The sequence below is a fragment of the Quercus robur genome, chromosome 3, assembly GCF_932294415.1.
Source record: "Quercus robur chromosome 3, dhQueRobu3.1, whole genome shotgun sequence".
Classification (NCBI taxonomy): Eukaryota; Viridiplantae; Streptophyta; class Magnoliopsida; order Fagales; family Fagaceae; genus Quercus; species Quercus robur.
This window is the reverse complement of record NC_065536.1, coordinates 7,183,695-7,327,873: the sequence shown is the minus strand read 5'-3', so window position 1 is coordinate 7,327,873 and position 144,179 is coordinate 7,183,695. Positions and strand designations below refer to the sequence as shown.

General features: G+C 35.3%; 11 protein-coding genes across 18 annotated transcripts in view; 8 read left to right on the top strand and 3 right to left on the bottom strand.

The window, feature by feature from the left end:
- The first annotated feature begins 2,781 nt into the window (after positions 1-2,781).
- LOC126716890 (probable protein phosphatase 2C 34) lies at positions 2,782-16,020 on the top strand. 4 transcript variants are annotated; one of them, XM_050417930.1, is made up of 6 exons: positions 2,782-2,934; positions 4,317-4,635; positions 4,875-5,183; positions 5,652-5,769; positions 5,859-6,082; positions 6,559-6,845. In XM_050417930.1, the coding sequence occupies exons 2-6, from the start codon at positions 4,393-4,395 to the stop codon at positions 6,763-6,765; spliced, it is 1,101 nt and encodes a 366-aa protein (XP_050273887.1). In that variant the 5' UTR covers positions 2,782-2,934; positions 4,317-4,392; the 3' UTR covers positions 6,766-6,845. The 4 variants fall into 4 exon arrangements, with proteins under 4 accessions (XP_050273887.1, XP_050273889.1, XP_050273886.1 ...); XM_050417932.1 differs by lacking the exon at positions 6,559-6,845 and adding an exon at positions 15,467-16,020 and having other exon boundaries at positions 2,814-3,163; XM_050417929.1 differs by having other exon boundaries at positions 2,820-3,163.
- A 1,160-nt stretch (positions 16,021-17,180) lies between these two features.
- On the top strand, positions 17,181-23,998 carry LOC126716889 (ribonuclease 1-like). 4 transcript variants are annotated; one of them, XR_007652320.1, is made up of 3 exons: positions 17,181-17,317; positions 17,483-17,624; positions 20,336-21,057. XR_007652320.1 is itself a non-coding variant. In XM_050417928.1 (3 exons), exons 1-3 carry the CDS (start codon positions 22,963-22,965, stop codon positions 23,847-23,849), a joined length of 684 nt encoding a protein of 227 aa, XP_050273885.1. In that variant the 5' UTR covers positions 22,683-22,962; the 3' UTR covers positions 23,850-23,998. The 4 variants fall into 4 exon arrangements, 1 of the variants encoding a protein (XP_050273885.1); XM_050417928.1 differs by lacking the exons at positions 17,181-17,317; positions 17,483-17,624; positions 20,336-21,057 and adding exons at positions 22,683-23,232; positions 23,323-23,518; positions 23,632-23,998; XR_007652321.1 differs by lacking the exons at positions 17,181-17,317; positions 20,336-21,057 and adding an exon at positions 23,323-23,437 and having other exon boundaries at positions 17,326-17,624.
- Positions 23,999-35,923: 11,925 nt separating this feature from the next.
- On the top strand, positions 35,924-38,524 carry LOC126720030 (F-box protein PP2-B15-like). Its single transcript, XM_050422512.1, has 3 exons — positions 35,924-36,299; positions 37,382-37,500; positions 37,851-38,524. Exons 1-3 carry the CDS (start codon positions 36,027-36,029, stop codon positions 38,314-38,316), a joined length of 858 nt encoding a protein of 285 aa, XP_050278469.1. The 5' UTR covers positions 35,924-36,026; the 3' UTR covers positions 38,317-38,524.
- Positions 38,525-42,866: 4,342 nt separating this feature from the next.
- Positions 42,867-45,038, top strand: LOC126719163 (F-box protein PP2-B15-like). The gene is made up of 3 exons (XM_050421748.1): positions 42,867-43,127; positions 44,134-44,252; positions 44,555-45,038. Exons 1-3 carry the CDS (start codon positions 42,867-42,869, stop codon positions 45,036-45,038), a joined length of 864 nt encoding a protein of 287 aa, XP_050277705.1.
- A 15,640-nt stretch (positions 45,039-60,678) lies between these two features.
- Positions 60,679-64,418, bottom strand: LOC126719161 (uncharacterized). Its single transcript, XM_050421746.1, has 4 exons — positions 64,079-64,418; positions 63,905-63,965; positions 61,389-63,082; positions 60,679-61,082 (listed from the first exon to the last, which is right to left on the bottom strand). Exons 1-4 carry the CDS (start codon positions 64,416-64,418, stop codon positions 60,679-60,681), a joined length of 2,499 nt encoding a protein of 832 aa, XP_050277703.1.
- An 11,401-nt stretch (positions 64,419-75,819) lies between these two features.
- Positions 75,820-78,303, top strand: LOC126719160 (uncharacterized). The gene is made up of 2 exons (XM_050421745.1): positions 75,820-77,426; positions 77,514-78,303. Exons 1-2 carry the CDS (start codon positions 75,820-75,822, stop codon positions 78,160-78,162), a joined length of 2,256 nt encoding a protein of 751 aa, XP_050277702.1. The 3' UTR covers positions 78,163-78,303.
- Positions 78,304-85,608: 7,305 nt separating this feature from the next.
- Positions 85,609-86,121, bottom strand: LOC126719159 (pectinesterase inhibitor-like). Its single transcript, XM_050421744.1, has one exon. It carries the CDS (start codon positions 86,119-86,121, stop codon positions 85,609-85,611), a length of 513 nt encoding a protein of 170 aa, XP_050277701.1.
- Positions 86,122-103,907: 17,786 nt separating this feature from the next.
- LOC126719158 (pectinesterase-like) lies at positions 103,908-105,079 on the top strand. Its single transcript, XM_050421743.1, has 2 exons — positions 103,908-104,235; positions 104,388-105,079. The coding sequence occupies exons 1-2, from the start codon at positions 103,908-103,910 to the stop codon at positions 105,077-105,079; spliced, it is 1,020 nt and encodes a 339-aa protein (XP_050277700.1).
- A 10,576-nt stretch (positions 105,080-115,655) lies between these two features.
- On the bottom strand, positions 115,656-116,586 carry LOC126716888 (uncharacterized). Its single transcript, XM_050417927.1, has 2 exons — positions 116,405-116,586; positions 115,656-116,321 (listed from the first exon to the last, which is right to left on the bottom strand). The coding sequence occupies exons 1-2, from the start codon at positions 116,570-116,572 to the stop codon at positions 115,788-115,790; spliced, it is 702 nt and encodes a 233-aa protein (XP_050273884.1). The 5' UTR covers positions 116,573-116,586; the 3' UTR covers positions 115,656-115,787.
- Positions 116,587-125,266: 8,680 nt separating this feature from the next.
- On the top strand, positions 125,267-126,487 carry LOC126719157 (uncharacterized). Its single transcript, XM_050421742.1, has one exon. It carries the CDS (start codon positions 125,267-125,269, stop codon positions 126,485-126,487), a length of 1,221 nt encoding a protein of 406 aa, XP_050277699.1.
- Positions 126,488-137,987: 11,500 nt separating this feature from the next.
- LOC126716887 (topless-related protein 3) overlaps positions 137,988-144,179 on the top strand; it is a 10,898-nt gene continuing 4,706 nt past the window's right edge. The window contains exons 1-13 of one of the 2 annotated variants that reach the window (XM_050417925.1): positions 137,988-138,392; positions 139,338-139,517; positions 139,621-139,734; positions 140,599-140,757; positions 141,157-141,331; positions 141,476-141,602; positions 142,178-142,260; positions 142,381-142,516; positions 142,637-142,746; positions 143,270-143,339; positions 143,413-143,486; positions 143,565-143,660; positions 143,737-143,829. In XM_050417925.1, coding sequence (XP_050273882.1) covers positions 138,313-138,392; positions 139,338-139,517; positions 139,621-139,734; positions 140,599-140,757; positions 141,157-141,331; positions 141,476-141,602; positions 142,178-142,260; positions 142,381-142,516; positions 142,637-142,746; positions 143,270-143,339; positions 143,413-143,486; positions 143,565-143,660; positions 143,737-143,829 — 1,497 coding nt within the window. In that variant the 5' untranslated portion in view covers positions 137,988-138,312. Of the gene's footprint in view, positions 138,393-139,337; positions 139,518-139,620; positions 139,735-140,598; positions 140,758-141,156; positions 141,332-141,475; positions 141,603-142,144; positions 142,261-142,380; positions 142,517-142,636; positions 142,747-143,269; positions 143,340-143,412; positions 143,487-143,564; positions 143,661-143,736; positions 143,830-144,179 lie in introns of both variants that reach the window. The other variant, XM_050417924.1, reaches the window with a different exon arrangement.

Genomic DNA, 144,179 nt, shown 5'->3' with positions numbered 1-144,179 from the left:
ATTTTTCTGTTATCCTTCTCCAATTTTTTTTTTTAAAAAAATGTTCACAATTTTAAAGTCATTAATTCGTTTTTCTCCTGCTTAGTTGTTTTCATATGATTTGCTTCATTATTGTCATTTCTTTTTTTTTTTAGAAGAATATTATCGTCACCTTATTAGCATGGCCTACTAAAATAATTATTATTATACGTTACCAGCTAAATATTCATTCATATATAATGTATACTATTTTTCTAATTCAAATTAATCCAACGGTCATTGTTGTTCAATAAATTTGAATTCGCATTGTTGGTCCGCAAGAAGGAGCAGTTAGATCATTTTGGGCAAATCAGGTTGCTACAAGTGTACTGCAACTGTATACTGTATACATTTAAAATAATACAAAGGCATAGCATCGTAATCTCCCCCATTTAATTATTATTATCATTATTATTACTATTTGAGAATCACCCATTTAATTATTTTATAATTAAACAACATTCTAAGGTGTGGACATTCTATTTAGTGGGTTATTAATTCCATCCCCTGTTTTTGTTTTTGTTTTTTTTGTTTTCCTCATTTCACTCCTTATTAGCAGTAATTTTTAGGTACCTTCATAGTATAAAAAATGATACTCTCTCAGTGTGGGTTTATTGACCCCACGTCATGTGACGGCAATGGATAATACCACATATACTACACAGACCTTGCTGGGGTTATTGCTTGAACCACTACTCTCAAGGTGCAGAACGAAAACTCTTACTATTAAACCACACCCCGTGTGTTATTATTATTATTTTTTTATAATTTTTATAATAGGTGTTATTCTTCATATTATATATGTGCCTTACTTATCTCTTTCATTAAAATAGTACGGTATAAAATTGAAAGCGGTTCCCACGAAGTCCAAAATATCTTACCAAAAAAATATCTAAGTCACAAAATTATTGCATGTCATCACCAAAATTCCAAGTCCAATTTGTCTGCCAAGTACCAAATACAACCAGCCATTAATGCTCACTAGATACTAGAGAAGAGAGGTCTAAACAATTTTAAAAGAAAAAGAAAAAAAAAAAGAAAAGAAAAGAAAGAAGAACCTTCAAGTCTTCAACCAAATACTTTAATGTATAAACAAAATTTAAAATGAAAAAAATCTAGGAACTAAAATTTTGTCATACTATATATGGTTTTTTTTCTTCTTTTAACATGCTTAGCTATTTAATATTGTCATGGCTATTTAAAGTAACATGTTGAACATATGGGTACGGCATTTGAGAAGAAACTTTAATTACCCTAATATTCTGCAAATTAACTAAAACAATGTCATATTTTAATTTAGAAAATTACATTTCATAAAAGGTCCATCAGCACGCATGGACATTCTTTGAAACCAAAGAACTAAATTTTAAAAAATAGACAGTTTTCAAAACTTGATTTGAAGTTTAGCTGAACAAGTTTGAAATTTTTTTAGTTTCTAATGAAATTCGTGAATAAAGTTTTGAAAAAGATGGTCATTGTTAAAACGCATTGGTCAATATGATACATATGATATAGAGAAACCTATTGAAAAATTTGTGTTTAATTGAGTAAATCCCATAATTTGGCAAACTGTAGTTGACTAGAATTGGTACCTAACAATATATTCTTCCATGTTTTTTCTTTCTTTTTTATTTGTCCTCAATGACACAATGGTATAAAACTACATACGAATCGATCTTCCAATTATCAATATGATACCTAGAGCCGTAGAAGTTAAATTTTCTATTGATTAATTAAAATCTCCCAAAACTACCCTTAGTTGACCCTATACTGATCAACAATGAAACTATGGAAATCCCATTTTTCCTATCTGCATTGATAAGCCATTAAGAGCTAGCTTGATTAAATTTAAAAGCTGACTTTATTTTTAGGCCAACATTTTATAGCTTTTTAAGGATTCATTTGGGGAGAGCTTTTTTTTAAAAAAAAAATTGTATCGAGAAAAAAAAGTTCTAAAAAACTATAAATAAACTTCGACTGAAAATAATTTAAATTTTACTAAAATACGCTTTTGACCTTTAAATTTGAGATTTTTTTTTTTTGGTGATTTACGTTTCAATATTTTTATTTTGACTTCTCATGTTTAATTAGTTATTTATATTGATTATGCCGACCATTTTTGTTAGTAATATGAAGATTAAATACTCTTAATATTTAACTATTTTATTAAAATATTAACTCTAAAGTGTTATGGAATGTAAAAATGATATTATTGTAGGTAAAAAAATATATTCGAGATGATCTAATTATTTAAGAAAATAGATGATATAACTAATATGAAAATAAAATCAAATATAAATGGTTAAAATAAAAATATTGAAATGTAAAATGATTAAATTAAAAACAATTCCAAACTTTAAAGGATAAAAATATAATTTAGTTTACATTTTAAGTCTCTGTAGGGAAAAGGCGCACTAAAACCTTAACTTTTAGATGACTTATTTTTTATTATTTTTTTTTTGGGGGGGGGGGGGGGGGTTAGATGACTTATTTTTAAAGCCAAATAAACCAATTAATTTAAGTTATCCTATATAGACATGGTCAAGAAAGATAAGGAAAAAGAAATAAATAAAGTGATATGCATCATTGAAAACTCATCATCTTTCATATATATAATTTTAAAATTTTTCTGTGACACAAAATTAACAAAACATTTATAACAAAATAATAAACAAAATTATCCCCCAAAAAAAAAAGTAATACACAAAATTAGTCTGACTGTTTATTTAAAAAAAGAAAAAGGGAAAAAAAAGGCACATACACATGTTAAACAGGAAAACACACAACACAATCTTTGAAGTTTGAACCCTTAAAAGCAAAGTCTTTTTTTAGTTACACAAGCGCATAGATTCATACAGAGTTTAGAGAGGTTACGTACACAGTGATTGATGTTTGTAACTTTGTATGCCGCAAAGGGTATCTCTTTCTTTCTCTCTCTGTCATTGTTTTCTATTCCTCAGATAAAACCACAGCCAAGCAATACACCTAGACTCTAGTATGGATTGTCATGGCTCTGTAGCTTCGTTTACTCCAAGTCTCTGCTCTGTTGCTCTGAATTTCGTCACTTTCCGGCAAGGAAACCCCATTTCCCGGCTAGTGTGTCAGATTCTGGAGCTCTAGTCCCTCATTTTTTGACCAATTCAAGGTCTTTTGCATGTTTGATTAGTCTTTCTTTTTTTTTTTTTCTTTTTTTTTTGGGTTTGAAACTCTTGGATTGTGTTCTGTTTTTGTTTGGTGTGAAGATGAAAGAAAATAAGAGAAGGTTCTGGGTTTTGTTGTTGTTTTAGTTTGCCTTTTTGATGGATGAGAGCGTAGTTCAACTCAGCTTTGTGTGTTTTCTGTAGGAATTTTCTTCTGGGTATTGTTTGTCTGGTTAGAAAATTGGGATGGGAAAGAAAGTTTTGATGAACTGTGCATTCTGTTTTGTGTGGTCAGTGATGGATGGCAAACTCAAGATAACCTTTAAAAAAAAAAAAAAAAAAATTATCAAAGTTTTCTTTGTGAACTGTTTGGTTTTCTAGAAAGTTGAGGAAGAACAGGAGGAAAATGAAACTTATGATATTTTCTTAATCTTTTTTGTTGTGGTTTTTCAAGAATGAAAAAGTTTTTTTCAAAAGAGTGATTTCCTGTATTGAGATATGCTTAATGGAGTCTGAGTTCCAAATGGTTGAAGCTTCAAATATTTTTGTTTCCAAATTTTTGTACATTTTCACAGCAACCGATCAGAGAATTCTGTGTTGCTTGGATTCTGAGGAAATGAAGGAAAGAAAAGAAAAGAAATGGTAACCCTTCTTTGGTAGACGAGCAAATGAACAAACATGAAGTATTGAATTAGATGTTTGCTTTGTCTCATTCTTCTGGTTTGCAAAGGATGGAAGAAAAGAAAACTCTAAAAGAAAGAAATTTGAAATTTTAGTTTTTTCCACTCTTATTTTAGTGAAAATTCTAGGCTGCTGATTAAACAAATACTAGATGCAATGATGGAATTCCATGTAAGAATATGAATGCTCTCTGTAATGTCCTTCAGATGCAATTTTTTTTTTTTTTTTTTTTTTTTTTTGTTTTTTCTGGTTAATAAATTCCGTGGTTCTTAGCTTTCTGAGTCAGATCATGTCCTTTAGTTACAGTAACACTCAATTCAATATGCTTCTGTTTGCTTCTCAAGAAAGAATGTCGGAGAAAAATATAGAGAAGGCTTCCTTCCTTAAGAATATTTAAGCATTTTCTTTTTCTTTGAACTCATTCTTTACAAGATCCCTATGTACCGTATATGATTATAATGAATTTTTAATGTTCAGGTTTCTGAGTCTACAAAAAGGAAGCACCACACCACGCCTCATATCATTGTGTGGTGGAAATTGAATCGTGGAGCTGATGGGGCACTTATCCTCCATGTTCAATGGGCTGGCGAGGTCGTTTCCCTTCAAAAGAGGAAAGAACTCTGGGACTTGTAGTGGAAGAGATGCTGTAGAGACAATGGTAAAGGAGGCAAAGAAGAATGAATTGATTTTACGTAGTTCTGGTGTTGTAAATGTTGATGGTTCTAACAATTTTGCCTCAGTTTTCTCTAAGAGAGGCAGGAAAGGAGTGAACCAGGATTGCTGCATTGTGTGGGAGGTATGCTTAAAATGTTGGCAGATTTCTTACCTTATGTTCCATTTTTCATTGCCTAGACACTGTAGAACTAAAAGCAAGGAAAAATTAAATTTTTGTTTACTTTTATTGGATACAATAACTTAAAAGAAAAGACATATTAAGGTCCATTTTACAATTTCATTTCCTATCTTCGCAATCAAATTAAGCATCCTCACTAATGTTATTGATAAATGTAAATAATTTTTGTGTCGGTGGTGTAGGAATTTGGATGCCAAGAAGACATGATGTTTTGTGGGGTTTTTGATGGGCATGGAGCATGGGGCCATTTTGTGGCAAAAACAGTCAGAGAATTGATGCCACCATCTTTACTATCCAATTGGCAGGAGACACTCGCTCAAAATTCTCTTGACCCAGAATGTGACTTGGAATCTGATAAAAAGCATCATCAGTTCAATACATGGAAGCATTCCTACGTACAAACTTGTGCAGCCATCGATAAAGAACTTGAGCAGCATCGTAAAATTGATTCATTCAACAGCGGGACAACTGCCCTCTCAATTGTCAGACAGGTAATTAAGATTCCAAATTCTGAGAATAATGTATCAGTGAAAAATTGGTTCTCCATTAGTCAATTGAAAATGCAAATTAGGTAACCTTTATTTCTAATCAGGGATTACTTTATTTGGACCACGGGGCTGGTCTTGTGCTTTCCAATCTTCATGTAATGCATGAGGTTGTGGGTTCAAGTCTCTTAGCTAACACATAGGGACTACTCCAAAGAGATTCATCCATGTAATTACCCAGTGTGTGTGGGTCGAAGGACCACACTCACCCAGGGATTAGTCTGATGCTCTTTATATCCTCTGTTCCTCTGGAGATACCATATGAGGACAGTATAGACTACCCGAAGATTGAGCAAAAAGAGGATAGGGGGAGGCCAATTACTTAAATGACAAAACTGAATGTACCTATAAAGAATGATTACTGGTATTAATATACTTTGCTCAGGATTGAATTTTCATTTATATTTCTATCAGGGTGACCTCATTATTGTTGCAAATGTTGGCGACTCTCGTGCTGTATTGGGTACCACTTCAGATGATGGAAGCTTGGTACCAGTTCAGCTCACTGTTGATTTCAAGCCCAATTTGCCTCGTCAGTCTCCCTCTTTGCCTTGCCTTCTCTCTATCTCTCTGAAGAAGAAATCTAATGTGGTCTGACATCTCTGTTGATTTTGTTTGCAGAGGAGGCTGAGAGGATAGTTCAGTGCAAAGGGCGAGTGTTCTGTCTAAATGATGAGCCAGGGGTGCACAGGGTCTGGCTGCCAGATGAAGAATCACCAGGACTGGCAATGTCTAGAGCCTTTGGTGATTACTGTGTAAAGGGCTTTGGACTAATTTCTGTGCCAGAGGTGACACAGTGGAATATAACTAGCAGAGACCAATTCGTCGTGCTTGCAACTGATGGGGTATGTATTATAAACATACTTTAATAGAGTTAAGCTTTATGCAATCAGAAGAATATAAATTTTTGACCCTCAGTGATTGCTGTAAAAGGATCATCTTAAAGTTAACATTCTTGTCGACCTTAATATAGCTTTAATGAAGTCCTATACTGAGATTGCTGTTATTAAGGAGGAGTTAATTTTGTGATTCTATTTCTTAAAAGGAAAATTATGATAGATCACTAAGTATAATTGTGATGTATGTTTCATGAAAGTTCAAGTTAATGACTATTGCTGATGAAGTAACAAGAAAAGCAGCCTTTTTGTACAAACTTAAAAAGGAAATTACTCCAATATATGCTACCGATCTACATTTCATTACAAATGAAAACATATTGTTATTTCTGAATGTGTTTACTTCAGTTTCTGAGAGACTTGCAACACGAACAATGGTATTGCTAAAAATAAACTTAAGAAATTTCATTGCTTCTCTTATTTAGGTATGGGATGTTATCTCCAACGAAGAAGCTGTACAAATTGTATCTTCAACACCAGACAGAGCCAAGTCAGCTAAACATCTGGTTGAGTGTGCTGCACACGCATGGAAGCGCAAGAGGCAGGGAATTGCAATGGATGATATTTCAGCTATATGTCTCTTCTTTCACTCTTCTTTGCAAGTTCATCCTGTTACTACACAAGAAACGTAATGTAAATGTCATGTTGATTCCTCTTTGCACTTCAATGTAATCTTGATTTGAGCTAATCTATTGGAAAGATTTCATGCTGACATGATGCCTTCATTTGCAAGTCAAGATGTCAATTTAAAAAGGCAAGGGTGAGTTACTCCAACCAATAATAAGGGAAAAAAAATATATACAATGTCATGACTTAGGGGTAATAACAATCAATTCTATTCTAGTTAAATGGAATTTAAAGAAGGGTTCCATGATTATGTAATGTGCAATATTAAATGGGTTAATTAGACGGTCTTAATGGGAAGCAGCGGAACACTTTGTATCTTAATTAAGGTGATTATATAGAATAAGATTTTGTTGTCACTGATTACATTCTATATACTACCTAATGCAGCTATACTTGGAAATAAATTTAATTTTAAGGGATGGTTGCAGATTGGAAGGGCCTTCTATTTGGTTAAATCTGAAGAGGGATTCATGCTAGATACACTTGAAAGCAATTTAGAAGCATGGGTACCCAATTAAGTTAATCTAGAACCATTACAAAGGAAAAATAAAATAAAAAATTAAGTGTTAATGTAAATATAGCTGAGGGAAAAGATAGGTTGCCAACTTGCCATAATTTATACTAATATTAATAATATGATTGTAGTGCAACTTGGTCTATAAATGTGAATCTAGGTGCTACTTGGTCTAGATATCGTGGTTCCTTTGTCCTATTTCTTGAAAAAGATCCTAAGAAAATTATATTATGGAGACAAAATTCTGGACAAGAACTAGGAGCCAAATTATGAGTGGTTTGGATTGTAGCCAATTGTTTGTTCAAAATTTGATTATTAGCTAAGCATTTCACAGTTTTCTAGCTAATCGAAGAATAAGAAGGATATTGCACCTTAATTCTATTCTATTACATATTTACATCAAAAATTCTCTAGTGAAAAAGCGATTTGGGTTTTGTCTCATCATAGAGAAATTTAGCTTCAAGTGGATGCCTATATTTACGAGATCATAGCCCAAATCTCATTGACCAAGCCCAAAATAAAAGCCTAAATTTCACTGGCGGCGCTATTACTCACATGACAAATACATTTGACGTATAAAATAAAGTGTGTGGTCAATTAAACATTGAGTCCTTTTTCCTTTTCTTTATGTGCGTGTTTATTTCTAAAAAAATAAAAATAAATAAATAAACATCAAGGGTATAGGCATTGAGATTATTGCAATCAGGGGCGGCCGCATTTAGTATTCAGGGGTTCAAAAAGTATAGGCATTGAGATTATATATATATATATATTTATATTTATATATATTTATTTATTTATAAAATAATTTTTTATTAGTTTATTTTATGCTTAAAAATATTTTTGCATATATTGGTTGAAATCTTGCACACCCTGATCATAAATTAGTACAACCTAAAACTAAACAACAATTAGACATTTAGTGTATATTATTTATGTTAGTATGTATTTGAAGAAAAAAAAATAGCCAATTTAGCAGTTGTTGATATATTTGATTGGTTAAGTAGACACTTAATTAGTATAATATTTATGTATAGATGAATATAAAAGTGTGGGTTAATAAATAATATAGTATCAGTGGGTTGCATTTTGTCATTTTAGTTTAAAATATTTAAAAAAAAAAAAAATAATGACAACTACATAAAAATAAATAAATATTATACAAACTTAACAAAATAAAATGGTCACATCTAGCTACATTGACAATAAATAATTGTAGGAGCACGATTTGCATGGAACCGCAGTTGGGTTGGGTTCGCACGTAAATGGACCCGTGCAATATCATTTGTAGAGAGTGGGATCGAAAAGCTAAGTCATATTTACTCGGCTGTGGTTTTGTTAAGTTGTTCATGCATGATCTAGAGGTCTTCTCCCCTTTTTCTGGTTCTTTTCCTTTTATATTCAAGCCCCCCCTTTTAGGTTGCAAATTTTCCTTTTATATTAGCATGCATTCAATTTCCTTCGTCCACGTGTAGGGTCGAACTTTCCTAGCCTGACACTTGTCCCATCAGTTTAAGACATGAGTTGTTGGGAGTGGTTGAGTAGGCTAAAGAGACACGACTCTGTGAGAGGCCAAGCTCCGTCTAGGGCAGGTAGTTTGGGCAGCCTGTCCTAGATATTTTATATTTCTTACAAGATTATCCCTATGCCGCTTTTACCCCTTTCCTTAGTGTAGCTCTGGGCTAACCGAGGGCTGTACCTTCCTCGGCGGCTTCTATGGCCCATTGGTGCTTTGTGTTTATTGGGCTGGGACTACTATCCTCTTCGGCCTGGGCCTTCAGTATCCCTGTGAATAGGTGGATCTGGCCCATCTGTTGTCGGGCCCCACAATAGCCCCTCAAAACCCGGCTATCCAACTCCTCGGTTGGAAAGGTGGGTTTTGATAATACCGAGACTTTATTGCGGCTCATTAAGTTCAGCCCTTGATCAACGTCGGCGACTTTTCACCTCCCCAAGGAATGCGCCGGTCTACGTGATACTTCCCTTGACTTACGCGTGAGGCGTTTATTCCGTTTGGTTAGCCGTAGTGCGCTTTTAATGTCTTCCTTTTACGAGGCCTCTTAACTCTAGCGGTTAAGGATAGCTTGGAGAAACGAAACGGTTTTGCATTTACTAGCAGATTTCTTAGAGGATCGGAACGTGTCACGTACCCTCGTCTTTTTCCCCTATATAAAGAGAGAAAACAAGAAGGTGATTCTCTCATATGCGAATCCCTTAGACTTTTCTCAGAATCTGCCTCTTCCCTCTGGTTATTCCTCATTCGATAACACGTCCCCCATAGTGATCAACCATGAATGAATCTTTCCTTTCACAGAAATACCATACCTTAACGAAACTTGAGATGGCTCGGTCGGGGCAAGGGTGGTGGAGACTCAAGGTTTGTCTCCCCATTCTTTTAGCCAAAATCCGAAGCAGGGGCTCGTCACATCCTATTTCCGGTGTGACTGAGTCAAAAACCTCCCTTGTCATCTCCATCTGCTCTCTCATGAGCATACCTAATAAGGCTCCCCTTCTCCCTCTTTTGCTCCTTTTATTTTCTTTTCATTGCTTCCCTCTTCTTCTCCTCCTTCCCGCTCATGTCCTCCATCTTCTTTTTCCATTGCTTTCTTCAGCAACAAGAGCTTGTTGAAGTGCTTCCATGTCTTCTAATTCTTCTTCCTTCTCCTTCATTATTTTTGTATAAGGATCTTCTCCTGACATGAACAGTACTGAGGCATAGATTTCAGAGAGACTTTGAAGGCGAGTTCAGAAGACACCTGATGGTTTATCTATTTGTATTACGAATGTTGTTACTGTTTTAGCAGTTCATTTTTTGTATAGGCTTGTGTAAGCCCTTCCTTGTACGTTGTAATAATAATTTTTCATATCAATAAAAGTTACTGTTACTCTATTTCGTATGTCTTATTTATATATTCTAACAGATGCGAAAGCGCTGCTCGGCATAATAGTATAGCATTTGAATCAATAATAACTAAGGCCGAAGTAATCGTTGATAAAAAGATGCCACGATAACTTTAACAAAATTATTATTCAATATAACAGTCCGACCAGTAAGGAATGAGACTTATCTTAAAATTAGCAGTGATGGGTGTCAAATGTCCGATTAGGTGTGAGAAGTATTTATCCGAGGACATGTTACCCATCGGATGAATGGCCTCCTTAGGTTGACGATCATTAGGTTGCTCTGCCATCTCCACGAGGCGTGAGCATTAACCTTTTCCATTATTTAAGCAGAAAAAAATCCCTTCATTAGGGCAGCTGATTTCCAAAGAAGCCTGAGCCCGAGGACTTTGCAAAACCTAGGCTTTGTTCAGGACTTATACGTTTTATCTTATGCACTTGATTTTTCCCCAGAGGCTTGAGTCCGAGACTTGGGTTTTTATCGGTATTGGGTTTTACCTTTTAGCATGGGTCCGAGGACCATGCGAGTCTTAGGTTCTGTCCGAGACCAATGTCTGCACTAGTACTTGGTTTCCCTTTTAGCCTGAGTCCGAGGACCATGCAAGCCTTAGGTTCTGTCCAAGACCAATGTCTGCATCAGTACCTGGTTTCCCCTATCTTTGAGAATTTCCCGAGGTGCCCAAAAGTGTCTGTCCTCGGCCATGGCCGCTGCTCAGCGTCGGCCAAGGTACCTGGGCCCTTCCACAAAGCGGCCCCGGGTCCACGAATCCACCTAGCCCATGAATTAAGAGATATTTCTGCAACTTTTGGCCTTGTGGTACTCTCTGATGTCATGATGACCGAAGTGCGCCTTTACGAGGCTCTTTAATCTTGTGGTTGCAGTTGATGTTGGAGGTTGAGCCAAGACCACTTTGTCTGTTGTGCTCCTTGGGACGCCGCATGAGTTGACTACCATCATTTTGTCTTTTCAAATAAATAGGAGGGAGAGATGGTTGCTTTATGTATATAACACCCATTCTTTCAGTTTTCTCTCACATCACGCTTCCCACATCCGGAGCTCTCCTTTCTTGGCATAACATGTTGAAAACGAGGGTTGGGAATAAAGAACTTCCTCCGCCGCAGAAGCGCCGTGTCTTCATGAGGCTTATAACAATAAGGCATGGGCACAGGAAGCACAAATTCCGGAGAGTACTCCCTCTCCGCCGAGAGGGAAAGGAATCTTCCCCTCTTTTAGTCAAAATCCGAAGCAGGTTCTGTCCATGCCAGAGTTTTGGTACGGCAGAAGAAGGGTTTTCCTCCATCATCGCCTCCGCTTTGCGGTAGGCGTATATTTAGAGAAAGCCCCATCACCTTCAACTCCCTACACCTTTTCTTCAATGGTGTCAGGTTCAAGTTGAGTCTCTTTCGATGTTTGAGTTGTGGGCAAGTGAGAGCTTTGAAGAAGAGCAAGGTCTTGGAGCTGTAGCCAACTTCTCCTCTGATCTACTTCCTCGGCTTTTACTTATTCTCTTGTATCTTCCTTTCTTTTGGTCATGTAGTGAGCTTTGACACAGACCGGTTCTAGCTTTTCATTGTACATTGTACTGTCTTTTTGCTTTAGTAAGAAACGACGATTTCTTTATTTATTCTGAATGTTGTTCCTTTGATAAAACCACTTTGTGAGTTGGTGTACTCCATGTGTGTGTTTCTCCTCGGCAGTATTCAGAGCAAGGACTCTTGAAACCCGATTCAACTAATTCTAATCTATGGACACTAACAGACATGATAATAACTCGTAGTAAGTTAAACTTAGGAAACTAACCGAGATGTCGATTGAACGCTCGGTAATAAGCGTGGGAATATCGTCTGAGGGTGACGAACTTTGAATAATTCATCCGAGGGCACGACCAAGCGTTGCGTGACTTTGGTGGTGCTTTTGGAAACTCGCTAATCCATTCCATACTGGTCCCTTTAGTGTTAAGGGTTCAAAAGCAGACTAGAGAGTCCATGTAACACTGCTTTTCCATTAAAGTAGTTGGTTTCCCCAGAGGCTTGGGTCCGAGGACCATGCAAGGCCTTGGTTCTGTCCAAAACTTGTGTGATGCTTTTTAAGTAGTTGGTTTCCCCAGAGGCTTGGGTCCGACGACCATGCAAGGCCTTGGTTCTGTCCAAAACTTGTCTTTGGTTTCCCCAGAGGCTTGGGTCCGAGGACCATGCAAGGCCTTGGTTCTGTCCAAAACTTGTGTGATGCTTTTTAAGTAGTTGGTTTCCCCAGAGGCTTGGGTCCGACGACCATGCAAGGCCTTGGTTCTGTCCAAAACTTGTGTGATGCTTTTTAAGTAGTTGGTTTCCCCAGAGGCTTGGGTCCGAGGACCATGCAAGGCCTTGGTTCTGTCCAAAACTTGTCTTTGGTTTCCCCAGAGGCTTGGGTCCGAGGACCATGCAAGGCCTTGGTTCTGTCCAAAACTTGTGTGATGCTTTTTAAGTAGTTGGTTTCCCCAGAGGCTTGGGTCCGACGACCATGCAAGGCTTTGGTTCTGTCCAAAACTTGTCTTTGGTTTCCCCAGAGGCTTGGGTCCGAGGACCATGCAAGGCCTTAGTTCTGTCCAAAACTTGTGTGATGCTTTTTAAGTAGTTGGTTTCCCCAGAGGCTTGAGTTCGACGACCATGCAAGGCCTTGGTTTTGTCCAAAACTTGTCTTTGGTTTCCCCAGAGGCTTGGGTCCGAGGACCATGCAAGGCCTTGGTTCTGTCCAAAACTTGTCTGATGCTTTTTAAGTAGTTGGTTTCCCCAGAGGCTTGGGTCCGAGGACCATACAAGGCCTTGGTTCTGTCCAAAACTTGTCTTTGGTTTCCCCAGAGGCTTGGGTCCGAGGACCATGCAAGGCCTTGGTTCTGTCCAAAACTTGTCTTTGGTTTCCCCAGAGGCTTGGGTCCGAGGACCATGCAAGGCCTTGGTTCTGTCCAAAACTTGTGTGATGCTTTTTAAGTAGTTGGTTTCCCCAGAGGCTTGGGTCCGAGGACCATGCAAGGCCTTGGTTCTGTCCAAAACTTGTCTTTGGTTTCCCCAGAGGCTTGGGTCCGAGGACCATGCAAGGCCTTGGTTCTGTCCAAAACTTGTGTGATTATTCTTCCGAAGGTTTTGCTCCTCGAATAAGGTGGAGGAAGTCGACCTGATGTTTGAAGCCCCTAGGCTTGTCCATGTCGTTGACAACGTGGAACGTAGCCCCTAGTAAGAGCTTATGTTGGAATATTAGCAATATGTCGCCGGTGATATGGGCACCTTCACAGCCCCTTGTTCGACAGAAGCTCAACTTCGCCACCGCTCGAGCTAACATGCAAGCCTTCCCACAGACGGCGCCAATTGTAGGAGCACGATTTGCATGGAACCGCAGTTGGGTTGGGTTCGCACGTAAATGGACCCGTGCAATATCATTTGTAGAGAGTGGGATCGAAAGGCTAAGTCATATTTACTCGGCTGTGGTTTTGTTAAGTTGTTCATGCATGATCTAGAGGTCTTCTCCCCTTTTTCTGGTTCTTTTCCTTTTATATTCAAGCCCCCCCTTTTAGGTTGCAAATTTTCCTTTTATATTAGCATGCATTCAATTTCCTTCGTCCACGTGTAGGGTCGAACTTTCCTAGCCTGACACTTGTCCCATCAGTTTAAGACATGAGTTGTTGGGAGTGGTTGAGTAGGCTAAAGAGACACGACTCTGTGAGAGGCCAAGCTCCGTCTAGGGCAGGTAGTTTGGGCAGCCTGTCCTAGATATTTTATATTTCTTACAAGATTATCCCTATGCCGCTTTTACCCCTTTCCTTAGTGTAGCTCTGGGCTAACCGAGGGCTGTACCTTCCTCGGCGGCTTCTATGGCCCATTGGTGCTTTGTGTTTATTGGGCTGGGACTACTATCCTCTTCGGCCTGGGCCTTCAGTATCCCTGTGAATAGGTGGATCTGGCCCATCTGTTGTCGGGCCCCACAATAATAAAAACTGATAATGATCACTATAATGTAATATATGATTTAGAAATATGAAAACTCGTATAAGTTGTAAAATTTTATATATTTGCAATTTTTTTATGACTCGATATATTCAAGTTTTTTTTTATTTAATTTAAATTTCTTAATGACCCTCTAAAAAAAAAAAAATCTTGGAGCCGACATTGATTGCAATGTTACCAAAAAAAAAAAAAAAAAAAAACCATAAGAGATTATTGCACGGGTGAAATTGGTATCAAAGACTGAAATAATTGAACGTTGTGACTGATCATTAGTAACTTTTTTTCAAAATAACAAGTTTTGCTTAAGTAAGTTGTTTTTCCATTTAATTTTTTGTATTGATTCTAAATTTAAGATTTGTATTCTCATTTGAGATTCCAAATAACCCAAAAGTATATAATTTTTTTTATTTTTTTTTATTTTATCGTTTAGTATCTGATTTCATAAATAAAAGCTTTTGTTCATTAAATTATTAGATATTCAAAAATAAATCAATGACTTTCATGTAAGCTAAAGAATAGAAAATATTATTTGGATTAAATTATACATTGGACCTCCTACTAATTAAGTTTGAGGTTATTTTCATTTTGTTACCTTGAGTATGAGACTTTTATTTGATCCACCAAGTTTGATTGTGTTTTCAAAATCATCCCATTTATCTTTGCTACTAATCTAACCATTAAGTGCCAGCAACTGTGTTGATGGTGTATATATATATTTTGATTCATTTTTTGTAATTATATATGAATCAATTAAATAAGAACATTCAAGGTAAAGAAATTTGTTGAAATTGTAAGAAGTCAGGTCATGCAAAATTGGAATTGAAAATTTACAAGTGGAACTATTTGTAGCTCAAACGGTTTTGTATGAGTGGAATCACGATTCCAATCACTCCAGCAACTACTGTGTGAGAATAACAATATTCTTGATATTGTTGACATTTTTTTGCTTAACATTCTCTTAATAACAATATTCTTGATTTGTTACTTTTATATACTACACATAAATTACACTAAGTCCAAATTATTTGGTCTCTATTTTATTTTGGAATATCTTAAAATGAATTCTTCTAAGAAAAGTCGAAAAATAAATTTCCAAAAATATTATTTACTTTTTTTTTTTAACAAGAAAAGCAGCCTTTTTGTACAAACTTAAAAAGGAAATTACTCCAATATATGCTACCAATCTATATTTCATTACAAATGAAAACATAGTTATTTCTGAATGTGTTTTCTTGAGTTTCTGAGAGACTTGCAACCCGAACAACGGTATTGCTAAAAATACACTAAGAAATTTCATTGCTTCTCTTATTTAGGTATGGGATGTTATCTCCAACGAAGAAGCTTTACAAATTGTATCTTCAACACCAGACAGAGCCAAGTCAGCTAAACATCTGGTTGAGTGTGCTGCACATGCGTGGAAGCGCAAGAGGCAGGGAATTGTCATGGATGATATTTCAGCCATGTCTCTTCTTTCACTCTTCTTTGCAAGTTCATCCTGTTAATACACAAGAAACGAAATGTAAATGTCATGTTGATTCCTCTTTGCACTTCAATGTAATCTTGATTTGATCTAATCTATTGGAAAGATTTCATGCTGACATGATGCCTTCATTTGCAAGTCAAGATGTCAATTTAATAAGGCAAGGGTGAGTTACTCCAACCAATAATAAGGGAAAAAATATATACAATGTCATGACCTAGGGGTAATAACAATCAATTTTATTCTAGTTAAATGGAATTTAAAGAAGGGTTCCATGATTATGTAATGTGCAATATTAAATGGGTTAATTAGACGGTCTTAATGGAAAGGAGCAGAACGCTTTGTATCTTAATTAAGGTGATTATATAGAATAAGATTTTGTTGTCATTGATTACAGTCTATATACTACCTAATGCAACTATACTTAGGGTCTGTTTGGATATAACTTATTTTGTTTAAATTGAAAATTGAAAATTGAAAACTGAAAACTAAAAACACTGTAGCAAAATAATTTTTAAATGTGTGAATAGTACTGTGGGATCCATTTTTAATGAAAAAGTTACTGAAAAGTATAATTTGTGGGTGAACAGTGCACGTATACACTTTTTACTATGGAAAGTCAACATTTGCGGTTACTGTTCAATAAACAGTGCATAAACAGTAACCGCACTACTCCAAAATGCGTGAAAAAAAAAAAAGGACAAAAACGCAGCTTCAAATTGCAGACACAGCTTCAGTGGAATCCAAACAGTCACTTAGAAATAAATTTGATTTTAAGGGATGGTTGCAGATTGGAAGGGCATTCTATTTGGTTAAATCTGAAGAGGGATTGGATTCATGCTAAATACACTTGAAAGCAATTTAGAAGCATGGGTACCCAATTAAGTTAATCTAGAACCATTACAAAGGGGGAAAAAAAAATTAAGTGTTAATGTAAATATAGCTGAGGGAAAAGAAAGGTTGCCAACTTGCCATAATTTATACTAATATTAATAATATGATTGTAGTACAACCTGGTCTATAAATGTGAATCTAGGTGCTACTTGGTCAAGTTATCGTGGTTCCTTTGTCCTATTTCTTGAAAAAGATCCTAAGAATATTATATTATGGAGACAAAATTCTGGACAAGAACTAGGAGCCAAATTATGAGTGGTTTGGATTGTAGCCAATAGTTTGTTCAAAATTTGATTATTAGCTAAGAATTTCACAGTTTTCTAGCGAATCCAAGAATGAGAAGGATATTGCACCTTAATTCTATTCTATTACATATTTACATCAAAAATTCTCTATTGAATAAGTAATTTAAAGTTTCACACACATATATACTTAAATTAAGATAGAGTATAATTTCTATTATATATTAAAAAAATAAAAATAAAAAAGGGGATTTGGGTTTTGTCACATCCTAGAGAAATTAGCTTCAAGTGGATGCCTATATTTACGAGATTATATAGTGATGAATATATATATAAAAAAATTACAACAATTAGACATATTTCGGCATCTTAATATGAACATAAAGTTATTTTTAGCAAATATCTCACAAAATAAAAGAAAAAAAAAATTCTAATTTTCACCCTAAGGGCTTACTTGCACAGCAATAGCAAAAAGATTGAAGATCTTTTTGATTCGCCGCACTAGCACATAGTCGCAAACATTTTGCTCATCACAGGATAGGACACAGGTGACTCTCTCTCTCTCTCTCTCTCTAGCCTCTCAACTCTCACATTCTCTCAACTACTCTATCCGCCTTTTTTTCTTTCTGTTTCTTTTTTTTTTTTTTTTTTTTCCCTCTAGGCTCTATTTTTCGTCATCTACAATGTAAACAAAGCTTCTGTGTAAATAATAGTTGCAGACAGCAGACTAGATCAACATGCATGTGTATCAATGTGTGATTAACATCTTCTCTAGAATCTCTACCAAAGCAAGTGGGCAGGTTGTAGCCATGCCCTGTGTTACTGTATAGCATTCCCATAATCCCACTTTCCAAGGTACTTTTTCTTTCATCTTTTTATAATTTGACTTTTCTTTACCATATATTTAATTTTTATTAAATAATGCATATATCATATAAGTTATAACATTATTTTTACATATTAAAATATATAGTATGGATGTAATTAATTTGAAAATGCCTAATGTTTCCCTTTGTTTCTTGATTGTATTTTGTACTTCTTTTTTAGTTGAATAAACTTCCGTTTACCATCAAAAAAATGTAATTAATATATACACAGTTTTTTTTTTTCCTAATTTTATATTTGGCTCTCTCAAAGATAAACCTCTAACTTCATCACTGTTTATAAAATGACTAGGCGTGGAAGTACTAACTGTTCTCCATGAACCAGTACTTAAGCAATATAACTCAGCTGCATAAAAGAAATTTATTTCATGGAAATACAATTCAGGATCTGGCTCATAGATTTGTAAGAGTTTGACCACCTTATAGTCATTAGTTTTGAAGTCGAAACCGAAACCCATATCTCTAGTTAAGGCTTTACCTTGGGGGTAGGATATACCGGACTCGGGAACCACTTTTGTTTCATTTGTTGCTGGATTCCATAGAACAGTAGATATGCTATAAATGTTAAGATCCAGACAAACGAGACCATTAATTGAGCCCACTCTGTTGATTACTACATGCTTAGGAATACCAAAATACGGTGAACGAGCAACTTGTGTTAAAATACCGATCAGGAATCTTAGTACTACTCACCTTAAGTTCAAGGGTGTATGAAAAGAACAAGCATATGAGAAGAATGCTGCTTAAATAAAGCACACATATTCTGCATATTCAACTCTTGGCCGATGGTGTAGCTTTCTAATTTTTTTTTTTTTTTTTTACAAACATCTTCCTCAAGAACATTCACGTTTTCCTCTTTTATCTCTTTATTTCTCCTTTGTTCTTGGTTATTTTGCTTTCGAATGGCATGTTTAGGTGTTTTGAACATGTGCATTTTGGTGATTACGCTCACTGTCTATTTGATTTTTTTTTTCCTAGACTAATTAATGATTTGAATACAAATTCCTTTTCTTTTCTTTTCTCCCTTTTTAAAATGATTTTGATGCTGAATATTTCTTGATTTTTGATAAACTGTAAAATACTTGAGACATACAAGGATAGGAGGTATAAAAGAAATACCTTGATTTGGTTGCAGGAACATGATTTGTGTAATGAGGTAGAATCATAATTTTGTTTTTTGGGAGAGATGAGGTAGTATAAATTGAAAAAAGTACTATGTTAGAAAAGATTCAGTTAAGAACCCTCTTTTTTCATGCATGCTTTCTTAATCATAAAATTATTTCCACCCTTGCTCATGGTTGTTGGTTGTTTCAATAAAAATAAGGATATAAAATACTAGTCGAAAAACACATCATTTACTTCCAAAAAAAAGGAAAAAAATAAAAAAAGAAAATAAAATAAAGAAAGACATCACTTGGAAACATTAATACTTTCTTAGAAACATATGGTAAAAAATCATGTATGTTGCTTGCAAACACTTCCAGCTGAGATATAGATGAGTATTGAACCATTTTTATGAATTGCCTTATTCCTCAAGATCATTTCCTCCTTTGAGTGAAATTAGACTCTTAACATAAGTAATCATCTGCATCGGTCATCCATCAACTTGAAGATTAGTCATTTGTTGGGCCAAGGGTTCATACAAGAGCAATTACCCCTCATTATTTCTCAAAAACAAGCTTTCATTCTACCAAAATCCTAGTGGTTTTTCAATTCCCATAAGAGGTCCAATAGTGAACAGCTTAGTCCAAGACTCCCTAACACCAAATTCAAGCAGTGGCCAAATATGAAAACAATTCTCCAATCGTTCTCTATCTTTAACAAAAGTAACTAGAGAAACCAATTCATTAAGCACAAAAATAAAAAATAAAAAAAAAAAATTCTCCAAGTACCAATGGGATCCTCAAAAACATCATCCGGTAATGTTGTTGTTAGGAATACCTCATTGCTCATATCAAATGATAAAATGCCCTGAAAGGAACCATGATTATCATCACCAATAATTGCACTCCAAGAAGACATCCCTTTTGTGTATGTCCTATAATAACTATGGTTTATAAAATGACTGGCGCAGAAGTACTAAGGGTCCATTTGAATTGAACTTATTGTTGCTGAAACTGAAAACTGAAAACTGAAAACACTGTAACAAAATTATTTTTAAATGTGTGAATAGTATCGTTGACCCATTTTTAATATTTTTTAATCTATAAACAGTGCCAAATAGTATATAAACAGTGTTCAACAGTATGTGAACAGTACTCTTGTCCCCCTAAAGCAGAAACGGTGTAAAAAAGAAAAAAAAGAAAAAAAAAAATAAAACGCAACCCACTTTCAGCTACTTTCAGCCAAAAAAAAACGCTCACTAATTGTTCTCCATGAACCAGTACTTAAGCAATATACCTTAGCTGCATAAAAAAAATTTATTTCATAGAAATACAAATCAGGATCTAAGTCAAAGATTTCTAACAGTTTGACCACCTAATAGTCATTAATTTTGAAGTCGAAACCAAACACAATATCTCTAGTTAAGGCTCTACCTTGGGGGTAGGATATACCGGACTTGAATAACTTTTGTTTCATTTGTTGCTGGATTCCATAGAACAATATCTAAGCCACCAGTGTTAAGATCCAGACAAACGAGACCATTAATTGAGCTCACTATGTTAATTTGTATATGCTTAGGAATACCAAAATACGGTGAAGGAACAGCTTCTGTTGACAATATTTCAAGAGTTCCATATTGAAGCTTGGAGAAAACATGATCATTGGAAGATTTTTGGCGTTGGATAAGTAGGAATCCTGCGTTCCTGTTCTTATTAGAGGTGGTCTGGTTGTGGAGAAGGTGCTTATTGTTGAAGTTTTGGCCATTAATGAGAGCATACCATGATTTACAGACACACTTGAATCGTAATAAAGACACCACCGGCAACCATAGCAAAATTTGTATAATTAAGTCTTCAGGCAGTACTTCGTTAGTTGTAAACATTGCTTTTCTTCCTTTAATTTCCTAGGTTACAAAGAGGAAAATGAATGATCAACAAACACAGAGACGAGAGACTATTTGGTCTTGGAAGGATAGAGTTCTTTTGGTTTAGATTTTAGACGCATAGAGGAAGAAAATTAAAGCATATCATAGTGATATACAATATGATTTTCTTAAATATAGGCTGTATTGTACGTAGTATGTGAATCGTGTAAGTTCTGACACTAATTAATACCTTTAGTAAGAAATTATTTTCTGGTAACTAAAAAGTACGCAACTCACACATATGTAACAAAGTTGAAATTATGATCTATACATTATATTCTGTTGTACACAACTCACCCAAAAATCAAAAGGAACATTTATAATTAATTGGGCTAAGATAAGACCTTAGTGGGTTGGGTATAAGACCTTAGTGGGTTGGGTCTAAGAACTATGGGGGCCGATTGGGTAATGGTTCAAATTTTTTATGGGTCGGACTGATCCGACCCACTTAGCCGAAGTGCCAAACAGCAGCCTCATGCCTATCGAAATTCTTTAACCAAAGCGTGTGATTTGTGATGTAATTTAAGAAACTGGAACCATAAAGGAAAAGAGAAATGTAGAGGGGTTTTGGATTTACCCTTGAGTTGGCTGGATTTTCTAGTTTTTGCTCCTCTGCTCTTGATTTTTGCTGGGAAAGTTTTTCGGGGGTTTTATTTGAGTGTTAAACAGGGGGAATTTGCAGTGAGATTTTTGGTGATGATATTAAGGAAGATAGATAAAATGAAGAATAGTGTCACTCTCTTTGCCTTTTTATTTTTTAGGAGGGTGGGAGAGGAAGGTTTTAAGGGGTTGGTCTTTGTTTATACATAGAATAGAATTGTATAGGTAATGAGTTTGTATGGAAGTGAAACCTAGTTAGGGCTTGTAAGATGTCAAAAATACATTTAATATAATTAGATAATCAATATTTTTTTAAAATAAAAATAAAGTTAAAATTGTAATTTAACAAAATTAAAAAAAAAAAACTAACGATAAACTTTTTTTCTTAAAAATTAGCACTCTTTATTTGAATATATCTCACACGTATAGTATATTTTTTCTTAAAAACTAACACACATTATCCCAACAATTTACTTATTTTCAAATCCTAAATTTTTGTTTCTTAAAAATTAATTCCTATGTAACCTCACTAATAATAGATAAATTCAAATTGAAAAATTATATTAAACTCAATATATAAAAACAAATCATCACACATACAGAGCACGTATGATGAGATTAGTAATAAACAAAAAAGCTGCCCTATTATGTTACAATCTTTGGATCTAACTGTATTATTTCAGCTAACTTTTATCTTTATTTACAGTACTTTCAGTAAAAAAAAAAAAAAAAATTTAACAAAATAAACAAATCCTAAATAGACCCTCAAGCAACCAATTCAGTTTAATATGCGCTTAACGTAAGTAATCTTTTAGCCAAACCTGTCTAGTGATAACTCTCCACAGTCCCACACTCATTTGGGCAATTATTATTATTATTTTTTTTAACGATAAAATTTGCACAAAATTCAATTTAGTAATTTTTTATTTAACTTTTACTTTTATTCAATGTAATCTTTTTGTCTAATTCTTAGTAAATTTTTTATTTAACTTTTGGTCTTATTCAATGTAAACTTCCAATCTAATTCTGCCACTTTAATATGACGTCATTTTGGTATTTTTTAAATTCCACTTATTTTCGTGAATAAAATTTTATTAGCCAAATTAATTACACGCGCGTGTGTATATATATATATATATATATGCATTATATTGGTTAGTGTGTACCTAGGTTATGACGTGTGGGGATATATGGAAATGTGTATAATGTATGTTAGTTACAAAATTTATAACGTCTGTACGAGAGTATTGCACTGTTGCATGGTAGTTGCATGTACGGACAAAGAATTGAATACCATTGTCTCTTTTTCTAATTCTCTGCATTTTTGTTATCTAAATAGTGTATCTAATAGTGATGATCCCCAATATGATCCTTACATTTATGATATGAAGGTAGTTTTGCATTGCATTATTCCCAATTGGGTCACTTTCATTTGACTTCAAGTCACTGTCTTCTTTTACACCTTTTGCTAAAGTTTTTCTTTTAATCATGTTGTATACGTCTATATGTTTTTCTGAACTTTACAAGGGAAGTAATGGAAACTCTTATAAGCCAAAAGGAATGTTAGGAATCTCACTTTTTCTCTCTTTCATAATAGAATAGTCTTAACTTCCATATAAACCTCTGCCTCATTCTCATCCTCCCAACCCCTGTCTCATTCTCATCCACCACATAATCAAAAATGAAAATGAATGTGCTCCTTCTCTTGTTCCTAGCAGCTATGGTGGTCAGAGCTGCTTCCCAACCACCAAACCCCATCCCTGTCCCTTATGACTTCTATTCCGTGGTCTTACAATGGCCAAAGTCGGTCTGCAACACTGGCTGGCGTCAATGTACAAAACCAATACCCCCTTCTTTCACCCTGCATGGCCTATGGCCTCAACGTTATAGTTTTCGATGTTTTGATGACTGCACACTATACCCCGGAAATACAAAATTTGATAATAATTCGGTATTGTAATCTTTTTTTTTTTGGTTAAAGTGCAAATAATATTACACTGGCATTTTACTTATTTGTTATTTTTTAAAATTATTTTGGCAGATACCTGATGATGATAGGAATGTTTTAATACAATACTGGCCAAACATGTACGGTGATAATGAAGCTTTTTGGAGGCATGAATATGAAAAACATGGGTCATGCGTCCACCCATTTTACTTAGATCAGTTGACATATTTTGTAACAGCTCATAGAGTCGCGACTTCTACTGACTTGTACAGCATCCTTCTAGCAGCAGGTTCTTTATATTTTGTATTATATAAAGATAATTTAATTCTTGCTAAAATAATATAATTTATACATTTTAATGAATAAAAACTAACTTAAGTTTTCCGTAACCCCTTTTTGTAGGCATTATATGTGGTGGCCCAACCACTTTCGGAGCTATTCGAACAGCAATTCATGCATCAACTGGATTTTGGCCCACCGTGCGATGCAATAGGAGCTTAGCTAGAACCCTCCAATTGTTCCAAATATATCTTTGCTTCAACAAAATAACCAACGCGCCGATGGATTGCCCAAAGGATCAGAAAGGGTGTATTGATCCAATTGACTACCCTCAGCCTTAGTGTAGGGATGAAAAATGAACTTCTTAATAGTTTAAGGATGAAAAATGAACTTGTAGATCTAGATCCACTCTCATTTCTAGTTTTGATTCAATTTCATCCATTTTTTCTTAAATTTTGGATTTTTTTTTTATATGATGAGAATTGATTAGTTAGGGTTTTTGGAGTTTAAATTGCTTTTTCATGCATGTGATTAAAATGGTTGCCATGATTGATTGAATGGATATATGAGATCTAGCCAGGTTGAATTTTCTCATTCTGTTGAGTTTTGCAGTTTTGATTTGTTCTAGATTTGTAGATTTTGAGTTTGTGTTCAAAACACTTGCATGGCATTTGAATTTTGAGCTTTTTGATGGATTCATTGAGTTTTTTTTGGACCTTTATTGCTTTTGAAAGTGGAATTTGACTTGGTTTTGATAATTGCTTTTGAAAATGAATGTTTCAGCTTGGTAATTTTTTTTTTTTTTGGAAAAAAAAAAGTACTTTTATAAATTGGTTGAAAATTTAGCTACTCTTAGTAATTGAAATAAAACACAAAAATAAAATATGAAGCATTAAACTACAAATATAATAGAGAAAAAAATTAATCATAATGCTATCACCAAAAAAATTTATAGAGAAGCCACACGCGGCCGCCTCTACATGCTACACCTTCATCCCTAGATAGCCTCTATTTTCTCTCCACAATTTTACAAATTGAAGGTTTATATATGAGAAGCCACTCCTAATACAAATCAAATTAGTCTACTTACCATTGCTTTGATTTGCTCATTTGTAATCCATCACATGCGGCTGACCTAAAGGCTTATTAGTAATTAGTAAAATCCCAGCGTTGCCCAAAAGTAAGAACTCCCATCCCAGGTTCGTGTTTTGATGAAGAAATAAGGTGGTCCATGTCAAACATGCAATCAAGCCCGTTGTACATCTCTTACTAAAGCAAACAATTATATTTTCCTCTCTTTACTTTTCTTTTTTTCTTTCTTTTGCTCTCCCAGCTTTCTTCTTGTCTCTTTTATTCTTTCTTTTCTTTTCCTTGCTTTGCTTTGCTTTTCTTTTCTTTTTCATTTAACTTTTACTTCATGCTTTCCTAGTTTCTTCAAGTTGGCTTAGCAATTGGCATAGCCCCATTTGGCATGTAAAGTCCTTATTACCTATAACACAACTATAATATATAATCATTCACAAAATAACATAAAAGTAAGGTCAAATATGTATATATGATAGTTCGTTATTATCTATATTTCATGCACATCAATATACTGAATATTGAAATTAATAGAACATTATTGTTTATGACATTTTTTCAAATATAGATTATATATATATAAACATGATTATATATGAGACATTGGAATTGATCTTTAAACTACTTAATTAATTCAAATTTAAAATAAAACAAAAACAAAAACAAAAACAAAAAAACTTAACACTCATAAGTAACGATGTAAATAAAATGGTGCGATTTAGTATTAATGAGGAGAATATAACCAAACTCCTAGCATTATTTCGTTATATTCTTTATTAAGTAGAGAATTTTTCATAATTTTCAGAATTACGAAAAAAAAAAACCATTCCATGCCATTGCCATGTGAACCCATGAAAAATCTAGTTTTGAAGAAGTACACCACGATCTTTTTTTTTTTTTATTTATTTTTTTTTTAATTATATATTTTTTGCGTACCACAAGTAAAAGAAGATTGCCTTTTTGCTTACAACGAGTACAAGAGGTTGATTTAATCAAAATTGTGAAGGTAATAATATTGAAACACAATATTCTGGACTACTAGTAAGATTGATTGGCTTTCTTTTTTCATGTATAAGTTATTAGATGATGCCATGTTGGGTACAAATTAGTACCAAATCCTTTGAATACCAAAAAAACATATAATATGAAGTGCATCCTAACAACCATTGAATAAAGACAATTACTAACAATCGTCACGACTCATCCTCATTCATTAATCACTTTGATGTCTTTTTTTTTGCTACAAGTGATGTGAGACTTAAGCCCCAAACTAATCACTAGATATCAATCCATTTATTTATTCAAAAAGTAGAATTAACAAAAGGAATCTAATTAATTGTGCAACCTTGTTAATGGAGGACTTATTTAGCTTACGTAAAATTTGAAAATCTATACAAAAAAGAAAGAAAGAAAGAAAAAAGGACGCAAGTCAATTAAATACGAATTGTATGTTGTCAACAGCTGGTTTTTGACACTTCGATCTTAAACAAAATCTAACTCCTATTTTTAGTAATAATTTAACTTGCACATCGAAAAAACTATTCAATTAAGAAAAGTACTAGCAACTCATCCATGATGACCAATTACAAAGTGTCAAAATCCATTAACAAATGGATACTATTGATTTTACCTTAATGTAAAATGTGCATATAATTAAAGATTTTAGCTTGCACTTCATTCTGGTTTGAAATACCCATGAAATAAATGACTAAACTTGGTCATATTTTGATTTAACTAGAAAGCTCAATTAAATGGAATGTGCATAGTCACCAATTAGCCATTAACAATCTTTTAAACAAAATTTACTTTCACTATTTATATTTTAAGTTGCACATTCAAGTTAAATCTATATAATATTCTTCTACGTTACATCTTGATTATGTTACTCACTATGATCATAATCATTTATTTCAAATGTTTTAATCTAAAAATTTATTCATTAATTTTTATTTAAAAGAAAGATAAAAATTTAAAAATTTAAGTAATACTATTATAAAATTTATACATTACTTGTAAGTTTTCAAAACACATATTTCCTTTCTTCATTTTTCCTCTGAAATAGACCATTAAAAAAGAAGATATTTATAAGAAAAGTATTTGCGCATGTCTAAAAGCCAATGTTGTGTATCCAAAAGTTAGTTCTTACAGATATACACCACTTGTTAAGTCATCAAAACATGTATTTCATTTTGCCAAATAAAATACGCTATCAAAAAATAAATACTAATAGAGTGTTTAAACTATATAATTTTTTTAAATTTATGACTTCCCATCCTCATGTGAAATCAAAATAGAATATAGATGGGTAAGACTTAATAATAATAATAATTTACTATTATTATCATTGTGCTTGGGTATAATTATCCCAGATGCAGTGGGTGTTGTTATGGCAAGATGATGTTATAGAATCCCATGACCACGTGTTCATGGGCGATTAACTTCTCAAAAGAAATTTAGTAAATTTAGAACTACAAATTATTTCATAATTTTCTTGTCACAACTCTGACATGGTAGATTATGAGTTGTTAATTATTACTTGCACATGGACTCATCAATTTTTTTTTACCATTTACAATCTTGCCATTTTTTTTAAGCAGCACATTAATATGATTTTTTAAATTAAAAAAAAAAAAAAATTACGTGTAGGATTGGATTTTTTGATTCTCAATTCATATCATTTTTGCAAAATCATATATATAAATTTAGTTAGCAGATTGTGTTTTCTCGTGTTTGGTTATGAGGGTATTTTGGAGTTTTGCTATTAGTTGGGATATTTTAGAAATTTCACAAAGGAATATTCTAGAAAATAAAAAATTTCTTTAAGTTTAAAAAAGAGAGTAACAAAGTGGGGTATTTTCTCATTTCCAAAACAGTAAAGGGTTACATTGTTTGGTTTCAAAGATTATGAGGGAAATTATGAACTATTCCAAACATAAAGGGAAAAAATGTTTTTCTCATTTTTAAATTATTAAATGTCTTTTTGGTATCTAGTAGCTTATTTACTAAATATGAGATCAAATATACAGTTTTCAATTAAAAGCTTTTATGCTAAATCTGTAACAAAAAATTAAAAATTAACTTATTGTCAAAAAGTTAACTAGTTTGGCTAAATTTATAACAATAAAAAAGACTAACACAAAAGGAAAAAAAAAAAAAAAAAAACCAAATGAAAACTTAGCCATTTAGTTGTGATTAATGAATAAAAATATGATAGATAACAAGTCTGTATTCCATCAATCAAAATTTGTTAGGTTATTAACTTGCCAAGTATTATAAATTGAGTCTAAATTTGATAAGAATGTGCTGTAAAATCCTTTGTACATTTACCCTTCCAATACAAGAATGTCATGTCGGGATTTCACAAATAATTGAATAAGAGTTACCTCACACAATCAATTCTCCTTAGTCATTACTACCTATCAGATTTAAAAAAAAAAAAAAAAAAAAAAATCGTTGCAACCAAAAGTTAGATCTAGGCTGCTCCGTTGCCTCAGCTCCGGTGGCCAACAGCCCATCCCGATCATCCGCATCAGCAGCAAGTTCTTCGATCATATCAAGACCATCATGGCCTGCCAAGTATGTAAAATTCAAACCTGAGATTAGAAAGCTTCATTGATACCAATTTCCTAGCAAATGCAACGTAACGTGCCCTCACCATCCCTACCAAGAACCCTTAAATCCGATTTCTCTTGTGAAGAATTGAAAATAATCTTTTAATTAAACAAACCCAGTAACAAACATTCACACAATAGCCTGACTTTACCACCCTTTATTGCAAATTGGAAACAAAAACTTATTTTAAAAAAAAAAATTTTCCTCGTGTATGATTGTGTCCATTGCTGTGTGTACTGTGTACAACAATAATTTTCGATACATGCATAATTGAAGACTTGAAGGTATTAGGTCCTTTGCAGGAAACACCACCGCCATTAAATGCACTGTACCCATAGGCTGTGCACAATGAAATCATCGAAGGACACTTAACTCTACCCTGATATTTGTTTAGTACTCTCAGTTTCATAAGTCCTCCCATAGCTGCAGACAACCCAAATCACCAAAACCAACAAAAACAAAAAGCATGAAACACTGTCATCACCCTACAAAAACAAAAAAGTTTCTTGACATTATTATAGTTAATTTTTGTTAGAAACGAAGAAAATCAGTATGACCAACAAAAGAAATACAGCACTTTCTATGGAGAGCAAAGTTGAATTCGTTACTAACAAAAGAAAACCTACTGAAGCGAGGAGTATTAGAGAACCTACATAAGATATATGGGTTCTCTAACCATGTTAGTGTACTCTGAGCCCATATATATATATGGGCTCAGAGAACACTAACATGCTACACAAGTTCGAACAATTGTGGACTACATATATATTCGGCCGACTCTTTGCATCAATTTGTTACTTCTGATAATTGCTTTGGATTGTACAAGGCCAATGTTGATGGAGCACTTTTCACGGCACAGCAAAATGGGCTACAACAATCCGAGTAAATTGAGGCAATGGCAATGCCAATTAAGAGCAGTACTTTTTACAATATTTAGAGGGTGTTTGGTCATTGATTTCAAAACATATTATTTAGTGTTTAAACACTAAACAATATTGTTCAAAAACAAAAAAAATATGTTTGGTCATTGATTTCAAAAAGTATTGTTTAAAAAATATTGCTCAAAACATATGTTTCAAACAATAGTTTTTGAAATCAGCTTGTCCCAGATTTTGAACAACAAAAACCATTGCTGAGTGGCATTTTTGTAATTAAGTTGAACAGTACCGGTCAGCTTTTTCACCCACACTGAACAGTACCGGCAGCATTTAAACAATATTTTATATTTTTTTTGTACTTTGCTGATTTAAAAAATGTTTATTTTGTACTTTATTCAGCTTTTTTTTACCATCTAACACACACTTACCAAACACATATTTTATGTTTTTGAACACTGAAACATGTTATTTAAACCATGATACCAAACACATTTTTTTGTTTTACTCACACTAAAAATACGTTGTTCAACAACACTTTTTAAACCACAATTTTCACATCTTTTTAAACAACAATTTTTAAAAACTATGACCAAACAGGCCCTTAATGTGCTGCCCGTCGGCATGCACAGTAACCGTTGGAGCAGCCCATATCCTCTCACTCATTGGTTTATAAAATCCTCCATTCCCCTCTTTAATCTCTTTAGTTTTTTTTTTTTTTTTTTTTTTTTTTTTTTTTTTTTTTTTTTTTTTTTTCAGCTACACAGCCGCCTCTTTCCTCTCTGTTTTGCTCTATTTTTCTGCTCATCTCCACTGAAAATTTCAGCATCAATTTTTAGTTTTACGGAAAGGCAAATTAAGGTTATTCCTAGTTCTTTTTGCTTGAGTGTGCGATCAACTTGAAAAAATCATTATAGTCTAATCTTAAGAGTTGTTCGGTCAAGAGAACCATTCACATTGAGTTCTACTCCGGGTGGCACGAATCAACCTTTAAGGACAATGCATTTTGCGTGATTCTATAGTTTGTGAGATCTTTCTAACTCTATCTATTTACTTTTTAGCATTGCCAATTTTTTAGGGTTTATATTGTTGAATCAAAACTTGTTTATCTAGCCTCATTTTCCAATAAGTCCTTCTGTATACTTTTAAGAATTTTTTGGAGAACGAAAGGGTTGCTGGATAAATCACAATCAAATATAATCTAGGCTTGCCCTTACTTTTTAGCAATTTATATCAAATTATTTCCTTAAAGAACAAAGGTGTTAATTACTTATAATATATATTACTGTCAGCTCTAGATCATGGTCTACTTCTAGTTGTTCTCCCCAGCTTTTATAGTTCATTTCTATGATACGCTGGTTCTTCCATTTTATCTCTGCCTATTATAGACACAGCCAAAAACTCCTGCTAGCATATCATTTCTCAGAGGCTGCATGTGCATCTGGAAATGGTTCTAAAAATTGTGATTGTCTGATGTTTGGACTGTTTAGTAATTTAGTGCTTTTTGAATACCATAATTTATTTTATTCTTGTGTCTTCTTTGTCTCAAGTTAGTATCATTTTTGAGATAGGCCCACGTAGTTCCAGGGTTGGCTCAACAATTTTTGGGGTCTTTAAGCGAAAATTTTAAGTAATTCTTTTTTTAACTTTAAAGTTTAAATTTGTACAAATAAAAATTAATTTATTACATGATTTAATAAATTAATATTATTATAATACAAATGAGTTGATATAATATACATCAAATAATTAATTGAAGTGATAATTTATAATAATTGATAAAGTAAGAGTTTGCATTAAAAAAAAAAATGTGATAACTTATTAAATAGCGTGGAGTTGTGTGGAGGCCAACTTAGCTTAGGCCTTGTGATGTGTTGGGGGCTTGTGGACAAGACTGCACAGTATTATGTGCATTGTACAGTTTTTTTTTTTTGAAATATATATATTGCATGAGTAAATTACAGGTGTGCTCAAACAAAGACCTGATTAGTGCCACCTCAGCTTAGAGTAGCCAATCCGAACACATTCTAGTGTTGAGCATAATACAGTGCCACACGTATAAAAATAAACATGCAATATAAGTGGTGAAGACTTAAAGACTATATCCCTTTTGGGCTTTGGCGCACTCTCAGGTGCTAGTGGACGTTTTGCAGAATTCCTGGTGCACTGTTATTGTGCAGTGTTCTGGATTTTATGATACAATGTGGTTTTTTTAATACATTTTATTGATCAATAAAAGTAATTAAATTTTTTTTTTAATTAAAATGTATAGATAAATATTTTATATATATATATATATATTTTTTTTTTTTGCAAGTGGGGCATTTTTTTTATTAGGGGCCTTAAGCGATTGCATCAATTGCTTATATGGTTCAGCCGGCCCTGCATAGTTCCAGATACCAATTTTTCATTTGTAATGTTATGTGTATGCCAAAATAGATATAATGATGTCTGTATGTGCTGATGCTTTGTGTTATCATGTGTTCTCACTAGAGGTTTTTCGTTGATCAGATGCAGGACAGATCACAATCTGCAAGATATAAGGGCCAAAATTTCCTTCTGAAGAGAAGAAAAGTTGAAGCCCCCGAAGTTACACCTACAAATTCACTGCCAGTTAAAAGGAAAAAGAGATCGATCACTATCTTCATTGGTGGTCAGCACTCCCAAAGTGCCGATTCAGACTGGCTTGACTGGAAGGAGAATAAAAGCTGCTATACGAGGTGTTTTTACTGTTGAGGAACATACCAAGAAAGAAGATTCTGCAGAGGATCATCCTGTGAGCTCCAGCTCACATGATTCTCAAAACAAAGTTACTTGAAATAAAAGGGAGGTAAAGGAAGACATATGTTTGATCCTTTGTGCTTGTGTAACTTAAAATTTGATTTTGTTCCTACTTGCAAGCTTGCCTCTAAGGCAATTACATACTTGTACTAATGTACTATATTTATAGTTCTAAAACATTATGAAACGTTGCCAAGGTACGATTGCAATTGTATTGATTATAAAGACGTATACAAAAGCCAAGGTACAAAATGAAAGAGAATGTCTCCCTCTGCTTTAGCTCGTATGGACGAGAGGGAGAATTGCAGTGTGTGAGATGAATTTGAATTTTTAAGAAGTGATGAAAGCTACACTCTGTTTGTTTTGGTGAAAAACCTTGTGTAAAAGTAGTTTTCCTTATTTTCTAATATTTGGTAGCATAAGAAAAATGAGTAAAAGAAAAATTATTTTTAGTTAATATAAAAAGTATAACTTATTTTTAGAGATTGTTTTCCACTAGTATTTTTTGGAAAACAACTTTATTTCACAACAAGATAAATAAAGGAAATTAAGAGATTATTTTTTAATTCATTTAAAGTTGTTACCAAACATAGAAAAATAAAATAATTGTAAAGAATTTTTTTTTTTTTTTTTTGGAAAATGACAAGTTTTGTAGAAAATATCATTATTAAAACAAACAGAGTGTGGAGTGAAGGACTGAGATGAGTTGGGTTTAAATGCTTTGTGTTGTTTTTGGGTTGACATTTTACTTGGGTTGACATTTTCATGATTTAGACTGGGCTTTAGATTTAAGTACCATTTGGGCTCAAGATTTTAAATCAAAAGGAATATTTGGTATTGGGCTAAGACCTGACTGGGTTAGGCTTAAGAAATATGGGGCGGGGTGGGTAATGGCTGTAATTGTTTATGGGTCCTGCTGACCCAACCCACTTGTGTGTTGGGTCAACCTCTACAATACAACAAATTATCCAACATTACAACTAATTCTAGAATACTTAAGTATAGAATATGAAAAGAATGTTGAAAAGCACACAGCAAAGCCCACAAGCTACATAAAACATTGTTTCTGGCTCCCACTTACTTTTGGCCTCCCTTAATTTTTTTTTTTAATGGGTTTTCTTTTGAGATTGGAACAGAAGTAAAAGCTTTAATTCTTGAGTCCAAATCTTCTGTCCCATTTTTTCTATTCCACACTATATTTCATCAATAAAAACTTGCCACGTGTTCATCTAATTAATTAAATACTACTATTAATTAATAACAATAGCATTAATAAGTCAATAATGATAATATTTAATTAATTAGATGAACACGTGGCAAGTTTTTATTGGTAGAGTATAAAGTGGAGTAGAAAATGTGGGACAGAAGATTTGGACTCTTAATTCTTAAACAATATGACGTTGTAATTTTGTTTTTATCTCACTGCATTATAATTTCACAAGGAATATTGTCTACAAAGCCTATGCTCTAAATTCATAAATTTCAGATATGTGCTCTGCCTCTGCCGTTCATTTTTAAGCATGTAGAGATATATTATACGATTTAGCATGTTTTGGACCCTAAATATAGACCAACCTTTGAAAGGTTGATCATATTAATAATGGTTAAAGAAGCTAATCTCAGATTTTTTATATTAGAAATTGAGTTCATATTTATTTACCACTGAGTCAAATATAGTTTCCATAAAAAATTAATAATTTATACTCCTAGTAAGTCATCCATGGAACATGTGAAGCATCTGTTTTAATGGGGGCTTCTTATTTATTTATTTAGGATAAGAAAATCATAATTTTATTAAGAAGAAGATATAAAAACATAACATTTTGAACCAAAACTAATTCAATAATACTAGGATTTTCCTTTATCCAAGTTATAGGTAACCTAGCATGTTAATTGCTGAGTCAAGATATGTGCCAAACACGATTGCCCTTGTCTTCTAACATGATTTACCAAAATCTGTTGAAATTCATGAAACTTGTGCCGAACCCTTTCAATTATATTGGCTATAGCAGCTGATGGATCATTCACCCCAATGGTGGCGTCGTAGATAATATTTGACTCACATTCAAACACCACTTCACGGACACCCACATCCCAAGCAAAATTAACTCCCTCCTCTATTGCCATTGCCTCACTCTCCAAAGGCCCCAGCAGGTAAGGGAGTCATTTGCTTAGTGTTGTCATGACATAGACTACACTATACCAAATTACCACCCCAACTACGGTGGATTGAAGTGCTCCAAACATGGCTCTGTCAACATCAATTTTGTATCAAGTGGTGTGTAGGACAGTGGTGATTCTAAGAATTTTTTCTAGGATGGTCATTAAGAAACTTAAATTATGCAATATTTAATAAAAAAAGATAGTTATATCTTATTATCAATACTACAAGTTATATCTTTTTCAAAATTTTAGTTAAATAAATGTTTTTTTTTTTTTTGGATTTTTATTTTTGTTTGTAAAGGCTCAATATATTGTTAAAATGACCAAAATTTGACTATAAACTTATTGTAACATAAGACTACAACTTTTACTAAACAAATTAACATGATTATATATTTTGAAAATTTAATTGTTAAATTATATGTTTTTCTTTTTATATTCTTAAAATACATGTCAATAGGATGTTATTTACTATTTAATTCATAAACTTATTTTTTGCATATAATTTTAAACTACAAAAATTAAAAAATTAAACATTTGATTAATAAAATAAGCTATTTATCTTTAAAAATTTTGCAAACATGGAGAATATAAGAAAAAAAAAATCCTAATTGTGGAATTGTTAAAATTCATATCTAACAAAAAAAATATTTAGTGGAGTTGTAGCCTTAATTTGCAATCAAGTTTGTTGCTAAATTTTGTACAAAGTTTAATTATATTGGACCTAAAAAAATAATTTAGGGTGGTCACACATTTTTTGTAAGGTACGAAAATCATAAATTTTTTTAAATTTTATATATGATACTGATTTTTTTTTTTTTTTTCAAGCCAGGGTGATCCTGTGACCACCCTGACTCTAATGTGGAGCCGCCAGTGGTGTAGGAGGTACCCACCGTGCGTCTTCCACAGCCTCAGCCCGAGAAATCTTGAGATTAGCCGTTTGAAATTCATATAACATGTACCTCGTCTTCTGCACTATTGCCGAAGCTTGTAGTCTAGCGTTCCCCTGTCTCACTCCATTTTGACTGAACCATAGGCCTCAAGCTACCATAACAACTAACTCCAGTATCTCATCCACGAAATGACGAACATTCATTAGATACCATAAAAAATCAGCAAATTCTGGAAAGGATGATCCTTGTGTGTCAAAATGTATAACTGTGTGGTTCCAAACTTCACACGCAGCAGCCAATCCCCATAATACATGTCCCCCACTCTCTGCCTCGGCTCCGCACGCCTCCAAAGGGTTCATGCGCAATGATTTTAAAAAGTAAAAACTATAGTGGGAACCAATGATAATGGTGCAAACATGGCAGACCCAAAAGGCACATAATCAAGCATAATGAATATGATTTGAAATTTCTTATAAAAAAAAAGGGGCTCCGTTTGCCATTGCTGACTAGAATCCTATTGTGGTTCATATGGAATACATCTGGTAAAACTAGATGCCATTGTTATTGACCATGTGAAACACACTAGACTTTTCTTGGGTCAAACTCTAAGCCATTCCACTTAATTATCCTATTGGCAATTGTGGATATACAGTGTTTGGACTATTCGTTCAAGGAAAAGAAAGGGGTAGCATAGTCCATTAACGCAATTTGGTTTTTTGGTTTTTCAATTTTTAACCTATTAATCAACTCAATGGGCAATCTAACATTGACTGGTTGCAACGAAGTTCATGTTTGGCATTTGGTCTAACATTGATTGATTTCCACAACTACATTACGTTTGAAATTAAATGTGCTAAATCTAGTCAACACGTTGAATAGTGAATTTAACAACCCTAAAACTTGGACCGAAAAGAATAGAGTTGACAGTTGAGTTGATATCAACTTGATGCTCCCGTGTGTATATATAATATATCCACGATTGCATCATCCAAAAAAAGACACATAAGCAAAGAGTTTAGAGCTAGAAACCTGAGACAAGGACAGTGATTTTGATTCTCATCTTTGGCTGGTTTTACACATATCTTTGTTAGTAGTTTTCAAGATTATTCTTATGTCAAACTCAATGGGAGGATTCATTGACATGTTGCCAGAAGATTGTGTATCCACAATCCTATCCTTCACCTCTCCAACAGACACATTTAGATCTTCAATGGTGTCATCCACCTTTAATTCAGCGGCGGAGTCCGACGTTGTTTGGGAGATGTTCTTGCCGGCTGATTATAAGGATGTTTTGTCAAGGGTGGTCACTCCTTTGGCATTTACTACAAAGAAGGAGCTCTTTCTTTGTCTGTGCAATCCAATTCTCATAGATGGTGGTAGAAAGGTAGGTTTGAAATGATTTCCTGCCTAACACTTAATTTTTCATGCATTTAATATTGATGTGTTTTGTAAAATGCTAGTGATTTAATTGAATTACTCTTAACGGACTTGTGAAGTTTGTCCCAAAAAAAAAATAAAGAAAAGAAAAGAGCCTATTCTAAACGGACCCTCCTTCCCCTTGGTTTTTTCGATACGTGTTTAGTAGAAAAAAGTTAAATAAGAGAAAACCCTTTATTGATAAACGTGCATTGAACTAGTTCCACGTTACAAAAGGTGTTAATCATGTAAATGTTGCTATTGAATTTTCACAAATTTTTTTATTCTCAAAAAAAAGATAAAAGAAAAAGCGCAATGTTTTTTTAATAGAGGGGATAGGATTTAAATTTCTATGCATTTGGTGGCAAACATTTATTTCACATGCTGCAATAGCGAGATTGATTGATTTCAAATGCTAATAACGCCACCTAACGAAAAAAAGGAAAGAGAGAAGAAGATAGATTTCAAATGAAATATGTCAAAGTCTAACACAACAGAAATGGTACCAACAAATATTCCATGGAATGTCCATCGGGACCCTACTGTAGTCTAAGTATGACTGTATAAGAAACTAGTTAAGTATACATAAGGCTTTTTTATATATTCATCTTATACTAGTTCATAAGGCTTTTTTATATTTTCATCATATGATGAATATAAAAAAAAAGCCTTATGTATATAAAAAAGCCTTTTTTGCTTTTATAGATGTATAGATTGCTTTACGTATTATGAGAAAATGATGGATTATTTAAATATGTAAATTTTAGATATAGCTTCTTGTATTAGTTTTAAAATTCTAATTTAATCATATAGCTGCATTAGTCAATATAGTACAAATTTTGTTATCTTTTCACAAGAATAATTAAATTTAATTATATTATTCATCGACCAATTAAGCACACAATTAATTTAATTGAAAAATGTAAGGTATAGTAAAACGTATCTAAATTTTCTTCTATTTAAATAATAAATGGATTGCCTTAAAATTGATAGGATTAATTACACAGTATAATTAATTTTTATTTTTGTTTTATATTCATAATAATGCAGAGCTTCAAGTTAGAGAAATTGTCTGGAAAAATATCGTATATGCTGTCAGCAAAAGAACTTTCTATATCATCGCAAAATGATCCAATGCAGTGGACCTGGAAATCAATACCTCAATCAAGGTTACTTTTATCTTGTTCTTTCTTTAAATTCACCTAGCATTCAATAATATAAGAGCATTGTTCTACTAAAATACTAATAAGTGTGTGTATATATATATATATATATATATATATTTTTTTTTTTCCATAACTTGCCAAGTTGGTAAATTGTGATTGAAATATCTTGTTTATATGAGTCCATTATTGATATCACTTTCATATACTATGTTTGTATCAATCACAAAAGGATATATATTTTACAATTATGAATTTTTTTTGTGTTATTAAATTTAGTGACTAATCTATATTGCCTGTTAAAGAAAATGAACTAACCAAAACTTTCAACATTTTCAATTTTTCTTATTCCACAGATTCTCCGAAGTGGCTGAGCTTAGAACAACATCTTGGTTAGAAATTCATGGCAAAATCAAAACTCAAATTCTATCACCTAACACAACATATGGCGCTTATCTTATAATGAAAATTTCTAATCGTGCATATGGACTTGATTCAATACCGTCTGAAATGTCAATTGAGGTGGGCAATAAAGTATGTAATGGCACGGCTTATCTTCGTCATGAAGATGGCGAGAAGCAACAAATGGAGTGCTTATTTTATAGGAACCGCACAGAAGTGTTGAGAAAGAGAGTGATAGAGGGCATTGAACAAATCCCAAGTGAAAGAGAGGATGGGTGGATGGAGATTGAGCTGGGAGAGTTCTTTAGTGGTGAAAGTTATGAGGAGGTGAAGATGAGTTTTATGGAGGTTAAGGGTTATCAATCAAAAGGAGGACTCATCCTTGAAGGAATTGAAATAAGGCCTAAAAACTATGAATGAGTGCGGGAGAAAGAGTACCACAAAGATTATACAGAAGAAAAAAAAATAGAAAGGCACAAAGGTGTTTCTTTTTTCATTTTAAATATGTATATACAGGTTTTGATTGATTCTTTCATTTGTTTTATGTGTTAAAGTGCAAATGTGTTAGGTGAAGTAAGATACATAGTAGAAGATAAAATGATGATATTAAGCTATTGTTTGCATTTGGCAAGGAAATCAAAGGATTTATTTATTTATTTATTTTTTTTTTTTATGTTTATATTTTACAAAAGAATATAAAGATTATTTCTTTGGGATACAAGAAAGGAATTTTTGTTCATTTTTTCCAATATTTTATAGGAGTTAGACACATGCATGCCACGCAACCAAAGACTATTTCTTTGGGACACTTCTATATTTTTTCCTATATTTTTGTTGATTGAAATGGTTTGGACTTGTAGAGTTTGTCCAAATCCAAAGAAAAAAGAGGTTATTCTAAAACTCTTCTATCTTCTCCTTCTGCATGTGTTTATGCGAGTGGTTTTAAAAAAATAAATGAAAACGACTAGTACACATATATAGCTACAGCCTAAGTGTACATATAGTACAAATAATTTCATTTTAGAAGGAAATTTGTGACTTTTTTTTTTTTTTTTGGAGAAAAAGGAAATTTGTGACATATTCATTGTAAATTGTAGTTTGTGTGTACTATATTATACTGGAGTGTATGTAATAGATATTGCTAAAAAAATAAATCCTTATAAATTAATATGCATGGATTTAATTCTACATTACAAGTGGTAATAAACATGTAAATGTATGTATGTTACTATTGAATTTTCACCTTTGTTTTTCAAGAATTGTGAAGTTCAATTTCTAATAAAGAAGTCAATTGTTCAAATCCCACTCTTGGATTCATGTACTGCTTAGAGAGGATCATGGATTATTTAAATTACCAAAATTTAGGTATGGTTACTTAAATTTGTTTACCCAATTAAATTTAATTATATAGTTACATAAATCTATACATGCAGTACAAAAAATGTGTTATACTTTCATAAGAATAAAAAAAAAAAAAAAAAAATAAAATTCAATTATATAGTTCATTGACCAATTAATCACACAATTAAGTTAATTGAAGAACTAAGAATTTTTTAGAATGTGCGGAGATACATTGATAATTGAGACAATTTAAGCTAATCGTACGGTCAAGCATCAACTAGAAATTATAACCCTAGTTCAACCCCCCTTTCATTGAGTAAAACCCTAATTAATTGGGATAGGAATTAAAACCGTTTTTAAAGCTACCTAGTATTGCGGAAAGTAATCGATCCTATCTTTTTAATGTCACTAAGAACAGATCAATCGTACTAAGAAAATGTGTAAACACGTGTTCTTTCTCTGTCAAAAGAGAAAAACTACGGCCACATTATTATTCTTACAACAATCATTGGGGGCACCGATTGTAGTCTCATTACTTAGTTCTTCCATCTCCCACTCATTAATCTGCCTTTTTTTTTTCCCTCTTGTTTATTGAAATTTAATGCATCTTTTTTATTTCTTTAATTTAAAGAAAAAAGAATAATTTAGAACATTATTACAAGGGTGGATGATTGGTTGGGACTTAATTGGGAGCATTAAATACATGGTTCATGTTCACACATGCCTGATTTTTATGATTGTCTATGTTAATTTCATGATTCAATATTTAGGCCTTTTTTTCTCCCTTTATTTATTTAAGTAGCTTTACGAAGGCCTTAAGAAATGCCAAATCATATTTATATATTCATTCACTTAGACTTAAAATATGGACTCTACATATGTTAGAATTGCAATGCCTATTGCAGATTTATGTTACGTATATTCACAAATCATATCCAATACTATTCTATGAATAAGGGATGTGAGGAAGAAAACTTCAGTGGCTAAGGGATGAATTTTGATTTTAAATTTTAAAATATGTGACACCACTTTTATCGTTAAATCTTTGGCTTGAGATTACTTGTCTATCAATTTTGTAAGCAGATAGAAAAGAAGGCTCATGGATAGTATTTGAAATAAGGAAATTTAAAGGCACTATTTTATTTTTTTTTTAATAATTACAAACTGATAAAATAACCTTTGTTATTATTATCTTTCTTTTTTCTTTTTCTTTTTCTTTTTTATACAAAGAAGTAGCGTTTTCAGTATTTGGTAAGATAGTGTCTGTTTAGGAACAATTTATCTATTATTTTGCTAAAAATATGTTAAAATATACTTGTATTTTTGAAAAAAAATTGAAAAAGTAAAGAAATATGAGAAAAAGTGAGATTTTAAAAAGTTGTATATAAAAACTAATTATTAAAGGTGATGCCACACAGACTGTCACTTCTTAGTCCCTACCCATAAATGAGATGCTTTTGAAATCTCTTAGACTAATAATGTGGTGGATAAATTTAGAACGTTTGCATTATGACACATCCTTTAAATTCATTGAGCACACCAACTAAATATTCATGAAGGGATGTTATTATTTTCATATCAACAACATATTTAACAAAGTAGTTTTTTGTATTATATTTAAAATTGAAAATTAATTTGTAAAAATTTTTGATACCCTAAAAATCACTCTCAGGCTTGAAATAAATGATGGGTTGGGGTCCAAAAAAGTCTCGTTGTTATTTGGCTGAAATTGGATATGATTTATCTTTGGCTTGGCTCAAATTTTGTGAAAACGAAAAGTGGGGTGGCATATTGCAATTATAGAAGGTGAGATTGTGAGAAGACACATCAATGTAGCCTCATTTTAGGCATATAACTTACAATATAATTATAGGCATGCACATGATACCTTATAAATCCACTTGAATCTTAACAAAATTTTTGTGTAACTTAACGAATGGTATTACCTAATCTTTCTTACAAAGAGAGCTTGGATTCAACCACCTTACCCTTTTTGCTGTAACGAAAAGAAAAATCCTTTCTAATATCAATTAAACGTCTTAATCAACATATTATTTGTACAATTTTGTAGGGATAAAAACTGTATTTTTTTCCGGCTTCTCTCATATCTCATAGTTATGTGAGAAGAGATGTCATTTGGTGAAATATCGTTGACAAAAAAAAAAAAAAAAAAAAAAAAAAAAAAAAAAAAAAAAAAGGTGCTAAATAGCCAAGAATTAAGATGGAGATAAATAGAGGCAATTTTTTTTTTTTTTTTTTTTTTTGCCTTTTGTTATTAGAGATATATAATCTCTCTTTTTGGCAGATTCAAGTGATAAACGTTAGATTTTATTAATAGATTTGTTTTCTATTAATTAAAAAAACAAAAAACAAAAAACATATGCTCCCCAAATCTATTAAGAGATAAAAATAAGTATTGTAATCCTTTGGAGCATTTTTTTTCTCCTTTAATTTCTATACCTTTAAAGCTCTGACATTCTTGTATTTATTTATAGAATTATTGGATTCTTTTAGGTGATTGTTTTGATGGACTTCGTTTTAAGGCAATTCCTCTATTTTCGACAACATGCGAGCCCAAGGGTCCAGGCCTAATATATTTCATCACTATATTGTGAGTTGATGAGAATGGTATATATAATGGTGTAAACATATATAGCAGACCCAAAAGGCACATAATCAAGCATAATGAATTACATATAGGGTTTATCTCTAATCTTTTGGCATAAAATATGAAATGAAATCCGAGTGGCCAGAATCAAAAAAAAGAAAAAGAAAAAGAAATCCGAGTCGCCATGTTGCTAAAAAAAGGTCTCCTACATTTGCCATTGCTGATTGGAATAATGTGGCTCATATGGAAGACCACTGGTACAACCATATGCCTTCGTTATTGACCAAATCAAACACACCAGACTTTGCTGGGTCAAAGCCTAATCCATTGCACTTGATTATCCTATTGACAATAGTGGATATACAGTACTGCTTTTTTTGGGATAATTGTGGATATAGTGTTAAGATTATTGCTTAATTCGTGGCCGGGAAAATACGAGAAAGTCTAAATTTGAACAAAATTGGACATATAACGAAGTTGCAAGTAGAAATTGTCAAATTTTTACTTGAAAAAATTGCCAACTGCTTGAAAAAATTTGTCAAATTTCTTGTGTGCATACCATTACTCATAAAATATTGGGTGATTACCAACGAAGTTAATGTTTGACATTTGGTCTTAAAATTGGTTGATTTCCATGATTACCTTATGGCCTGGATGGAGAAGAGAACGAGGGAGAGTAAAGGAGAGTAGAGTAGAATTGGATAAAAATAATTTAATTTTGTGCTAAATCTACTCTACTTTCCCTCCCTCTCCCTCAATTCAAACAGACCATTACTTTGAACATGTGGCATGTGCTAAATTTAGTCCACACGTCTGAAACTTAGACAGGAAAGATTATCAATTTGAAGCTGATCAGTTTGTATATATACTAAATGCATCAACCAAAGAAAAGACACATCAGCGAAGAATTAAGAGCAAGAAACCTGAGACAAGGACATTGCTTTTGATTATTAGCTTTGGCTGGTTTTACACATATATCTTTGTTAGTATAGTTTTCTAGATAATTGTTATTTTAAACTCAATGGAAGGATTCATTGACATGTTGCCAGAAGAGTGTGTGTCTACAATTTTGTCCTTCACCTGTCCAACAGACACATTCCGATCTTCAATGGTGTCATCCATCTTTCATTCAGCGGCGGAGTCCGACGTTGTTTGGGAGAGATTCTTGCCGGATGATTATAAGGATGTTGTGTCAAGGTTGGTCACTCCTTTGGCATTTACTACAAAGAAGGAGCTTTTTCTTTGTCTCTGCAATCCAGTTCTCATAGATGGTGGTAGAAAGGTATTTTTGAAATGATTTTCAAACTCACCCTTAAACATTTTTCTTGCATTCAATATTGATGTGTTTTGTAGAAAAGCTACTGGATTGAATGAATTAATTTTTTATAATTTGAAAGTTGAGAGCGGGGAATTTTGAATCTTGGATATGTTTGTTAGAAATACCAAGTGACCAATTGAGTTAAAAAAATATTAAAAAAAAAAAAAAAAAAAAAAGCCTATTCTAAACAGACCCTACTCACTCCTCCCTGTTTTTTTTTGGTGCATGCATGGGTTTATGCGTGTAGCAAAAAAAAATCTTTAATAATAAACATGCATGCACGGAACGACTTTCACGTTGCAAGTGGTATTAAACATGTAAATGTTGCTAAAGAGTAAAGCCATTGAATATTCACAATTGTTTTAATAGATCAAAGGATGAGATTTAAATTTCTATGCATATGGTGACAAACATTTATTTCACACGCTGCAATATGAGACTGGCAGATTTGAAATGGAATATGTCAAAGTCAAACACAACGGAAATGGGATCAACCATTTCATGGAATGTCCATCCGGACCCTCCAGTAGTATAAGAATCTAATTATATATATATATATATATATACACACACTAATTTATGGGATAATTAAGCATATATATAAGGGTACTTTATAGATTGGATTCTTGTATTGCTTACAGAAAATGATGGATGATTTAAATATGTAAAATTTAGGTATAGCTTCTTAACTATTTTTTAGTGAGTGAGTTTCTTACATTAGTTTTCGCAGTTTAATTTAATCATATAGTTGTATTAATCAATATAATAAAAAATGTGTTATTTCTCATCAGAGTAATTAAATTAAATTAAATTATATATTTATTGACCTATTAAGTAAAAACTTAAAGTATAGTAAAATGTATCTCAATTTTCTTCTGCTTAGATAATAAATGAATTTACTTAAAATTGATAAGATAGATTACAAAGAATACTTAATTTTCATTTTCATTTGATATTCTTAATAATGCAGAGCTTCAAGCTAGAGAAATTGTTTGGCAAAATATCATATATGCTATCAGCAAGAGAACTTTCCATAACATGGGGCAATGATCCAATGCAATGGAGTTGGAAATCAATACCTCAATCAAGGTTACTTTTCTCGTGTTCTTTAAAAATTGCCTAGAATTTGATAATATAAAAGTATTATTCTACAGCTATATATGTTAACAACAATTCTTTTCACAACTTATTAAAAAGAAAATTTTTAATTGTAGCATCTTCTTTACATGGGCCGACAACTAGCACAACTTATATTATGTCCCAATTATAATAATTAACATCAATATTATGAAAATTTTTGTGTCATTAGACTTATTAATTATTCTATATGCTCAGACAAAGAAAGAGAGGGGAAAATGTAATAACCAAAGCTTTCAAATTGTCTTCCACAGGTTCCCAGAAGTGGCTGAGCTTAGAACAACATGTTGGTTAGAAATTCGTGGCAAAATCAATACTCAAATTTTATCACCAATGACAAGATATGGTGTTTATCTTATAATGAAAATTTCTAACCGTGCATATGGGCTCGATTCAATACCATCTGAAATGTTAGTTGAGGTGGGCAATAAAGTATGTAATGGCATGACTCATCTTCGTCATGAAGATGGCAAGAAGCAACAAATGGAGTGCTTATTTTATAGAAACCGCACAGAAGTGTTGAGAAAGAGAGTGATAGAGGGCACTGAACGATTCCTAAGTGAAAGAGAGGATGGGTGGATGGAGATTGAGCTAGGAGAATTCTTTAGTAGTGAAGCTTATGAGGAGGTGAAGATGAGTTTGATGGAGGTTAAGGGTTATCAATTAAAAGGAGGTCTTATCATTGAAGGAATTGAAGTAAGGCCTATATATAGATTCATGAAGGAATGTTTGCGTTAAAATGAGGGACAAAAAGAGTACAACAAAGATGACACTAAACAAAAAGAAAAAGACAAATGTGTTTGGTTTTCCCAATTTATGTGCGAATACATGATTTGATTAATTCTTCCATTTGTTTTATATTTTAAGTTGCAAATGTATGAGGTCAGGAAGATAGTAGAGAGTATCAGATTTTAATAGTAGAAAATGCGTACGGAGTACGAGATACATTGTATAAGGTCTCTTACTATAATTACCGTCAAAAAAGGTCTCTTACTAATTAGATTTCCACTCCCCTTGTTGACTTGATATTAGCTTGTGGTCCATTTTCCTTAAAAGGAATAAGGTATCTCATAGAGTTTCTTCCTTATTTAAATGTTATAAATTTATTTGATTTAGTTTGTTACTTCAAAATTTCTATTTCTTTCAAACATAGATTGGTCATGTGTAAATTTAGTGAATGGAACCAATATTTTGAAATGAACTATTTATTTGAACTGCAATATTATGGCATATGATTAATTCATCATACAATTTGGCTACACTTTAGACCTTGCTAAAAATGATTTATGTTGACACATAAACTCAATTCTTTTGAGGCACATTCGGGCAAACTTTTTTGAGTACTTTACATATACACTAATTAAGTAATATCATAGAAATATCCCTTATGATGGCTCTAAAATTCTTGCTAGACATTTTGAATTGAGCACTATTCATAGATATCATAAAACTTTAGAAACCATTAGGTCATTCTTTTGTGCTTAATTCTAAGCCTAGTCACAGGTATAGTATGACTATAATTTTTAAGCTTATGAATTTTCATGCTATGAACAGAAATTTATTTTCACTTATATATGCTTGCTTTAGTTTGTTAGGATTTTAGTAATTTACTAAGCTGTCAAACTCACTTCTTTTCTCCATTTGAAATTTTAAAGAGTAGCAAGTTTGGGACTTTTGTTCTGGTTGTATGCATAATAATAAATGTTAGACAGATTTGCTTAATAAGTACTGTTGGAAGATTTTAAATTGGGTAACTTTCGTGCCAATTAATTGTAATTTCCTTAGATTTTTATTAGCTTTTGATTTATAGGAGATAGGGTAGAATATTTGGGATGTCAGCTATATTGGAGTTGTTGATGAGAATAGTCAATGAAATTTTTCTTTATAACAGAATCTCTTTTAGATAAGTGATAACGATCACTGATATTTAGTAAGATTTATATATATATATATATATATATATATAAAAGATAGAAATTCTATTCTATTTTGTGTTTGGCAAAAATTAAAAAACCAATTTTTTTACTATTCAGCTTATTTTCGCTACTATTTATAGGTTCCGTTGTACTATTTCAACTAACTTTTACCTTTGTTTACAGTACTTTCAGCAAAAAAATTTCAATTTCAACAAAATAAATGGATTCTAAACAGATTCCTAGTCTAATTTATATGTATATATGTGTAAAATTTTCTTCTGATGACTTAAACTTCAATTCTAGCCCTCCACACCCACAAACACTTAAATCTCTCGACTCTAAACACTTATAATAAGGTATTTTTTAAAGGGCTTGCAGCTGTTGTTACATACTTAGTTAACGCTTACTTTTGGATTTTAGGCCCGATAGTCTCAATGATATATCTATTAATTGTAAGTTGTTGATGCATAACAGAATATAAAATTTAATTCTTATTGATATTAATTTTTATATAATTATTTTTGAAATTTTCAGAATTTTCTAGAATAAGAATTGTTTTAGAAGTATTTTAGTTAAAATTAAGTCCTTATATAATAGGGTATAAATTAAGATAAGTATAACAACATCTTGTTTGTGATGTTCCCATATTTTTAGATTAATTTATAATTAACACTAATTAGGATTTTTTAGAGTTCTCTCCTTCAATTTTGCAAGTGTGTGTGTATATATATATTTATGAACGATAACATGCATGATTTTTTGAATCTGAAAAACATATATATACCTGACTAATATTGAAGAGTGGATATTGTCTGAGCCTCTGAGGGATGGGTCTGTGCAGTCAATACCTTTAGATCTGTTCGCAGTGTAATTCTGTGGTCACAGGCCGTGCACAGTGAAATTGTTGGGAATCAGCTGCCGTTACATGCATTGCCGTTCGCACTGCAGAATGACGTTGGCCACCGCATGACCAAGTATGAAAAATCGTAAGTTACATTGTTCAAACTTCAAACTTTCATGAGGCAGTGTCTTGTTGAATATAGTTCGTAGTTTCACTTTTGTAAGCCTGCGTCTTGTTGTATGTAGTACTCTCACTTTCAGTCCTCCCGTGGCTGTGGACAGCCTCGACCACCAAAACCAACACCAAAACTTTAAACTCTTTCATTTTTTGTCACCATACACCAGATCACAAAATCTTTCGAGTTCCACTATGCATGCGTATGTAGGGTTTATATAGAGACTACAAAAACGTTTGGTGCCGTTTTTGCCCTTACATTTATAATTTATTGTGTCATTATTTTTTTATCCTTTATAATTCTATCTATTTAGTTTAGTTGCCCATGCATGCATGCATGCATACAATAGCGTCAACATGTACATACTTAGATGTACACTTTCTGACATCTCTTCGGTATTTTTCGGTAGGAAACAAAGCACATACAATTGCAGTCCTACTTAATCAACTAAATGAAATGAGTTTAAATTCTGTTTGGATGCGGTGTAAACCCTTTGGATTATGCCACCAATAATATAACAAGAATATATTTAACAAAAAATTGAATACATTTTTTCACGCACAATCCTATTTCATATTTCAAAATTGGAATTTGTTGATTATAGATGAGTGGCATATAACAATTGTAGCACGAAAAAATTGAGGGAGCGAGTTTCTTCACGTAAATTGCAGAGGGAAATTCCAAAAACAATATGCTAAACCATACGTAACTACCGGAACAGTGCATTTGAATACTGCAACTACAAAGAAAATATAAAATCTAAAGTCTCTATAACAACTAGGCCAAGGAATAGTTATATTTTGTTTCACCTAAGAAAAATTCCAAGGCAAGCTTCCAACAAGATGAAAATTCTGCGGGAAGTCACTTGAATGGGCACTGCTGCATGGATCTATATCCTACGCTGCATTAAGATTTGTATCAGAACTCATTGTCCTTAAGTTTGCCTTTTCTTTTTGTTCTATTTGTTTTCCACAATTTTCTTGACAATATTGTGCTGCATTTAGATTTGTATCAGAGCCCATTGTCCTGCATCACTAACTCAACTCACCTCAACAAAGCCTTAATATAAATATTTGTTAGTAGAACAGCCAAACTTTGAACAAAGCAACTTCAAGCATGGGGCAAAAATTTTTATTGGAGCTTCGATTTTGACTAAGACACTAAACCCTAGCAATTGAAACCATAAAATCATCAGACCTGAAATGGAAAAAATGCTATTAGAATTATCTCACTGTATGCTTGCATTACTGAGAAATGCCCATATTCTGAATTGATCCTCTGTCTATAAGGAGATTGGCATGCAGCAAGTATGTGAAGCATGGCTGCATCGGCTTTGTTCCGCACAGATTAAATTGCTAAACTGTGGTCAAATAATCACAAAAGTTACTAAAGCTTAAGGTCAGAAAGTGACCTTCGAAGCATTCACCCACAATTAAAAGATAGCATCAGTATATTTTTCCTAAAAAGTTGTCAATAAGCTCATCAGTAATCATGTACGCTACATGATAATTCAAATTACTCTTTTATTATAATGTCAATGAGTCGTCATAACACCAAGGTTAGAGAGAATGGAAAAAGAAATTCCAGTTACTAAATGGAAATGGGATCATTTCCTTACTCCAGAGTTATCACCAAGAACTGCTAATATAAGACTGCAAATCTTCATATGTACTAAATAGCAAGGAAAGACAAACCACAGATTCATAATAAAGCCCAGCATACATAGAAGTACTCATTCTCCGGGCCATTAGAAAACGCAGAAACGAGCTGTGCAGTAAAACCAATATTTTGAGGCAGATTTTTTTAGATTATATGCAACCATAAAGACCTTAACTTGGTAGGTCTTAAGCTCCAAACATGCATAGGTAGAACAAAAAGAAATCAGGAAACAAAAGAGAATCAAAATTTTTTAAGTCAAAAGCATTACACCTTTACAGGATCCCCACCAATTTTGAACAAGTTAAAAGCTTCCCGCATAACTGGCCATGTCTTTGCCAACCTGCATTCAGTAAGTAATGAAATGGATTCTACTTATCTTTCCACAATTCACACATTCAGATGGAAGTTCTACTACTATAAAATGGACAGAACCATCAAACCCCCTCCAATTAATTCACTTTGTTCTAATTACCAGGACCTTTACCTATAGATACTCGTTAAGCAGTGAAATTTATTCTAAAATCATAATATAACGTACTTTAGTACTGTCGGGTTATATACATATTTTACCGTGTCCCATGCGCAGGGAAATATGAAATATCTATTGGTTGGTTAGCAGGTGAAGTCATCAAAATCAACACAAGTGGGCAATGGACAAATTTAGGTGATCCTTCTACATTTGAATAGAGTCAGTGATGATGTTCCTTCTTTAACAATGAACATTACCTCAAGAAATCGCTTCCTTGCTTTTCTTTGCTTCAATAACTCCATATAATTGAGCTTCACAAAGAAAGCACCATATGGACTCCCTCTGTGTCATTTGAAATTTGTGCAACATCTATCCGGAATTGCTCTGCCCCTTCTTCAAACCTATTGAGAAGAAAAACCCACTTCAGTCTAGAGGATGAATGAAAGCAACATGTTTTTTTCTTAATTCCAAATTTCTACTTGTAATTTCTTTTCTTGAATTTTCTCATCAACCAAACAAAGGCACAAAGAAACTAGAACCACTAAGAAATTAGTACCTATCAAGATAGTACAGTGATAATCGCCTTTGCCAAAGATCTGAAAACAACAATCACCAATTCAATCTAATCCAATTCAACAAATAATACAAATCCAAATCACAAAGATGCATTATAAAAATAAATAAAATAAAAAAATTCCCTGCAACCTACATGGCTTTTGACGAGGGTCCAACTCAATTACACTACAGAACCCAGAATCACCCTTAACAATAACAAAACATTCCAAATTACACAAACCCAAAGGTACATAAACTCAAAGATAGAAACTTTAAGAACTAAAGTGTGCAAGTACATGAAGCATAACATATATATACCTGCCTAAAGAGCAGCATTCCACGTCTAATGGAAAGTATGCGGCTTCACAAGCATTGTTACCACCAGTTAAGGCATCCCAAATGCCAGAAACTGAAGGAATGAACAATCTTCTGGACAATGTTATGTTTGTGGTTGGGTTTGGTGGTTGTGAATTATTGAAGGAATAATGGTGTTGAACAAGTATGAGTTAGAGTGGGTTTTGAATGGGGATGAAGGTGAATGTATAGAGGGAGTGAACTGTGAATAAGGGGAAATGGCAATGGTGAGTTTAAGGAAGTGGGTCATGGCCATAGATGAAAGAGAGACAAATTGAAATGGGTAACTGAGAAATATGAGATTGGGAGTTGAAACTTAGAAACCAGCAAACAAGAGACAACTTTTTCTTTTTTCAGCAAACAATGAGAGACAAATTTATGGAATAGAAATCGTCAGCTTCATACTTATTAGTCAAGAGAAGAAATCTCTCTCGCAAACCACATGTGAGTGAGATGTCCTATAAAATCTACTAATAAGATAATTTTTCTTTAATTAGGGATGGAAGAATATGACATTACTCGATAACACGACATGCTATAATGTTATTATTATATTTGTTGGAGATAAATTTAGTATAAATGTGTTCCTGTCAAAGTGGATTTTACATGTTTTTGGACCATTAATAAATAGATTAATTTTTTGTATTGACTTGCTTAGCATGCAATTAACCTGAAATAATCCAATTCATTAATCGTCTTAAGGTGTGTTGATGTGTTTTACTTTTAACATGAGCTTGTTTAACTTTCCTCTCCAAAAAATAAAATTTCATATTTATCCAATATATATTTGAATTTTAAATATAGAATTGAGTAATTAAAATAATTTAATGATCATATTGATAAATTATAACTCTAAAGCCCCCAATCCTATTACCTAAAATAAAGGAATTATTATTTTTAGTATTTTTAAAATTTGATTTTATTATCTTTTCTAGATTGTGTATATTTTCAAATTTTGATGAAATTTTGTTTCGTTGGAAAAAGAATTTTTAGGTTGCATGCTATTAGTACTTTAATTGATGTTATTATGAACTATAATCTGTATAAAATTTATTTCTTTATAATTATTATAATTTAATTACTTAAAAAATATTAAAATGGGGTTATATTCTTTAAATAGATTTTAATGTGTGTTAATCGTAACAACTCAATATAACTCATTTAATAATCATGTTGAAACGGGTTTTTTATGTTTGCCAAACATGAATAATGTTAAGCATGTTACATGAATTGTGTCATATTAACTTGTTTAACAAACCTATCGTATTAGAATTAAAAGGTTTTGATACAATTATTAACAAGTCAGGATTAAAGATAGAAATGGAATTTAAACATATCATATCCAAATTTCCAAACCCATGGTCCATAGAGCATAATGGATTTGATATGGGCTATCTACTTATCAATTTAGGCCATACAATGATCCCCGTCCACCTGGTTGGTTCAAAATTAATTTTAATACCACCAGCAACAAAAGAAACAATAGTTGTTCCACAGTCCCAAATATCCTATCCACAAGGCAAAGCCTGCTTTCAAGATCTTGGGTTTGGTTTCGACATCAAATCTAATGACTACAAGGTGGTCATGATCTTAGAAAGCTATGAACATCTTGAATTACCCTTTTATGAAAGAAAAAAATTTAGTGTTGCTAAGGTATATTGTTTGAGAACTAATTATAGGCGGCTTCAGGAATTTTTTTTAGGGTTGTTATTAAGAAACTTAAATTATACAAAATTTAATGAAAAGAGAGTTTTATATATTGACAAAATAAAAAATAAACACACACACGCAAACACATAAAATCTTACAATTTCCTTCTACGAATTTTCTTATTTTGAAATCGTTACATGATAGTCTCATTATCAATATTACAAGCTACATCTCTTCAAAAATTTAGTTAAATAAAATTTTTCTTAGAGATTTTCTTTTTATTTGTAAGGATCTGATATATTGTTAAGGGGGCCAAAGTTTGAGGACAAAGTTTGGCTACAAGTTTAGTTGTAGCCTAAGGCTATAACTCTCACTAAACAAATTAACATTGCTACATATTTTAAAAATCTAACTGTTGAATTACATGTTCTTTATGTTCTTAAAGCACATGCCAAATTTCATACCAATCAGATGTTATTTACTATTTGATTCATAAACTTATTTTTAATGTATAACTTAACTATAAAAACTCGAAATTAAACATTTGATTGACGATATAATTATTGATCTTTAATCTTTTAAAAATTTTGCAAGTATGAAAGATATAAGAAGAAAACATAATTAAATTATGGATTTGTTTAAATTCACATTCAATAAAAAAAAAATATTGAATAGATTTGTAGCCTTAGTTTACAACCAAATTTGTTGCCAAATTTTGTTCAAAGTTTAATTATGTTGGGCTTAAAAAAAATTAGGGTAATAACAATTTTTTTTTAAAGATAAAAAAAGAAAAAAAAATTCATAAATTTTTAAATTTATCCATAACAATTTTTATTTTTATTTTTTTATTTTTTATTTATTTTTTTTTTTCAGGTTAAGGTGGTCTCGTAACCAACTTGGACTCTTATGTCATGGAGAAAGTAATATTTTAAACTTTGTCATAGGACATACACGAAAGGGATGCTTTCATGGTGGGCACATCATAGTGATAAATGCAATCAGTGCATTTTATCATTTGATATGAGCAATGAGTTATTTCTAACAACAACTCTACCAGATAATAGTGCTATTGGGTATCACCATTATATTCAAAGAAGGTTTTTCTTGTTAAATGAATTGGTTTCTCTAGTTATTTTTATAGAAGATATAGAATGGTTGGAGAGTTTTTTTTCATATATGGCCGTTGCTAGAATTTGGTGTTAGGGAGTCATGGACTAAGCTATTCACTGTTGGACCTCCTTTGGGAATTGAAAAACCATTAGGGTTTTCAAAGAATGATAGCATGTTTTTGGAAAATAATGAAGGGAAATTACTCTTGTATAACCTCTCTACCCAAGAAATGACTAATCTTCAAATTGGTGGAGAACCGAAATCGTTGCAAATGATTACTTAAGTGGAGAGTCTAATTTCTGTCAAAGGAGAAAATGACTATGAGGACCAGGACTTCTCATAAAAAAAGGTTCAAGACTCATGATCTATCATGCCTCATCTTCTCTTAAAGTTAGTTTAGTTTCCTCTGTAATATGCATAATCTGCCTAGCTACTCCAATCCTAGAGGCTTGTTGCCTGGTAGATCAGATTATTGTTCTGTTTTTGTTCTTTAAAAAGGTTGCGATTATCAAAAATATGTGTCGACTAACAAGCAATGATTTTTTTACCATATTTTCTGCTAAAATTTGAATGTTTCTTGATATTTTATATCCTTACTAGTTTGGGATGCACGTGCAAGGCACGTGCTTGCCAATTTAAAAAATGGTGATTAAGTTCAATTTTAAAATTTATTGATAATATTTAAGAGAGCCTAAAAATTTTATTATTATTTAAAAAAAGAGATTAATTTTGGTATAATCCTCTCCTTTCTTTTTTAACTAGGGAGTATTAGGGTGGATTCTCATATAGTGTAATAATTCTCTCAGCTTTCCAAGCACAAAAACAACGCAATATACACTTAGAATGAGGGGACGACCTATATATTATATCATAAAATCTGGACTGTGTACAATCTTTTTTTTTTTCCCTGATCATATTACTTGCACAAGACAGATAAGAAACACTTTAATTACAATTCTACGATTATAGAAAATTCCACCTAAAAATAGTTCAAAGGAGACAGTCCCCTTATTTGTATAACTAATTGCTAACCTAAGCTATGCATGGGAAAGTTCAGCAATCTTATTTTGATAATATTCATCAATCCATAGTTGAATTTTGTACGAAGTCACATAATCTTTCCCATATATAAAATATAAAGATATGAGCATGTGGCTTGAAAATCATCACAAAAGAATTGAAATGCTCTTTTTTATAATTTTTTGAGTATGAACTTAAGAACTGTGTCAAAATTACCAAAAAAAAATCATAAAATCTCAACAAAACATAAATTAAAAATTTTTACTATAAACGTACCTATATAAACTACTACTGTACATGTAGTAGTGTTTTGAAACTCATTGGACCAGGAGATCCAACCGGGTTAACTGGGAACCGGTCCTTGGGTTGGTTTTATATTTCATGGTTCAATCATCTCAACATTTTGGTAAAATTTAATGAAAATACGCTGCTGGCAGGACTAGGACCTGCTCTAACCAGGTGAGATAACATCTTCAACACACAAACCATTGGGTCACACGCATCTTGTTGGTCAAGAATGAAACATTATTAATTATAAAGACAATTTATGTACCAAATATATTAAAAAAATTCAATGATACTATGCATTACTTCAAAAAAAAATAATAAGCTTATGTTTTATTATTTTTATTTTTATAAATTGTTATATTTATATAAATACAACAATATATAACATATGGTTCGCAATTTCAATTTTGCTACATAGGTGTGTGAGTTGTGTACTAACCAGAAAAGAATTACATACCATAATATTGAATATTGCCAGAACGACTCAATTGCTACAATATACAACCTATATGTAAAGAAAGGATAATATATAACTATGATATGCTCTCCACCGATAAAAGTTCTGAGGTTGATTTTCTGGAACAACTCATTTTTCTTCATTCTTTGCTTCCTAGAGCCAAATTGATGCGTTCAATATATATTTGGCAACATTTTTTTTTTCTTTTTAATTTTTGGGTTTGATTGAGATATCTTATAATTTTTTTTATTGGGTTATTAAATTCATGGGTTTACTAAAGTCCTAACTAGTGTGGATATATTTTGTTTTTTGTTTTCTGCTTTCTTTGTTTTTGTGAAATTGTTTCTCAAACTTGGTTAGTTTTCAAGGTTTTCTATGTCCATTTGATTAGCTAATTTTTTTATCTAATCCTTTAGAGGATATACAGCCCCCTGAGTATCAATTCATGGCCAGCTATTGGAGATGATAGATACATGTAGTTTTGGTTTTGGAACTTTGGTCATTATTCTTGAAATTATTTGTGGACTAAAGAGAAGTGATATCAGGAATGATCTTGAAGAAAAATACCTCCTTGAACGCTTAAGTTCCATAATCAATATGGTCTACTATTCCCAATAATATCTTAATAATGTGGGAAGGAAATATCTATATCTACTGCATCTTGAAAATACCTTTTTGTTTTACCTTCAATAAAAGAAAAATATTTTCCACTATTTCAATGGTCATTTTGTGTGCCTTATGACACTATTCATTGACATCAATCTGCATTTTCTTTTTATTTTATCCTGTTGAAGCTTTGTTGTTGAGTCTTCTCTTACCATAGTTCTAACCAATGTTCTCGGTTGATACCATGTTCAAGTTGGCAAGTGGTTCTAGATGCTATGGCTGCCTCCATCATATGATATTGAAACACATTGTTTGGAATTATGTCTAACAGTAATAATAGTAGTTAACTTTCCACTGTTTCTTAGGAACTCAGAACAGGGAGTGTGTGTTGCTGCATTTAGACATGGGTTTTTTGCATTAATTTGTGTCATGGATGTTAAATAGTGCATTTAGGAATTTTTTTTTTTTTTTTTTTTTGCATTAATTTGTGATGTCTCTTTTGGTGGAAGTTGTTTGATCTTTTGGGTCCGTGAGTAAATGATCTATGGCTGTTCTTGTTTTGATTATGTGTGTTTTTATATGCTATACATGTTCCAATTTTTTGGTATAATTCAATTCTGAAAGATGATTGTTAAATAGTGTTAATATTATAGCAGTCTTAACACTTTTCATCCTGAATGCCACTGGGTTATTTAGAATTTTTTTTCTAATTAACCTTAAATATCAAACAATTTTGTTAGCTGTCACGTTTCGAAACAATCTGGGAAAACTTTTCATCTTGAATGCCACTGGGTTATTTAGAATTTTTTTTCTAATTATCCTTAAATATCAAACAATTTTGTTAGCTGTCACGTTTCAAAATAATCTAGAAAACTGGCATCTTGAGTGTCTAAAACTCGAGTTTCAAGATAAAACTCGAGTTTCTAAGTCTCGATTTGTAAATTGTGGCATTTGACATGGAAAAAAATCCACGTGGAACTCGAGTTTTTAAGACTCAAGTTCCACCATTTTATTTCCTTTCTTCTTCCTCGCCTCTATTTGCGTCTGTTCGTTCTTCCTCATTGCTGAAGACCAGATCATCCACCCAGTTGCTAAAGATCAAATCGTCCATCAACGTTCTTCTCCAACCAGATCGCCCACCCAACGTCTCTTCGTTCTTCTTTGGTGCTGCAAATCTCCAACCAGATCATCTTCCTCTTCCTTTGTTCTTCTTCAAGTCTTATAAACCAAGTCTTCAGATTTAGCTAGTTTAATGGAATTTCCCCGACAAAAATCAAGTCTCAAAGACTCGGTTTTGCTTTTTAGAACTCGAGTCTTATAGACTCGAGATATATGTGGCTAAATTGCTCCACGGTAGCAGTAGAACTCGAGTTTGAAAGTCTCAATTTTCATCATTGATCTCGAGATTTTAAAACTCGAGATGCTAGTTTCCGAAATTCTTTCGAACGTGTGTTAACTTATTATATTTTTTCCCCTCACTATGCTAGCCTGCAAAATCCCTCGGATTATTCATCTTTCTTTGCATCTGTTTAGAGGTAGTGTCTTTAGAAAAAGAGTCAATAAGACATTAATTTAGGAAACATTGATCATAGAAAAAGTGCTTCAATGTATTTGATATTGGTGTATCTCTATTCTTTCAAAACGTCTTAGTATTTATCTAGAAATGGTATATTTAGGAAAGCATCTTCAAGACATTAATAAAGGAAACATGTATCAAAGAAACAGTGTCTCAATGTGTTTGACATTGGTGTATCTCAATTCTTTTTAAAAAAAAAAAAAAATCCCATTCATTTATGTCCCATCCTCCCCTCCAAAACAATCCTTGCTTTGATAATTATGTGATGGAGCATAAATATTTTTTTTATAACTGTAATGTTGCAAGTTGTACTATCAAAATTAAAATTAACATGGAAAAAGAAAAAGACTAGGAAAAAATATTATATTTTAATCACATTGGTTAATTAAAACATTTTAATTACTTTAAATTTTATCTTTAGACACATTTTTTTGTCACTTCTTTTGTGGGATTAGTTCACCATACAAGTTAAACTTATGCCAGGTTAGGGGTTCAATCCTCATCTACACCAAAAACTAATTGGTGTCTTAGTCTGATGATAAAGAACTATTATTAGAAACGGACATCATAGGTTGAAACTATATCAATAAAAAAAATTTAAAAAAAAAAAAAACCAAAACAAAACAAAAACAAAACAAAACAAAACAGTTAAACAACATCACCGGTGAAAGGGGAAAAATCGCAACACCATATGATATTAAAATTCCAACTAACCTATTTCTACTCCATGTTGTCTACATGCTACAGAAAATTAAAATTATTCAATATCCAATACAGTTAATCAATTACAACTTTCCAAAACTTCCAAAGTATCAAATATAAAATGTAATTCAAGAAGAAAAAAAAACAAACAAACAAACAAACTTGTAAAAGAGTTTTAAAAACTTTAAACGTACGTGTTGAATTGTTAACAATGATCCTAGTTAACAGAAAAATTACTTTTTTGGGATTCCATGCTTTTGCTAGTAGTGCTCCTCCAATTAAATGGGCAACGAATATGAATTAATACAAAATAATTAAATATTAAGAACATAAATAGAAAAATATAAATATAATAAATAGAAGACAACATTAAATTATTAATTATCTCACCAATTTGTGCTGGTAATCAATCAAGATTAGTTAAAGTGCTTGAAGTTTAAGTTTAAGATGATTCCGGATCAAAATAAGCTTGAACAACATTTTCGAGCAAAAAATTAAATTTGATTTAATACACAATAAAAGTTAACAAAATTTTAATCTTAACTATACCTTTCAATCAATTTTTATGAGGAAATAAAGATGGTTCATAGAGAGTATTGGCATGAGAAAATTTAAAGGTATGATGAATTTTGTTATAGAAGAGCTGAAACACCACCCCATGACGCCCATTGGAAGGGTTTTGGGGGAAAAAATTGTTTTGAAGTTTTTTTTTTTCTTTTTTTGGAAATCATGGGTTTTGAAGAATCTGATGAGTTGCCATTTATTTTAATACTTTTTAAGGACAAAATAAAACAAGAAACAAAAACTATTTTTATTTAGAAATAGCTCTATGGATAAAATGGTCTATGTTTTATTAAGGACAAGTTCAGGAGTCATATTACATTGTAGAAATGTGTGAGGCACCCATACATGTCTGATATATCTACTGGTCTTTACTAAGTAAGGGCTATGTAATGTTTAATTAATTATTTTATGGACACAATATTATTACATCAACTCAACCAAGTAGTTATTTTTATTGCATGGTTGCCTAAAACAAAATCATGAGATGAGACAAGCGGTAATAGAAATAAGGTGATAATGAAATTAACAAGTTCAAATAGTGAAAGAAAATAGATTTTATTACTCGAAGCATGGCTAAGTAGCTATTTGGAGCGAGAAAAGCCAAACTTGTTTTGTAATAGATTTCTTGAGAAAGTGCATGTTCATAGACTCTTTTATTTTTTTGGTAAAAGTTAATAATTTACATTAATTATAATTTGAGATTATTATATTTTCTAATCACCAAAAATAAAAAATAAAAAACCTAAGAGTGTGATGAGAGTAATACAACGAAACAAGAGCATGTGGTTTAATATAAGGGTGAGCTTAATCTATGGGCCGATTACCTAATGATAGATCATTTATTTTAACAAGCCCATCACCTGAATAACCAGCCCAAATAAAGTATAACCCAACAACAAGCCCATAGTCTAGAACGTTGGTGCTTTTAATCTCTTATGTCCATGTTTATTATTTCATTCACTCCAAAGCTCCAGCCAATAACGCGAGACATCGCTTATGCAAACGATACCGTTTTCCTAACAAGCTTAAAGCCAGACGGTGTCGTTTCTCCAAGACACGTTAAACACAGAGAAGCCAAAGGATTTTTTTTTTTTTTTTTTTTTTTTAAAGAGAGCATAATTTTCATAAAAAATTTTCTTACTTTTTATCTCAAAATAGTTTGAGATTCAAAGAAATGGTAAATCGAGAACAAGAAAAGAAAACAAATGGACTCCGAATAGAATTTGAAATGTCTGGAGAGAAAAAGTTCGTTATATATTTGTTTTTTCAATGAATACCAGAGAGCTAGCTCATGAGTCTCGATCTCTCACTCTCTCTCTCAAAGATTTTTCATTTACACCCACTAGAGACTAGAGAGCCTCCCCTTATGTCTCCTAACATGCTGCCTGTTATTTCATAAATTGCTACTGGTTAGCTTTGTATTCTTTCCCTCTAGCTTCCAATGGCTCTATGAAAATACAGAGAGCATGGCTTGGTTGTTTTTGGTTTGACAGCAAAAAAGACTACACAGTGCACACCTTACCCTTTTCTTCATTTTGTTTTTTTTTTTTTTTTTTTTTTTTTTTTTGTCTTTTTTAATTGCAAAAAATTAAATATTTTTAAATTGAGAATTTGATAAAATAGAGGTGAAAAATGATACAATGATAAAATAAAAATAAAACCACAAATAAAAGTAAAATCAAAATCAAAGTTAAAAAGACAAATGAGAGAGAGAGAGATATAGATTTGAGAGTTTTTGTGCTTCATTCAACTAGTTCATCATTGGGGGACACATGCACAAAATGGTATACATTTTTGTCTACAATATTTTATAATTAAATCTGTATATAATGATAATTACCGTGTACTTGACAAAAATTCTCATACAAATGTTGTCCATTATTGTTCTCACGCTCTAAAATGGGCTAGCATTGTTTGGGTTTCTACTAAAGCCTAGCACTGTTTGGGTATATTCTTTTTTTTTTTAATGATAGGTTATATTTTTGTTTATTGGTAAGTTATGAAGATATTTAATAGTTGAATCTGGATATAAAGTAATTACCTTGTGCTTGACAAATTTTTTCACATGCAGATGTTGTGCGTTAAGGGTTCACACGGCCTCTTTTTTTTTTTTTTTTTTTTTTTTTTTTTTTTTTTTTTTTGAGAAACATACCATTTGTATTATTAAAGAAGGCTAGTGGAATCAGCCTATAATACAGATAAAAGGTCTGGTGGTACATCTTCTATCCAGACTGACATATGTGTTAAAAATTGTGATTTTCTTGCTAAAAAGTGCGCTATATTATTACCCTATCTACGTACAAGAGATATTTTAAAGTCTGAAAAGTGTTCACTAAGGAAAAGTAAATCTTGCACTCGGTGCCCGTACGGTGTGAAGCTACTGCACTCTGTTTTCAGAGCTTTGTACAAAGTCTCTGAATCTCCTTCAAGAATGATTCACTCGAAACCCAACTCCAAGACAAACTCTAGGGCTCGTCTTGCTGCTAAGGTCTCAACCTCAATAACTGAAGGTGGCAGTGGGATTTGTTGCGCTATAGACGCCATGACAAGGCCATCACAGTTACACACAACAATCCCGATACTTGTTGTGTCCTTGTCTGCAAATATGGCTCCGTCAAAATTTAACTTATACCAATATTCAGGAAGTGGTGTCCAGATCGCTGGTAGCTTACTCCTTGGTGTGATTGATGGTAAGGGGCTGGAGTGGGACTCAATCTGTTGCTCCCGAGAGTGCTCCAGCACCTTATTAAGTGGGATTGTAGGCTTGCTTAAGCAGAGGTTATTCCTACGCTTCCACAAATTCAATAATACCACCATGAGGAGCTTGGGTTCCTTCAGACCTACAAAAACAGAAACAATAAAGTCAGTGAAGCATGTTTTTTGCTTGAGGGTGTCCTGGTTCCAAGACGGTGTCGTCGTCCATAGGCTCTACAATTCAAGGCAGTAATAAAGGGCATGAAGGGTATCCTCTTCGTGCTGCTTACATATCTCGCAAAGGCTGTCAGAAACAACTTTACGTCAGACCAGATTTTTCTTGGTAGGGAGTGAGTCCTTGCATGCTCGCCAAATCAGGTGTTTCACCTTATTAGGAACATCAAGGCTCCAGAGCTGTTTTAGGGGGTTTGATGTTGATGAGCTTGGCTGACAGGCTAGGGACGAGTCATGCAAGAATCTATAACCCGACTTGACCGAGTAGACCCCGTCCGAATTAAAAGGCCAAATTAGTATATCATCTTGTATGGATCGGCAAAGTGGGATCTTTTTGATAATTGATGCCTCAAAATCATAGAATACTCTATCAATTAAGTCTTCTTTCCATACCCTATTTTCTTGATCAATGAAGTCTCCCACTCTAGTTGTTTCACCACCCTTTACCATTTGTGAAATGACTTTCGGACATCCAGATGTAGGCAGCCAGTTATCACCCCACACGAGCACCAAATTTCCATACCCAATACGCCATAAACCTCCCCGTTTTATCACATCCCTTCCCTTGATTATGCTCTTCCAAGCGTGAGATGCACTCGGTGGACATTTTGCTTCCAAAACCGTGGAGTTTGGAAAGAACTTGGCTTTGAAAACTCTATGAAAAAGGGATTGAGTGTCATGTAGCAACCTCCAAGTTTGTTTTGCCAAAAGTGCGTCATTGTACAAGGCGAGATCTTTAAACCCCATACCTCCCTGATTTTTTGGTTTACATAGGTCTTGCCACTTCATCCAATGAATTTTTCTATGATCACCCCTTTGACCCCAAAAAAATCTACAAATCAAGGATTCTATTTCATGACATAGAGTAGTGGGAAGCTTAAAACAACATATGGTATAGGTGGGTAAGCCTTGTGCAACGGCCTTGGTCAAAACTTCACGACCCACTTGAGATAGAAGCTTTACTTCCCACCCTTGTAGCTTCTTCCATATTTGTTGCTTGATGTGAGTGAAACTCTCCTTTTTATTCCTGCCAACAAGAGAGGGGAGGCCCAAATACTTCTCATAGTGATATATCACTATAACTCCAAGCATGTCCTTGATCAAAGTTTGTATATCTCCTAATGTGGATTTACTAAAGAAAAGTGTATTTTTGGCTCTATTAATTTGCTGCCTCGATGCTCTTTCATATGTGGCCAATACATCCAACAAGCTTTGGCATTCACTCTCTCTTGCTAGACAAAAAATCAAGCTATCATCAGCGAAGAGGAGATGAGTAATTTTGGGTTCATTTTGGCAAATAGACACTCCTTGAATGTCTCCATTTGTGGCTGCCTTCCATATCAAACCATGTAATCCCTCAGTACACATGAGAAAAAGATAAGGCGAAAGGGGATCGCTTTGCCGAAGTCCCCTTGTGGGTGAGATCTCTCCATGGGGCTCCCCATTAATCAAAATCGAGTAGGATGCAGTAGTAATGCAAAGCATCATAAGTTGTACCCATCTCTCATTGAAACTCATCTTCCACAAAACTTTCTCCATGTAGGACCATTCAACTTTGTCGTAGGCCTTACTCATATCAAGTTTTAAAGTCATAAAACCTGTTTTGCCTTTGGTATGATTCATCATGGGGTGTAAAGTTTCAAAAGCCACTAGGATGTTATCTGAAATCAAGCGGTTAGGTATAAAAGCACTTTGATGATCAGAAATAATATGGGGCATGATAGTTTTCAGTCTATTAGCTAGGACTTTAGCCAAAATCCGATACAAAACATTACTCAAACTTATGGATCTAAATTGTGTCACATATTCAGGGTTCTTCACTTTAGGGATCAAAGTTATAAAAGAGTGACAAAGTGATTGAGGCAAAGTACTTGTGTTTAGATAGTGCAATATAGTTTGAGCAACATCAGACCTAATCAAAGACCAGTAACTTTAGTAAAATAATGGAGGCATACCGTCGGGGCCGAGTGACTACAAGGGTGCCATCTATTTTAATGCCATTTCAACCTCTCCAATAGTGAAATCTAAGAGCAACATTTCATTCATATCATCAGTGACTACATGAGGTATATTCTCCAAAACTTCCTCCATCCCTCCCCGGTTGGCGGTTGTGAAAAGATCATTATAGAAGTTTACAATGATTTCATTCACCTCAAATTGTCTAGTGCACCACCTACCCGTGGGATCATACAACTTTGTAATGTAATTACGTCGCCATCGTTAGGAAGCTCTAGTGTGGAAAAATTTGGTATTTTGATCCCCGACTTTTAGCCATAGGATTTTTGCTTGTTGTGCCCACATTTTAGCTTCCTTGTCAAGAAGCTTATTAATCTCAGCCTCCAAAAATCTCATCCTTCTTGAGTCCCCTGTACGTATCAAGTCCCTCTCCGCCTGCTATAAAGCTTTTCTTTTTTGTTACAGTTCTCATTTCACACTTCCAAAAGACTTCTTACTCCATTGTGCTAGTTCAATGCCACACTTATCAATCTTTTTCACCACCCTTGTATCCCATGGGTCAGTCACTTGCTCTTACCATACTGCTTCTATTGTATCGCTACAGCCCTTTTCCGTCATCCACATTTGTTCAAAGCGAAATGGTTTTTGAAAACCTGAATCCATACCTTCAGGTGTGATCCATAATGGTTTATGATCAGAGTTTTTTGTGTCTAAGTGCTAAATTTTTGTATCCGGAAACATTGTGAACCACTCATTTGTCACCATAGCTCTGTCCAACCTTTCCCACACAGTGAAATCCAGGTAATGTTTGTGCCAAGTAAATGGGAAGCCCACGAATCCTAAATCCATAAATTCACATTCATTAAGGATATTTCTAAATAACTGCATTTGGCCTTGTGGTCTTGTTCTACCCCCTGTTTTTCCGACTGTGGCGTGATTTCATTAAAATCACCAGTGCATAGCCAAGGTGAACTACTCCTTCTCTTCAACTGTCTCAACTTGGTCCAAGACTCATGCCGTTTTTGTGTGTCGGGTTTGCCGTAAAAACCAATGAATCTCCATTCATTTTCCTGGTTTTTGTTTATAGTGGTATCAATATGATTAGGAGAGAAAGTTTCAATATCTAACTTGAAATCTTCCTTCCAAAACAGTACCAGACCCCCTGCCTTATTCCTTCTTGGTACTTCAAACATGTGCTTGAATTGAATTTTCCTCTGAACTAATTCCAGCCTTGCTCTATCGGTCCATGTTTCGGCTATAAACACAACCGAGGGATCTTTTGCCCACACCATGTCTGCGAGTTGATCTTCTGTACATAGGTTCCCAAACCCACGACAGTTCTACACTAAGAGACTCATTGCTTCTAGCAGGGCTGGTAACCAGCCTTCGCCAATATCTAGATATTTTCATGATCAGATTGAGAAACTGCAAGTTTCTTATTTGGTAACTCAGTCTGATGTGTATCAGATGGTGCTCCTCTTTTCTGCTTCACCGGTTCTATATTTGGTAAAACTTATTCCCTATCAGTTCTGATGATTCTCTTCCATGTACTTAGGGAGTGAGTGGTGTAATGAAATTTGGTTGGAATGGGGATGTCTGGGGAGTTTTGAGGATAGGAGGAAGGTGGTGGGTTTGACGTTGGTACATGGGCAAGTATTTTGGGTTGTGTGGGCTCTAGAGAGTTATTAGGAGTAAAATGTGGGATATGGGAGGAAGGTGGTGGGATTAACGTTGGTGCATGAGGAAGTATTTTGGGTAATGTGGGCTCCAGAGAGTTATTAGGAGTAAAAGGTGGGATATGGGAGGATATTTTGGGTAGTGTGGGCTCCAAAGAGTTATGTAGAGTAAAAGGTGGGATATGGGAAGATATTTCGGGCTGAGGTGTTGTTTGAGTGGTCAAGGGGGTATTTTTGGTATTTATGGGGTTATTTGGGAAAGGCATGTTTCTTGACAATTTATTTTGGGTGTGATTTCCTCCTCCAGGTATCTCAAAATTATTCAGAGCACAATCAATGGCATTTATCTGTTCCTCAAACGTATCTAAGTTTTTATGTGTGGGCATCAATTCTGGGTTACGTTGGGCTTGGCCAACAAGGTTGTTCTCCTTTTGGAAAGGTGATTTGAAGTTTGAAACTGACATGTCCGCCTTCAATGCACCTGCCTTTTCCGTGTCAGTAGATGTCTGATCAACCACCTCAATTTTTGCCGCTGGCGTCCACCGGGGAGTACGTGTGGTGCTGCTTCGGCCTGCGCCTGTTTCCTTTCTCTCATAGAAACCTGGGGCCATTACCACTGTCTTGCATGAACCCCTGAAAGGAGCAACCCGTAGCCAAGAGCCATAGTGTTTATCTTTCTCCTCCAAAGTACCTGCACTGTCAATCCACAGGTCACAGTCATGGTCAGAATGTGTTAGACAACCACACCAATAAGAAAGATTTGGCAAGTGTTCATATTTAAACGACACCCATTGCTCCTTTTTTTCTTTGAAGGTCACCACCCTGCCTCTACATAAGGGCTGCGATATATCAACCCGTACATGCACTCGCATAAAGCCGCCTCCGTCTTCAATTAGAGTGTTTGGATGGCGTAGTACCTGCCTGGCTATTTCGCACAAACCTTCTGCCACTCTGGGATTCATGAATCTGATTAGGATGCCATGTAGTTGCACCCAAAAGTGGGTATGTTTAAAAGGCATATTCTCCCCTTCTGATTCTTTACTGTATCGCTGAAGCACCATAAGGTGCTTATCAAAAGTCCAAGGCTCATTTGCCATAATTGTCTCCACCTCTGCCTCATTGTCAAAAGTGGAAAGAATAACATGGTTGCCCATATTTTTCACCTTGAACCCATTCCTAGATCGCCATAGTGGTTTGAAAGTTGCTGCAATTGCTTCAATATTGAGGGCTCGCTTTGTTAAGAATTTTGCAGCAATGATGTATTCCGTTGTAGCTAAATCATTGTTCAACTGAAACTTGGGTCCTTCCTGTTATGTGAGGGAGAGCCCTTTCCACTGCCTTGTGAGTTCTTCCATGAAAAAAACAAACGTAAGGCTCCTTTGTGAGAGTATCTCTTCTCAGGTAAAAAAGCAAAAACAAAAGAACCCAAGCGCAAGCTTGTTACGCAAAGGGACACCAGCACCTTCAAAAAGGGACGACCGTTCTACAGTCTAGGAGAGGTTTGGTAGACCAACCTTTGCTAGCGACAGAGAAACTTATTTTTTAAATATTTACACTTTTAAAAATTATCCTAATCTAAGTGTATATGTGTATGAAACTTCTTTTTGGAGACTTGAACCGCAGCTTTTACCCCTACACGCTACAAGCACTTATACTTGTAAAATGACCACCGCACCAAGGGTGCACGGTAGCCACATGTCTTAAATAGCCTAGCATTGTTTGGTTATATTTTTGGTTTATTGGTGAGTTTTCATAATATCATATTTTTTTTAGAAACTTCATAATACCACTAATAATCAGAATTAGCAAATGTTCATTGATGCTAATAAATTGTTCTTCCTTAATAGTGACTACCTAATGCATAAAAAATTTTACAGGTGAAAATCAGATTTTTTTAACTAAGAATTAAAAAGGATTGTGAAAGAGTGTGAGAGTTTTCTGTGTGTTAGTAATTCCTATTATAAATATAGCAAGGTTGTCATACCTGGACTGGACTAACTGGTCCAACCCGATTAACCTTGAACTAAATGAAAATTCAATTTTTTAATCCAAGCTGGATTCCATATTTTCTTTATTTTGAGTTTAGATTATAGTTTTTCAATTTATCATATTACCTCCCCTCTTAGTCTATTGTTATTTGATAATTTTATTAGTGTTTTAAGAATTATGCTTTTTACATGTGAATATACTATTTATAAATTTATGTCAAAATGATTTTATTTTAGACTATTTTTTTTATTTGAAAGGTTACTAAACACAATTTTTTTACACTTATTTTTGCTTTATTAATTTCTATTAACATTATAAAAATGCTTTATTATTTTCTAAGCAAGCATAGTGTAGACTAAATCTTAACTTTTATAGTAACATTATTTTGCTGCTGACAGTTGATAGGTATTGGGAAATTGGATTGGTTCTAGGTTATATGCAGCATTGTAAGTGCAATTCTGAAATCATGTTCCAATTTTGTCCACACCAAATATTATTTTGGTATACAGTTTGTATTGTTCCATATTGGTCCTCATTGCACCAAATCCTTGGCTTCAATCTAAAAGTCTTTTCAATTTCATCATTGATTTCACTGGTATAAGTTCGCATGCTAGGTTGAATTCATGTTTCAGAAAAGGATAAAAAATTATTAAGGAAAAAAAAACACAATGTTTAATTTTTTAAACACGATTCAACATTATAATAAATATGCAAACCTGCTTCATACAATATCAAGTATAGGTTAAGATTTCTTCTCAAAAAAAAAGTATAGGTTAAGATCGTTTCAAAAAAAAAAAGTATAGGTCCTTCAACTTTAAAAATAGCTTTTTCGAAGTACTCAGATTGAGTGAAGGAAGTGCAGGCGCCATGCTTTTTTCATTTGTTATACCAAAAAGGTCTATTGCATCCTATGTGTGATGCAATAAAACTTGGCCACCAATAGTTCATTCCACTTAGGTGGTTATTCAGAACTCTTTGCACCTGTAGTGTGTAAAGAATAAGAAATGCCTAAACCGAATAAAATTAATAATGGTAACTAGTACTAAAACAATTATTTTTAGACAAAAATATAGTATTTGATACCTCAAAGAAATAAAAGTCAATACTTCCAGGACATGAGACCCCTAACCATTCTTTTGGGGCCACATACCAAGAAGGGTGAATCGGTATGTTCAGACATAATCATAGCATGCTACTTAATTTGTGTTGCAATAGGATTCTAACCATTGCAACACAAGGTAAAAATAATCACAATCACAATCACAATCGTTGCCATCAACAATCACAATCACAATCACAAAAACCAAACACAAAAACAAAAGCAATTTCATTTTACTCCCTTACATGCACCACACAATCTTACAAAGTTATAACAATAATACATAAAAGGTTGAGATTACATAAGACCTTCTACTGCTCTAATGCATTAAATATTTGTAATATTTTTACAAATGAAATTTGTTACTAAATACAGCAAATAAACATATGCATGAAATATATGTTGGCAGTATTGTATATAATTAATGAGACTATGCAATAATCCTACTATACTCTACTACTAATATGGTACAATACAAGAAAAAATGTTTGTTACAACAAAAAAAATCATTGTAATAACATCAAAGTCATTGCAATAGTTGAAATGAGATGGTGTAATAAAATTTGAGGTAATAGGTTTGTGTAACAAAAAGTTTCATTGCAATAAACTCTGATTATTTTAATGATAAATTTAATGCAATAATATATATGTCATGCAATAAAAATTTTATATTTCAAATATCTTGTAATAATATGCTATTATGATATTATTAAATTAAATAATTGACAAAAATAATTTAGATCAAATTATTGCAATGATATCTTTTTTGAAAGAAAAAAAAAATGTTTCATGTTTGTCATTACAATAGATTGTAAAATAATTAATACTAAGTTATTATAATAATATCTTCATATTTATTTTTGCAATAGATTGTAAAATAATATATATTAAGCTATTATAATTATAAATTCATTACAATAAGCTATTATTTTGAAATTTTTATTGCAATAGAATACAAAAAATGGATTGGGATTCGATGCAATAGCAAAATGCTATTGTACTGTGCAATTAACCATAGGGTGTGAGAGAGAGGTGAAAAAATAAAGTATAAAAGTGAGATGGTAAAAAGTTGAGGGTTAAAAAAAATTTAGTCAAGGGTTGAAATTAAAAGTCACTTTTAATCTCAACTATTGATTTCCTATTGCATGGTGCAATAGCGCTGGATCTCAATCTTACAAAAATAACTGATATGATCAAGTTATTACAACAATATTTTTGATTTTAACTTATTGCAATAAAATTTTCTAATATAATAAGGTATTGCAAAAATATGTGTTACCTCTTTTAATTGGAGGTGACGAGCTTCATTAGAAATTTTAGGGCATGAGACAATATGCCCATTCTTTTGTGGCCACATCCCATGAATGATGAACCGATTTGGCAATTTATCATAACATGTTACTTCATCAGTGTTGCAATAGGATTTTGGCCATTGCAAAACAAAGTGAAAGTAATCATAGTCTACAATGTTATTGTTGCCATAACCAACCCCCAATATAAACATGAGAACCAATGAGAGAAACAAAATAAATTTCATTTTTGCTCCCTTACACTACACAATCTAACATGTTATAATAAAATAATGCGTGAAGAATGGGGTTTATATATAGGTCTGAACCACCCTATTTCTTTAAAAATTGGTAATACTTTTACCATTGAAAATGGTTACTAAATATAACTAATGAACGTATGTATGATATGTATGTTGATATAGTTTGTATATAAATCAATGATGTTACCAAAAAAAATTTGAGACTATGCAATAACTTTTAATCTCAACCATTGATTTTCTATTGCATGGTGCAATAGCACCGAATCTCAATCCTACAAAAATAACTGATTTCAAGTTATTACGATGATATTTTTCATTTTAACTTATTGCAATAAAATTTCCTAATATAATAAGGTATTGCAAAAGTATATGTTACCTCTTTTAATTGGAGGTGACAAGCTTCATTATAAATTTTAGGGCATGAGACTGTATGCCCATTCTTTTGTGACCACATCCCATGAATGATGAACCAATTTGGCAGTATATCATAACATGTTACTTAAACTGTGTTGCAATAGGATTTTGGCCATTGCAACACAAGGTGAAAGTAATCATAGTCTACAAGGTCATTGTTGCCATAACCAACCCCCAATATAAATATGAAAACCAACGAGGGAAACAAAAGAAATTTCATTTTTAATTGATCCCTTACACTACACAATCTCACAAGTTATAATAAAATAATGCTTGAAGAATGGGGTTTACATATGGCCCAAACCACCCTATTTCTTTAAAAATTGGTAATATTTTTAACATTGAAAATGGTTATTAAATATAACTAATGAATGTATGTATGATATGTATGTTGATATAGTTTGTATATAAATCAATGATGTTACCAATTGTTTTTTTTTTAGACTATGTAATAACTTTTAATCTCAACCATTGATTTTCTATTGCATGGTACAATAGCACCGAATCTCAATCCTATAAAAATAACTAATATCAAGTTATTACAACGATATTTTTTATTTCAACTTATTGCAATAAAATTTCCTAATATAATAAGGTATTGCAAAAATATATGTTACATCTTTTGATTAGAGGTGACGAGTTTCATTAGAAATTTTAGGGCATGAGACTGTATGCCCATTCTTTTGTGGCCACATCCCATGAATGATGAACCAATTTGGTAGTATATCATAACATGTTACTTTACCAATGTTGCAATAGGATTTTGGCCATTGCAACACAAGGTGAAAGTAATCAGTCTACAAGGTCATTGTTGCCATAACCAACCCCCAATATAAATATGAAAACCAATAAGAGAAACAAAAGAAATTTCATTTTTTCTCCCTTACACTACACAATCTCACAAGTTATAATAAAATAATGCGTGAATAATGGAGTTTATATATAGGCCCAAGCCACCCTATTTCTTTAAAAATTGGTAATATTTTTTATCCTTGAAAATGGTTACTAAATATAACTAATGAACGTATGTATGATATGTATGTTGATAGTTTGTATATAAATTAATGATGCTACCCAAAAAAATGAGACTATGCAATAATAATCCCTACCCTAGGATTAATTATTAATGACAAAATTTGGCAAAAAACTTGGTTGTAACTTAAGGCTACTTAATATCTTTTTATTGAATGTGAGTTTTGACAAATCCCTCATTAGATTACATTTTCTTTTTATATCCTTCATGTTTTGCAAAATTTCCAGAAGAACAAAAATCAATAGATATATCATTAATCAAATATTTAAATTTCACATTTTTGTATTCTAAATTTATGCATAAAAAATAAATTAAGAATTGAATAATAAATAATATATGATTGATATGAAATTTAACATATGTGTTGGTGAACATAAGGAACATGCAATTTAATAGTTATATTTTCAAAATATATAGTTATTTTAATTTTTTTAGGGAGAGTTGTAACCAAACTTTGTCAAACTATTAAATGGAATGTCTAGTTCACGCTTTGTAGGTCACTAACATGTATTAATGAATAATACATGTTAGTTAGCTCAACTGATAAAGTCTCTGATGGTTGTATAAGAGATCTGGGGTTCAATCCCCGCCTACACTAAAAACTGATTGGTGTCTTGGTCTGATGATAATGAGCTATCATCAGAAGCGGACGCCATAGGTTGAAATTCTCTCAAAAAAAAAAAAAAAGAATAATGACTTTCCCACTTATTGTTTATTCATGCTTTTGTTAAAATAAGGAGGAAGTAACTTACCATTTTATCCCGTAGAAGCAATAATTTCACCAAGTTATCCAATAGCATTCATTATATATGAAATTTATTTGCAGACTTTTGACTTCCAAAATCATAAAATCAAGGTGTTTAATTCATTGTCAAGTGATAGTAATGAAAACAAAAGATAACCACACAAAAATCTAATAACCAATTTTCTACATTGGATTATTTTAAAAATCAATGGACTATTAATTTAATTTACAAGAATTGTAGTAGATGAATATGGTATTAGCTAAAAACCATTTGACTATTAATTTAATTTGCAAAAATCATGCTTAATTAGGTTGACAAGTTGATAGTTGTTGAAACAATTGCAACCATCGGATCCTTCTGAACTAATGCTATATTTGTGAATTAATAAAACCATTTTGACTTTAAAGCAAAGATATTGTTGAACAGGAAAGAGGAGGGGGAGTGCATTGTTGATTTTGAGTCCATTCATAAATGCTTCTTTGTGGTCATGTACCACAATTGTTAGACCTCTTCACAATTCACAAGAGCTCAATTGCAATTTTTTCCTAATTTATTTATTTATAGACAAAATTTAGTTACAAAATTGGTTGTAACTTAAAGTTACAACCTTACTTAATAAAATAAACATTACTACATATTTGGAAATCTAACCGTTGAATTGCATTGTTGATTTTGTCAATTTGATATTATTTACTATATAATCTATAAGCTCATATTTTATGCATAATTTGAAACTACAAAAACTTGCAATTTAAACAATTTATTGATGACATAGTTATTGATCTTTAATTTTCTAGAAATTTTGCAAGTATGGAGAATATAAAAAGAAGATATAATCCAATGGTGGATTTGTCAAAATTCACCTTTAATAAAAAGATATTGAATAAGATTGTAAACTTAGGTTACAACCAATTTTGTAGTTAAATTTTGTCATTTATTTATTTGTTGTTGTTTTATGAAAGTTGATGCTAATTACGAAAATCACATTCCTTTTATAGTATGCAGGTGCTTTTGGCGATGACAACTATCAACTATATAGCATCATAGTTAGTGGTGTAGGTAGAAATTTAACAGCTTCAAAATCACTGCCACCATTTTCTTAATCACATGAAACATAATTTATCTTGTTCTTTACATCATTTTCTGTATCAAATAGATAAGGGGAACGAATCTTATCTAAAACGGATTTTTATCTTTAAAAAAATAAAAAAATTAGTTCACTTTGGTCCATTTCAGTCTCATTCGGTCCACTTCCCTCCCTCTGGATCCACTTCAATAAGTTTTAGTCCACTTAAGTCCATTCGGTCTACTTTGGTCCATATAGATTGGTCCAAAAGGAAAGTGATTTACAAGTGAATAGATAAAGACTTGATCTAAGCCACCAAAAAAAATAAATAAAAACAAAAAAATTGTGAAAGTGAGAAATAGATAGAGACAAACACACATAAAAATGAAATTGTAAAATTAAGTAAAAAAATATATCAATAAGGAATTGATGAAAAATAATAAAAAGATGGAACATAGAAGTTATTTGTGTTGCAAAGTAATTAAAACTCACATAAATATTAATGTAAGTGTTAGCCACCAATATTTTATGGCAACAAGATCTTTTTTTTTTTTTTTTTTTTTTATACAAGATAGAATTTCTATTCTAGTTTAATCTAAGTATATATGTATACGAAACTCCCTCCTAGAGACTTGAACTTCGACCCTTGCCACCCACACCTTACAAGCATTTATACTTGTGGAGTGATCATCGCACCAAAGGTGCGCGGTGGATAAGGCAGCAAGATCATAAGCTCTAGTAGCAACCTCCTCATCATTGAATGCACATGTATACAAATAATCTTGAACTCTTAAATCATCAATGGTATCTAAACAATATTAGATTTTACATATGGTCACGTTTTTGCTTAGGGTCCACAAACAATACGATACTCATGAAGAGTGTTGCAAAGAAAAATAAATACTAACCCATTTTTGGATTTTGCAAACATGTTTAAAAGTTATAACTATGAAATATTTTAAGTGTTTGTTTGTTTTTTTTTTTTTTTTTTGAAAGGTTAAGTTTTTGATTTTTGAAATCCTAAGAATTGTAATATCCCACTTAACATATTGAAAATAATAGTGATATGTCAAATCTATTGCATTTATTAAGTAGTAAATAGTCTTTAACCAACAACCATAGCATATGTTATATACTTCAGAGTCTCAGGCACCTATCTAAATTGTAAATTTTTATGGGTATACAAGTTCAGGTAATATGAGTTTTATGGGCTTTGATGCTAAATTTTAGCATATCCGGAGTTTTACAACTCCAGATACTGATGCTCTAACTCATACCATCACTTTCCATGAAGACAAGCAATACGGAACCAGGATTATGAATTGGTAGTGCCAATAATTTGTAAACTGTGGTTGTTTGAGCTGATCTGTGGAAGAGGACCAAATTTTATTTCCTTGCCGCGCCCAATTCAAATTACGCCCTAATATACCTACAATTTTTTTATTTTTGGCAACTCGGGACCTAGTGTGACTCCGTCTTTGAAGACAGGCTAAGCCTAAGCTTTAGCATACCTCCATTGGTACTGGGCAGAAATTCTGTCATATTCAGATCGGGTTTATGGAATCAAGAACTCTTTATATATATAGCAGTAATCTCACCTATTCAGCCATTATATCTCGATGTGGACAATAGTATGACTCCGTTATATTGATCCAGTAGATAAACGAGAACAAAGAGCCATCCAAAGTGAGGGTGATAACTCTAAAGCCACTCTTGGCTTTTTCAAAAAGTTCAGGATACTTAATATTTATAAGGGATTGCATAAAGCCTAAAAGCCTATTGAAGTATAATGCCTACCCCACAAGGCTCTAGACATTGCCAATCAGGATGATTTCTTTCACACTGCTATGAAATCGTGAAAACATATATTGTTTCAGCTAAATAAAAATTATAAATAAGATTTTACTCAGGTGAACCCCAATTTTTTTTTTTTTTTTTTTTTTTTTTTGTGTGCAAAATTTAAATTTATATATATGAGATATAATTTCAACCTATAGCATCTTCATATAATGTTTTCTTTTTTTTATCATTAGATCAAAACAATATTTAATTTTTTGTGTAGATTGGTTCGAATACCAAATCTCTTATTAAATAACAAATGAACAAACTAAAACCTGGGATGCACGAACGCGGCTCCCAGGGTCGCGCACCCGCGTCCGACGCGGCGGGACGCGGCGACGCGGGAGGGACGCCGCAGACCGCGCGTCCGTCCCGCGTCGTGCCGCGTCCCGCCACGTGGCAGTGCCCGAATCGGGCCGACGCGGGCCGACGCGGCTCAGATCGGCGCCGATACGGCCGAAATCGGCGCCGACGCGGCCGAAATCGGGCCGACTCGGCCTGTATCGGCCGTATCGGCCGTATCGGCCTGTATCGGCCGAAACGGCCGAAACGGCCGAGTCAGGCCGAAATTAAAAAAAAAAAAAAAAAAAAAAAAAAAAAGGTGCAAAACGCACCGTATTACTAAACCTAAGACTCCTAAGTGCCCAGACCCCCTCAAACCCTCACATTTCGTCCAAACTCTCAAAGTCCATCTCTCTCACTCCGCCCCTCATCTCCCTTCTCTGTGTGTGTACTGTGCTCCGTCCCCCAATTTCTATTCTCTGCGTTTTGAGCATTCTGTGAGTGCTGTGTGCACACTGCCCTGCTTCAGTCTTCAGGTGTGCTCTCTTTTACTCTTTTCTTGAATTTTTATTGTTTGTTCTTTACAATTTCTCTTTGAATCTGAAAATTTATATCCTTGACTGCTTGCTGTGTTTTTTTACTTGTTTTTTCAATTATTTCTTGTGGGAGTTAAAGGGTTTTGTTAACATGTGATTTGTGGTTTGTGGGAGTTAAAGCCTTAAAGGGTTCTGTGTTTTGGTTGCTGTGTTCTGGACCTTCTGGTTGCTGTGTTTTTTTTACTGAACTTGGTTTAATTTATCATTAATTTATTGTGTTAATAGTTATTATTTGTAGGTTATTTGTGAGAGTTAAATGATTTTTTTGGTTATGTGGTTTTGCATTTTTTTGCTGTGAACCTGGCTGCTGTGTTTATTGCTGTGAATTGGTTTGATTTATCATTAATTTATTTAGTTAATAGTTATTATTTGTAGGTTAAATTGAATCTATTGAATTTACAATGGACGAAGTTAATAGCACAGAAAGTTCACAAGAAGTGTCAAATGCTGAATCTCCTCTTTGGCAGTATGTTACTAAAGTAGAAAAACCGGCTGGTGCATCTGTTAAATCTGGTGGAAACACATATTTTAAGTGCAACTATTGTGATATAGTTTTTATGGGATCCTATTCTAGGGTTAAGGCTCATTTATTACAAATTTCCGGCAAAGGTATTAGAGCATGCCGTAATGTGTCAAAGAGCCATAGGTTGGAAATGCAGCGAATGCATGATCAAGTTGAGGCTAATAAGTTAGAGCAAGAACAGAGAAGTCAAATTCCCTTACCCCCACCTCCACCTCCCCCAGGCCGTGGGATACCTATTTCCCCATTTCGGAAACAAGAAGGGAGTGATAGTAGTCATAGTACAAATCCGGTTGATGCTAAGAGGAGGAAGGTGACTATGAATACTACTTTGGAGAAAGCATTTCAGAATAATGCTAGACATGATTTAGATAGTAGAATTGTTAGGATGTTTTACACCGGTGGGCTTCCGTTTAACTTTGCAAGGAACCCACATTATCGTAGTTCCTATGCATTTGCTGCTACTCATAGCATTCCGGGTTATCTTCCTCCTGGATATAATGCTTTGAGAACAACACTTTTGCAAAAGGAAAGAGCCCATGTTGAAAGACTCTTGAAACCAATTAAGGACTCTTGGCTTGAAAATGGTGTAAGTATAGTTTCTGATGGATGGTCAGATCCACAAAGGAGGCCTCTTATTAATGTTATGGCTGTATCAGATGGGGGTCCAGTATTTATAAAGGCAATTGATGGGTCAGGTGAGTTCAAAGATAAGCATTACATTGCTGGGGTGTTGAAGGATGCTATAAAAGAGATTGGGCATGAAAAAGTTGTCCAAGTCATCACTGATAATGCAAATGTGATGAAGGCTGCTGGAGCTCTTATTGAGGGTGAGTATCCTAAAATATTTTGGACACCTTGTGTTGTCCACACTCTCAATCTAGCTTTGAAGAATATTTGTGCAGCAAAAAATACTGAAAAGAATGAAGTTACATATGAGGAATGTAGTTGGATTACACGTGTTGCTGATGATGCATCCTTCATACGTGTTTTTATCATGAACCATTCTATGAGGTTGGCAATGTTTAATGAATTTTGTCCATTAAAATTGCTCCAAGTTGCTGATACTAGGTTTGCTTCGGTGGTTGTAACATTGAAAAGGTTGAAGTTGATAAAAAGATGCCTTCAAGCCATGGCTATTAGTGACCAATGGGCTTCTTATAGGGAGGATGACGTTGGAAAAGCTCAAAAGGTGAAAGATATGATTCTAAGTGATCTTTGGTGGGATAATATTGATTATATCCTTGAATTCACGGCACCCATTTATGATATGCTACGAATAGCCGACACAGATAAGCCTTGTCTTCATCTTGTGTATGAGATGTGGGATTCCATGATAGAGAAGGTGAAAGCAGTGATATATCGGCATGAAGGCTTGGAAGATGATCAATATAGCTCATTTTGGGTTGTGGTGTATGATATACTCATTGATCGGTGGACTAAAAATTCTACACCACTACATTGCTTGGCTCATTCCTTAAATCCTAAGTAAGTACATTCATTATCTATTTTCCTTAGTTCACCCTTTAGTAAAACACACATTTGATCTATATTTGTTTTTTAATCTTTAACTAGGTATTATTCCATTGAATGGATTTCGGAGAATCCAAAACGCATCCCTCCACATCGGGATCATGAAATTTCTATGGAAAGAAGCAAGTGTTTGGAGCGATACTTTGAAGATGAGAATGACTTAACGGTGGTGAAGTATGAGTTTGCTAAATTTTCAGGAGGGAGGTTTCCTTCACCAAGTGCCTTGACGGATAGGTGGACCTTACTACCGTTGGTTTGGTGGCAATACCATGGCTCCGCATTTCCAACTCTTCAAACCCTTGCCCTTAAACTTCTTGGACAACCTTGCTCATCCTCATGTGCTGAGAGAAATTGGAGCACGTACAAATTCATTCATTCCTTAAAAAGAAACAAAATGGCTCCTGCACGCGCTGAGGATTTGGTATATGTGCATTCTAATCTTCGACTCTTGTCAAGGCGCAATGAAGAGTACATACATACCGCAACAAAGATGTGGGATATTGCGGGAGACTCTTGGAATGAGAGCGACATGCATGGAGGAGCTGGAATTCTTGAGAATGCAGCTCTTACACTTGATGAGCCAGAGTTGGAGGCTATAGTTATTGGGAATGTTAACACTAGTGCTACTACTAGTGAAAGTGAAGTTCGAAGTGAAGCTATTGATCTTGAGGATGATGATATTTGTGTTTGATTGTTTTGTTGATTATCTTTTATTTTGTTTTAGTTTCAAACTTATGAGTTGTATTCTAATTTCCAAACATCATGGAATGTTTTAGTTTCAATCTTGTGGATTATATTTAATTTATGAACATCATGTTTTAGTTGTTATCTATTGCTCTTAAATTTGGTATTTGTTTATATAATGTGAAAAAGTAAAAGTATGCTTAGCAATATATTAAACATATATTATAAAAATATTTTTAATAATTTTTTAATCGCCGAATCCTGCCGCACCCGCACCCACCTTTTTCAAAAATTGCCGAGTCCCGCACCCGCACCCGCACCCGCACCCGAGTCTCGAAACGCACCCGTGCTTCATAGACTAAAACCCACAACCCCAATTGTTGATATACAACATACAACGTCCCTACTTAAGCTAAGCCTAATATAAAAACCAAACAGTAAAATATCTCACAATTTGGATAACTATAAATGGCGGTCAACCGTAATTTATTGAAAACACAGTTTTCAATATGGTGTGCATTAAAAAAAAAAAAAAAAAAAACTTTTTCCTTTTTTTTTTTGAAGGTGAAAACATTTTTCTTTGAATCCCTGAATATTTAAAATCCACAAGCATTCAACCAATCTATTTAGGAAAAAGAAGAAGCAATTTTTAATTTTTTATGGCGATGTCACAAGATTAATAATTATCTTTTCTCTGGCACCAATACCCCGCAGTCCACATACCATCTTTCAATTTGTATATCATTTATAATGATATCTTTTGAGGGTTTTTTTTTTTTTTTTTTCCCACCTAGGAAACTAATTATGGGTTCAAAAATCAAAATGCCATTAATTTGGGGAATTTTAGGGTTGAAAAGTATTTTAGAAAAGTTATGGGATTAAAATGTAAGTTTGGCCCGTTTGGGAGGCTGTGTTTGTGGCTTGTGGACCCACGGGTTGGGCTTAGGATTCTAGATGGGTTAGGCTGGAGCTTTTAATTTGATTTGGGCCCAAGGTTCTGTTTTGAGGGCTATGGCCTATGAGAGGTTTTTTTTTTTTTTTTTTTTGCTGTTGTTTTTGGTAGAGTAGAGGGTTGAGGATGATCGATGTTGATTGGTGGAGGATGAGAACCAAAAGGAAAGAGGAAATACCAAGGTTAGGCCATGGGAATGGGGTTTTCCTGGGACCTTGGGGACCTCTCAAAATGGGCTGATGATTGTTTTTCTTGTTCATAATGAATAATGAATAGGAGAAAAATAGGTATTTATATAGGGTTTTTTAGGGTTTTGAGAATATGGATAAAAATGGTAACTACTCAAGGATAAGAATGCGATTGGTGACACCACTCAATTTTCGCCCATGACCGGTCAAATCAAAAGAAATTGCATGGTCTTAAATATAGCACCAAAATTAATCTAATCGCATGGTTAGATTTCAATTAAAGCTTAATTAAATTTAGCCAATCGCATAAAAATTAAAATATGACATATTATGCTTAAACATTTGAAGTTTGAGGGTAGTAACTATTTTGTAGTGGGGCATACTAAAACTGAGCAAAGCGATCTAATGTTGGGATTGATCTCTTGGGGTGAGTGATTTTGCATTAGAGCATCAAAGCTCTAAAAAACCTGCACAAGACTCTCTAAGCTGATAGCCTAAAATTGAAAAAATGAAAATAAATTAAATCGTCTTGTGATAGGATAGGTAATGTTTAGTGGTTTCAGGCTTTATAAGTGAATGAATGTTTAGAGGAGAAGATCAGTTAGATAAATGCTAAGCAGTAGTCAAGATTAATCATCACCTGTACATGAAGCCAAATAATATGAAATGCTTCAAAATAAGAAGACTATCTAGAGAAGCAAATGTACAGTTAATCATGTAAAAATAGCCTATTATCCTGTCTACTTTGCTGGCTAATAGGTTTAATTATAGGGTAAATTACAATTTTCTTATCCTGTCTACTTTGGTAGGCCAATCGATTTAATTACAAGGTAAATTACAATTTTTAACCCTAAATTATCATCCAAATTATACTTAACCTCAAGAACTATTGAAACGCATGATTAATCCTCCAAAGTTTAACTTTGTTTCAATGCTCTCTGCCGTCTGTTTTAGTATTAAGTTTGACGGAAATGAGCATTGAAAGACCAATTTACTCCTCTTTCCAAAATAGATTACTAAAGGGTAAATTAGTCTTTCAATGCAAAATTATATTAAAATTAACTACAAAACAAACGTCAAGGGGTTAAGTGTAACATATTTTTAAAATTGGGATGCTTATTATGCGTTTCGATAATTCAAAAAGATAAGTGTAATCAAAAAAATAGTTTTTGGTAGAAATACGTAATTTGCCCTAATTAATATTATAAAATATCATGGAACCTACTCGTGCTTTCTTTGGAAAACTCACCTCTAGCAAGCTAACTGTGAGGTCCCTTTTCAAATAGCTTTTGGGAGGACACAAAGATGACCTAGTCTATATCCCTCTATAGGAACTTAGTAATTTTTGGGCAGCATTTTTTGTTCATACAAGAAGTCACTCTTTTCCATAAACATTTCATCTTGACATTCATATAATTCGGGCTTTGCTGAACTTCAGATTCTCACACGCACGGAAACTTTGTGTGTTCCTCAAAATTTTGGTATCCCATTTAAATCTTAATCATTCTGTTTGTTGAAAGTAGGTAAGAATACATAAACTAAGGAAAACGACCTATTTTGCATTTTTACAACCAAAACTACCGCATTGAGTCTATATATATAATTAATTAAAGTTAAGAGTATGTTTCTCCTATCTGACAATTGTCAAGGTAGTTTGTTCACTGTAGATTGAATCTAAGTACAAAGAGAGTTCTTGATCGCTGATAGCGTTATGACTTTATGTAAAAATGTTCTATTGTTAAAAAAAGTTGGCAGTTGAGCAATAAGAGGTACCAGTTGAACCTCGGATGTTTTTCATAAAAATGTCAATTGAATCACAAAACTCTTGAAGTATACGTGTTTTACTTAATTGTTTTTGTCTGAATCCTTTCTTATTTCACTGAGAACTTGATCCAACTGCACATCTTGCGGACAACAATCCAGCCATTCAGGTCGTTTTGTGTGCACTTTAATGCCTCTTCTTGTGTTTTTGTGGTATTCTTGCATTTGGGTCAGCTTGATATAAACTAGTGCGATTTTTTTTTTTTTTTTTTACCAACATATTAAACGCAATAAACTAGTTCCAACTTCCAAGTACCCTTCAGGGGAAAATAATCCAAGTATTTTTTTTTTAAATAATAATAATCACATATACGTCATTCTACACGCGAATCTGTGTGGGGAGCATGAATGATGATAGTCACTTACAATTAAGATTCTCAAGCAGCCAAACAGAATGCATGGGCTGGTCTTACAAAATATCATGCGCTGTCTTTTCATACATTTTTTTTTTTTTTTTTTTTTGAATACGTTAGTTTCAAGTTGGCGAGGATATAACTTTGAATATCTTTATTGAAAACATACTAATCAGTTAAATTATAAGATTTTTTTTATAATGAAAGTCAAGAAAATTTTATTAAAACTGCAAAATTTGAACAAACTATTCTGAATTTCCAACTAATTTTCCAACTAATGCTTGCTTAGCTATAACTACATCAAAGAAAACTTGAGGGGCAGAGCCTAAATAAACAAACCAGCCAGCTTGTTTGATAAAGACCAGGTTGCTAAGTAATGGGCTGCACCATTTGCTTCTCTTAGAACCCAGTTAAACTGTATATTCTGAGAGAGATTTTCCAGCCTAATTGTATCAGCAATCAAAACTGCAATTCTCCATGGATCATCTCAAATATTCATCAATAAATAAAAATTAATTTTTTTTATCAAAGGAAAACCTAAAAAAGAAAAATCTTTTAATTAGATGTGACAATAATTGTTTGTTTTTCTGAGTTTTAAAGTGTATAAACCATTAATATTTGCTTGGTATGTGAGTTCAAATAACAGTTTTTAGTGTTTAAATAATGAAAACTGTGAGTCCCAAAGAAAAATGTGTTTAGTAGGAGTGTTTGATTAAGAGTGTTTTTGAGTCATAATTCTAAATTTAAAGTATTTAAACGCTGTATTTTATGTACTTATCCGCAGTAGCTTTTAGTTCTTGTCTAATAGTTTTGAGTAGCATTATTATAATTATTTTGAAAATTATTGGACCCAGATGATGTTGACGGCACATAAAACACACAATTTTTCTTAAAATGTTAGTAGTTAGTGTCCCTTATGTAGGAAAATGGTCCCATGCATACAACTTAATTAGGTGAGCTAATCAAGTTGCCTTGCTTAACACAATTGAATCTACTACTACTATTTCGACGTACTGAGATTCCCATCCCAACAGACACGGGAACATTTAAAAAGCAGCCTTAGCTAGCGTGATAGTGCCTTCTTTGTATATTTAGAGCTCTCTCAAGCTCTCTCCATCTTTTCTTTTCTTTTTCTTTTTTTCTTTTTTTTCCTAATCACTCTCCACCTTTTCTTTTTCATGCACCTGACCACCGAAGCACATAATACATAGAGTACTGTTTGTTACACACGTGTGTATATACAAACGTGCATAATAAGTTTTAGCCTAATACATATTATGTGGACAGTCGAGTTTTTTTTGGTGGGGGACGATCAAAATAAATATATATAATATAAAATATATGCATCTAGTGAACTGGGGTATTAACTCTTTGCAAGCCTAGGGCACTCGAAGAATTGAGCATCTGTAAGATTGAGTTATTTGACACACGAACTCTGTTTTGGCCACCACTTTGAAAAGAAAGTATTTTTCGATTAAAATATATATATATATATATATATATATATATATATATATATACACTCACTATATATGGAATGGAAGAGCCATGTGGATGTGAAACCTCTGATGCAAAGACACAATCCTTGCCCAGACTCGGTGCAAAGTAGGCTCTGGTACATCTATAGAAGCGTATTATAGATTATGGATCCATTTGGATCGAACTTATTGTTGTTGAAACTGAAAACTGAAAACTGAAAACTGATATTAATATTTTTTTTTCTGAATAAATTGGCTGTGGGTCCCATGAACAGTACTGCTATAGTGTATGAACAGTACTGCTACAATGATAATTGTCCCCTGCCTTTCAGCAAAACGCGTGAAATGAAAAAAAAGAAAAAAAAGAACACAGACGCAAACAGACGTAGACGCAGGTTTCAGCGCAATCTAAACGGCACCTATGTATCCAGCAAAGAGAAAAAAAGGGCCAAATAGGAGCAAGCTTTGGCCCATAGGGCATCCATTAACATTTCTCATGTGATGATAGAATGATGAGTAGAAGCATGAAAAAGAGAGCACATATAAAAGTTTACGTGATTCGGCCTAACAGCTTATGTCCATAATGAGAAAACCCTTGACGACTACATATTATATTAAGAACTTATGTTACAATGAATCCAATATATAGTTTATATATTAGAGAATATTTTACTAACTTTAGACTAACCATAAATCAACGTAGCCTACGTTTGGATTACACTGAAATTATTTCAGTGCATGCATTTAGGCTTTTTAGTGGTTCTTGTGCACTATTCACAGAACCTTTAAGTACTTTTTTCAACAAAAACAACTTTAAAATTGAATCTCACAGCACTATTCACATATTTAAAAATTATTTTGTTACAATATTTTCAGTTTTCAATTTTTAATTTTTAGTTTTCAGCAATAACCAATATCTAAACAAACCCTTAAAGTTAAAATATGATTGTTTTACAAGTACATAAACCTACAATTGGTATGAGCAACCCAGACCATAATATGTCTAACATTTTCGAAGTTATGCTCCTAGTTACAATCATTTGGCCTCCTTCGTTCAATGGATTCAAGCATATAGACTATAGTCTATACTAAAGATTGTTGCTCAAGGAACAACAAATGCATGTTTTACCCATCTACACGCCCAACTCAATAAAGAGGCCCACAAAATGGAAAACATATATAGTGGAACTCTAAAACATCCCATGCATGTCTAGTTACTCTATTCATATATGGAAGCTGTTTCATAATGTTCTTCAAAGTACGAGCTCACAAGAGGAGTAGAAGACATCTAAATAGGAACAACTCTTGCGCATTATGTGGGGAACAACCAGAGTCCAGACTCCAGAGACACAGGATCAACTATCTTTTTGATTCTCTGAATTGCCACTTCTCTCACACCATTACTGCCTAGCTAACGTGTCTTTGTAATTTTGTTGCACCTGTACCCGAAAAATAAAAAATTAATCACAAAAGTGTTTGAAATATATACGGAATCATTTCATACGTACAGACAAAGGAAAAGTTTAACTTCAAATATATTTAAAAATATTTTTCTTAGTCATTAAATATTTAAGTATAGTTTTAATTGTATAATTTTTTTAATGAATTGCGTGATTTATTTTAATAATACATATGAATATTCTTATTAATTGTCATTAGAAGAATTTAAAAAAAAAAAATTTGATAATTAAGCAGGGTTGAATGTTTCGTTTTCAAATGTTAGGAGGTTCAAGGCTCTACGCATAATACAACAACTATTAAAACACTTGGCTTCAGCAAAAAAAAAAAAAAAATTTATTAAAACACATGGCCCAAAAAATAATAATTAAAATTAATGATTTTATATTTTGATGACCTAATGGTCCAAATCAAAACTTGTGTTGAAAATGGCCAACAACACATCATTGAGCGTGAAAAGGCACCACGGATTAGAGATTGGAGAATTCGGTGGAAACTGGAAAGTAGCCAAACACGCTCACAAGTGACAAAACCGCAAAAGACTTCTCTCGGTATGATAAAATGAAATAATCGCGACAAAATCAAGACTTTCCGTCCATGTCATAATGACGCACAACGTGCGCACCATACGTTACTTTCCTGATGCTAACTAATCTCGCGCGCCATCTAAAAGCGCGTCAAGCGCGCGTAGTTTCTAAAAAAGCCAAACTAGCCGAATAGATGGCATGTGTAGCAGGCAACGATGTTTGTGAGGGCCCTCCAATCTGCGTGTTCTAAACTTTTAAAGCCTTTTGAAAGGGCGCGCATCTGTCCAGTGACTTACATTTATTTTTGGAACACATTTATTTTTAGACACATGTTATAATCGCAACAAATTTTGTATCATGTAACACTAAACAAAAGCCACACTTCTTTTGAAAAGACCTAGAACTGCTATAAATGCTCTTGATGAGTTATAGATCTCATTCATTTTATATATATGAGGTGATATCAATATTACATAATTTATATAAAACAAAATTTAGGTACAGATATTTTAGATGTTGTTCTTTAAATTCTTCTCTTAAGATTTAGTCATGTGGTTATTTAACTAAAAAATAGACTTTCATCCCATAAAAAAAAATCCACATGAGACAACACGGAAGTAGATGAGCACCAACTTGATAGTTGGAAAATTTATTTATGCCAACATTGAATCAAGGCTTAGAGGTGATTGGTAATGGCTAACACATTGCTGCATAGCTGACTAAATGTGGTACTTGAAGAAGTTATTGGAGACTTGACGGATTGATCTTCGAAACTTTGGTTACACGAGTCTGCATCGTTCATGGCAGCTGAGACCCATGTATTAACATCATTATATTTCTTAGATCCCAAGGCAGTGGTCGAGGACTGAATTTGATCAATTGCATCTCCATAGTTCTCAGCACAATCAGATAAGGCTTGCTTCAAGCCCTCATCCGTTGCTGAACCTTGCTGTTTTTTGACTTCCGCATTTACTGCTTGAGCTTTAGTCCCTGCATGTTTTAGTGCAACTTTGGCTATAGTCAGGAGATCTTTTGCCGATGTGGCCTCAGGGTCTGATTGAAGAGTGCTTAGGCACAGTGGCTTGTACGAAGTGTAACCACAAGCTTGCGCAATCAAGTTCTGGCAAAAAATTTGGGTTGGAAAGACAGTCAAAAGAAGCACAAAGACGAGGCTTGAAATGGGATTCATGTTTTCACTATAATGTTTTCTTTTCAGATAAATTTTATTTTTTTAAATAGGTAAAGTCAATGTAGCGATAGTACTTTTTTTTTTGGGTGTTTTTGAGAAACTTGTAGCTATTGGACTATGGTTATATAGAAAAAAGTTGGGATGTGATCGGTTCTAAGTTCAACTACCTATTTTGAAAGTTGATCTATAAAAAGTAAATGGAATATTTTAGCACAGGATTGAATTACATATGACCAGACAACCACACTGTTTAATCGGTCTCTTTGACCTTACATTGGTTATTATGAGTTGGCTGAATAAAAAGAAACTTCGACCCAAAACACGATTATTATTATGGTTATTATGAGTTGGCTGAATAAAAAGAAGCTTCGACCCAAAACACGATTATTATTATTATTATTATTATTATTATTATTTATGAACAAATATTCTGTGAATATAATATATGAATTTTACTAATGCGTGCAATGTAAACCATTTTGTGAAACTTTTTATGAAAAAATAAAAAAGTGATCAACTTTTTTGTCAGCCGTTTTAATTTCCTATAAAAGGATTCCTAAAATGGATGGTAAATATGTGCCATAAGGGCATACATTAACCTGACTCATAATAGTTATATATATATATATATATATATTGTGGTGGCATTTTCCTAACAACCCTAAGTTGAATGGGCTTAAGCCGCCAATTTATTTGTATTCTTGGTTAGGTTTAGTCCATTATGGGAGATCTCTAATGCAATTTATGCTATGATGGACAACACCCTAGTTCTATTTTACTATTAGGCTACTTCGAATCAAGCCTAGTCGAGAAGGCTTTCAAGCAGCTGAGTAACCGATTTCCTTATTTGAAATATGAGCAAGATTTCTCTGATCCCAAGACTGTGTTCTCACTTTTCTCTCGTGTATCCTTCTCCCAATTTTCATTCCAACCCCTTATTTGGTTTTCCTTTCTCCTTTTATACCATACTCTTAGTGGAGCCCTTATGATGGTAGAATATTCCACACGCGTGTGGGCCCTACCACCCTCAGGGCTTAAGTGGTTCTTTGTGTCTAAGTACTATTCATGCTTGTCAAATCATTTATCAAAAGTGGGGCATGAAATTATGACATTGTAAAGATCATTTAGTAACTTGTGCTTAATGCCAATTTTGTGCTTAGCAAGATGTTTGTCCCCATATTAACACATGTCCTCAGCGAGGCCAGTTATCATCGGCGGGACCCTCCGAGGTGAGGCATCTCTGACCATGTTTCACCAAGCTAAGGTGGATGACAATAGGACCAACTAGATTTAGATGGGCCAAGCCCAAATTAGGGGTGTGCCTTTCTTTTTACCCCTACTATATATATTATACTAATAACAAGACTCTCTATTTAGGTTTCATCATTTTGTATATTAAAATATTCTCACACAAATTCTTAAACTCTCTAAAATACCCTAACCTTTTATATATATATATATATATATATATATGTTTTCTTTAGAATCTTTTTGTAAAATGTAAATAAGTATAAAATGGTTTTTTGGATTGTTAATTTTGGTTTTAAAAGGAATTAAGGCCCTGTATGGTTATCATTGGGGGTGAATTCATTTTCTCTTTTCATTTTTTAAACTCTTTTTTTTTTCTCAAATCTTGTATTCATTTTCTCTACCCAACCCATTTCATGTTTGTCATTATTTTCTAGTCTAGTTTTTACTTTGTTTTTTCACTTTATATTTTTCGATTAAAAATTCAACACGATTGAGAGAGAGACTGTGTGTTTTTTGATGGGACAAGTCAATGTTAGAGGGACCCACAGATTTGGTTTTTTACGAAAATGCCATTGTATTCATTTTCAAGAAAATAAAAACACCAAAAAGTTGTATTCAGTTTTTGTATTCAAATCCATTTTTTTTGGATACTGAAAATGAAAATTGAGTGCAAATACAGAGTCAAACAAGTTTTTTAGTGGCAAGTCCAATGAAAATTGAAAATGAATACAGAATACACCCTTTTTCGCTCAAACCAAACAGGCCCTAGGAGTATAGTTTTGAGGATACAATTTTCATTTTGATACAGAAGCCCTGCTTCTTCTGTAGAAGGACTTTTCAAGATTACAGTTTTAGCACTTTGATCTGCCTCTTTGCTCCTCGCTATTTATGTGCCATGCCAATATTCCATGGTTTTCGCCTTCTCTGTTCTTTATTTCTTTTGGGTATCCTTATTTTGAGTCTTTTTCTCTTTCTGCGATATAAATTTCTCACACGGGTTGGGTTCAGGGCGGGTTTTTCTTATGCCCAAACCCGACCTGCGGGCCTCCCCCCATTACCTGAACCCACCTCGTTTAATAAATGGGTTTTTTCTAAATCCCCAAACTTGCCCCTTGGCCCAAAATCATAAACACAAATTGAGAAATCAAAAACACAAATTTTAGATTTATGATTTTTCCTTTCAAATTCACAAACACAAACACAAATCCTAACACAAACACAGAAATCCTAATACAAGCACAAATCCTAACACAAACACAAACACAAACACATAAATCCTAATACAAAAACAAATCCTAACACAAAAACAAACATAGAAATCCTAATACAAACACAAAAATTTCAGATTTATGATTTTCCCTTTCAAAATCACAAACATAGATACAAACCCTAAATTACAAGTTGTAGGGTTTAATAAAATCACAAGTTTAATTTGTTATATCCCTAAATTTTAGAGTCTAAAATATATGTTTCTCCTTTACAACTTTCATTAAACATTGGACATTTCTCTTTTTAATACTTGCCTTTGTAATATCCCATAATGCTAAATTTGCTCATTTTGTGAAAGGAGTTGAGATGGGAGCATTCGAGGACAATGAAGAGGCCAGTTTGAAAAGTTGAAACCTTCACAAAGGAAGCAGCCTCCCAAAACCATCTGTAAATCGACAATATAGCTTCCAAAGGATCTTGAAGACACTTTCTTTGAATCCATATGAAAGACACTATAATTGGCCCTATGAAGAAGAGGTTGGAAAGGGAGGAAAGAATCACAATTGATTATGAGGTTTTTGTTTTGTTGAAAACTTGAAATTATGTGTTGCTTGGCCTTGTATTTAATGATTTTAACATTGAAAAATAAAAGGGAAAAAAAAAACCTTCTCTTCTATTTTTTGGGTAAGGGTTAATTTAGAGCATTTATTATAATTTGGGATTACTATATTTTTCAATCACAAAAAAACCTAGGAGTATGATGAGTATTATGTGTGGTGAAATAATTTTTCATCACACCCTAGGTTTTGTTTTGTTTTTTTTTTTTTTTTTTTTTTTTTGTGATTGAATAATGTAGTAATCACAAATTATAATAAATGCTCTAAATTAACCCTTATCCCAAATATAGAAGAGCCTTTGAGCACGCACTATCTTTCTTTACATTGACATACAACTAACAAGCCAAAAACTATAGATTTTCTCAAAATAATAAGATTCCAAGCAATGAAGAATGTTTAAAGATACAAAACTATAATCTCACCACTAACTTCTTGCATAGCCTTATGCTCAATTGGCATATTGCGTGCCAAGTTACAGATATGTGTAAGCCGACGACTTCGTCCAGCCTCATGATTAGGTGGTATTAGTGATCCGTTTGTTGATGTTGAATTAGAATGCGCAACATTTTCTTCATTTAAATTTTCTAGCTTCCCACTAAAATGTGATCACCACCTAAAGTTTGTTGTCTTTGTCTTAAGTAATTAGCACGATGTCTTGCCAATTGAATATTTCTGCTTTCATTGTTTTCTCGTTGGCTTCTCAGGTGAGGATAATATCTCCATCATTCTCGACGACGTTCTATGTCATCGTTATTCACCATTGCTGTATTTTGCAAACTCATTTCTACATAAAATTAAATTAAATTTATAATGGTTGTTGCACATACATACACAATAAGCAATAAATCTTTCCTTGTCATAGATAGCATGTATTAAAACCTTAAAAAATTGAACTAATTTTGAACAAATTAATCACATTAAAGAATTGTAATAAAATGTGCAATTGTAATAAATTTTTACTAAAATAGGAGAAATAAGTTACATTTCTTAAAATTATTAAATTATTATTTCAGGTAGAAGTTTTGAGAATATATTTAAATTTAGGTTATGAATTGTTAGATCAATGTGATCAAAATATAATTTAAAAAATGTTTATTTTATTTTCCAAACTCATTTCTAGTTAAATTAGATTAAATTGCTGTACTCATTTGACACACTTTAAAACAAAATCATGCCTTTTTGTAAGGCCATGTTCAAGTTCTAGTTAGCTAGTGAATTTGCTTACCCACTGGAGCTAATATTAACATTTACCCACTTACTACACATCCATAACAAAAGTAAAAAGAGCTTATATTTAAAATTTAGCAACTAACATTTTTTTCTTTTATGGCTAAAGACTCAAATTTTTTTAGTTTTAGTTTTTTACCGATGTGCATCCACACTTTTTTTTTTCTTTTCTTTTTAGTGGTGGTGTTCTTTTTCTTTTATTTATGATAGTTATCAAGTTGTATTTAATCCTAAAATTTAGCCATGTACTACACATCCATATCAAAATTTTAAAAAGAGCTTATATTTAGAATTTAGCAACTACCATTTTTTTTTCTTTTACGGTAAAAGACTCAAATTTTTGTTGTTTTAGTTTTTTTGTTTTGTTTTTGTTTTTATGACAGTTATCAAGTCATACGTTTTATCCAAAAAAAGCTACCCCCATTTTGAAAAAAAAAAAAAAAAAAACCATAAAACTATCCCACGTTCTATCCAAAAAAACCTTACCTGGCCACCCTTTTTTGTTTTGTTTTGTTTTTGTTTTTTTTTTTTTCAAATTCAAAGTTTAAAAATACCTTATCCTTTTCCCACGGTAACCTACATCAATAGTTCTATCCAAAACAAAAATCATTCGTACATGATGAAAATGATTGCGGAAAAGAATATAACAAAATAACATGAAAAATAAATATAAAATAAAACCTAATTTTTAGGTTATTTGATTTTGAAAGAAAATAAAAAGCTAAATTTTAGGGAAATTCAAAAGATTAGCGTGGGGAATTGGTGTGACCCCTATCCTTATTTAAAAGTTTATCAAAAAAGAAAAACTACACCTTCAAAATTTTCAGATTAAATTACTTTTTTTTTTTTAATCTCATGTTCTATTCAAAAAACACTACTCGGCCACCTTTTTTTTTTTTTTTAATTCAAAGTTTAAAAATACCTTATCCTTATCCCACAGTATCCTACATCAATAATTCTATCCAAAACAAAAATCATCCATACAAAATGAAAAAGAATGCAGAAAAGAATATAACAAAACAAAAAAACCCTCATCTGTATAGAATTAAAAAAAAAAAAAGGTGAAAATGAAATATAAAATAAAACCTATTTTTTAGGATATCTGATTTTGAAAGAAAATAAAAAGCTAAATTTTAGGGAAATTTAAAAGATTAACGTGGGGAATTAGTGTGACCCCTATTCTTATTTAAAAGTTTATCAAAAAAGAAAAACTACATGTTCAAAAATTTCTAATTAAACTATTTTTTATTTATTTAAATCCCATGCTCTACCCAAAAAATACTACCTAGCCACCTTTTTTTTTTTTTCAAATTCAAAGTTTGAAAATACCTTATTCTTATCCAGTGGTAGCCTACATCAATAATTCTATTTAAAACAAAAATTATCCGTACAAAATGAAAAAGAACACGGAGAAGAATAGGACCAACAAAAAAAAAACCCTCATCTGTACAGAATAAAATAAAAAAAAAACGTGAAAAAGATATATAAAAGAAAACCTAATTTTTAGGATATCTTATTGTGGGGTCAAAGAATTTGACAACCCCAACCCACCTCATACTAAGCCCAAGGCCCACGCCTAGGAGGAAGGAATGGCCAAGGACGAATGGAGAAAGCCCAAGTGGCCCAGAAACATCGCTGAGGACAATTCTGTCCTTGGCCAACCCAGATCCTAGTAGGGAAGAACGGCCCGCCATCAACGACAACCTCCCAGAGCGTCCTAAGAAAAAGGACAAGTACTGTAGGACAGCCAGGGAGCATAGTGTAGGAACAGCTCAAGGAGAAACTTTCACCTCCGCATTAAATGCCCACAACTAATGTTCTGGCCGCATTAATGAAGAAATGACCCCTGAACAGCGCGGTCTTGGTTGCTGCAACTCACTAAAGGTTTGGGAAGGTGGCTGATGGGACAGGCACTCAAGTAGTGACCTGCATGATCAACAGATGGAGAGCCAAAATCGATTGGGGAGGGATATATAATGTGAGAAATCCTCCAGAAAAAGGGGCGAAAAAAAGAAAGGAGAAGATTGTAGCAATTTGCATAATCTTAAAAACCTTTGTAACCTAGCACTGAAGAAATAATAAGACCTAGTTCATACTTTAGTTCATCCTTGTCAAATTGAAGACAAAATGCCCGAGGACAGAATTTCATACTTTAGTCCATATCCTTGTTATTCAATCCATTCATAATCGTGTCTGGTTGTTGTAATCCTTACTAAGACCTAGTTCTTAAGTCTACTCTCTATAAATCTATTGTATTGGACTAGTTGGGCTTGAGTCCACTCATCTAGTAGCAGAAGTGCTCAAACCCAGTCCCTACACTTATTTGAAAGAATATAAAAGGCTAAATTTTAGGAAAATTTAAAAGATTAACGTGGGGAATTGGTGTGACCCCTATCCTTAAGTTAAAGTTTATCAAAAAAGAAAACCTACAAGTTTCAAAATTTCGGATTAAACTATTTATTTATTTATTTTAAATCCCACATTCTATCAAAAAAAAAGTACCCGGCCACCTTTTTATTTTATTTTATTTTTATTTATTTAATTCAAAGTTTAAAAACAGTACACATTTGTGGATAACTACATCTTGAAAATTTTTGGATAAAACTACCAGTCTCCCACATTTGCTTAATGCATGATTTATACATGTGGGTTGCAATAACACTCCCCACGTTAAAAACTTCTCATTTAATTCTAAAATGTTGTGTTTTAATCATAAAATTTAACCATGTTCTACATATCCATAACAAAAAGTGGAAACAACTTATATTTAAAATTTGGCAACTATCATTTTTTTTTTCTTTTACGGTAAAAGGATCAATTTTAATCCTAAAATGTAATTTTTTAATCCTAAAAGTTAGCCACTTACTACACATCCATAACAAAAGTTAAAAAGAGTTTAAATTTCAAATATATTTCTTTTACGGTAAAAGGATCAATTTTAATTCTAAAATGTAGTGTTTTAATCCTAATAGTTAGCCACTTACTGCACGTCCATAATAAAAGCTAAAAAGAGTTTAGATTTCAAAGATATCAACTACCCTTAAAACTGAGAAAGGGTACGTAACATTTTTTATGGAGCAGTAAATTAATAATTATAAAAAAAATGTAAATTGAATTTTACATAGAATTATACAAATGATAAATATAATTTATGTTACAAAAGAAATTTTTTTACAACAATTTCTTAGATAACAACCACTTCATATGAGGTTTAAATTGGATAACCATTAACATGATACATCAAATATATAATAATACCCTCTATAAAAAAAGGTAGCGTAAATTACATTTTAAAAAAGTAGCGTAAAAAAGGTATCTTCCTTTCTACACCTACCCCTAAACCCCATACAACCTCACTGCAAGCCTTCAAAATAGAACCCCAAAAATCCCTGCTTTTTACATCTTCACTAACACAAAACAAAAAATCCCTTCTCTCCTTTACCAACTTGAAAATCCCAGCCACCATACAACTAGCAAAACAAAAAGGAACGTAACCAAAAAAAAAAAAAAAAAACCGAAAACACGTGAAAAATCCCACCTTTTTCCCATTTTCACTAGCACAAAACAACAGCCAAACCTCTCTACAAAATCCCAAAACAAAGCCAAAATCCCAGTAAGAAAGAACCCCAAGATAGAGATAACCCAATAGCACTTCCTTACCTTTTTGAAGACATTAAATGTTTTCTTATATCATCACGTGTGCGAAATGAGGCTTTTTCAATTATAACTCAATCTTTGGAATAAAAACTGGTGTATAATTGATGATATGCCTTCGCTCAGAGAAGCGTAATTCCTATAAAAAAAGAGTAAATTCCTATAAATAAATAACCAAACAAAGTAGCTTAATTCCCTTAAAAAAAAAAAACATAAATTCCCAAAAAAAACCCAAAAAAGAGTTTGTGTTTAATTCTAGACCAAAACAAAATGAAAGAACTCTTACCAATATCCTTGTTCAAGTAGCCAGTTCAAGTACAAACCCTCCTATTTGAAATCTCAAAGTCAACCACGGTAACAAGCCATTGTCAAACACCCTTGAATCCCTAATCACATTCACCCACAAGTAAGTACTCCTCAAACTATGAATACTTGGCAGCCATGGCAGGTAAGAACTCAAAGAAAGTCAATGATAAACAAAAGAAAAGAAAAGAAAATAAAGAGGAACTTGCAAAAGATAGAACCTGAAAAGTTGTTGGAGCCTTTGACAGTAAATGTCTTCAATTTGAAGAAAAAGAAAGGAGAATGTAGAGCTAAACTAAATGTCTTCAATTTGAAGAAGAATGAGAGATAGAAAGTGAGATAGAAACTGGCAAAGTGTACGTGCATGAGTTTGTGGATCTTAAAGTGTATGAGTTTTAATTTACATATTTATCCCCATTAGTTGAAAACTTGTAAGTGGGTATGATAAGAGTATTTTAGGCATAAAAAAAAAAAAAAAAATGAGGAATCCAAACAGGGGAAATCCCTTAAATAATAATATAGATACTTTTTCTAAAAAAGTATAGGATGTGTAGGGTCACAATTTTAGAACCCAAACCCCTATCTTGTGAAGTCTTGATCCAAAAAAGCCTAACACAATGAATTTTGTAGAGTATGGGTTAAAGAACTGGGTTTAGATAAGTTAGACAGAGGCTTTACATGGGATAAAGGTACACATGTACAAGAACAAAGGCCATTACGTTGAAAAATCTCACGGTCCGAGAAGATTCAAGAATTAATTTATGTATACAGACTAGTACATTAGGGTTCCTTTGCATGCCACAGTATTCTGCCATCTTTTTTTCTCCCCCCTCCCTTATGGGGGTTTCTATACATTATATAGGCATTTTCTTATCATCTGGGCTTTACACTTGTTGATCATCCAAGCTCCCACTTGAGCACCCATCCCATCAGACACCTCCTTCAGTCCTTTGTGAGTTGTGGTAGCTAAGGTAACACTGTTCAGGGGTCTTCTCCACATTAATGCGGCCAGGAAAGTAGTTGTAGTGCATTCAATGTGGTGGTGGCAGCTTTTTCTTAGATATTTTGTGTTTCCTTCCTTTTCACGTATTTAGGGGATGGGCTTCAATGGCTTGAACGTACTTCCGCTCCGGACTTTCAGTGTCCGAGGATAAATTCCTCCTCGAACATTTTTTCTTTATTTCAAGTGATAGGCTTAACATGAATCGCTTAAGCCACGTTGTCTCCTCAGATGGGCCCAAGGCCCAACTCGTTACTTTGGGCCATAGTCCCCACAGGATGAATTATGATATTCCCACTAAACTACATTAAATAATTTTTTTAGCTGAGCAAAATCAATTAATTAAACTACAAAATCAAGTACTTAACTAATTTAATGTTTATATGCACATAGTCATAATTCTCTGTTAAATTCAAAATATTTACAATAGAAAGCCTTTCTCTTTTTTTTTTTTCTTTTTTTTTTCTTTTTTTTGAGATAATCGATAGAATTTTATTAAAATGAAGTAAAGTCACGTATACAACTTGAAAACAGGAACCCAAGCAAGCTAAGCTTGTTCCCCGATAATAGGACAAGAGAAAGTAATAAGAAAACTCCCCCCAAACTCCCCTGTTTCCCTTGCTTCTTGAAATGCATATTCAGGCTTATTGTATTTTTACAATGGTCACTTATGCAATTATACTTCTTTGACCTATAGGCAGTTGAGGTTGTTAGTGCGATAAGACAGGCAGGGTATGTAACCAGAGGGTCCCCGGGGGATGTGCCCCAAGGAACTACACTAAGATGAATAAATTAAAGAATTTTGAGAACTCTGTCTCACGGTTGAGATAGAGAGATTTCTTGTATTTACTTATATAGATAAAATGTTACAAGGTGGGATTTGTACAACATAACTGATGTAAATGTAATTAGAGATATATTAGGAAAGAATAAAGAAAATATGGAGGAGATCACGCCTATCCTTGTTGGTCTGCAAAAACTAAGGGTGCCAGCTGTGGGAGGAGATCACGCTATCCTTGCTGGCCTGCAGAAACTAAGGGTGCCAGCTGTGGTCTTGAATCTTTGTTGTTATCACTCCCCCTCAAACTAGGCCATGGATCAGGACAGAGGCCAAGTTTGATCCGTAATGCCAAGAATGGAAGCTTGGATAGTGGCTTTGTGAAAATGTCAACGAGCTGATTGGTAGAGGATACAAAGCGTGTTTCAAGAGAGCCAAGAGCAACCTTTTCAGGAACATAGTGATAGTCCAATTCAATATGTTTGGTACGACCATGAAAGACTGGATTGATTGTCATGTGCAAGGCACTTAGGTTATCACAATGCAAAATTGGAGGGCAAGAGAAAGGTATGCCAAGGTCTCACAAGAGAAAGGAAAGCCATGTGAGTTCAGCTGCAATAGATGCCATGGAGCGGTACTCGGCTTCAGCACTGGACCTAGCAACTATTGATTGTTTCTTAGCACTCCAAGATATACAGTTACCACCAAGGAAAGTGCAAAAACCAATTGTAGAGTGACGACTAGTAGGGCAACCTACCTAATCTGCATCAGAAAATGCATAAAGATCAAGGGTGCTAGAGGCTAAAATGCGCATACCAAGGTGAGTAGTACCATAAACATAACACAAGATACGTTTAACAAGCTTGTAATGGGCCAAGGTAGGAGCATGCATGAATTGACATACAAAGTTAACACTATAGGAAATGTCAAGTCTTGTGAATGTGAGATACTGAAGACCACCAACAATGCTCCTACAATTCATTACAGTTTGGCAAATGTTGAACTTTGGATGGCATGGGTGTGGAGATTGGTTTACAAGAACTCATTGAGGCACGCTCTAAGAGATCTAGTGCATAGTGGTGTTAAGAGAGAAAGAGACCTGTGGGGATTCGATGGACTTCAATACCAAGAAAATGATGAAGAAAGCCAAGGTCTTTAATGGAGAACTCACGTGCTAGTTGAGAGATAAGCCATGTGATTCGAGATGGATCATCACCAGTGACCACCATGTCATCTACGTAGAGAAGTAAAATAAGGATACCACCTTGGGAGTGACAAATGAACAAGCTTGGGTCGGTTGTGCTGCAATAGAACCCAAGAGCAAGAAGAAATTCACTAAGTCTATCAAACCAAGCTCTAGGAGCTTGTTTAAGACCATATAAAGCACAACTTAGCTGGCAAACATGTGTTGGAAGCTTCAAATCAACATATCCAGGTGGTTGTTGCATATACACAGGTTGAGAGAGATGCCCACAAAGAAATGCATTCTTGACATCAAGTTGATGTATTTCCCAGCCTTTAACAACAGCAATTGTAAGAGTGAGTCGAATACTTGCAGGTTTGACAACTGGGGAGAAGGTTTCTGAAAAATTAACACCATCTACTTGGTTGAAGCCCTTGGCTACTAAACGAGCCTTGAGACGTTGAAGAGAGCCATCGGGATTAAGCTTAGCTTTGTAAACCCACTTGCAACCCACCACGTTCATATTAGGTCGATAAGGAACAATAGTCCAAGTGTGGTTGGTTGCAAGGGCAGCAAGTTCCTCATCCATGGCAGTAGCCCAACCGGGATGGCGTTTTGCAGCTGTGATGGATCGTGGTTCTTGTGGGATGTCAAGTGAAGCCCGTGCAACATGAAAACCATGATATTTTGGATTAGGCCGAATGATTCCAGCCTTTGACCGAGTGACCATAGTATGGTTGTTTGATGCAATAGGGGTAGGTGATGAAGCAGAAGGAGGGGGCACATCTTGAGAAGTGGACTCCATAATAACCTCTGATGGGTTGGAGACTTGAGCAACATTAGATAAGCTTGGAGAAGAGTTAGCCCCAGATGAGAAAGGTGAGGCAAATGACTCAAGTGTGGGCTCCATGATGGAATTTGAAACTGAAGGCTTTGAGAGAGTTGGCGGTGCTAGTGCAGACAAAGATGGTAATGTAGATTTGCTAGTTGGAGAATTACTATCTGAAGATGCAATAGGGGTATTTAGCTCCCAATCTGAAAAGGTGCACATCTCCCCCTCAATTGAATCTTTGTCATAGAGTTTAGTGGGCTCACTATAAGGCAGGACTGCTTCATCAAACACAACATGTCAAGAGATATACATACGTCCAGTTGGTGGATATAGACATTTATAGCCTTTATGCTTTGTGCTGTAACCAATAAACACACAAGGAAGAGATTTTGGCTGCAATTTGTTAGTTCGATAATCACCAAGATAAGGAAAACATTTGGAACCCAACACACGGAAAGTAGAGTAATCAGGATGCTTTCCATAAAGTCGAAAGAATGGAGATTGCATTCCAAGGTGTTGAGATGACAACCGATTAATTAGAAAAACAGCTGTTGAAAAGCAATCCACCCAAAATCGAGGTGGAAGCCAAGCATGAAACATCATGGTTAGGCCCAATTCTGTGATATTACGATGCTTTCGCTCAGCTTTCCCATTTTGTTCTGGTGTTTTGGGATAGGCAGATTGATGGTGAATGCCTAAGTTGATTAAATTCTGCCTAAACTCATTGGATGCAAATTCTCCCCCTTCATCACTTTGGAAAACACAAATTTTAGCATCAAACTGACATTTTACATATCTGTAAAATTGTTCAAAAGAAGCAAATAAATCTGACTTCTTGTGTAAAGGAAAAAACCATGTGAAGTGTGTATAATCATCAACAAAGATTGCAAAAAAATGAAAATGTTCCCTTGATTTTACTGGGGCTGGTCCCCATAAATCACAATGAATTTTGAAGAATGGAATCTTTATTTCATTTTCAACAGGCAAGAAAGGCAGCCTACAAGATTTTCCCATCTGACAACTAGTGCAAACTTTGAAAGACTTGGACTTTGAATTAAAAGAAATAAGATTGCTTGAATGTAAATGATTTATAACTCGTTGGTGTGGATGGACAAGTCGGTGATGCCAACAATCATTATTAGCCTGTTGAAATCTGTAAGAGAAAAAGGCCTTTGGATCTCCATCAACAGCAAATGGTCCACCTCCATCAAGAGCATACAGTCCATCTCGTTTACACACTTTCGCTACTATTTGGTTGGTTGTCATGTCCTTTATCACAAAACCAAGACCATCAAATTCAAAAGTGAAAGGAAAATCAGTTGTAAGCTTGCTAACAAAGAGTAGATTTTTCTTTATATCAAGGACCAATAGAACATCATTTAATTTGATAGAAGAAACACCAGTACCAATAGTTGCTTGACCAATATGAGTAATGGGCAAAGTTTGTCCATTTCCAACCATTACACCATCAGATCCATGATAGGGAGTTAAAGAATCAAGATTACCTGGATCGTCTGTGATATGATCTGTTGCTCCAGTATCTGGGAACCATTCAGAATCTTGACTATCAGCAATCTTTATAGCTGCAAGTGCTTTTGGGATATCATTTGGAGAGAATGAATGGTTGAATCGATTAAAGCACTTAAGCGCTGTATGATTCCGTTTGTTACAGATTTGACAAATAGGAACCTCATCCTTACTACCAACTGGCTGGTTATGGGACTGTGAGGAATTAAAAGTCTTAGGAGTAGTTTGGTGACCTTGAGCAAAGCCATGTCCTTTGGAATTGAATGATACTTGCCCTCCATTATTTTTTCTGTTCTTGCTGCTGCGTTGGCCATAGAAGACTATTTGAGGAGCTGGTTGTGCATCAAGATTATACCGTTCAACATAACTCTCTAGGAGAGTAACTATTTCTGAATATGGTAGAACGGGAGGGCGAAGCATAGTGGTGGTGAACATTGCATATTCCTTGCCAAGTCCATTTAGAAGCCACCATGACTTCTTTTGATCCGTAACTGGTTTGCCAATGGCAGCAAGATCATCACAGACAGCTTTGAATCGGCGTAAATACACAACCAAAGTATCAGTACCCCGAGTCATAGAAGTGAGCCGCTGCTTTAGTGCAAGGCTACGATCAGATGAAACTCGTGCAAAGGCATGTACAAGTGCATTCCAGACCTCAACTGAAGTGTTGAGACCGACAACAATGCCAAGGACTTCTTCAGATAGAGTGGCTGTTAACCATCCTTTGACCAGACGGTCAGATTTTCGCCACTTCACAAATGCAGGGTTTGGATGTGGATTGGACTCAGCGTCCATGATAAACTGTGATGGTGGTTTAGTTTCACCTATAATAAATCCTTGAAGATCATAACTCTCAAGGATGTTTAGCATTTGTGTTTTCCAAAGAAGGAAGTTTGTGGAAGAGAGACGGAGTGATACAAAATTAGCAACATTTTGTGTCACTGGATAAGGGTACTCATCAACTTGAGATGAATTTGATGAGGATGACATGATTGAAAAAGGAAGAAGGAAATCTCTCTATCTCACCAGTGGCTCTGATACCATAAAGAATTTTGAGAACTCTGTCTCACGGTTGAGATAGAGAGATTTCTTGTATTTACTTATATAGATTATAGATAAAATATTACAAGGTGGGATCTGTACAACATAACTGATGTAAATGTAATTAGATATATATTAGGAAAGAATAAAGAAAATATGGAGGAGATCACGCCTATCCTTGCTGGTCTGCAGAAACTAAGGGTGCCAGTTGTGGGAGGAGATCACGCTATCCTTGCTGGTCTACAGAAACTAAGGGTGCCAGCTGTGGTCTTGAATCTTTGTTGTTATCATAAATGTATTAAAGGTAGGAACCAACGTTTTAACTCCAATGAATAGGCTTGCAAGGGAGTGCAGTGACTCATGATATGAGAAATAAACGCTCTCAAATGGATAAGCGAAGCAAAGCAAGCCAGTAAAGACTTAGGAGCTTCACTCCTTAATCAAACTATTAGTAAACTAAGGAGCTCAATTGCTCTCAATCCCCTTAAGGGGGGACTTAGGGGGGTAACAGTCCCTACTATAAGTTATGAGCTAGCTGTACTAGTCTAACAATAGCTGTAATAGGAATAGCAATGATAGGAATAGCTATAGGACTCTAATACCTTACTACAGTTCTCTCTTAGCCTTTTCATCTATTGAGAATAGGGCTTTCATGGAACTCTTTTTAAGGAGTACTACTACTACTATGAAGTTTCTTGTATTAACTACCCCTTTATGGTAAGGTAAACCTTACCCCCTCTCTTTAAGGAGTGAGGGCTGTTGCCACTCTGATCTCACCACCGGTTAGGCATATGGAGCCTTCGAAAAGCTTGTGTTAAGCAAACAGTCATGTCACAAGATTTTCGAGCAGAACCATTTACCTAGTTTAATTGTATGGAGCTGACCGTCCTAAGCACCAAACACGCCCAAAGTTTGCAGCAAGGAAACAGGAAGGTTCCTCCTTCCCCTACCTATATGAATCCTATAGCATCTTTGAATAACCATTGCCTTCTTGTCTTATAGCATTAATACCAGATACCACTAGGGAAGATGTGCAAGCTATCCCTGGCACCGTTCCTGCAATAGCAGGGAAGTGAGGCGTTGTAAGGTTCAATGGTCACTTACGCAATTATGCTTCTTTGACCTATAGGCAACTGAAGCTGTATAAAAATTAATGTATTCTTAAGATTACCTATTCCCACTAAAATTTCAATAGATCCTCTTGTTAAAACCAAACCCTATTGGTCCATGATAAATCAAAGCGCATCCACAAACCCAAAAACACTTTGAAGGAGTGGGGTATATAGGGTCAAAAAATAAAAATGAAAATAATAGACCTTGGTACCAAATCTCCATGGATACGTTGATTTGGTTGGAAAATTTCATGTTTTTATTTAATTTTTGTTTTGGGCCTTGTTTTAAGGTGTTAAAAAAAATAAATAAAATAAAAAAAAAAAACTTTCTTCCGTTTTTAGTCTCAAGAAAATCTAAATCTTAAAAATGATAGAAATATTTCAAAATTTTTTAAAATGTCCATCCTAATAATATTCTCAAAACCTTCAAATTAACATCATTGAAACCTTCAAAATTAACAAAATATTGTAAGTTGAAACCTAAAAAACACAAAAAATAATTCAAAAATCCCTAAAATAATCAAAATATCCTTCTAAATTGATAGAAATAAACAATGAGAGAATTTGTAGAGTCCAATAGTTTAGACTTCACAACAAGACAGTCTTGAAAGGAAAGGAGTAGGCAGATAATAATGGTAGGCGGGCTTATTGTTTTTGGAAAAGAAAAAACATTTTAATTTCTTTATTGTTTAATTTGTTTATAATTCTATATCCCACGAGCCTTTGAAAGTGTAAAACTAAAAAGTCCTCTCTTTTTCTTTCTTTCCTTCTTCAAAATAATCTACCATTTAGCCCTATAAATATTGTTTTCGATGGCTGCAATTTCAAAAGAAATCATAAAACTTTTTCTATAATTAAATTTATCTCAAATTGTTACAAAAGTTTTTGCGATACAATTGCATAAATTTATGCCATATGGCTCTCAACAAATCTCATAATGTAAGGCATACCGAGTTACTAACATATTTGCACACTAACATAGACAAACATATCTATTTCACATAATGAAGATAGAAATAAAACAATTAAATTTTGATAAATTCATGTTAAAAAGTTTTGCATTTTCATTTAAATCTCACTCATGACCCTTGTGCATTAATGTGTTAATCACTTAGTCTATCCATTTATCCATTCTGTTTTAAAAGACTTTATAAGACTGTAATTTTTCCAGGTATTAAAGAGAGATGTGAATTTAACCTAAAATTATTCTTAAGCATGTTGACAACTTGATATTTGCTGAAAATAATTGCAAATTTGCAACTATTGGATCCACTCAAGCAATGATATTTCTAGAAATTTTAATCAATTTTAAGTGAAGATGTGGCAATGTTCAATTTGGGTGCATTCATAAATGCATTTACATTATTTTTATTGGTTGATTTTTAAGAATCGGTAGACCGGGTCACATACCTATGACCATTACATTCATTTTGTTTTGTATAATTGATGAAGTGGTGCTAATCATTTATCACATTCAATTTATGGTTTTCAAGTAGCTTTTCGTAATGACAACTCTTATAAGTTATTTTTAGTGTATGAAAATTGACAAAGTCAATGCTTAATAGTTGCATATTTCTCTAATATGATTTCTCATTTTCGTGCTAAATGTTGCACAACGTACACATACATGTGCACTAAAAATAAACCATCCCCGACAACACAATACCTCAAAGCACCCACAATTGTGTCCACCCATGGCTAAGAATTCACACTCTCCACTGCCAATATGAACCACAGCAAAACCAACTCAAACTGCTAGCACCATATAAACCACTAAGCTAAATTGCAAAACAAATGAAATAAGCCATCTACACCGAGGAATTGGTTAGTAGGTTATTTACAACAACTAATAAGTTGTACCATGGTTAAATTTAAATTATGGTACAACTATATATTAGGTTATAAATAGAGCACTTGCATTTCATACTTGCAATCAGTACTTGTTTGTTTGTTTAAGCTCTAGTTTGTGTTTTTGATTCCTAGTTTTAGCTCCCCCCTCTTTGTATCCAAAAAAAAAAGAGAGAAGGTTCTAGCTTATTTTCTTCTGACTCAATGGCAATACATATTGTTCGTCTACCTCTCTTTTTAACTCTATTGATCATTTCATGTGTCAATGTTCAATCTTACAAGCCCAATGTCACAGTTGCCATTGATGGCAGTGGCAACTTCAACACCATTAACGAAGCCATATCAAAGATTCCAATAGGCCGTAACAGTCCATATGTTATTTTAATCAAACAAGGGACATATAATGAAGCGGTTTACATAGCTCAAAACATGTCTAACTTAGTTTTAATTGGAGAAGGCATGGAAAAGACTATTGTTCAATTTAACAAAACTGCAAAACAAGGTTATGGAACTTCAGGATCAGCTACAGTAGGTAAGGTTTTATTCTCATATTAGTCGTAATTTTTTTTTTTATTTAACTTTGCATGTAATGTTGTAAATATCTATTAACACATGTAGTTGTTGTTGTTGTTTATTTATTTTTTTAACACATACTGATTATTTCATTTATATTTCTTCATTTAGATATTAGCGCCAATGATGTGTTTGTTAAAGGTATTAGATTTGTGAACAATGCTGGACCTGATGGTGGCCAAGCTGTGGCTTTGAGAGTAGCCGGTGACCGAATTGCAATTTACCAATGCTCCATACAAGGATACCAAGATACGTTACTGACAGCATATGGTATTCATTTCTTCCGAGAATGTGAAGTTTATGGCACAGTAGATTTCATATTTGGGAATTCACGAGTTGTCTTACAGAATTGTGACATTTACGTGAGGAAGCGTACGGAAGGCACTGTGAATATGATCACAGCTCAAGGTCGAGGACAAGTGGAAGATACAGGAATAGTATTACACAATTGTTCCATTAAGGCTGACAAAGATCTTCAACCTTACCCACAAATCAAAACATTTCTAGGCAGGCCGTGGTATAGTTATTCACAAACCATTGTCATGGAATGTTTTCTAGACAAATTGGTTGACCCTGAAGGATGGCTTCCGAACAATGACAAGAAAAGCTTATCCACTTTGCATCACGTGGAGTATGCTAATTGGGGCCCAGGAGCCAATACAACAGGAAGAGTTAAATGGCCCGGGTATCATATTGCCAAAAATTCTGAAGAGATTAAACATTTTACTGTTGAAAATTTTATTAATGGTACCCAATGGCTGCCAAGTGTGGGAGTTCCTTTTGTTGGTGGTTTTATAAATTAAATATTGTATGCATTGAAAAGGAAAATATCAATTAAAGAAATTATATATATATATCCACACACACACATATATATATATATATATATAGGAAAATTCTTAGGTAGTCCCAGAGTATAGTGAAATGATGCTCCTTCCTTTCACATTCATGGTGGACCTTACTATGAATTTAATGAACGGATCCCACCATGAATGTGAGAGGAGAGAGCACCATTCTCCGTACTCCAGGAGTACCTAAGAATTACTCATATATATAAAGAATTTGGTCCTTCCTGACTCGTTGCAACACTTTGACTCCATGCAGATTTTATTTCATTATTTTTCAATCCTTGACTTCTATTGTTTTTATCCTGATGGATATATTACTTTGTGAACTAACCAAATGTCATCTATTGCATGGAGAGTTGACTAAAAAATATATGAATAAATATTAATTTAAAAAAAAATAAACTAAAATTTTTTATAAGGTTAATGGGAAATAATAAACACCTAAACAAGCACTAACAAAAAATTGTTTAGTAATTTTTTAAGTAGAAAGCATTCATATATATATATATATATATATATATAAAGTCAAAATTGAGAGAAAATCCAATGAAATCCAAGATTGAAGTCTAATTTTGTGTCTTTTGTCGAATCAATTTCTTAATTTTTGTGCAAGTACTTATCGTTCATTGCAACAATTGAGAATTTTGTTATTTTCATATTAAATGTGACACCACTTTCAATACAAAATACTTCTTTAAAAAAAAAAAAAAAAAAGGATTCTATAGCATATTGAGCTTTTAGTTTTAATTTTTTAAATTTATTTTCATTGAATAAATATGAAAACAATTTTTTGAAGGAAATTGTAGACCGAATGTTGTTGCAATAATGTATTGCTTCGAATGATTCTTTGGCAATAAGATATTGTTTCAACAGTTTCGTTGCAATAAATACGAAGTACAATTAATTGAAAAAACCTATTGCAATAAAATTTTTCATTGCAAAAAGTTATTGTTTTAAAGTTTTTTATTGCAATAAGTTATTATTGCAAAGGGATTCATGGTAATAACATGTTTCTAAAATTATATTGGTGGAAAATAGGGTTTTACCTATTGCAACAACATATTTAAGGCAATAAAGGAGTTTTGCATATTGCAAAAATTTATTTTAATGTGATATCAATAATTATTAGTTACGGTTAGTAATTGTTTTTCTTTATTGGGAGGAATGTGTGTTTGTGATTTAATCCAGTAGATAATTGGTTATTCCATGAGTGACCATATGTTGCATATTGTGGTATGAGCTCATTAGTCTCATCAATTTTCTAAGTCCAGTGAGAGGGAAAGTTATTGTGTACTCCGTTTCACATGAAGAGTGGGTCCCACACATAGGTCCACGCTAATGTAAGGTTATAAATAGAGCATTTACTCTTTGTACTTGTAATCCTTCTTTGTATCCAAAGACAAGAAAAAAAAAAGTTCTAGTTTATTTTCTTCTAACCACCTTTTTTATTTTTTTTATTTTATGGAAATACATATTTTTGTCCTAGCTTTCATTTTAACTCTATTCTTTTCATGTGTCAAAGTTCACTCTTATAAGCCCAATGTTAAAATTGCCATTTGAAAGCTCGGATTTGTGCTAAAACACAAGAGCTTATTTAGACCTCCAATTAAAAATTTCGGCTAGATTGCTTTTACTCTGCCTTAAACTAAGTGCGGAATAAGAGTATATAAGCGCAATAAACCGATTGTACTACCCTAAGCTATATTCATCCATCATCAACAATAAAATGAAAGCTTAAAGAGTAGAGAAGAGAGATGCAAACACAAGATAACACCAAGACGTGTTATCGAAAAAGAAATCGAGAAACTTGGCGAAAAACCTCTCCGTGATCCTCCAAATCGAAATCGATCCACTAGAGAATAAAGTTGGAGTACACGAATAACAAAAGACCCTCCAAATCTAGTCTACCCCATGTACTAGAGCCCTCCAAGCTCCTACAGCCAACAAACTTCTCGAAATCTTGTCTTCTCTAACTTTCCGGATCCCGCAATTCAGCCCAATTACATCTGCTAATGAATGACTCATTCTAATGCTCTCCAGTAGCACCAAAATCTCACTTAACACTCAGAATGGGTGTGGTAAGTATTTTGGCTGGCAACCTCTCAAAGATCTAGAGATGGAGAGGTAAGAGTTTGAGAAAAACTACAAGGAAATGTGTAGATGATTGTAGGTATAACAATCTCTAACTCTCAAGTGTATTTGCTAAGGTTTTCTCTCTAAAAAGCACTCCCTACAATTCGTGGATAATGAGGGTATATATAGTGTGGGTAAAGACTTGGTAAAGCAAACACAGCTTTTTGCCAAACAGAAACTTTTGCGGGTCCTTCACGAGTTGGCTCTTCTCGCGAGATAGTCACGAAATTGACAGCCTGGCATAACTCTTCATCTTCCAGTCATGTGCTCCAAACGTGGCTTTTTCGTGGGTTGCTTCTCGCGAGCTAGTCGCGAAATCCACTAATTCAATTTTTGAAGCTTGATTCTTCACCGATCTCTCACACTTATCCCTTACACATAAACCCACATACATATAGGGAAAATGATTGAAGAAATTACAATCAAATTTGGCATGAAATTAAAACCAACACAATATAGTTGGAAATCACAACTTTATAGAAACTAAAAACGCATTTATAGGCAGCAAACTTTAGAACCCAAATGGCATTGATTTGAAATAGAAAAAAATATTCCCAAAATCAAAGCTAATCTACAAAAATTTGTTAAACCGAATCAAACACATATGATTACTATAAACATTTGGAAGACAATTCACAATGAAAAAAAAAATTGGTGAGTAGGCTTTAATTCCCCTAACCTACTGTACTTTAGTTTAAAGTCCTCATTGGCAAAACACCAAATATCGAAACTCCACATCTGCCATCACGAAAAGTAAAATCATCTACTTGGATAATAAAGTTAGGAATAATTCTGTGAAATGTGCTCCCTTTGTAGTGAAGAGGCTTCTCATTCTCCACTGTTATGAGAGGGCTCATCAATTTTGAAACAAAAAACATAAAAGCTTAATGGCCATGGTAATAAACTTAAATCATAAAATGGCACAGCGCAGGGAGAAATAATTCAAAAATATAGAAGTAGATTTCATGTAATTAAAAATATAAAAAGGGAGCAAAAGTTACTTGGCTGCCCATGCAAAGAGTTTCCTTCAAAGAAAATAAATGCAAAAGTCAGTAACTTCCTTTAACAGTGAGAGATATAAATTGAGATGTGTATAAGACAGCGGCTTCTAGTTTACTTGGGAACCATACCTATAGTTTTAGGAATTGTATTACCAAAGATGATGTACTATGTAACCCAAACGCAATAAAATAAGCGCACAATGCATTGCAAGGTTGGTTATCTTGCTAAAATAAACATTGAGGAACCTTGGAAGTTGGAACAAAAGGTAGGTAATTCAGTCTTTAATTTGAAACTCTTATGTTACTATACATTCTGAAGATGATAAAATATTGGGCATGATGGGCTTACCTTAATGGGCCTGACGGATTGGGTCTCTTGGGCCTGCGTAGGTATGGTCCCAGCTTTGAAGGCCCATCACTACTGACGCAGCAAGGGCCCATGATCCGGTAATGAGAATCCTTGCTCACCACGTTTGGAAGAATTGGGAATAGAGTCCCACATTGAAAAGATGTGGGAACCAAAAAGGGAAAGTCAACCCCTTATCACTATAAAAGGCGTAATACCCACAGAAATCGAGGTATGCTTTTATGAACCCTCTCTAACGCACTAAGTAAAACAGAGGAATTCTAACTTGACCGTCGGAGAGTCTTTGGCCGGCACCACACCGGTGCTCTCTGAAGGATTCTTTAGTTTGTTTCGTCGTGCAAGTTCAATTCGAGTCGCGAGTACGGTGTGACCCATTGGTGACGGTTTTCGACGTCATCAGTTGGCGCCGTCTGTGGGAAACGACGACCGGGTACGGTAACATTTCCTAGATAAAGGAGTTACATGGTACTCACGCGCTCGATGGCAACCACAAATGACGTCCAAGAAGAAGCTCCTACGACTGCCCTTGAGAGACAGGTCAAGACGCTCGCCGCAGCTGTGGAGCGCCTCACCAAACAAAACCACGACCTGACGGAACAGCTGAATCAAAAGAGTGCAGCCGTGAATAGCCAAGGAGAAGATCAAGAAGGGAACAGTGAGGAAAGGAGAAATAATGACGGACCACAGGAGAGTAACGCCCCGAGCAAACAAGTGCGACGGGACGCTAGCATCCCCTCAGTGACGGACACAGCTCCACAACCCATCATCGCAGAGATGCAGGCGATGAAGGAACAGATGGAAGTCCTGATGAACGCTCTCAAGGGGCGAGTGTCCAGCGATCTCGACGACCTTGTCAACCGGACTGACTCGCCATTTACGGCGTCCGTCAACTCCTTCCCCCTGCCGAGTAAGTTCCGCATGCCGAGCATGGACAGTTATGACGGAGTCAAGGACCCCCTCGATCACCTAGAGACCTTCAAGACCCTGATGCACCTCCAGGGAGTGGCGGACGCAATTATGTGTAGGGCATTCCCTACAACCCTGAAGGGCGCGGCAAGGATTTGGTTCAGCCGGCTGACACCAAACTCCATCGGCACCTTCAGGGAGCTGAGCGCTCAGTTCACTACACACTTCATTGGAGGACATCGGTACAAAAAATCCACGGCTTGTCTGATGAACATCAAGCAGAGAGAGGAGGAGACGTTACGGGCCTACATATCACGCTTCAATAAAGAAGCGCTCACAATCGACGAAGCCGACGACAAAATATTGGTGGCCGCGTTCACAAACGGGCTGAAGGGGGGTAAGTTTTTGTTCTCCCTATACAAAAACGACCCAAAGACAATGTCGGAGGTGCTTTACAGGGCCACCAAGTATATGAACGCTGAAGACGCTCTACTAGCAAGAGAAGACAGACCGAAGAAAAGAGACAGACAAGAGGATCCCCGACAGGACCAGGGGCAAAAAAAAGGACGGATGGGAGATCGAAGGGACGAGAGACGTCCAAAACCCATGGGTGGAAGGTTCACAAGTTTCACCCCGTTGACCGCTCCGATAGACCAAGTCCTAATGCAGATTAAGGACGAAGGATCCCTGACGTTTCCGGGAAAGCTGAAGAGTGATCCCAACAAAAGGTCAAGAGACAAATATTGCCGCTTCCACCGTGACCATGGTCACGACACTGCCGATTGTTACGACTTGAAGCAACAAATCGAAAACCTTATCCGACAAGGAAAGCTGAAGAAGTTCGTCAGCAAGGAAAGAATGGATCAACCCCAACAAGAACAACACCCCCGTCGAGAAAACGAGCGGCCAAGGCCCCCAATAGGGGACATAAGGATGATAATTGGAGGAACAGCTGCGGCCGGATCGTCCAAAAAGGCTCGCAAAACGTACCTTCGGATGGTACAGAATGTCCAGCTGGCAGGCACGGTACCAAAGATGGCAAGAAGGGAAGGCCCCATTATCGGGTTCTCGGAAGAGGATGCAAGACGCCTACACCATCCACACGACGATGCACTCGTCGTCACCTTGCGGGCAGGCGACTACAACATCCACCGGGTGTTGGTCGACAACGGTAGTTCGGCCGACATCATGTATTATCCGGCATTCCAACAAATGAGGATTGATAGAGAGCTGCTAATACCGACAAACGCCCCGCTCGTTGGTTTCGGGGGGAGTAGGATCTTCCCTTTGGGCGCCGTCACGTTATCGGTGACGGTAGGAGACTACCCCCAACAAATCACCAAGGACGTAACATTCTTGGTGGTCGATTGCTCGTCAGCCTACAATGCTATTATTGGACGGCCCACTCTCAACTCGTGGAAGGCGGCAACATCAACATACCACCTGATGATCAAGTTCCCAACGGAGTATGGGGTAGGAGAGCTACGCGGAAGCCAAATTGCCGCACGAGAATGCTACGTAGCTATGATGGAGGTGGAAGACCAGATCCAGGCCTTGAACATAGAAGAACACCGAACGACGGCAGAACCTACTGAGAAGCTAGAGGAGATAACTCTCGACGGTTCCAATCCAGACCGAACCACCAGGATTGGAACGCTTGCAAAACCCGCAATCCGTCAAGAGCTCGTGGCTTTCTTGAGAAGCAATAAGGATGTGTTCGCCTGGAGCCATGACGATATGCCAGGAATCGATCCCTCGGTCATGGTACATAAGTTGAACGTGTTGCCCTCGTTTCCACCCGTCCGACAAAAGAAGAGAGTATTCGCCCCGGAACGAGACCAAGCAATAGCGGAAGAGGTCCGCAAACTCCAAGATGCAAGCTTCATCAGGGAAGTCTACTACCCCGATTGGCTGGCGAATGTGGTAATGGTGAAGAAAACGAGTGGCAAATGGCGGATGTGCGTGGACTTCACCGATCTTAACAAAGCATGCCCCAAAGATAGCTATCCCCTCCCAAGGGTCGACATCCTAGTGGACTCGACGGCTCAACACCAATTGCTAAGCTTCATGGATGCTTTCTCGGGTTATAACCAGATCCGCATGCACGAGGACGACCAGGAGAAGACTTCGTTTGTAACCAGTCAAGGTCTCTTCTGTTACAAAGTAATGCCATTCGGTCTGAAGAATGCAGGGGCAACATACCAGAGACTAATGAACAAGATGTTCGCACAGCAAATCGGGAGGAACGTCCAAGTTTATGTCGACGACATGCTGGTGAAGAGCCGGAAGGAGGAAGACCATTTGGAAGATCTCAAGGAAACATTCGGCACACTCCGATCCTACAACATGAAGCTCAATCCAGGAAAGTGCGCGTTTGGTGTAACGGCAGGAAAATTCCTAGGATTCATGGTATCTCAAAGGGGGATTGAAGCTAACCCGGACAAAATCCGAGCCATAATGGAGATGGCCCCCCCGAGAAACGTGAAGGAAGTACAGAGCCTTAACGGCAAGGTAGCGGCATTGAATAGATTCGTGTCGAGAGCGACGGACAAATGTTTACCTTTCTTCCGAATATTGAAAAAGTCATTCGAGTGGACGGACGAGTGTCAACGAGCATTCGAGGAGTTAAAAACCTATCTATCTTCACCACCTCTACTGAGCCCCTCGCAACCAGGTGAAGAGCTCTTCCTCTATTTGGCCGTCTCCACTGTGGCCGTCAGCGCGGCCTTAATCAGAGAGGAGGACAGGGCACAGAAGCCCGTGTACTACGCCAGCCGGGCGCTCCGCGGTGCCGAGGAAAGATACCAACCTATGGAGAAACTCGCTTTTGCGTTGGTCACGGCGGCTCGCAAGCTCAAGCCCTACTTTCAAGCCCATACCGTGAACGTAGTGACCGACAAGCCCTTGCGAAGGGCACTAAGTAATCCTGAGGCCGCAGGTCGACTGACGCTGTGGGCAATAGAATTGAGTGAGTTTGACATCAAGTATCGTCCACGTGTGGCCATCAAAGGACAAGCTGTAGCCGACTTCATAGCTGAGTTTACGCATGACGCGGACAAGGGGGCAGAAGAACCCCCCCAGTGGAACATCTACACCGACGGATCATCCAATAAGCGAGTTGGAGGAGCCGGCATAGTATTGCTGTCACCTGAAGGAGACAAGATTGAATGTATGGTCCGTCTCGACTTCCCCATTACCAACAATGAAGCAGAATACGAAGCGGTAGCAGCAGGACTCGAACTAGCTAAAGCCGCCGGAGCTGAAAGTGTGGCCGTGCATTGCGACTCTCAAGTCGTCACCAATCAAGTAAACGGAGATTATGAATGCAAAGGGGAAAGGTTGAAGAGATATCTTGATCAAGTAAAGGCGAGAGTCGACGGGCTAAAAGCAACGTTCGTCCAGATCCCCAGGGGAGACAATGAGCTCGCTGATCGGCTAGCCAAAGCCGCTTCAGCAGAACATATGATAACACCGGGTAATGTACTTCCCTTTGTTCAAATCTTTCCGCTAATAGACCCCGACAACATGCAGGAGATACGCTCCGAAAGAAACTGGACTACGCCGATAGCTTCATACTTAAAGGACGGGATATTGCCTGAAGAGAAGGAGGCAGCCAGAAAGCTAAAAGTCCGAGCGGCAAGGTTCGTCTTGATAAAAGACATTCTTTACAAGAGAGGTTTCTCCCGTCCTTACCAAAGATGTCTCGGGGTTGAAGAGGCAGACTACGTGATGAGGGAAGTACACGAAGGAATATGCGGGAACCATTCTGGATCGCGGTCGTTGGTGCACAAACTGTTACGAGCTGGATATTACTGGCCGACCATGCAAAAGGATGCTGAGTCCTATGTTAAAAGATGCGACAAATGCCAGAGGTTCAGCAATTTTATCGGACAGCCAGCTGAAGAGCTGACCCCCATAACGGCTCCATGGCCGTTCGCTCAGTGGGGACTGGACATCATGGGACCTTTCCCAACGGCGATAAGGCAGCTAAAGTTCTTGGTAGTGGGCATTGACTACTTCACGAAATGGGTAGAAGCGGAAGCCTTGGCCACCATTACAGAAAAGAACATTAGAAGTTTTGTCTGGCGGAACATAGTATGTAGGTTTGGTATTCCTAGAGTCCTTGTCTCAGATAACGGGAGGCAGTTCGATAACGGCCCCTTCCGTGATTTCTGCTCACAACTAGGAATAAAAAACCACTACTCATCCCCTGCCCATCCTCAGGCTAACGGTCAGGTTGAGGTCACAAACCGATCCTTGCTAAAGATTATCAAAACTCGGCTCGAGGGGGCAAAGGGCATATGGCCAGAAGAACTGCCAAGCATACTGTGGGCATATAGGACAACGGCGAGGACTCCGACAGGAGAGACACCGTTTCGACTGACCTACGGGAGCGAGGCAGTCATCCCAGCGGAAGTTGGGCTCACGAGCTACAGGGTTCACAACCACGACGAGGGAAGGAATGACGAATCCATGAGGCTACAGCTGGACCTTATAGACGAGGTCAGGTCGGAAGCAGAACAGAGGATCGCTAGATACCAGGATCGCATGTCCAAACATTTCAACTCCCGGGTCCGACAAAGAAGCTTCCAAGTTGGAGACCTCGTACTCAGGAGGGTCATGGGTACAACTAGAGACCCTACACAAGGAAAACTCGGCCCCAACTGGGAAGGACCCTACAGAGTTACGTCGTGGAAAAGGAAAGGGACATACCACCTGGAGACAATAGACGGAGAAAAGCTACCACATCCGTGGAATGCCGAGCACTTGAGGAAATACTACCAGTGATAGCGACACGACAACCAGTTTCTCTTTTAAGACTTTTTGGGAATTATTAACTTTTATTGGCACTGTTTAACTATTTTTGCTACAATATTGTCGTGCCTTTTTTAAGCCCAAGGGGGCAGGCACTTTTCCTTTACGCATTCTACAATCAGATGCAATTTTTGATCTTCTACTTGAATGTATGTCATTGCAATTGCCCACAAAAGTTAACGGAAACGATAGAAGTCCGCAAGATGGACGGATTATCCTACAGGGACGATCCCACTAAGTCCACAAGGTGGACGGATCATCCTACAGGGATGATAACCATAAGTCCACAAGATGGACGGACACAATATGAAGTCCACAAGATGGACGGATCGTCCTACAGGGACGATCACCCTGAGTCCACAAAGTGGACGGATCACTAAGGTGGTGAAACATAAGTCCACAAAGTGGACAGATCACTAAGGTGATGAAACAAAAGTCCACAAAGTGGACGGATCACTAAGGTGATGAAATATGAGTCCACAAAGTGGACGGATCACTAAGGTAGTGAAACATAAGTCCACAAAGTGGACGGATCACTAAGGTGATGAAATATGAGTCCACAAAGTGGACGGATCACTAAGGTGGTGAAACATAAGTCCACAAAGTGGACAGATCACTAAGGTGATGAAATATGAGTCCACAAAGTGGACGGATCACTAAGGTAGTGAAACATAAGTCCACAAAGTGGACGGATCACTAAGGTGATGAAACATAAGTCCACAAAGTGGACGGATCACTAAGGTAGTGAAACATAAGTCCACAAAGTGGACGGATCACTAAGGTGATGAAACATAAGTCCACAAAGTGGACGGATCACTAAGGTGATGAAACATAAGTCCACCAAGTGGACGGACCACTTAGGTGATGTGACATAGGTCCACAAAGTGGACGGATCACAAAGGTGATGCAATTAGTCCACAAAGTGGACAGATCACAAAGATGTTGAAATACATGAAATAAAGTCCTTGAGATGGACGGACTGTCCTACATGAAATAAAGTCCCAAGGTGGACGGATACAATAGATGGACGTTTTCGCAAAGTGGACGTATACTGGCTACGTTAAAATTTTCTACAAGTCCATTAAATACGCGATATATTTAAAAGTGATGAACAACGCCACAAAGTGGACGGTCAGCATAATAAACCCCTCAAAACAGACGGAGAAGGAAAATCCTCACCGATGTAAATGCTCAATCAACACAAGATAACAAGTCTGCAATGTGGACGGATAATCACAGATTAACAAATATTCTCACAAAAATAATCCCTCAAGAAGGTAGACGGAGTTTTAAACAGAGCACCAAACAATTATAAAAAGCATGTGAACTTTTAAGCCAAAAGCCCCAAAGGCAAATGTTCAATACAAAAAAAGGGACGGATTGTCTTAAAAAATGAATAAAAAAGAAAGACGGATTGTTCACAAAATAAAGTACATATGCATCAATCTTTCTTTTCTTCAGCATCTGGGACATCCTTCGACGGGGCGGACTCTCCGTCTCCCTGAGCAGCACCGTCTCCAAAAAGGTCCTCCGTATTTTCGGAGGCGACGGGGAGGGCAGAAGTCTGGGCTTGGTCCTCAAGTTTGACCATTGTCAAGTCCAGCTCTGGATAAGCCTTCTTGACTTGACGGAGGGAATCATCGAATCCTTGGAGGAAGGAGTCCGACAGCTCGCCCAAACAGGACTCCGAGCATCGGTACTCCTCGACGGCTGCCACTTTAGCCTGACGGATCTCTTCTTTGAGTTGTTTTATCTCAGCTTCTTTGTTCTCTATGACCGTCAGCGAAGTGGCCGTCTTCTCCTCAAGCTCCTTCCTCGCCTGCTCAGAAAGCTCCAGCTTCTTCTCCATCTTGGACCTCCATCTCTGAAGTTGTCCGAGCTCTTCCTCCGTCTGCTGCGCCTTCGCGCGCACCCGGTCCAAGCTACTCTCACGGTTGAGACACCGGTCAAGTAGTCCCTTCATCATGACCAAGGACTGCAAGTAGAAAAGAGACCGTCACATAATGTAAGTAACAGGAAGAATGAAAAACAAAAACTTATTTGACAAACATAACCAACCTGAGCGACGGCGAAGAGGCCCGTCTCCCCCATGGCCTCCGTCGAATGGTTTCCCAGGTCTTCATAGTCTTCTGCCGTGATGATGGACGACAGTTTCTCCAATGCATACTTGGAGTCATCACGAAGAAGGGAAGGAGGTCTCTCTTGCTTACCGTCTGGGACCGCCATCAATCCTTTGCCCTTCCCCTGCTTTGCTGGGGTGACGGCCTTGTTACCCTCAGCCATTAAGCCAACCACAGGTTCAAGAGAGACCTTTGGTTGCTTAAAGGGACGGTCGGATTTTGTCGTCAGTTTCCTTTTAGGGACTGAAGCTGATGCCTTAGGAACCTCCTCGCCGGATTCCCTCTTCTTGACGGCTTGGGACTTGATCAAAGCTCTCCTCTTTGCGTCATCCATCTCTGCAAATAATGACGGATGAAATTAAAACAAAATAAAGCAAAATAAATGACAAAGTAAAGTTGACGGGCTTACGTTTGTGAACTCGCTCGTCGTATCTTATCGCTTCTTGGGTGGGCTCAGGACCGTCGCAGTACCAATGTATGGTCCTCGGGTTCACCAACTTCGCCCAAGTCCTTTCCTCCGGCGTAGTCTTCTTGCAAACCTTTTCAAGGAAGCTAAACTCCTCGAGGCTGACTTGTGGGCGCCGTCTACCTGCAAAGAAAGATGATCAAGATATACACATATAACTGGACGGATATGAAAAGCAACACAAAATTTAGACGGATGCATACGCGTCTGATTTATAACTGCCCAAGTTGTGTCGACGGGCATGAACTCCGTCTCCCCTGGATGGTTCATCCATCTATCACCCTCCAGAAAGAAGTACCGACTCTTCCAGTCTCTATTTGAGTCTGGGGTCTCAAAGATCACCTTCAACAAGGGGCTCCGACTGGCAAAACTGTACATCCCCCTTGATCCAGAAATCTCGTCTGGACGGTAACAGTGAAGAAATTCACGGACCGTCAATTTCCTTTCCCCGTTTGACATTGCACCGTAAAGAATCTCCATGGCTATGAAGACCCTCCAGGCGTTAGGGGATATCTGGGTGACGGACAACCCCAGATACTGCAAGAGTTCCCTATGAAGGGTAGAAAGCGGGAATCGAAGTCCAGCCTTCAATGCCTGCTCGTACACTCCTACACCGTCTACCCCTTCGTAATAACACTTCTCCGACACATATGGTAGACGGATGGAGACATAGTCTGGGATTTGGAAGTTGGTCCTGAAGGTGCTGAAATGTCTCTCCCTGATGACGGATGTAAACCTATGAACAGTCCACTCTGGCAACATGATGAACTGCCTTAGTCCATCAGCGCCTACAACGGACTCCAGTTGTTGATCCCCGTCATCATCGGAACCCTCTACTTCGACTATCTCCACATCCTCATTTGTTGAGGATGAAGAGGAGGCAGACGGACTCCTACTTTCGCCGGGGCTCTCTTGGTCTTTATGACCGGACGGGTATACATCCTCGTATTCCGTCCCATCACGAACCACCGACTGGTTACTTGACGCACTAGACATTTCCTACAATTGACAATAAAACCTAAGACCGACGGGTTTGAAAGTGTTGACGGGTATGGAAAGCCTAACAACAATGCATGGAAGAGAATGTAACTTGACTATAGTAAATTAGAAACACTTACCGAACTTAGCAGAGGATAGGTGACGGTTGGTGTAATCAGCGAGTATTCGTCCTCGACGGATTGCACAGATAAGGTTGACGGCTTTTCTCTGACAGGGTTGACGGCTTCGCTCTGACAAGTGTTTTCTGAGTGAAAATTGAAAAATGAAAGAGTGAGGCGCCTTATATATATAGGAAGTGCACGGAAGACGAAGCGACGCTTCGATCCTATACAACGACCATTCAGAGAGTGACACGTGGCATGCTTAATAAATGCTGACAACCTGTCAGTACGTACCAACAGATTTGTACCTGCCATGTATCCGTCAACTGGATGATTCTTCCTTTGACGGGTTGATCCAGCTAGGACCGTCGTTCTATTTTGCATGAATCCGTCATATCCATATGTAAGGACCGTCACCCCACTGATCCTTTGACCTTAAAGGTGACGGATCATTGGGGTGAAGGGGGCAACTGAAGATGATAAAATATTGGGCATGATGGGCTTACCTTAATGGGCCTGACGGATTGGGTCTCTTGGGCCTGCGTAGGTATGGTCCCAGCTTTGAAGGCCCATCACTACTGACGCAGCAAGGGCCCATGATCCGGTAATGAGAATCCTTGCTCACCACGTTTGGAAGAATTGGGAATAGAGTCCCACATTGAAAAGATGTGGGAACCAAAAAGGGAAAGTCAACCCCTTATCACTATAAAAGGCGTAATACCCACAGAAATCGAGGTATGCTTTTATGAACCCTCTCTAACGCACTAAGTAAAACAGAGGAATTCTAACTTGACCGTCGGAGAGTCTTTGGCCGGCACCACACCGGTGCTCTCTGAAGGATTCTTTAGTTTGTTTCGTCGTGCAGGTTCAATTCGAGTCGCGAGTACGGTGTGACCCATTGGTGACGGTTTTCGACGTCATCACATTCAAATAGTGTAAGAACTATTACAATTATCGACTGTGTACATATATCTGATCAGTTAATTAATAAAACTATACATTGAAGCAGTGTAAGAACCATCACAATTATCCACTATAGACATGCCTGACTAGTTAATTAGCAAAACTACACATTCAAACATTGTAAGTAAGAACTATTGCAATTAGTCAAAAAATAAACTTTCTTACCTAGAAATCTTATCAAGGGCCAATCAAAATCGAATAAACCCATCTGCAAGTTATAATTTCAGATACAACCCACTATAAGATTCCACTTAAAACAACCCCATTCAATAATCATTCAAAAAATAAAGGGTGTCAATCAAAATCGTAAGCAATTGAAGATTTATGCGTGTGGTTTAGGGTTCTCGGTTTGGATATTTTTTAGATACAAAACAATGGATTCGGTTTTTTAAAGATTTTGGGTATAAAAAAGAATAAGAAGACATAAATTGATTTTAAGATGATCAACCCAACAAAGATGTCAAGACCAAAAGAAATACAAGTCATGGGATTTTCGAAACCTTAAACGATTATTATAAATAAATGCTCCCGGCTAATCTATCGAAAGAAACGCATATCCAAACTTAAGCGACTAAGCCTAAATTGAAATACCAAAACCTAAACCATATTTTATAAGCAAATTTTTAAAACAAAATTTAAAACTTTAATGGTAATGTTTTCGAAGGTATAACGGTGGATTGAAGCCAGAAAGCGAAGGGAGATTGGCTTATGGCGGTTAAGTCCTCAGATTTCTTTCTCTACCCTTAATGTTTGTTGTTTTATATTTTGAATTGAAGCATGCAAAAAAGTGTTCATAATAAAGGCAGAGTTGCAGAGACAAGGAATGTTGGGGAAAACGATAGAGAGTGTTTAAAAACGAAATTGAAAACTTTACCAGGAATGCTTTTGGAGAAAGAACTGTTTGACCACAATAGAGTATTGCATATAGAGCAAGCCACAACAACGATTGCAAGTTTGCAATAATAATACTGAAATGAAATACCCATCCAAAAAAAAAAAAAAAAAAACAGTTCCTTCAATGGGACAAACAAAAAGGCACAATTTTTCGATGTTTTTAAATTTAATTGTGGCACAAATTTATAGAGCCACATGGCCCAATAAAGAGTGGCCAACAAAACGTCAAACGTTTCGCTTTTATATTATTATTATTATTATAAAATTTATAAGTACATCTGTTTGTTCATTTAGTCCCCTTAAACCAGATTGTTTAGCCTAATTAATTAACCAAGTTAATTATTAGGTTTATTATTCAGATCTAGGTTAAACAAACATATATCATATCATGCACAAATGCAGAAAAGTAAATAATACCACGATATGATGACTAAGGAAAACTGATGAAACTAACCGTTTTAATATAAAAATCTAGGGAGGATTTGACCTAGCTATCTTCAAGGTAAAGTAAATCCACTATAAGAGAATCAAAATTTTTATAAAAGATTTAACCTTAAATCTATTGCTACCTCATGTAGTAACTTACTGACACGACCGCGTGCAAGCTTCGAATCCATAGACTTCTTCTTTTCTTGGATTTACAACAACACAAGCTCCTTTACTTGTGACTTTAAGATCCTACTCAAAGATTTCAGATCACCATTAGTAATAATCTTGTTGCAGCAACTAGGTTCTACCAATGCTTGATTGTAGATCTTACTCCAGTAGATTCTTGTGTGGTTAGAATTGTGTAGTTAGAAGGTACAAAACTTCTTAGATCTCACAAAGAGTAACACACAAGTCTTCCAAAAGTTTCCAAAATGTAGCTAGGATTTCCCTTTTATATGTGGACAAGTTGGAATGAAACCTTAAACGTTTTCGCGGGCTTGGGCCTGATTTAAAAATCTGTAGAATTTCTTTTCCGATGAATTTCGATCGATCGAGCCTAATTCTCGATCAGTCAAGCAAGGCAGAAAGTGTCTTCCTTTTTCTGTAGTCAATACCTAAACCTTTAAGCATTGCCTAACACATAGACTTGACATATTTTGTTCTCAGTTTGCCAACACATTTAAAATATAATTCTAAACATTTAAACCTAAATCTTTAGAACCTAACAACATCAATTGTCTATATTTATAAATCAACTTACATTTTAATTAGAGGTTGGCATGGTAAGTGATATATAAACTTATACTTTTTAATATTTTTAATGAATAAATATTTATCATTTTTTTTAAGATAGTTAATACTGCAACTCAAACCATTTTCCCCCTTTACCCCTAAGCAATTTGTGTATGAGGATGTGTCAATTAAGTTACAAAACTCTTGGTATATTTAGCCTATTAAATTGACTAATAAACAAAAAATAAACATCTATATCTATTTGTAGGGGCAAAGGCCTAAAGGCCCAAAATCATACAATGGGCCTTGGGGCCCATACGAGATGGTCAACCATGTCCGAGGAGAGGATGTAGATACCAAAAGGAGTCCCAGTCCAGTTCTCGTAGGCCTGAAGTCACTTAAAGGGCAGTCCAAGGAGAAATGTCTCCTCGGACGTGACGAATAGGGCTCAATATGCACTCTGCCTACTAAAATGATCCACCCTAACGAACACTAGTAGCAAGGACAAGCCCTACAGACCCGTGGCAAAGAAGGAAACGAAAGATGCCCAAGGAGAGGCTCAGCTGCCACATTAAATGCGTTGCAGCTACTTTTCTGGCCGCATTAATGTGGAGAAGACCTATGAACAGTGCTGCCTTAGCTACCACAACTCATAGAAAGGTGGAAGGGGTGTCCAATGGGACAAGCACTTAAGTGGGAGTCCAGATAATCAACAAGTGTAAGGCCACGATGGCTTCAAGGAGGCTATATATATAAGAAAGGGAGTCCTCATGAGGAAGGGGACGCGAGAAAAGCAAGGAGAACAGAAAAAGAACTGGAAAACTGAAAGTAAGAACTAGCAAATATCTATCTCATCTCCTCGGACTGAGAATATATGGACACTAACAGGATTTTCTTGTGTTCAAGTGTTGTGTAGCCCAAACTTAGTCTTTATCTACTTCGTTAAGGCCCGGTTCTGTAACCCACTCTCTACAAATTCATTATTTCAGGGCCCCTTGGACCAAGACCCCATACTTGTTGGGCTTAAGCCCCAAATTAAGACCCTACAATTGGCGCCATCTGTGGGGAGAATTTGTGCCTCAGCAAGTACGACTGTTAGAAAAGGAAGGATCAGGTCTGCGACAAACAGGACCCGCAGACTCCTAACGGTAGGACAACTTCCCTAACCTCGAACGGGAAAGAGATCAAGACAGGCGACGAAAAGGTAGCGTAAATACCTCCCATACGAGTAAAAGCTGCTCGAGAGGGAAAGGTCATGCATCCCAGAAGCAGGGCGATAATAGGGCTCTCCAGCAAGAAATCGACGACTTGAAGAGGAAGTTGCGCCGAGCATAGCAGAGGCGTCCTTCCCCTAGTCCGGACACCAGCGATGAAAAGGACAACAAGTACAGGCGAAGGTCGAGAACCCCACCAAATGAAACCTTCTCCTATAAGGAAGAGCAACCTCACAAACGCGACCACAAAAGTCCGTCTCACAAGGGCCTAGCAAACGACGCCATGAGTAAGGCCCTGGACTGCATCTCTCAGTCACCCTTCACGCGTAGGATAGAGGGGGCTGAACTTCCTCGGCGGTTCCACCAACCCACTTTCACCATATATAATGGTCGGACGGACCCCGTAGAGCACGTAAGTCAGTTTAACCAGAGGATGGCCGTCTATTCCAGAGACGAAACTTTGATGTGTAAAGTGTTTCCGTCCAGTTTGAGACCCATGGCAATGAGGTGGTTTGACAGCCTCAAACCAAACTCCATAAATTCTTTTAAGCAGCTAATCCAGGCTTTCGGTTCTAGCTTCATAACGAGCAGTAGGGTTCCTCGGCCCTTAGAATCCCTTTTGTCCTTATCCATGTGAGAAGGAGAGACCCTGAAGGCCTACTCGGATAGGTACTGGGAGATGTATAACGAGATAGAGGGAAATTATGATGACGTCGCCATCAGCACCTTCAAGAGAGGCATGCCGACAGAGCATGGTTTAAGGAAATCCCTGACTGGGAAACCGGTCACCAGCGTGCGCCAGCTCATGGACCGAATCGACAAGTACAAGAGGGTCAAAGAGGACCAACAAATGGGAAAGGGAAAAGCGAAGGTTGTCCCTCAAAAGAGGAAGGACTTCAGGTCGGACCGATTTAGCAACAACAACCGGCCGAGAAAGGATTACTCGGAGCAGTCTGGATCCACCGGGGCCCAGGCAGTCCACGCTGTGTTCCGGGAACCATTACATAAGATCTTAGAGAAAGTCAAGAACGAGCCGTTCTTTCAATGGCCAAATAGGATGGCAGGTGACCCTGCGAAACGCAATTAGAGCCTATATTGCGAATACCACCAGGAACCGGGGCACACCACCGATGACTATAGAAATCTGAAAAACCACTTGGACCAGCTGGTCTGAGAGGGAAAGCTGAGACATCTTTTGCACCATTCTGGTGGCCAACAAGAGCAGGCGAGCGTCGAGGCAAGGTAAAGCACCTTGAAACCGCCTATTGGCACGATAAATGTCATTCTCGCCGCTCCAGGAAGAACCGGCTCCCTGCTGAAGCTAACGACCGTGAGTCTAAGAGGGCTAAAGGGATGGCCTTGCCCATACTGAATTCTCGGATGAGGATAAAGTTGGAACCATCCAGCCCCACGACGATGCTCTAGTTGTCACACTCAGGATTGGGGGATATGACGTGAAGAGGGTGCTAGTCGATCAGGACAGTGCCGTGGAAGTAATGTACCCCGACCTGTACAAGGGGCTGAAGTTGAGACCGGAAGACCTGACAGCATACGACTTCCTTTTGGTAAGTTTCGAAGGGAAAACTGTTACTCCGAAAGGCCAGATTAGGCTGCCTATACAAACAGGCACAAACATAATGGAGGTGGACTTCATAGTGGTGGACGCATATTCGCCCTACACCGCCATTGTAGCTAGACCTTGGCTTCATGCCCTAGGGGCTGTATCCTCAACCTTACACCAAAAGGTGAAGTACTCGTCGAGGGGTCGGGTCAAAGAAGTGATAGGGGACCAAGCTATGGCCCGGCAATGCATGGTGTCTGCCATCTCACGAAGGCCGAGTGCCGAGCCCTCATCCTCTACCGAGAATGGCTTATAGTAATTAATAACCCCAGCCCCGGCCTCGAGTGGTGGGGGACTTGTTGAGGAGGCAAGTTGTGAGGATTTGGAAAAAGTTCTTGTGGGTTCCGATCCGGAAAGATTTTTTTAGGTTGGTTCGGAACTGCCATCCCAAGAGAAGGAAAAGCTGATTGATTTTCTCAAAGAAAATGTGGACGTGTTTGCGTGGGATGTCTACGAGGCTCCGGGGGTTGATCCGAATTTCATATGCCATCATCTTAATGTTAGTCCGGCCGTTACGCCTAAGAAATAACCTCCTCGGCGACCGTCGAAAGAGCATGCTGATGCGGTGAGAGAGGAGGTGATGAAACTAAAGAAAGCAGGGGCTATCAAAGAAGTTTTCTACCCTAAGTGGCTGGCCAATACAGTTGTGGTGAAGAAGAAGAGTGGGAAATGGCAAGTCTGCGTGGACTTTGTGGACCTGAATAAGGCCTGCCCGAAGGATCCTTTTCTTATGCCTCGGATAGATCGATTGGTGGATTCAATCATGGGACACCCTCGAATGAACTTCTTAGACGCCTTTCAAGGATACCATCAAATACCCTTGGCCGCCGACGACCAAGAAAAGACGGCTTTTGTCACCCCCATTGGAAACTACTACTATAAGGTGATGCCTTTTGGCTTGAAGAACGCCGAGTCCACCTACTAGAGGATGATGACCAGGATGTTTGAACTGCAGATGAGCAAGAACATTGAAGTCTATATAGACGACATGGTGGTAAAGAGTAAGTTGGTGTCCGAGCACTTGAGGGACCTCGGCGATATCTTTGAAATCCTGAGAAAATACAAGCTATGCCTGAACGCGTCTAAATGTTCGTTCAGAGTGGGATCAAGGAAACTCTTAGGTTATATGGTGATCCACAGAGGTATTGAAGTCAGTCCCGACCAGATTAGAGCTATCCACAGCATGCAGCCTCCTCGGAACCCCAAGGAGGTCCAAAAGCTCACCGGCATGATTGCCGCCTTGAACCGTTTTATCTCTCGTTTGACGGATAGGTGTAGGCCTTTTTTTCTCTTATTAAAATAGTGGAAAGGGTTCGAGTGGATTGAAGAATGCGTCTTTGCCTTCCAGCAGCTCAAAGAGTATCTGTCTCGACCACTAATCATGTCCAGTCCTGAAGTCGATGAGGTTTTATTTGCCTACATTACCGTGGCCCCTCACGTAGTGAGCCTGGTGCTGATCCGGATGGACAATGGCATACAACGACCTGTCTACTACATGAGCAAGTCGTTGCATGAGGCAGAGATCTGTTACCTACCCCTAGAAAAGGCCATCCTGGCGATCGTACAAGCCACGCGAAAACTCCCCCACTATTTCCAGGCACACACAGTTGTTGTGTTAACCCAACTCCCGCTCAGGTCAATACTCCGAAATGTCGATTACACAGGGAAAGTAGCTAAGTGGGGGACCATTCTTGGCGCCTTCGACATTAGATACATGCCTCACAGCGTTGTGAAGGGCCAAGTCCTCGCGGATCTGGTAGCTGAGTTTGCTAAACCCTCACTAGAAGAAGGGGGAGGGATACCAAGCACGAACGAAAAATTGGTCAGCACAGTCTCTCAGCAAGGGCCCACCTGTTGGAAAGCATATGTTGACGGCGTAGCAAATCAAAGGGGCTTTAGGGTGGGGCTCATCCTGATTTCCCTCGAGGGGATTACTATCGAGAAATCACTAAGACTGGGCTTTTCGACCATGAATAAGGAGGCAGAATATGAGGCCCTGTTGGAAGAAATGTCCATGGTCGAGAAACTAGGCGGGAAATCCATAAACATGTTCTCGGACTCAAGACTTATTTTAGGACAAGTAAATGGGGAATTGGAGGCAAGGGATGAAAAAATGCAAGAGTACCTGGTCCAAGCTAAGCGCTTGCGTGTGCGTTTTAACTATTTTAGCCTAATGCATGTATCCAGGAATGGAAACACCCATGCCGATTCTCTTGCCACGCTAGCCACCTCCTCGGCGCAATGCCTACCTCGAGTTATACTCGTGGAAGATCTACACAGACCCTTGGTGGTGAAGGCCGAGTTGATGCATGTTTGCAGCGTCAGGGCAGGGCCTAGCTGGATGGATCCTTTGATACTATTTTTAAAGGAAGACGTCTTACCCAAAGAGAAGAGTGAGGCCGACAAGATTAGAAGGAAGGCTCCTCAATTCTGGCTGTCCGAGGACTTGAAATTGTATAAACGCTCATTTTCAGGATCGTATTTGCTATGCGTACACCCTGATGCCACAAAACTTATCTTAGAGGAATTGTATGAAAGAATTTGTGGGAGCTATACAGGGGGTAGGTCCTTGTCCCATAGAGCCATAACCCAAGGTTACTAGTGGCCGAGCATGCAGAAAGAGGCGCACAAATACGTGAAGAAGTGCGACCAATGCTAGAGGTTCGCCCTAAATATACATCAACCGGATGGGACCCTTAATCCGCTGTCCAACCCTTGGTCGTTCGTGTAGTGGGGCCTGGATATCCTAGAACCATTTCCTAAAGCAGTGGGGAACAAAAGATTCCTTCTCGTCGGTACTGATTATTTCACAAAATCGGTCGAAGCCGAGCCACTGGCAAACATTAGAGACGTAGATGCCAAGAAATTGATTTGGAAGAACATCGTCACCAAGTTCGGAGTCCCTCACACCCTAATCTTGGACAACAGTCTCCAGTTCGATAGTAAAGCCTTCAGAAAGTATTGCAGCGAGTTAGGAATTACGAATAGATACTCCATACTAGCTTACCCACAGGGGAATGGGCAGGCCGAAGCCATTAACAAGGTCATCGTAAATGGGCTAAAGAAGAGGTTAGATGATGCGAAGGGGAGATGGGTGGAAGAACTGCATCATGTCTTATGAACGTACCGTACCATGCCGTGCAGATCCATAGGGGAGACCCCCTTTTCGATGACCTATGGAGCCGAGGCCGTCATCCCCCTAGAAACAAATTTCCCAATGCTGAAGACCAGCACATTTTGTCCTAATGTCAACAACGAGCTGCTGGAAAAAAGCTTAGACCTCATTGAGGAAAGAAGGGAAAAAGCAATGGTCCAACTTGCCTATTACCAACACAAACTTAAGCAAGGTTATGACGCCAAGGTGAAACTAAGGCCACTAGTACATGGGGATCTGGTATTAAGAAAAGTTCTGGGCACTGCAAAAAATCCTACGTGGGGAAAGCTCAGACCAAATTGGGAAGGGTCATATTGTATCACCTCGGTGGCCGGCATAGGGGCCTACTTTTTAGAAGATTTGGATGAGCATGTAGTGCCACGTCCTTGGAATGTAAATAACCTGAAAAGGTATTATTATTAATGAAAGTTCGTACTCTTGGTATTACCCACCATGCATTTTTATTCAAGAATTAAACAGAACCCAAGTCCTGCGTAGCTCCTCGGACCACAAGCTTGGGGGAAATTAGCCATTACACAGTTTTTATCTAAGTGTCAAATAGAACCCAAGTCCCGCGTGACTCCTCAGACCGCAGGCTTGGAGGAAATTAACCACTACGCAGTTTTTATCTAAGTGTTAAACAGAACCCAAGTCCTGCGTGGCTCCTCAGACCACAGGCTTAGGGGAAATTAACAACTATGCAATTTTTATCTAAGTGTTAAACATAACCCAAGTCCTGCATAGTTCCTCGAACCACAGGCTTGGGGGAAATTAGTCACTACGCAGTTTTTATCTAAGTGTTAAACAGAACCCAAGTCCTTCGTGGCTCCTCGGACCACAAGCTTGGGAGAAATTAACCACTACGCAGTTTTTATTTAAATGTTAAACAAAACCCAAGTCATGCGTGACTCCTCGGACCACAGCCTTGGGGGAAATTAACCACTACGCAGTTTTTATCTAAGTGTTAAACAGAACCCAAGTCCTGTGTGGCTCCTCGGACCACAGGCTTGGGGGAAATTAATCGTTGTGTCATTTTATCTAAGTGTTAAACAGAACCCAAGTCCTGCGTGGCTCCTCGGACCACAGGCTTGGGGAAAATTAACCACTACGCAGTTTTATCTAAGTGTTAAACAGAACTCAAGTCCTGCGTGGCTCCTCGGACCACAGGCTTGGGGGAAATTAATCACTATGTCATTTAACTAAGTGCTAAACAGAACCCAAATCCTGCGTGGCACCTCGAACCACGGGCTTGGGGGAAATTAGTCACTATCCTCTCATTCATACTTAGCCGTATTACTTAAACTACGAGTAATGGGTTATCCTTGGAGGTCTAGTAACACAGTCAAAATTCATTCACAATGAAGACAAAAATGGAAACAGTAAAATGAAGTTCAAAGAAGAAATTATATCATTCATTAAGCTCCGAGATGCATCATCTTACAAACTGAAAGTTCAAAAACGTGTATAAACACCCTTGAACGTTTAGACCCCCAAAAACAAAATAACCAATTCAAGCTTTATGACAAACAACTAGTGTGCGGAAAATGAACATAAGCTATAAACAGAATTGGAAATCAATCTAAGCCAATTATAAATCACATCCACAGCAGGAAATAAAAGGCAAAGATAAAGGGAAGAGAGATGCAAACACAAGGACAACACACGATGTGTTATCGAAGAGGAAACCGAAGCCCTCGGCGTAAAACCTCTCCGCCGCCCTCCAAGCGGTCAATAATCCACTAGAAAATGTAGTTGGGATACATGAACAGCAATAGACCCTCCAAGCCTAATCTACCCGATGTACCTAAGCCCTCCAAGCTTCTTGCTTCAACGAGATTGCGCCGAACCTTTTTCTTTTCTAGCTTACCGGATTCCGCTACTAGACCATAGCATCCGCCATCCTTGGCATCTTCCAATGCTTCCCAAAACTCCAAAAACACTCAACACTCTAAATGGGTGTGGGTAGTGTTTGGATAGAAATCTCCTCTCAATAGGTATGACAATGAGAGAGGGAATGAGAAGAGACTACAAAGATTTCTCTCTAAGAATGAGTAGCTCTCTCTAATTGGGTGGGTGTTTTGAAGAAACCTCTCTTAAGGTTTTTCTTTCTGAATAGCCACACATATCTTGTGGGAATGAGAGGTATTTATACAGGTGTGAGAATGGAATACGAAGAGTCAGTTTTTCCAAAAACAGGGCTGGCTGGAGACTTGACCTCGCGACTTGACTGAGTTGCGAGTTCAAGTCGCGAGCTAACTTAATGGCCAGTCTGGATTTTTGTCGTGTAGTGCTCCAGGTGGCGTGACTGTTCAGCTCCCCTGCATGCTCTGCACGTGAGCAACTTTTGGCGGCTTGCAAGCCGCGAGCCACCCGCAAGTCCTAGCCGCGAGTCTCTGCTTCACTGCACTGTCTTGAGCATTTCTTCACACTCTCTCACACACTACCCTTACATGATTCCCACCTAAATACAAGGTTTCTAAGTGCTATATTACAAGCAAATTTGTCATGGAATAAAGCCAACACATGGTTGATTAAATTCAACCTTACACAAACATTAACAAAAGCTAAGGAAATGAAAAACAAAACAAAATAACTACAAGAGAAGCCCTACACTAATGTCCTAAGCCTTATCCTGGGTTGAGCTTTTTGCAGGGTCCTCAGCCTCAGGACGGTCACCTCCTGCTGTAGGTTTGGGTTTGGCCTCCTTGGCTTGCACAACAATGTCCTTTATAGTGAGGGCGTCCTCAGGCAACTTGTCCTTGGCTGGTGGCTGTACCTCCTTGTTCCCCACTTTCCTTTCAGGTATGATGGGATCGGGAATAATGGTTGGGGCGGAAGGGGGCTCCTCAGGGGTATCCGAACCTAGAATCTCGCGAATATCCTTAGGGAAGAAGATATTCTCGATCCTTCTAAGGTCAGAGTCCGTAGGAACTGCTGCTCGATCCAAGGCTACTCCCCAGGACTCGGTGACGTAGTCCCTACAAACCACAGCCACCTCCTCAGTCAGCCTGGTTTCAGTATCCGCCACTCCGCGCTTATAGGAGGCTGCCACCGCAGCCTCAGCCGCATCCTTGGCCAAACGAACCGCCTCCTTTGCCTGTAGCAGCTGCACCTTGAGGTCCGAGACCATTTGCGTCAACCTAAGGAACAACATCTAAGCATTGTACCTCAGTCTTACTCATTTATGTATATCCAATACATGTATCCACCCTCTCACATGAGAAATGACCTCGTAAGGACTCCAAACTTGTGGAGTCTTCCTCAATGTAAAGGAGTAGATGCATGTATCAACTAAGGATGAATGAGTTGCACTCTAGGAGTGGAAGACTAGAGCTTATGCTTGAAGAGTGAAGTGAGATACTTTGATCATAAATGTTTAATAGATTGGTTAATCACTTAAATAATTTAAATCCAGTAAAAATCGTTCAAAATTATTTATTTCAAATGAAGGGGAAAAGGCCTACAAATGCTTGGATGGTGTGATCATACTAATTCCACTAATCTTAGTAAAATTGTCGATTTTACTCCAATCTTACTTCTCTATTAATCTTTGTGATTTGAATCATTTGAACAAAGTAAGATCGCAAAATCATATGATTCTAATAGCCTCATACAGTACCAAAGTTTAAGTGACTAAATTGGCAATGCCATATATAATTTAAGAAATAATAATTTAATAATACAAATAAATAATAATAATAATATCTGATGCTATTTATTAGTAAATTTTAAAACAGTAAATAAGTTACAATGAAAGAAAGTGTGGAGCTAAATGGAAAAACTATAATTCTTCATATTTTGTTAAACCAAAAATAAAAAACAAACAAACAAAAGTAACTATTGAGTTACCCCCATTCTCATTTCTATGCACAGATGTAAACTCCCAAGAAATGACAATAATCAGAAGCAACAAGATCTCTTTAATCAAGTGAGCATACATAATCATTGGGCAATAGCTACATTACATGACTTGGAATAAACTCAGCATCAGCACACTTTGAAAAGAAAATGGATTTGTCAATAAGTATTGCAGGGATGAAATTCTTTACTTGCCAATAGGCATCGATCAATGGACTAGACTTGTGCACACAATAACATTAATGAGAAACTTTTCCAACCACTTTTAGAATTAAAGATTGGAGAAAAAAGAGGAGTCAAATTATCTTTTCATGATTTTGCGTAGAGATGGCTTTGATGAGAATTATTAGTAAAAGAAACTTGAGAATCGAAATTGAAAGAGAAAATCATAACCGAATTGCTCAACGCAATTTAAAAGATGTTGTAGTCACTGGTACCTCTATTAGATAACCACACAAAGAAAACCTATCGGACATCCTTTTTTTTTTTTTTTTTTGCTAAATATTGGACATCTCAAAGTATTTCAAAATTTGAACAATATGATAAAAATGTGAATAATTTTTTGAGAATATATATAAAATTAATAAAGGGCCCTTCTTTTTTAAGGAATATAACCCCCTTTCATAAGGAAAAAAAAAAAAGAAAGGGAAAAAAATAATAAAAAAGACCAAGAAATGTGATAGTTCTGTCTGTTAAACCAATCACATAGAAAGAAAAAATCAGGTGCTAATGAGACCACGTAAACAACTGGGTCCATGATGGAAAAAGGTTTTTTTTTTTTTTTTAATGGAAAAGGTCATTTCTAAGGCCCTTCGTAGAAATTTCTAGGAAGGGATATGGAACCATCCTCTAAAGACCACTCTTATTCTTGGGGCGGAAAAACACTTGTATAATTAATCTCCCATGGACCATGGTACACAAGAGAATCTCCTTTTCTTTTTTTTTGGCATGTTGTGCATTTCTCACGTGCATGTATGATTACTAAATATATTGGTTTTATGTGCATGTAAGATAAGTATATGCAATATGCATTCAAGGCTTAAGATACCGGCTATTAAAATAATAACAAGGTCTATTTTTTTTATAGGGTTTTAATTTATAGTGTCCGTTTTTGATAATTATGCTTATTATCATCAAACTAAAATACTTATAGGTTTTCAATTTTTTGACGTAGACGGGAATTGAATTCCATATTTCTTTAACCTTTAACATATTCAATAATATCTTGAAAAATATATTGTCAAATTATCATGCATTAATATCATTTGGTTTTGGATATATAGACGAAAAATAGTTTTATGTTTTTTTTTTTTTTTTTGGGAGGCATTTTTAGTTAAGTGGGAGTTTTTGTATAACTCAAAAAAAAAAAAAAAAAAAATAGTGGATGATTTTGTTGTCAGTGTTGTTGCGGATAAGCTAAGGTATCTTATTTATCGGATACATACGTCCTACAACTTACAATATATGAGTCCTACACAGTTATAAAATCGAAACGTGGGTGATGGTAGTTGAATGATCGACTAAAACTTCCAACACCAGCCAAAAAGCTCTTGCCAATACAGCACAAAAGGTTTTGTTCCCATGCCACTTTATTGCATTTACAACCATGAAATGCACTCACAAATTAAAACCTAGTTTGAAATGATGAAGCCTGCACGCTTCTTCCTACAAAATTTTCAAACATGCAATCATATATTTGTTTCCACACTAACAAAGCATTTGGATCATTGCTCTCGTCTTAAACATGCTGCATCATACTTCCTTCCTACCACATTCCATCTATTTTAACATATCAAATCACAGTGGTCAAGTATAAATGAACCGGTACAAGAGTTTAGAGAAAAATGCTAGGCTACTAGCTAGAACACAATTTTTATCGCAATTTAATTATACGGTGTAATGTCATGATTGGTGCAATACCACATTTTTCATGAACTCACACTCACTATTAACACAACTTTTATCATGCACCAATCACAGGACAGTATCTCAAACATGTTGTAAAAAATATATATAATATAAAATTGAGTTAGTAGACTTATAGTTAGATTTAACATATAAAGCACACAACACAAGTCATAAATATAGTGAATGACTGAATGTGATAACACGTTTGCTTTTTTTTTTTTTATGTTTTTTTTTTTTTTTGGGGGGGGGGGGAGGGGGGGGGGGGGGAGGGTATAAGTCATGTTGAAACTATCCTTTCACACTTAAGTAAGGACTTAAGCAACTACATCAGTTCATGCAAATTTTTTGTCTATTTTGTAAGAAAAAACCTACTTTTTCTATTTTACACATCCACTTTTACAAAACACCCACATCAGTTTATATATTCTACACATTTATTCAATAAAATATTCAATCTTATTACATTTTTATTATTATTTCCTTCCCTCTCCTCTCTGGAACAAACTCACAAACTCGTCTTCTTCGTCAAGCCACACCCACACCCAGCCCACCACCCTTCAACAAAATCCGTCGAGCCACACCCACACCCATTCTTCAACAAAATCACCCACACCCAGCCAACCACGGTCTTCTTCATCAAGCTACAAACCCAACACAAACCCAAAATCACCCACACCTAGCCACCAGCCACCATTGACGACATTAAACAAAAACGACATTGACTCACTAAAAGACACCAATCAAACAACCTAATAATCAAACTCTCCCAGCGATTCGACTTGTTCGCCGTAACTCATTTTGCCAACTTTGACCCACTCAAGGACTCGGCCACTAATTCACCGATCTTCCACAGCAACAACGACACCTCTTTCTCTGCTGGAGATGATGCATTCGTGTCGCAGCCAGTCTCGGAGATCTACGCCGATGAAGTGATAGGTGAGGACTTCAATGGAGGGTTTCCTAGATCAGACAATTCAATTTCGCCCCCTCCCATGGAGATGGAGCTTGAGGAAGGCTTCGCTCTCAGGGAATGGAGGAGGCTGGACTGAGGGACTGAGGGACCAGAGAGAGAGGTCAAAGTAGAAGCTGAAAAGGAGAAAGTGAGGTGAGGAGAGAGAAATAAATAATAAATTAATAGATAAACGAGCTACAATAACTGTGTAAATATACACGGTTACTGTAACTCATGGAAATATTTACACATCTTTACACATTTTTACACCTACTGATATGGGTGTTTTTTTGCTCAAAATATGTAAAATTTGCACTTTTTTCTATTTTAGAAGACTATAAATGAGCTGATGTGGTTGCTCTTAGTACAACAAGCTCTTCTATAAAAATTATTTCTCTCTCTCTCTCTCTCATATATATATATATATATATATATATTCCAACTTTAGGATGGATAGAGTTTGAATCCATGATACTTGTTTTATAACTTACTAATAAGATAAAACACCTATAAAAATAGATGTTTACATATAAACACATATAAAAATAGGTGTTTTATCTTCTTTTTTTGCTAATATATGTGTTTACATGAAAATGAAACCTTTTTTTTTTTTTTTGCTAGGTAATTGTTTATGCGGGTGCGGGGGCTTGAACTCCCGAGCTAACAGTTTCATGGTAAATCGGGTATCACTTGGGCTACAAGGCCCGGTACATGAAAATGAAACTTACAAACTGAAATGTTTGCTCTCTTGATCAATTCTATGTTGAGTGTCTTGCATTTGTTTTTGGGACGTATCAAAATAAGCTTTAAAAAGATTAATTCATTTCTTATACCATTCCTACTTACTCAAAAAATCTAACCAAAATATTCAATATTAATATCTATTTAAAGTACTTTGATAAGTGATAAACAATCCCTTCGTCGTCAAGTAATGATGTCATTATAGAACACATACACGAAAAACAAGTTAGAGAAAATGGTATAGACCTTTTGTAACCTATAGTATATTGGCCAACCATCTTTAAAAGTATAGGTTTCTTGTTATTTCAACGAGTATAATTTTTTTTTGTCAAATAAAGAATATAATTTTATGTCATCAAATAAAGAATTTAGGTGAGAAGAAAATGCTCATTTGTTGATGTGATAATTTGTTATTTACATAAATCTATTATATATACAACTTTTATTAATATCAATTACATACCAATTTAACACTTCTAAAATAAATTATATAAACTATTGAGACCTTATCATAGATGGTAAGTTATTATTAATTCTAATTTGACCCCACTTCTGAAATTACTTTTTTAACAACGAATAACAATTAGTAGTGGGTTCTAATTAACTCAACTGGTAAAATCTCTTATGGTTAAATAAGAAATCTGGGGTTTAATCCTTGTCTACATCAGAAACCGATTGGTATTTTGGTCTGATGATAAAAAGTTATTATCAAAAGCGGATGCCATAAATTAAAATTTTCTTTAAAAAAATAGTAATAATCTGCCACATAAAATCTGGTAAAAAATATTATTTTCAAATTCAAGCATCGAAGAGTATCATTTTTTTTTTTTTTAATGAAAGCAACTAAGAGTATCATATTCCTATCCTCCATTACACCGAAAAAAATAAAATAAAAGAGAAATAATGAAATATACGAGGGGATCATATCCTCCACTTCAATCTTTGTCGCACTTTCCTAAAATCAATCAGATCTGAATCTCTAATCCTACGCATTATGGGACCACTCACATTGTCCAATAAATCCCAAATTAGAAACTGACAAAAACAACAAAAAAAAGGGTCCCACAAGGCGCGTGAGAACCGAGTATGGACTTTTGAACCCAACCAGCCAATCCCAATCCCTCGAAAAGATACAACCACAAAAGAAAAAACCGCGAGAAAATTTATGTTGAATAGTCTTTAAAAATGAAAGCCACGAAACAAAATAGCGCAAGTAAACCGACAACATAAAAAAACTAGTGAGTGGTATGTTGCGTTGGAACATAAAACATTGTACATATGTTGAATTGTCTCCCATCTTGTCCTATTTATTAATAATATATAAGTTTTATAATTCAACCAAAAAAAAAAAAAAATGATTACCATTGTTGAGAGGATAACCAGTTGAGTTATAGAGCTTTTGATGCTATATATTTTTACAGCTAAATAATAGATGAATAGAGATAGGGTTTGAATATAGACATGAATACAGTATCATTAGAATATCATTTGATATTTTTATTTTCTATAATATGTGAAAACTTAATATAGATTGTTCCTTATCTTATAAGCCTTTTTTGGTATAATTTATAAGTTTGGTTTACATTTTAGGTTAGCTTTCGTCCAATTTCTTTAAAAAAAGCTTTTGTCTTTTTAAGACTTAAATTTATTTCCAAAATAAAATTTTGGTTTCTGATTTTTTTTTTTTTTTAATTTCCAATGTATAATTGTATTTTTAGTCAATTTATTTTCTAATTAAAATAAATTAATGAAAATAAAATATCTAATATATACACACACTAGGAGTAGCAGCCGTTTGAGAAAATGGTTTTTTTTTTTTTTTTTAACTTCTTATTTAAACACAATGTATTTTAATATAAAAATAAAATATAATAAATAGACTTTTTTTTTTGGTTGAATAAAGGAAATATTATAGAAGGCCACCCACAAAAGTACACCAAAAAGGCAAAGTGCCAAATAGTACTAAGAGACCAAACAATCTCAAAATTAGAGCATTTGCATCCGTTCGGTCATGAAAAAATTTATGTCTATTTTAACATAAGAACATACATTTTCTATTTTACATACTCACTTTTCAAAACACACCACATTAGATTATTTATTTCATATTATATTTTACTAAAATATCAAATTTTTTAAAAAAAATTTCTCTTTCTGCACAAACAATAACCATTTTTAACTCTCTTTCTTTATACTCAAGATACATAAAAAGAAAATAAAAAACTAAATGAAAAATGAATAATGTCTATATAAACTTACACGGCTATTGTAATAACCACATTAATGTGAGTGCTTTTAGCACCTTACAGTGCAAAAATCCAATTTGGAATAGCTAAGATGAGGACAAACTTTGAATTGAGTTACAATCCACCTAAGCAGGAAGATTATTGGCAAAGTAGCTTAATAATTTATTATGAGTGTAAACAAAAGAACTTATGGAATAAAAGGAAAGAGATAAAGACATTAAACATTTAATATGTACAACAACTTTGTCACTTATCTTTTAAAAAGAAAAAAAAAATAAGGATACAATAAAATCTCACAATATTTTCACAACATCTTTATTTTGAGCTCAGATGAGTCTCAATTTTTTTTTTTAATTTATTTCATTTTATTTTGACATATAGAGTTTGTTTGAGATCCGCTTATTTTGTTGAAACTAAAATTTTTTTGCTGAAAGTACTATAAATAAAGGTAAAAGTTACTTGAAATAGTACAATGAAACTCATAAATAGTATAAAAAATAAGCTGAATAGTAAAATAAACTGGAAAAATTAAGCCATACCAAACGCACACATAATACCCTTTTGGATAGCACGTTTACGCGTCTGCGTTTTTTTTTTTTTTTTTTTTTGGAAGCGCGTTTCTCAGTTTCTATGGCTGTGGTGACTTTTTCAGTGGATCCCATGCACTATTTACGGGACCCACAAATCTATTTTTTTCACTAGAATTTTTATTAAAAATGAATCCCACGGAAATATTCACACATTTAAAAATTATTTTATTATAACATTTTTAATTTTCAGTAAAATAAGCGGTATCTGAATATGAACTCAACTTATTGAGAAAAATATTATAAAATTTTGTTGGCTAACTTTATTTTTATTTTTATTTTTTTTTATTGCTGGACTTTAGTGGATTATGACTGAAACCAAAAAGTCGCGAGAAAATGGGGTGAAAAACAAAGTGATAATTTTAAGATTGAAAAGACCATTCACCCAATAGAACGAGAAAGATAAAAAGCGAAAGCGACAGTGCGAAAAGAAAAGAAAAAATAAATAAAAATTTGGGTACGATACGACTGGACGTGTGAAGCGAATATTCACTAGATTTGAATGTGTGGTTTCGATTCCGGAGCACACTCTTTCTCTATCTTTCATTGGTCTTATCACTCAAGCAATGATAAGGATACAACTACAGATACAATAAGTAAATCTGCAGATCAGATAAGTAAATATGCTTATCACTGATAGGTCAGTAGAAAGAGAAAGGACCCAAGCTTCTTCTCTGTACAAACGCATCGAAGATAGCGAGACCAAGTCTCTCTCTCTCTCTCTCTCTTATCCGCAGCCTTTGAAACCCTAGAAACCTCGGATTCAGAGCTGAGAAATCGCCGGAAAGAGCTTGAATTTCGAGGGATATAAGGTTGTTTTGAGCATTTCTGAGCTTGGAGTGTGTGATTTGGGCTTAATTGGGTTGTTTCTTTGGTGGGTTTTGAAGCTTTTTTTCTCTGTCTCTCTTTGTTTGAGCTGTTTTTGTTTTGGTTGTTTGGGGGTTTTGGGCTTTGTTTGTTGGGTTTTTTTGGCTGGGAAAGATGTCATCTTTGAGCAGAGAATTGGTGTTTCTCATACTTCAATTCCTTGAGGAGGAGAAGTTCAAGGAGTCTGTGCACAAGTGAGTCTCTGTTACTCTCTCTCTGTGTGTTGCTTTATCTCTTTGTGTTGATATATTTTTTTATATGCTAAATATGTGTTTATGTATGTGTTTTTGATGTGTTTATGTGATTGGTTGTGGAGGGAAATGGGTGAAATAGAAGGAAACGTTTGTGATTTCAGCTTTATATGTATGTAGGTGATGTGGATTTTGTTTTTGTGTAGTGAAAACTGAAAAGGGAAAGTTTGTGAATTTCAAGTTTGTATGCATGTATGTGTGTGTGAGACTTTTGGGTGTTGTGTACTCAACTTGGTGAACATGATAGGGCTGAATTGTTGTATTGATTCCAGTTAAGTGGAATTTTTTATCGATTATTTTTTGGTCTGGTTTTAGGTGATAAGAGTGGAATTTGATGTAGGATTAGCTGTTTTTCTGTTTTTTGAAATTAGAAATTAGACTGTTTGGAAATGACCATAAGTGAAGGGAAGAAAGGGAGGGAAATTTTAAAATAAATTTTTGTTCCGTTGTTTTGGGTTCTTAAAAGTGATAATTTCAGTTAAACTTAGAATATAACTGCATTGGTTGTCACCGAGTGGGGGGTTTTGTTGTATTCAAGTCCGACAAAAATAAATTTAAGATGTAGGTTCCATTAAAAAATAATAATAATTTCTGGTTTTTGGCTTTTGAGAAATTCTGGAATTGAAACCGGAACATGTAATCTGAATATGAAGAAGAAAAGAAAAGGAATTCTTAACTTTACTAAGCTATTTAAATTTGTTGGTGGGGCTGAGTGGTCAGTGGTGGACTTCATCGCACTCAAGTTTCTTTCCATTTGTCTCTCTCTCTGTCTCTCTGTCTCTCTCTTTTTTTTTTCTTTTTTTTTTGGTAAATTAAATTATTTCATATGAATTGGTAATTTGCATGGCCATTTTTGTTTACTGAAAAAAGAAATTTTGGTTTTTATAGGCTTGAGAAAGAATCAGGGTTTTTCTTCAACATGAAGTACTTTGAGGAAAAAGTTCAGGCTGGAGAGTGGGAAGAAGTCGAGAAGTATTTATCAGGATTTACCAAAGTCGATGATAATAGATACTCCATGAAGATATTCTTTGAAATCAGGAAGCAGAAGTATCTTGAAGCACTTGATCGGTATATTTAATCTATATTTGTTATAATTTTTTTTTAGAAATTATTTCTTTTTATAGAAAGAATAATTTTATGCCTCCTCTTTGTGTGTTTAATGATATTATAGGCAAGACAAGGCAAAGGCTGTTGAAATATTAGTGAATGATTTGAAAGTTTTCTCAACATTCAATGAGGAATTGTACAAAGAAATCACTCAGCTTTTAACTCTTAGCAATTTCAGGTAACTTCTCATACCTTTATGGTAAATGGATTTATTAGCTGGTATAATATTGATCAACTAATTCCTTCTGTGGCCTGTTTAATGAATTAAAAAAATGTATGCAAAGAAAGTAACACTGGGTTTCTATTTTTCTAAATTCAAAGCATGGAGAAGGGGATAAAAAGGGGGGTTTTGGGGGCAGGATTAAAAGATTTAGTTAATTGAGTTTGGTTTAACAACTTGGCTAAGTCACTCTATTTCATAAGACCTAAAGCAAAATATAAGGCAAAATTTGAGTCTCATTTTTTTACCTTTCCCACTTCTGCTCATAAACCTAATGAAGCACCCCAGAGTGTTATAAGAAGCGCTAGGTGTATATATGGTGTAGTTGTTATGAATTTCTATCTAAGACAGTGGGTATAACACATTGTCCGCAGCACCTGAAAATGACAGGCATGTATTATGTATTGGATATTTGTTGATGTTGTTAAATTATAATGGTAATTTGGTGGTAAATAAAATAATAGAAATTAGGATAAAGAAGACAGAAATGTATTGATTGGTCACCAAGGCAGAGTGAGATTGCAAGAATTTGATTACTGCTGGCTTACACTGGTATAATTCACTACATCGGTACAATTTGCGAGCAAGTGATCTACTATCTGAGTTACAACCCTAAATTTATCAAGGGATGTCTATGTGCTTAAAAATGTTAAGCCTTACCCTGAAGATTCCTTTCCATATACATCTCCCCTTAAGAAAAAAAAAAAAAGAGAGACAAAGTTTCAAGGTAGAATTCTAATTTATGGTTCTGCTTGTGTTATTTGTGTTGAAGTGTCTCAAGAATTTCCTATATCTATTAAGGTGTGATTATTTTCTTACCAGGGAAAATGAGCAGCTGTCCAAGTATGGTGATACCAAAACAGCTCGTAGCATAATGTTGATTGAGCTTAAAAAACTCATAGAAGCAAATCCCCTGTTTCGTGAGAAGCTTGTTTTCCCTACTCTGAAGTCATCAAGACTTCGGACTTTAATAAACCAAAGGTATGGCTGATGATGTATGGGGTAAGCAGGTTAAGGTTTTGAATTTATCCTCTTTTGTTGTGCTGTTATACCATCTTTGCATTTTTCTAAATCCTTTCTATATAAGAAGCTGCCCTACTTGTTTGTTCCTATAGAATAAGGAATTAGTGAATTACTGTGGCTGTTGCTATTTCAACATTTGTACTAATCATACATTTATGTCTTCTTGCAAGAAAAAATATTTTCCTAAAACAGCTCTCTCTCTCATTATGCTGTAAACAAAAATACCAATGCAATTGAGGATTATTGTCGCTCCCTTGCCCCACTCTCATGTTATCTTATATATAGCTCATAATGATTCTGATTGTTGTGCCTATATATGGTTGTCTGATATCTGATCTCTGACTGTTGTCTATGTAGTTTGAATTGGCAGCACCAGCTTTGCAAGAACCCAAGGCCAAACCCAGATATTAAAACTTTATTCACAGACCACACTTGTTCACCTCCAAATGGTCCTCTTGCACCAACACCTGTCAATCTCCCAGTCACTGCAGTTGCAAAGCCTGCTGCTTATTCCTCACTTGGAGCTCATGGTGTATGATATTATGCACTGAGAAAATTTTATGCCTTCCTCACCCCCCCCCCCCCCCCTCCCCCTCTTCTCCCTTTAAAGAATACTAAGTAATAAAATGTTATTTGTGGAATAATTAATTTTTTTTTTCCCTTTTAATGTCTGTAGCCCTTTCCACCCACTGCAGCAGCTGCCAATGCTAATGCTTTAGCTGGTTGGATGGCCAATGCCTCTGCTTCATCTGTCCAAGCTTCTGTTGTTACTGCATCATCCATACCTGTTCCACAGAATCAAGGTTAGAAATTTTCATTAGATGAAATGGGCATATAAGTGGTTCATCTTTCTTTCAAAGACAAAGGATTGGTTTTAACTTTAAAGAGCATGAAACTTATACCAAATTGTGCTTATAACATCTTTCTTCTTGAGATGCAAAATTGCCCTTAAAATTGTAAAACACTAATTTTTTTATTTGATTCATCTGTTTCTTTTCTTCTTTTATTTGGAAAGAAAAAAGAAAAAGGGGAGGGGGTGGAAGTATGAATGAAGAGATGTTGAATATCATTGTCAATAGTTACTGATTTCTAGTGGTGTTTTGAATAGATTTTGGAGGGGGCTTTTTTTTTTTTTTTTTATTCTTGTAACTTTGGTACCAGACTCTATAAAGACTCCTGGAAAATTTTGTCCAATTTTTTTCGCTCTGCTTCGGCAGGTGTTAGTAATAGTCACTTCAACCTGAAGGATATAATCTGATATGGGTTCTCAAGTTGATTTCTACTTATTTAATTATCTCTAAGTAGATATGTATGTATGGCATGATCTACTTTTTAATTTAAACAGTTCCAATCTTGAAACGTCCAAGAACACCTCCAGCAGCTTCAGGTATGGTGGATTATCCGAGTACTGATCATGAACAACTAATGAAACGGTTGCGGTCTGCTCAATCTGTTGAGGAGGTAATATTCTCAACGTTTCTTTACTATTTGTGATTTTGAGTTCTTGCCTCTTGTATTTCTGCTACTAAACCATATTTAGTGATCAATTCTGGTATTCCTTTCTGCTACTTTAATTTTCAGGTCACATATCCGACCACTCGACAGCAAGCTCCTTGGTCACTGGAGGACCTGCCTAGAGCAGTAGTTGTAACACTGCATCAAGGATACACTGTCACAAGCATGGATTTTCATCCTTCTCATCACACATTGCTACTTGGTACAATAGTTTTATCTTGGCCCTTCTTACAGTTAATTGCTAATTTTGTTACAAATAGATTATTGTTTAATTTATTTATTTAGTTTTTCCTTTGTCTGACTTGTAGTTTCTGTTTAACAGTTGGTTCTAGTAATGGTGAAATTACCCTCTGGGAAGTTGCCTCGCGTGAGAGGTTGGTTTCAAAGCCATTCAAGATATGGGAAATAGCGTCCTGTTCATTGGGGTTTCAGGTGTCTAGTCTCACCTTTTAGTGTGTATCATACAATGTCTTAGTATTAATTTCTTAATCCCCTTTTTTGTAAAGTTAATAATATAATTTAAAAGTCAATAAAATGTATCTTGAAATAATGCTGACATTTTGGCAACTTTATTGGGTTTTATTGGAAAACTAGTATCTTGATGGTGGACCAATAATAATACTCTCTCCGTCCCAATGTGTTTGTCCTCTATTCCATTTTGGGATATCCCAAAATAGTCATGTTTCTAAAATTAAAAACCACTAATTTACTAATGTTTCTATTATGCCTCTACTTTATTTCCAAAACCATTTTTGATAAATTTATTTAAGGGTAATTTTGAAAACTTTTACATTTTTATACAGTAAACAAGACGATAAATGATATTCCTTTAAAAAGTTGGATTTTTGAAATAGGACAAACAAATTGGGACAGAAGAAGTAATAATTAGTACCATGGTGCTCGAGAATATGAACCTACATTCATTTTGGAGTCTGACAATTGGGTTTCTATTCAGGCTTCTGTTACCAAAGATACACAGATATCTGTCAGCCGAGTTACGTGGAGTCCAGATGGAAATTTTGTGGGTATGTGAACAAAGTGGTTGACTAAAAATTTTAACATGTCAGTTTGTGTATCTTATTAGTTTTCTTGCTGCAGGGGTTGCATTTACCAAGCATTTGATTCACCTGTATGCCTATCATGGATCAAATGATCTTCGCCAAAATTTAGAGGTGAAGTGATGTTTCTGCTTTTTTTTTCTTGGAAAAATTTGTATGTGTAGCTTGACTTGTGTTCCTTTGTCATGGCAGATTGATGCCCATATTGGAGCTGTGAATGACTTGGCCTTTGCCCATCCAAATAAACAACTATGTCTTGTGTCCTGTGGAGATGACAAGCTGATAAAGGTGAGAACCATTTTTTATTATATGCTACAATTGATGAAAAAAACTCCACATTATCTAAATGGAAGAGTTGAAACAGGTGTGGGATTCGGCAGGGCGAAGACTATTTGTCTTTGAAGGTCATGAGGCGCCAGTATATTCCATCTGTCCTCATCACAAGGAGAATATTCAGGTATAGTGAAAGGAGATAGCTTTATGGGTTGTCAAAATATAATCTTAGAGCGGTCATCAATATTTGAATCATATAAGAAGGCTCTAAAGCCGATTTAGTCCAAAATCCTTGTACATTATATAACATACATATATTACTCATACAACCAAGCTTAAGCAGTGTTTTTAAGGTTGACTAAGTATATATTTATTTCAATCTCAGAATTTACACTTTGATTAACTTGTAATGGTCATGGTAAAACTTGAATAGTGTGATGACATTCACCTGGTAATTGCCATCATCTAGCCCTTAGTTCCTACCATATCATATCTGATTAACTGCTACTTAAATTTAAATTATACATTAACTGG

Bases quoted from the DNA above. Each gene is read 5' to 3' on its own strand.
- LOC126716890 (XM_050417930.1), top strand. From the start codon at position 4,393: ATGGGGCACTTATCCTCCATGTTCAATGGGCTGGCGAGGTCGTTTCCC. The intron at 4,636-4,874 runs GTATGCTTAAAA...TCGGTGGTGTAG, and splicing joins ATTGCTGCATTGTGTGGGAG to GAATTTGGATGCCAAGAAGA. The intron at 6,083-6,558 runs GTATGTATTATA...TCTCTTATTTAG, and splicing joins TCGTGCTTGCAACTGATGGG to GTATGGGATGTTATCTCCAA.
- LOC126716889 (XM_050417928.1), top strand. From the start codon at position 22,963: ATGAAAATGAATGTGCTCCTTCTCTTGTTCCTAGCAGCTATGGTGGTC. The intron at 23,233-23,322 runs GTATTGTAATCT...TTATTTTGGCAG, and splicing joins CAAAATTTGATAATAATTCG to ATACCTGATGATGATAGGAA. The intron at 23,519-23,631 runs GTTCTTTATATT...CCCTTTTTGTAG, and splicing joins CAGCATCCTTCTAGCAGCAG to GCATTATATGTGGTGGCCCA.
- LOC126720030 (XM_050422512.1), top strand. From the start codon at position 36,027: ATGTCAAACTCAATGGGAGGATTCATTGACATGTTGCCAGAAGATTGT. The intron at 36,300-37,381 runs GTAGGTTTGAAA...ATAATAATGCAG, and splicing joins TCATAGATGGTGGTAGAAAG to AGCTTCAAGTTAGAGAAATT. The intron at 37,501-37,850 runs GTTACTTTTATC...CTTATTCCACAG, and splicing joins AAATCAATACCTCAATCAAG to ATTCTCCGAAGTGGCTGAGC.
- LOC126719163 (XM_050421748.1), top strand. From the start codon at position 42,867: ATGGAAGGATTCATTGACATGTTGCCAGAAGAGTGTGTGTCTACAATT. The intron at 43,128-44,133 runs GTATTTTTGAAA...TTAATAATGCAG, and splicing joins TCATAGATGGTGGTAGAAAG to AGCTTCAAGCTAGAGAAATT. The intron at 44,253-44,554 runs GTTACTTTTCTC...TGTCTTCCACAG, and splicing joins AAATCAATACCTCAATCAAG to GTTCCCAGAAGTGGCTGAGC.
- LOC126719161 (XM_050421746.1), bottom strand. From the start codon at position 64,418: ATGGTGTGGGCAAAAGATCCCTCGGTTGTGTTTATAGCCGAAACATGG. The intron at 63,966-64,078 runs GTGATTTTAATG...TTATGGATTTAG, and splicing joins TTCACCTTGGCTATGCACTG to GATTCGTGGGCTTCCCATTT. The intron at 61,083-61,388 runs GTCAGCCAAGCT...CTGTTTTTGTAG, and splicing joins GCATGACTCGTCCCTAGCCT to GTCTGAAGGAACCCAAGCTC.
- LOC126719160 (XM_050421745.1), top strand. From the start codon at position 75,820: ATGGACGAAGTTAATAGCACAGAAAGTTCACAAGAAGTGTCAAATGCT. The intron at 77,427-77,513 runs GTAAGTACATTC...ATCTTTAACTAG, and splicing joins GCTCATTCCTTAAATCCTAA to GTATTATTCCATTGAATGGA.
- LOC126719159 (XM_050421744.1), bottom strand. From the start codon at position 86,121: ATGAATCCCATTTCAAGCCTCGTCTTTGTGCTTCTTTTGACTGTCTTT.
- LOC126719158 (XM_050421743.1), top strand. From the start codon at position 103,908: ATGGCAATACATATTGTTCGTCTACCTCTCTTTTTAACTCTATTGATC. The intron at 104,236-104,387 runs GTAAGGTTTTAT...TTCTTCATTTAG, and splicing joins TTCAGGATCAGCTACAGTAG to ATATTAGCGCCAATGATGTG.
- LOC126716888 (XM_050417927.1), bottom strand. From the start codon at position 116,572: ATGGCGGTCCCAGACGGTAAGCAAGAGAGACCTCCTTCCCTTCTTCGT. The intron at 116,322-116,404 runs GTTGGTTATGTT...TTCTACTTGCAG, and splicing joins GCCTCTTCGCCGTCGCTCAG to TCCTTGGTCATGATGAAGGG.
- LOC126719157 (XM_050421742.1), top strand. From the start codon at position 125,267: ATGTCCAGTCCTGAAGTCGATGAGGTTTTATTTGCCTACATTACCGTG.